At 41.6% G+C, this 139,194-nt stretch overlaps 3 protein-coding genes across 5 annotated transcripts; 1 reads left to right on the top strand and 2 right to left on the bottom strand.

Moving 5' to 3' along the window:
- Positions 1–50,411: 50,411 nt before the first annotated feature.
- On the bottom strand, positions 50,412–115,999 carry LOC139755108 (nephrin-like). Of its 2 annotated transcripts, XM_071673240.1 has the most exons (25): positions 115,737–115,999; positions 102,362–102,911; positions 97,284–97,417; positions 83,640–83,819; positions 80,719–80,871; positions 79,541–79,717; positions 75,484–75,777; positions 74,006–74,125; positions 73,336–73,530; positions 72,749–72,860; positions 72,377–72,552; positions 71,962–72,148; positions 70,265–70,377; positions 69,867–69,969; positions 68,790–68,941; positions 67,845–67,959; positions 65,589–65,734; positions 61,038–61,213; positions 60,132–60,296; positions 58,960–59,073; positions 58,560–58,704; positions 57,406–57,561; positions 54,635–54,780; positions 52,632–53,340; positions 50,412–52,124 (listed from the first exon to the last, which is right to left on the bottom strand). In XM_071673240.1, exons 2-25 carry the CDS (start codon positions 102,550–102,552, stop codon positions 50,956–50,958), a joined length of 5,328 nt encoding a protein of 1,775 aa, XP_071529341.1. In that variant the 5' UTR covers positions 102,553–102,911; positions 115,737–115,999; the 3' UTR covers positions 50,412–50,955. The 2 variants fall into 2 exon arrangements, with proteins under 2 accessions (XP_071529341.1, XP_071529342.1); XM_071673241.1 differs by lacking the exon at positions 115,737–115,999 and having other exon boundaries at positions 97,284–97,421; positions 102,362–102,488.
- Positions 116,000–120,745: 4,746 nt separating this feature from the next.
- LOC139755105 (neprilysin-1-like) lies at positions 120,746–137,712 on the bottom strand. 2 transcript variants are annotated; one of them, XM_071673238.1, is made up of 6 exons: positions 137,411–137,712; positions 124,019–125,539; positions 123,209–123,404; positions 122,568–122,774; positions 121,119–121,474; positions 120,746–120,960 (listed from the first exon to the last, which is right to left on the bottom strand). In XM_071673238.1, exons 1-5 carry the CDS (start codon positions 137,656–137,658, stop codon positions 121,154–121,156), a joined length of 2,493 nt encoding a protein of 830 aa, XP_071529339.1. In that variant the 5' UTR covers positions 137,659–137,712; the 3' UTR covers positions 120,746–120,960; positions 121,119–121,153. The 2 variants fall into 2 exon arrangements, with proteins under 2 accessions (XP_071529339.1, XP_071529338.1); XM_071673237.1 differs by having other exon boundaries at positions 120,746–121,474.
- Positions 132,115–134,728, top strand: LOC139755106 (uncharacterized). Its single transcript, XM_071673239.1, has 2 exons — positions 132,115–134,094; positions 134,131–134,728. The coding sequence occupies exons 1-2, from the start codon at positions 132,715–132,717 to the stop codon at positions 134,692–134,694; spliced, it is 1,944 nt and encodes a 647-aa protein (XP_071529340.1). The 5' UTR covers positions 132,115–132,714; the 3' UTR covers positions 134,695–134,728.
- Positions 137,713–139,194: the final 1,482 nt, after the last annotated feature.

Genomic DNA, 139,194 nt, shown 5'->3' with positions numbered 1-139,194 from the left:
TTCCCTGCGCCATCAGCTTCTCTCGTATATAAGATCATTATTTTGCAAGACACGTGCCACCCTGGCGACGCAATGACTGGTGAGCGGTTACTGTAACTAAGGCGTACAAGTGATCTATTTTTCCTTGTATCACATCATGTCCAATGTTCCTAAGATTGTTGACGTTCATGAAATTGCTGCTTAGATAAACATATTTCAGATGAAAGATACTTTAATAGTATATTACGAATCTGTCGAAAATGACAGACTTGGTTCTTGCTCGTAGTTTAAGAAAATTCATGGCGACATCTAGAGTACAAACCACACGTTCAAGGTGGTTCCTCGACTGCTTATATAAGTTTGCCTGATAACTGCATAGTAATGCTTTTAAGATGATGGTGACATGAGACTGTAAACCAGCAATAAACTATCCACTGTAAATATATATCCTTTTTACCTAACGTAATTCATGAACCTAATGGTTGGCATGTTAAATGAAGCTAATGCCTAGCACGGTAATCTCAGAATTATATATATATATATATATATATATATATATATATATATATATATATATTTTTTTTTTTTTTTTTATACTTTGTCGCTGTCTCCCGCGTTTGCGAGGTAGCGCAAGGAAACAGTGAATCGATGACTTTTCCCTTGTGTTTGGTAGAGAGTAACATGTACATTGTTCAGTCTTCCGTCATCATACAGTGGAGTATTGCTTTATCCTAGTACTTACCTATTTAACCTGGCTTCCAACAACCAAATTCCATCATCTGCCATTGACTGGAGGATATTCCCAGGCTGTTTTTATTGTCTCTTAAAAGCTTTCCCATTTTTCTCATGCCTTGTACTGTCTTTTTTAGTATCCTCTGTACTGAAATCATTCGCTGACTTCTCCAGTTCTTCGACTAACTGAATATTTATCATCTTCGTTAACGTCAACATTCAACGCTATCTTAGAATATCTTATACATTCCTTGGTTACTCCAGTAAGTTCACTCATTAATTCTTAACCATACTTATTCTTGACCACAGATGTAGGTGAAGATGCCTCCTTTCGGCAGTTTAGCTCATGTTTTGTCTTAGTTTTATTGCTCCTGTGGCACATCTTCCAGAGTGTTATCAACAAGTTGCATTCCAGTTGTGAGCTTCTGTTTTCTCTTTTGATGTGTTCCACTTGTACTGTGGACAAGAAATGGGCACTGAATGGTTTAATTTGAGGACTACAGTCAGAGAGGTATAATTTCTCCTTTGCCGTTGATCTTGTGTATACACCATGTCTTATCCCTTACGTATAGACACAAATATACACACCCTTACCTACTTGTGCATCACTGGTAGGAAATTATCATGGGACATACCCCATACTTTCTGTACAGTCATATAACTTGGACTTTTTAACATTTTCTTCTTTTGCCATTTTCTCATTGAAATGAAAAAAAAAAAATATCCACTTCTTGAACTCGCTTCTTTCGTTGTGATACTCTGCATCACAAAGAAAGCAGTACCCCTCAAAAAAACTTGAGAAAACAGTTGGGTTGCGGATCAAGAGTGGACCAGACCAAGTGCAGGGTGACTGACACCCGCGAAAATCGTAAATGAGCAGCCACTCCACCCAACATTGTCACAGGGATCTCGCATCTCATTCCGGTATAATATCGGCGCAGCTCCACGTATAGTAACTAAGCCTTCTACAACGTCAGATGGTGCATACGTTCATGTTGTTGCCTTCTATGGCATACGTACATCTACATATTCATATGACATTTCCAGTCACATCTGAGGCCCTTTTTTGTTTCCAAGTGTTATATTATAGCTAGCAAAACACACACCTCGTCTAACCGACTGAGATAAGATCAGATAAGCGAAGCTTTGTCTTCATTTCAGTGGGTGATACAAGTGCCTGGTTTTGACATTCCTCCTGATATAGTGAGTAATACAAGTAGATGATTTCAACATTCTTCCCGATATCGTATGCACAGTTGCCAGTTGGATGGTTGCACAGGAATACTGGATGACGCGCTCGAACGAGATTACATTTACTTATAAGGCTTCGACATCATTCATCCCCTAGAACTCTGCTACCACTATTTTCCTAACCTACCAAACCCAACACCAGGAAATTCTACTACAGCTATTCTACACTTGCTGCAAGGTGGTACCATTGAGGTTAAATGTCGTGAATGCTATTGTGTAGTTAACCCAGCATTATGTGACTGGGTGCGGGTACAGTGTTCTTTTTTATCAGATACGCCAGATCCAAGCCCCTAGCTCGGGTGTGCTCATTAGATACGCCAGATCCAAGCTTAGCACGGGTGTTCTCCTTACTTGATAGGTCAGGTTCAAACCAAGCGCGGATGTTCTTATTAGATACGCCAGGTCCAAGCCTAGCGGGTAATTTGTTCTTAATGACAGCTCGTTTTCTGAATGCGTTCGTATAAATCTGTTAGTTAAAAAAAAGAGCTTTGATGTAATACAGCTCTAGGGTGGTGCATTTGTAAATGAATATCATTCCCTTTCTTAATCAATGGGTATTTCATTCAGCCAACACACCCACTAGCCATAACAACATAGGCTATAATCACAAAAAAAAATCAGATCTGCATAATGTATCATAAATATATCTTCTACGTTTTATGATTTTCAGAACAGTTTATATATCTTAAAAGGAAAATATTGATGCACATGTGTAAATTCATCATAATCTTGAATCGTACACAGAGACCAACTTTCAAACGCCTCCTTAAATGTTTATCAGTCATGCGTAGTTCCACAAGCGGTTTTCATCAAACTGGACAGTTAGTAGAAACATAGCTTCTTGATACGTCATTAGTAATATCGCTGTGTCAGGTGCACTGTTTAAGAGTATTCTTCCTACTTAAAGAATATCGGCCATGTGGTGAGCGGTAGATACGATAGTGTTTAGAGTAGGCAGGTGCTGCAAGGCGAGGGCCTATCTATACCAGTGGGAGGAGTTTATGGTATAAGACGAGTGATGAGAAGTGAGTCTGACGAAGGAGATCCTCCGGGTCGGTGCTTGTAAGCGGACCTTCTTCAGGGGAGCAATAGTCCGGTCCAAGCATGGCTGAGGTCGTCCTTTCCATGACGGTATTATTTTCCTGTATGTCTTGGCCAGGTCCACGGGGAAGTGGGTCTGGATGAATTACCTTTCGAGTTTTCATAAGCTCCACCAGTTGAGATGAAGTGAACTCCCTGCAGGGCTTTCTGGCCACATTCCCAACTTCACTGAGAACTGCAGTGGAAGACAGGGGATAAAAAAAAAAAAAACTGGAATGGCGATCTGGAAGCTGAAATATCGTTCCATGATAGAATAGAGATGGTCTATGATATAGCGCTGTTTCCACCGGGAGTAATCTATACAGAAGTTAAATTCCCTCTCAGAAGTAGAAGACTTAGATGTCTCATCGTGATCTCCAAGTCTTTCATTTCGGAAAGAACGTAACACACCCCTCAAGAAGGTTTATTTCAGTAAGGTTCAAACACCCGGTGAGGAGTAGTAAGAAGACGTCCTGGGTATGATATTGATTACGTCTTCCATCCTCCTTAAGTCGTCCACCTCCTTATCTAAAATGAAATCGATGGTCCTGGAACCCAAGGAGGTGCAACAAGTGGAATATCTCCAGGGTCGAGAGCTGAAGTTTCTGGCGATATTATGGGTAGGTTATCGGCAATCTATGAGGTATAAGCGATATATATATATATATATATATATATATATATATATATATATATATATATATATATATATATATATATATATATATATATATTTCTTTTTCTTTCAAACTATTCGCCATTTCCCGCATTAGCAAGGTAGCGTTAAGAACAGAGGACTGGGCCTTTGAGGGAATATCCTCACCTGGCCCCCTTCTCTGTTCCTTCTTTTGGAAAATTATAAAAAACAAGAGGGGAGGATTTCCAGCCCCCCGCTTCCTCCCCTTTTAGTCGCCTTCTACGACACGCAGGGAATACGTGGGAAGTATTCTTTCTCCCCTATCCCCAGGGATAATATATATATATATATATATATATATATATATATATATATATATATATATATATATATATATATATATATGTATGTGTCTGTGTATGTATATATATATATATATATGTGTGTACATTGAGATGTATAGGTATGTATATTTGCGTGTGTGGACGTGTGTGTGTATACATTGTGTATGGGGGTGGGTTGGGCCATTTCTTTCGTCTGTTTCCTCGCGCTACCTCGCAAACGCGGGAGACAGCGACAAAGCAAAATAAATAAAATATATATATATATATATATATATATATATATATATATATATATATATATATATATATATATATATATATGGGAGCCGGGTTACGTCTTTAGATAATACCATTATCATACGAGAAAGTAAATACGTGAAATATAACCAGGTCCTTAAGAGTGATATTATGTCTTAATATATCCCACATGAGGTGTCCCTCCCACGAGATGATACGCTGTCAGTTACAGCCTTCCATGTCATTCGTATCATTGTTTACGAAATGCATAGATTATCAACGAACGAAGTCTGGGCCATTGTCAGTTGAATGGAGCATTAAGACTTGGACCTGAACTTTATTGCCAGTTTATGGAGTGTCACGTCAGAGCAGAGGAGGTCGGGGTGGCAAATGAATCTGCGCTTTGGCCACCGACCCACTCCCTCCCACCCAACACACACACACACACACACACACACACACACATCCCTCTTTGGCTGGCTGGCTGCTGGGCCGTCTCTTGAAAATACTTTTTCTCCGACGTTCAGAGAAAGAGGAAGGAATATTAGTAGTCAAATAAATATATGATGTGATGCTAGCGTGTTCAGTATTTTACAGAAGCCTTTTTTTCTTTTTAACCTCCTGAGTTTAAATTGGGGTCATTTTTTTTTCTTTTCTTAACCTTCCAAGGGCAGTGGTGTTTTGAGGTTCAATATGGGGTTCTGTGGTTCAGGTTGAGGTTCTAAGGTTGAGCTCAAGGTTCTGAGGTTCAGCTTAAGTATTTGACGTTCGGCTCGAGGTTATGAGGTTCAACTCGAGGTTTTTAGGCTTAGTTCGAGGTTCTGCAACGCTCCGACTCCTCTGTTCTAACTTCCTCTTGGTCACCACACTCCTAGAACACCCGCGAGATAACTCTTAAAAAGAAATAAAAAAGATGAAGAATATAGATCTTTCGTTCCAAAATCCCGTCCCTCCAACGAAAACGTTCAAGAGTGATGGCCATAACTCTTGACCTCCATCCGCCTGGACCTAGAACTCCAGTAAGAATAAATAGATAGTTCTCAATAAACGGCTGATTATACCAAAGATGCCTGGGATTAATGAATCAACGAGTTGAAGAGGTTGGAATTAGATCCTTCTGTAGAGGATAAGATCTCTCCAAAGAGATCTCGGCTCGAGTCCCATTTGATGATCAACAATTGAGGATCATCCTGCTCGAGTCAACATCCTCTGGAGGCACCTCAGGCGTGGTGTCTACTCGAAATACTCATAGGAGGATTACGAGAACGTTTCCAAGGATCAGATATTCCACGGTGAAACCTCCTGCAGGTCTGTTGGCATCTGGAATCGATGAAATCCCTCTGCAGACACCAACACGAATTTGGAAATTAAAATTATCTCAGCCGAGAGCAAGGTGGCTCACAGGAATGTGAAGGAGAAAAGTAATGAAGAGGCGTGGGTTTTTTACAGATGTTGTAGTTCTATTGTGAAAGCTTTGTGAGAGGAATAAAGACGATACAGAATTTGATAACTCAATCATCAACTTCACCGTTCGGCCTTCTGGACGTTACTAAGTCAGTAACAGTGTCCGGATGCGTATCCTGCCTGTTTCAGGATGGGCACGCCGGAGGCCATGAAACTAGACAATCATTTTTAAGACTCGCCCAATCATATTTATCTCATAGTTACACTAGGTGTGGCACTAAAGTTCAAAGACATCAACCTGAACTCCCGCCTTAAAGATTTAGATATAATTAGGTTTGGTCTGGTGATGACGGAAATGACTGAATGGTTGTAGAAACACCTGAATGATTCTAAGTCCGGCACTGCACCCATCTTAAGATGAGCAGGACTCCCATCCGGTGTCCGCGTGTGGTGTACTGAAGACCAAACTCTCTTACGTAAGCAAGCGAGACGACGCGCCAAACCCGTCTAGTCAGCCACTGGCCTGATAGTGTATGATGAAGTCATTGCTGAAGGATAGTATAACAGTATCTAACACTCCATATATATATATATATATATATATATATATATATATATATATATATATATATATATATATATATATATATATATATATTTATTTATTTTATTTATTATACTTTGTCGCTGTCTCCCGCGTTTGCGAGGTAGCGCAAGGAAACAGACGAAAGAAATGGCCCAACCCCCCCCATACACATGTATATACATACGTCCACACACGCAAATATACATACCTACACAGCTTTCCATGGTTTACCCCAGACACTTCACATGCCTTGATTCAATCCACTGACAGCACGTCAACCCCGGTATACCACATCGCTCCAATTCACTCTATTCCTTGCCCTCCTTTCACCCTCCTGCATGTTCAGGCCCCGATCACACAAAATCTTTTTCACTCCATCTTTCCACCTCCAATTTGGTCTCCCTCTTCTCCTCGAGGATATATATATATATATATATATATATATATATATATATATAGAGAGAGAGAGAGAGAGAGAGAGAGAGAGAGAGAGAGAGAGAGAGAGAGAGAGAGAGAGAGAGAGAGAGAGAGAGAGACGGGATTCTAGAGGGAGAGACTACTTTTAGATCGGTCCCATAAAGGAGTGGTATATAAAGGATAGAAACGACACTTGAGTTGTTTTTCCTATTGTAGATTTAGTATCCACAACTGCCGACAGGTGATGCACACATATTGGCGTTATGAACAATTCCCACTGAGTGTCACGTCTTTTTATTTCCCCTTTTTTAAAATCTGATTTAACCTTCCGAGTATATCGAACCAGGTAACTAAGAGGCTAAATTTGTTTGTCTCATGTGATAATCCCGGTAGATTTCTCCGTTCTGTTTAAACAGTCACACTTATGAACAGTCAGATCGTCCAAGAAAAAGGGAGAAAAAAAAGTGACGCTCTCTGGGAACTGCTATAAATACCAGTCTGAGAAAGCCGACTGACAACAACGGTGGGTACTAATTTCACACCAGGAAAAACGGCTCAGCGTCGTATCCATTTTTCTTTGCCACCTTGATGTCAAGCACAGGGATGGGCGAGACTGGCCGGTAGATCAGTGGATGCCAAAGACTACTTAACCTAAACTCAGGATCAATCTGGAAAAACCGTATTTTGAAAAAAAAGGAATCACATCTCGGGAAAGATTGGTTTCTCTCAGTTTTCCGAATATTTGAATTCAGATTTTAAGGATGATAGCAGTTATTATTAATCAAATACAGGGTCATGATCTTGTATCTATACAGCTGATGAAATTAGAATTCGTCGGAGGATTGGATTGGAGTTTAAGACTTCGAGTCGGGAGGTCAGATCCTAAGTGCTTATCGGGTATGTGATTAGCGGCAGGGGTGCGTGATGTCTCCATGGTTGTTTAATTTGTTTTTGGATGGGGTTGTTAGGGAGGTGAATGCAAGAGTTTTGGAAGGGGCAAGTATGAAGTCTGTTGTAAACATGCGATTGTCCGAGACAATCGCATGTTTACCAAATGGCGTCCTAGCTTCGTCTCTTCGATGTATATCAACTGACTGTTATATTTCTCTCTTGTGTCTCCTCTGATGATGTGATTATTACACGAAAGTGCACTTGGGAAGTTATCGTGTTTCATTTTTCCCAGACGGAGTAAATCGTTGCCGAGGAACTTCCAGCACATAAAGAGCCCACCTTACCCTCCTCCTGCCTGGAGCGCAACTTTAAACTGTAAGACCCCCAATTCAAGGGGCCTTTGGAGTTGTTGTTACTGACCACATCTATTCAATCACTCAACCAGTCAGTGAAAATTCACTGTGTTTCATTACCGGGCTTCTCATTGTAGCAATAGCGCCAAACGATTCGCAGATCCTCAAGGCGTCACTGTTACACAACACGCTAAAATTAGTGCCGTCCAAGTGCCGTTAAAATAAACACCCGTTAAAAACGTCTCATTTCCGGTCAGATGTCGCCTCGCTCTGGGATACGTATTTTTATCATGCCTTACGCCAGCCAGTATTGACAAACAAGTGACTCAATATTGATAAGGCCAGTTAGTCATACCGGGAGTTGGATATGATTGTCTCTCCTAATGACCCTTAAGTTTTCGACCCGTGACACACGTTTGGCTGCTCCTTGCCATAGTTTCCGTGTGACGACCGGCCACTCGAGGATTAGCCGTTATAACTCCGACTATATAACACTCATTTTCTACTATGGTGGTTCCTGTTTACTGTTGTCTCTTACGGTAACCACAGAATCCTCCTCCATTTACTCCGCTGGCTTGTAGACAAATATGGGAGAATGACTTGTCTCATATACACAACGTAATTTCCCATTTCTCAACAGGAAGCGCTTTCACAGAATCTCCTTTATAACACGCAAGTCCTTTTATAGAAATCCAACACACTCCAAGTGTTCTCTGACATACCTCACACACTAACATCTTCCTCACCAAGAGCGTCTTTGCCTCTCTCCCATACCAAACCAAGAAACGTTTTCTTATGGTACAGACTTAGGAAGCCCCCCGGACCCCCCCCCCCTTCCTCCCTCCAGCCTTCTCCAGTCTAGGTCTATCAGAAGATCTATCATCTCGTTTTCCTTTCTGACGATTCCGGATAGAAATGCTAATCCGATATATCGACTGACATCCACGTCTTCGGAATTGCAAATTCTACTGATAATATGGACTATGTGTTCTAAGCCTTAGTCATCTTCATCATAGGACAGTAGCTTAAATCAGTTAGTAATGAAACTACACAGTTACTTATAAAACATTGTAAGTGGAGGGGCCCTGATGTGTCCAGCCCGTGTCACGCATTACACACTTTACATCACTCTTTCAACACCCATCCTTTCCGTCATGGTTAATTTCAACATGACACGTATCATCCTCACACTCTAATCATTTATTTACATCTTATTTCCACATTCTTTCCATTCCTCATCACAGACAGGTAAATACAAACATGGAAGAGTCCCATGTTCCAGATGGACATGACCGTTCTTACAACATTGTTCGACTGTTTTCCCCAACCTCCAGTCACCTCACGTTACAAGCACACAATTTCGGTTCCGATTGCTTCATCTGACCACACTCTTGTAAACGTCTCTTAACTCCCCGCAACTCCTCCTCTGTTGCTTCTTCTAAACGGCAGTACGAGCACTTATACACGGCGATGAGTGGCCATAACTTCCTCGGGAAGATAATTGCTTTTCTCTTCGGCGATGTCTATCGCAACTGAGGGTATACCAGTAGTTATTCTTAAGGGAATAGATAGTAATGTATCCCCCTCTTCCAGTACGAGAATTTCTTCTTCCAGTCTGTGGCTCAACCATTACTCTTCTGAGGCCACTCGAGTAAAGGATCTCGATGTATCGGACCTGGTTAAGCTCCCTTTTCCTCATCCTAGCATTCACTTTCGTCTCCGTTTGAAGTAGTTTACTACTACAGCTGACCGTCTAATTGATGAGAGAAATTTTATCTGGCTTATCTTTTCTCCTCTGACGTAAGACTCGATATCTTCAACAGTCCTTTACCCCATGATGAGTTTTTACGAATTCTATGCCTCTCTCTCTCTCTCTCTCTCTCTCTCTCTCTCTCTCTCTCTCTCTCTCTCTCTCTCTCTCTCTCTCTCTCTCTCTCTCTCTCTCTCTCTCTCTCTCTAATCTCTCTCCATTCTGCCCAAGAAGCACTTCTCCCTCTTGGACACAAGCAAGGTGTATGGACTGAAGGTATCACTCCTTGTGATAATGAGCGCGAAAGATATTAAACCTGGGGCCTTGGACCCGTGTTCGCTCACTTGTGTCGCATATACGTGAAGATGCAAACTTTTTCTTTCTTCCTAGAAAGGGTGACTGTTCAAAACCCTTACACTTATCGTCCTGTTCCTTCGACCTCTGTTTCCAAAGTGTTCCACTCTCTCCTCAACTCTTATTGTTTCTAAAAGCATTTTGAATCTCCCATCTTTCTGATCATTTGTATGGCCTTCGCAAGGCAAGACCCACGTGATATAATTTCCTGTGTCATTCTGCCTAAGGGGCTTGGGAGAGTCCCATACCGTAGCCCTTGATATACTGTATCCTGTGATAAACTGTAGCCCTTGCTATACTGTTTCCTGTGATAAACTGTAGCCCTTGATACACTATAGCCCTTGATATACTGTATCCTGTGATAAACTGTAGCCCTTGATATACTGTATCCTCTGATATACTGTAGCCCTTGATATACCATAGCCCTCGATATACTGTAGCCCTTGATATACCATAGTCATTAATATACTGTCGCCCTTTATATACTGTAGCCCTTGATATACTGTATCCCTTGATATAGCCTTTGATATACTGTAGCCCTTGATATACTGTGGCTCCTGATATACTGCAGCCCTTGATATACAATAGTCCTTGATATAGTATAGCCCTTAGGATACTGTTGAGCTTGATACACTATAGCCCTTGATGTAATGTAGCCCTTGCTATACTATAGCCCTTGATATCCTGTATCCCTTGATATAGCCCTTGATATACTGTAGACATCGAAAACATTCTATCCTTGGATCTTATTTTCATTGTCCTTATCTCCAATATGCACCTGCAGTATACTTGTCTACGTTGGATTTCATTTGCCTCTTCACAGACCAGCTGGACCACTAGTTCAAGTCGTATAGGACGATTCCCCGATCATTATTGCACATTCACCCAACTCATCGGTTTTGTACAAGGTCCTCAAAAAAGAGACGCGATTATCCTGGAGACACTATCGTCTGGAGAAAATATTCATTGTCGAAATCTCCACCAAGATTCGAATCTTAGAAAACCACCAGGAAGGAATCAGAACGGAAATAGTTTGTTTCTTTTTCTCTCTCTCTCCGCGTAGCCCCTGTATCATCAACAAATATAGCTGCTTTTAACCAGTTAGGCCTCACTGTAGACACAGCCGCCAAGGAGCAGACGTGGGTCTTTGGGGTTGAGATGGTACATCCCTCCACCTCCCTCCCCACTTAGGGTAAGGGAGGCAAGGGTGGCGCTCTCAACTGAGAGCCAAAAAGACAAAAAAAAAAAAGTTTTCAGAAAATCACCTCCGTTCCTGTACACACTATCGTTATTCTTTTTCTTTTTTTTCTAAAACTATCCCTTCCCTGTCCAACCTCTTCCTCTACTCTAACTATCCCATTAAAGAAGGGAGAGAGAGAGAGAGAGAGAGAGAGAGAGAGAGAGAGAGAGAGAGAGAGAGAGAGAGAGAGAGAGAGAGAGAGCATCACTTGGTAATCTATAAGATTCATGTCTTGTAAAAAAAAATTCTGTAACATGATCTGTTACTTCCTTAATGTTTGGGTTTCATCTTCCATTCCCCAAGCTCTCCATGGATGTTTGGCCGTCTCGGTGATCATATATATATATATATATATATATATATATATATATATATATATATATATATATATATATATATATATATACATACATACATATATACATATTATACAAGAGGACGGGTGTTACCGGACTCTGCCTTCTGGAGGTTACACTGCTGGTGGAGTCACTTTAGCGACGTTGTATTACTCTGAGAACACTCTCATTAAATAACATGCGATTGTCCAAACATGCGATCGTCCAAGACAGGACAGGTCTTTATATATATATATATATATATATATATATATATATATATATATATATATATATATATATATATATATATATATATATGTTGACTGGTTGGTAAGGTTATTTAATGTATGTATGACTCATGGCGAGGTGCCTGAGGATTGGCGGAATGCGTGCATAGTGCCATTGTACAAAGGCAAAGGGGATAAGAGTGAGTGCTCAAATTACAGAGGTATAAGTTTGTTGAGTATTCCTGGTAAATTATATGGGAGGGTATTGATTGAGAGGGTGAAGGCATGTACAGAGCATCAGATTGGGGAAGAGCAGTGTGGTTTCAGAAGTGGTAGAGGATGTGTGGATCAGGTGTTTGCTTTGAAGAATGTATGTGAGAAATACTTAGAAAAGCAAATGGATTTGTATGTAGCATTTATGGATCTGGAGAAGGCATATGATAGAGTTGATAGAGATGCTCTGTGGAAGGTATTAAGAATATATGGTGTGGGAGGCAAGTTGTTAGAAGCAGTGAAAAGTTTTTATCGAGGATGTAAGGCATGTGTACGTGTAGGAAGAGAGGAAAGTGATTGGTTCTCAGTGAATGTAGGTTTGCGGCAGGGGTGTGTGATGTCTCCAGGGTTGTTTAATTTGTTTATGGATGGGGTTGTTAGGGAGGTAAATGCAAGAGTCTTGGAAAGAGGGGCAAGTATGAAGTCTGTTGGGGATGAGAGAGCTTGGGAAGTGAGTCAGTTGTTGTTCGCTGATGATACAGCGCTGGTGGCGGATTCATGTGAGAAACTGCAGAAGCTGGTGACGGAGTTTGGTAAAGTGTGTGGAAGAAGAAAGTTAAGAGTAAATGTGAATAAGAGCAAGGTTATTAGGTACAGTAGGGTTGAGGGTCAAGTCAATTGGGAGGTGAGTTTGAATGGAGAAAAACTGGAGGAAGTGAAGTGTTTTAGATATCTGGGAGTGGATCTGTCAGCGGATGGAACCATGGAAGCGGAAGTGGATCATAGGGTGGGGGAGGGGGCGAAAATTTTGGGAGCCTTGAAAAATGTGTGGAAGTCGAGAACATTATCCCGGAAAGCAAAAATGGGTATGTTTGAAGGAATAGTAGTTCCAACAATGTTGTATGGTTGCGAGGCGTGGGCTATGGATAGAGTTGTGCGCAGGAGGATGGATGTGCTGGAAATGAGATGTTTGAGGACAATGTGTGGTGTGAGGTGGTTTGATCGAGTAAGTAACGTAAGGGTAAGAGAGATGTGTGGAAATAAAAAGAGCGTGGTTGAGAGAGCAGAAGAGGGTGTTTTGAAATGGTTTGGACACATGGAGAGAATGAGTGAGGAAAGATTGACCAAGAGGATATATGTGTCGGAGGTGGAGGGAACGAGGGGAAGAGGGAGACCAAATTGGAGGTGGAAAGATGGAGTGAAAAGGATTTTGTGTGATCGGGGCCTGAACATGCAGGAGGGTGAAAGGAGGGCAAGGAATAGAGTGAATTGGAGCGATGTGGTATACAGGGGTTGACGTGCTGTCAGTGGATTGAATCAAGGCATGTGAAGCGTCCGGGGTAAACCAAGGAAAGCTGTGTAGGTATGTATATTTGCGTGTGTGGACGTGTGTATGTACATGTGTATGGGGGGGGCTGGGCCATTTCTTTCGTCTGTTTCCTTGCGCTACCTCGCAAACGCGGGAGACAGCGACAAAGTATAAAAAAAAAAAAAAAAAAAAAAATATATATATATATATATATATATATATATATATATATATATATATATATATATATATAAGGTATAAGTTTGTTGAGTATTCCTGGCAAATTATATGGGAGGGTATTGATTGAGAGGGTGAAGGCATGTACAGAGCATCAGATTGGGGAAGAGCAGTGTGGTTTCAGAAGTGGTAGAGGATGTGTGGATCAGGTGTTTGCTTTGAAGAATGTATGTGAGAAATACTTAGAAAAGCAAATGGATTTGTATATAGCATTTATGCATCTGGAGAAGGCATATGATAGAGTTGATAGAGATGCTCTGTGGAAGGTATTAAGAATATATGGTGTGGGAGGAAAGTTGTTAGAAGCAGTGAAAAGTTTTTATCGAGGATGTAAGGCATGTGTACGTGTAGGAAGAGAGGAAAGTGATTGGTTCTCAGTGAATGTAGGTATGCGGCAGGGGTGTGTGATGTCTCCATGGTTGTTTAATTTGTTTATGGATGGGGTTGTTAGGGAGGTGAATGCAAGAGTTTTGGAAAGAGGGGCAAGTATGAAGTCTGTTGGGGATGAGAGAGCTTGGGAAGTGAGTCAGTTGTTGTTCGCTGATGATACAGCGCTGGTGGCTGATTCATGTGAGAAACTGCAGAAGCTGGTGACTGGGTTTGGTAAAGTGTGTGAAAGAAGAAAGTTAAGAGTAAATGTGAATAAGAGCAAGGTTATTAGGTACAGTAGGGTTGAGGGTCAAGTCAATTGGGAGGTGAGTTTGAATGGAGAAAAACTGGAGGAAGTGAAGTGTTTTAGATATCTGGGAGTGGATTTGGCAGCGGATGGAACCATGGAAGCGGAAGTGGATCATAGGGTGGGGGAGGGGGCGAAAATTCTGGGAGCCTTGAAGAATGTGTGGAAGTCGAGAACATTATCTCGGAAAGCAAAAATGGGTATGTTTGAAGGAATAGTGGTTCCAACAATGTTCTATGGTTGCGAGGCGTGGGCTATGGATAGAGTTGTGCGCAGGAGGATGGATGTGCTGGAAATGAGATGTCTGAGGACAATGTGTGGTGTGAGGTGGTTTGATCGAGTAAGTAACGTAAGGGTAAGAGAGATGTGTGGAAATAAAAAGAGCGTGGTTGAGAGAGCAGAAGAGGGTGTTTTGAAATGGTTTGGGCACATGGAGAGAATGAGTGAGGAAAGATTGACCAAGAGGATATATGTGTCGGAGGTGGAGGGAACGAGGAGAAGAGGGAGACCAAATTGGAGGTGGAAAGATGGAGTGAAAAAGATTTTGTGTGATCGGGGCCTGAACATGCAGGAGGGTGAAAGGAGGGCAAGGAATAGAGTGAATTGGAGCGATGTACCAGGTATACCGGGGTTGACGTGCTGTCAGTGGATTGAAGCAGGGCATGTGAAGCGTCTGGGGTAAACCATGGAAAGCTGTGTAGGTATGTATATTTGCGTGTGTGGACGTATGTATATACATGTGTATGGGGGGGGTTGGGCCATTTCTTTCGTCTGTTTCCTTGCGCTACCTCGCAAACGCGGGAGACAGCGACAAAGTATAATAAAAAAAATAAAATATATATATATATATATATATATATATATATATATATATATATATTTTTATATATATATATATTTATTTTTTTTTTTTTTTTTTTTTTTTATACTTTGTCGCTGTCTCCCGCGTTTGCGAGGTAGCGCAAGGAAACAGACGAAAGAAATGGCCCAACCCCCCCCATACACATGTACATACACACGTCCACACACGCAAATATACATACCTACACAGCCTTCCATGGTTTACCCCAGACGCTTCACATGCCTTGAATCAATCCACTGACAGCACGTCAACCCCTGTATACCACATCGCTCCAATTCACTCTATTCCTTGCCCTCCTTTCACCCTCCTGCATGTTCAGGCCCCGATCACACAAAATCCTTTTCACTCCATCTTTCCACCTCCAATTTGGTCTCCCTCTTCTCCTCGTTCCCTCCACCTCCGACACATATATCCTCTTGGTCAATCTTTCCTCACTCATTCTCTCCATGTGCCCAAACCATTTCAAAACACCCTCTTCTGCTCTCTCAACCACGCTCTTTTTATTTCCACACATCTCTCTTACCCTTACGTTACTTACTCGATCAAACCACCTCACACCACACATTGTCCTCAAACATCTCATTTCCAGCACATCCATCCTCCTGCGCACAACTCTATCCATAGCCCACGCCTCGCAACCATACAACATTGTTGGAACTACTATTCCTTCAAACATACCCATTTTTGCTTTCCGGGATAATGTTCTCGACTTCCACACATTTTTCAAGGCTCCCAAAATTTTCGCCCCCTCCCCCACCCTATGATCCACTTCCGCTTCCATGGTTCCATCCGCTGACAGATCCACTCCCAGATATCTAAAACACTTCACTTCCTCCAGCCTCTCACCATTCAAACTCACCTCCCAATTGACTTGACCCTCAACCCTACTGTACCTAATAACCTTGCTCTTATTGACATTTACTCTTAACTTTCTTCTTCCACACACTTTACCAAACTCCGTCACCAGCTTCTGCAGTTTCTCACATGAATCCGCCACCAGCGCTGTATCATCAGCGAACAACAACTGACTCACTTCCCAAGCTCTCTCATCCCCAACAGACTTCATACTTGCCCCTCTTTCCAAAACTCTTGCATATATATATATATATATATATATATATATATATATATATATATATATATATATATATATATATATATATATTTATATATATATATATATTCCCCCTAACCCTTTTTGTATGTGTGTATACGTTGTTGGATTTTAACAGCTGTCAACAGTTAAGGGTTATTAAGCCAGAATCCATATCATACGTCAAAATATACAAAGAATAAAAAGTTGTATCCAGTGTATGAATCATCGTAAACAAAGGATGGTGATAGCCTACTCTTTTCAAGCACTAAGTCTCAGGGCCGGACTTATCTTTTTCTTTATCTTTCTGTCTTCAGTAGGTTGTAGGTGGAAAGTAGCCGATAGCCAGAGGGTTATATGACTTAATCTTATCACAAGGGTTACCTAAATCAAGGGGAATGGATAGTTCCAGTAATTCATGGATAGCAATGGAAGGGCCAATCCTCCGATACCGATGCCATGCAGTGAGCTAGCCCTTTAAATGGTTGTCAAGTTTCACTCCTTTGGCCCAGGTAGCTAGCTGTCTTTTCTTTATGCCTCATAGACACATGGGCAGCTGGCATTCAATCCACAATCATACAATCTCTACATCTCGCACGTAACACTTGACGATAGGTAACTCACAAAGCTCGTTCTTCGTAACTCTAAATTCTCCTACGGTGAGCGCTAAGCATTAACCCTACATTTTGGTAAAATCTTTTCGAAAGTACTCGTAAATACTGTTTCTTATCACTATAGGACAAGACTGAAAATCCTCTACACGATACTAATGAATCTTATCATTAGATAAAGAATTGCCTGGCAATCACATGCTCAGCTTGATGGAAACATCTAAATTCGAATGGAGCAAAGTCATTATTAATTTTCTTAGGGTTTTGATAAATGTATGTGTGCTTAAAGTATCGTTTATAAGTTAAATGTTGGCTTTCATTGCTTATCACTGGCTTTCACACGTATCTTTGGTAGTTATACGTTGATCTTACGGCTGGCACTTACGTCCAACTTCATTTCAATTGTTAGCTCAAACTTTCGAAGACGTGTCAGCATACCCAAAACTATGGCGCCGTGCCGGACGTTTCCTTTGTGTTTGTGTTTCGACGCTTGTTTCCCCGTGTTATTTGGCAGTGTTACCTCAGTGTTGTCTTGTGAGAACTGTTTATATACCCGTGAATATAAGGACAGAAGCTGATAATCCTCAAGCATCTTCTTTGGGTGTACAGACATATTAAAAAAGTGCAAACATTCTGTTGCCGACGCCATGGCAATGACAATCGGCAGGTTTGGTGCTGGTGGTGAATTACCGAACGCGACCTGGAGACCTTTGACGCATGTGAGTAGAGTTAATGTAGAATCATTTATCCTACCCTTACTGAAGCTTTAACTGGAATGAAATTTGTAGGCAACATAACTAGTTATGTTTTCTGTAGTTGGAGTAGAAATTAGATATCGTAACAGGTGAGTAGTAAGTATCGTTTTACGTGATTGTGTTGAAGTATCTAATTTCCATATGTGTTGATTTAAAAAAGAAATTGTAGGCAATTTAAAATCATTATGGTGAAAAAAGTGTAACAAAACATATTTCATCGAATCCGAAATAAACAAGCTCGGGTAATTGTTTGCTACTTGGTCGGTAGTTTGGGCTTTGGCTTATCAACTGCCAGGGTTTATTAAGGGTAGGAACTTTAGGCTACAACCACCAACCGAAAGTTCTGGAACACCTTCTTCAGGCATCAAGGCTAGAACCGTGTTAGATAGACCTAGTAGCACAGGTCGTTTGTTCATCACCTATAAAGAAAAAAGATGTAAAGGTCGTTATATTGTTTGTGAAGGGTGGCATTCGCGTCGGCGACCTGCTTACTGATCACTTTGTTACGTAGGGTATCAGCTCATCCATTCCTCTGTACTAGAAATACCGGAAAACATTAGTCCCCTTAATCTGTAGCCGTTGTGATAAAAGTGCAGATATACAGTGATTCCATACAATGATATTTTTTCAAGTGAGACTCCTATTTCGAGTAAATATGTCATTCATAACGGAATTCAGTTAAGGCATTAGTATTCCAGTAACCTTGAGAAATCTTTTAAGGAAACATAAACAAAGACGACTTCGTTCGGGAATGGCAGAAAGCAATGCACTAAAATGTCAATAACCTCTTAGAGCTTTTAAGGCATCCCTAAACAAAGAACACGCGCAAAAGTTTTTAATTGATGTCGGAACTTCTCTTCGACCTGACGTCTATCTGTTCTCGAGTCATTCCGAATCCTGTTGAGCGTGGCCCGTGCGCGACGTTCCCACAGCGAGCTGGTTGGGGGGGTCACTGAACTCCTTGCTCGCGCACCACCCCCGGACTCACGGTACCTTCCCTCGCTACCTTTACTACACACCCTAACCGTCCAGCAGACACACACACACACACACACACACACACACACACACACACACACACACACTTACCTTCCATCCGACTTGATCCTCTTAATTCACCTTGTCCAGTTGTCCTCTTGTCATCAAGAATCACCTCGATTCAAGAAAAGATCAATACAGTTTCCTACGCTTTGTACCCCATCCTTATGACCTCATCTCACTTGTTTTTTTTCATACATATATAGATATTGACCCATCATCTTCTGTGCTTGTATCTACGAACTGAAGACATGGAGCCTACTTTTGTAATCAGCCTTGTATATTGATTTAGTCCCATATATATATATATATATATATATATATATATATATATATATATATATATATATATATATATATATATAATGGGCATGGTTCCATCCTTTGCTGAGTTTGTATCTATAAATTGAATACATGGGGCCCCTTCAGTCCACATCTGTAAACACGCCTCACCCTAAACACTCATGTTTGTCCCATGCCTGTAATGTTTAGCCTACGCAGCAACATGCGTGCTAGTTAATTAAGTAATTAAACGAACTCCAGCCGAGTCCTTTTCGCTGGTCATCCTACCCGGAGATAGCCTTTGCCATGCATGTAAGTCATTTACATCACTCTTGGCATTTACAGGTTTTATATGATTGTAATGGCGATTAAGTCGCCTGTATCTCTGCCCCGTTATCACTGATCACTCAACTTTAACTCCCTCCGCAACCTCCTCCTTGCTAAACATCCTATCGAGATGAGTGATCGTCTCTTGTTTCACTCCAAAGTCTGGGTAACTGATTAAAAATCATATCCCAATTTATTGAAAATCATATCCCAATTCATTCCACCCAGATAGACACATTTTCCAATGTTTGTCATCCCCTTTACCAACTCCCACTTTTCATAACTAGGCTCACTCTCCACCAGCAGCGTTGATTTATCTAGTAAGACTACATGGTCACCAAATGCTTCCCATTCTCTGGGTCTCGTCTGATGGATGTCACATGAATCGTTTCCGACAACCACACGACAGCTAGAGATCTAATGGGGACCCCTCTCCCATTCCTGTTGGCGCTGTGCTGGCCATCTGCCAGAACCCACAAGCCTATCAAACACACACACACACACCTGTTGAGATCCTCTTCTCAAGTCCCTTTGTAAACTGGCCAGATTTCGTCTTCTGACTTCTGTTGTTAATCTCGAAGCCGCTGTATACTCGAGAATTATTTCTTTTGTCATTTTCACCGCAGCAAAATTCAAGAATAAAGTACATTTTTACCTATGTATCACTTGCTACATATTTTCAAAATGGAAAAACTGTTACTCATGCCAACGCTCTAACTGGATTCCCTTCTTAATCCCATTCCATCGATCTTCATCACACGTACTCAGCCTGTACAGTAGCTACATCAGCAGGGGGTTCTATCACAGTCTGGGAGTCAATGAAAAACACACCCTCGACGTGGACACGATACTAATCAGATCTGTGGCTCAATGAAAGCCTATCATTCGCAACGCGGCATTTGCCTTCAATATTTCTTGTCTAGTGAGGAGTACTTTATCTTATCCGTATTCACTACGACATTTATAATCAGTCCTCTGATGATGCTCATTGTAGTATCCAATGTTTATTTCACCTCTGGCATTGTATTAATCATCTTGGATACCTATGTGTATCCGTAGGGGAAAGAACATACTTTTTTTTTGCTATTTCGTCTTGTACAAATTTCATCTGTGTTAGTGGGAATCATATTGTTTTTTTTTGCTCTGTATCTTATTGTTCTTTCCAACACTTAGCACTGTAACTTTAGTTTCGTTGATAAAAATGCGTTTGAAGTGACCTGTGAGGATAAAGTTAAGGTCATTGGTGTCGGGGATGCAGTGCAGATGTGGTTGTTGAGGCGAGGGAGGATGAGTCTGTGGTGTAATGAATTTTAGTGTGACGATGGTGAAGGGAATTCAGGTTTGTTTAGGGTTTTATGAAGATACGTTTGATGGTTTGGTGGCAATGAGCAAGATGGTGAGTGATAGTAGAAAGGGAGACACGCTATTTTGTTTCCGTAATGTTTTTTCTGTGAACATCACATTTCTTTGCTAACACCATGTTTTTCTTTTCATATGAGTTACTTTCGAGGGAAATACATTTTTGGGAGAATATTTTTTTACATGATTTTTCGTCTCTTACCAGAAGCCCATTTCCTCTCACTAAGTTGGAATACCTCTGGAATATCTTACACTGTTTAATTTTGTTCGGCATTAAGACAGTGGCGTCGTCATGTCCTGGTCCGGATATAAGCATGATCATCATCTTGGCTACAAACTAAGAAAATGGCGCACATTGTCTTTCATTTCTTCCCACACTTGATTGTGTTTGACCTCTCAGCTATTCCCGTTATCTGACCCGTCCTTCATTTTCCATTTTTTCCCCACCCAGGATGCAAATATCATTATCCCTACAAATAAAGTAGATGAATACTGCTTGCGTATCTCCTGGTGTTTCACTCAAAGCGAAATCAGGAAAAGAGGAAGCCAAAAGAGGATTCTTCCCCCACTCGAAGGCTCTTGTATCCCTGACGCTACCTCGTTAAAAGCGGGAAACGCGAGCAGGTTACATATAATAAGATATGCAAATATACTATCACATCTCCCCACATTTTCATAAACAAACTTTACAAGGTCTGCTGTATCTGAGATAAGAAGAAATCGCAATGGATGCGTTTAGCTTCCATGAAACCCTTGATTAATATGAACCTTTTCCGCGACACGAAAGACACAGTTTGAACCAACAGACGAGGGAAAAAGAAGAGATTAAAGAAGACTTATAGTAAGAAAAAAGTAGGAATTCATGAAAAATAATGATGGACGAAATTTGTCCTGAAAAAATCAAAATAGGGTCAGAAATATTTTTCAAGGGTCAGATTACACAAAAGATATATAAAAAAGAAAAACGAAGCAAGTCAAACAAATAGAAAGATAAAAGGTATTTTAGAATGACGTAAGGAGTATGAATAGAAAACGAGCCATTAGAACAATAATAAAAAAACGACTTCGTGCAATGCTAATTAATTATATTCTGGTTCCTGACCCACATACAAGATCCTTCCTGAGGCCAGGTTCCCTGATGTGATTAAGTATCAGAACATGGAGAGAAATATCTAATTGTCAGGTAGTGGCCATGAAAAATGTTCGTTACTTTACTTTTATTGGGGCAAGATCCGGGAACAACTTATATCGTCCATATGTATCATTTGTTTTAGATTTCAAGATCGATTTCTTTCGTATAAATCTGAGTAATCCAATATCGCTAAGCAGCTCGAATTATCAAAAATAATTTATGAATTCTTCATACATAACAGAATTTTTTTCTTATGAAATATGAATGCTATTTTACAGACATTGCCCAACTCTTTCATCAGCTTTTGGAGTTTCTCACTGGAGTGAGCCACCAAAACCTTGTCATCTGCAAACATCAATTGATTCACCTCCCGAGCCTTCCACCAGTATACTGTAGACACACTCCGCGCATTTTTCTCCCTCCAGTCTATTTATGAACAGACTGAATAGCCAATGGTGATACCACACATCCCTGATGCTGACCAGTCTTTATTGGGAAACCACTCACCCTTCTCTCTTCCTACTTGCACAAATGCCTTACACATACGGTATAAACCCAATCACCTCATTTAGTTGTTTTCTGTTTATCTCAGGTATCCTTAGCACCCTCCACAGAGCATCTCTGTCTTCCTTGTCGTACTCTTTCTCCGGGTCCATAAATACTAGATACACCTCATTCTCTTTCTCTAAGTATTTCTGACATTCTTCAGAGCAAATACCTAGGGCACACCCTCTCCCCTCTAAAGTCACTTAACTCCTCCCCGCTCAAATGCTCTGTACATGACACCACTCAAATCACAACTCTTCCTTAAAAAAAGAAAGAAAAAAAATACCTCGTATAATCATTAGATTTATGCCTCTGTACTTTGAACATTCATTTGTTATCCCCATGCCTCTCTGTAGAGCCACTATAGTCCTGAGTACCTTACCCAGGGCAATAGAAATGGCAGACAGCTAAACAAACCAAATCAACAAACACTGTCACCGCCCTTCCTGTAACTCACTCCGTGCGCCACCCCGTCCCTAATGTACCGCATTCTCCTACCTACCATCTGTTAGATATTACAGTCCCTGAGAATACTTATTCCTATCTCTTCAATTTTTTTTTCATGCATGTTACCACTTCCCTATACACTTTCCACACTGATGCACCCGTTTTTTCTCCTATTTTCTTGGGTGATATGGTAGTTGAGGGTTTGATTGTTAAATAATGTGCGGAAAGTGATATGGTGGTTGAGAATTCAAATTAGAAAAAACTAATAGATACTCTCATAAGTATACAAATTTGGTTGGGGGTCACTGGGCTTTATCGGATTATGTCATAACTGACAGGCGCACAAACATATGAGAAATGAAGTGAGCGGCTAAAATGAATAATATATATATATATATATATATATATATATATATATATATATATATATATATATATATATATATATATATATTTATATATATATATAGTGAGTGATATAACGTAGCAAGCGACATGAGTTAAAGATTAGATAATAGACCAGTTCTACAAAAAAGAGAGATCAGAAAGTGAAACCTGTTTAATATATACTTTAATGGTATTTCTGCGGTAACTTTAAACCCGTTAAACCTCAAAACGTCTGCCAATGAAGTGTTCATTTTTTCTAGCAGTTCAGCCTTAAATGTTTATAGATTATTCATATCCTTAAGATAAGTTTGATTCACATAATCAAGGCCACCTTACAATAATCTTGATCGTAATCTCGCTATGACATATTTTTCAGATAGGTACTTTTCCATTCATGAAAATAACTTTTAAAGATGATTTAAGCCAAACATTTACAAAACTTCAGTCATATAACTGTCACACAATGAATAATGATAAAATGTCCAGAAGGCCATATTATGCAGAGAGCGTTGTATGGTCTTAGAATTATTTTTGACGCCTTAAAAAGGTATTCAAGATTCTTTTGATTCGTGGTTATGAATTGACACCTGAAAATGTGCTTTTATAATGGTCTCCTCGTTTTGTGTTTAGTAGTTTCCAAAGTACTTTGATTAAGAAGCTAGATAACGTAGGGGAAGATGGTATTCGAGTCAACACCTTCATTTTATATTCCTAAGATATATAACTATTGCAGTGAAAAACCTGTGTCCGAATATATGGGCTAAATCTCATATAAATGGGAGGGATTTGGATTTAACACACTTCAATAAGATTGAGAGTATGTTCAAAAGGCTGTACGTATCTGATCCCTTCTAATAGATTTGAGATAGATTAATGATGATAGACAAATTGATAAACAAATGCACACAATGAGGCGAAGGAGACATGATAGGTTCAAGGTGGAGTAAGCAGAGATAAAAGATAACGTTTATCATCTTATGATGTGATTTAAGAAATCCGATGAAAGAGATAAAGAGAACAGATAAACGTGATTAGATAAAAGCGAGTAGAGTCTTTGGTCTAAAGAGAAAACAGATTAGATCTGGGAACTTTACGGAAAGGATGGAAAAAAAAATAAGACAAATAGAGCCTATGACGCTGAAGGTTACTTATCATGGCTGTCAGATGTATTCAACAACCTGATAAATTTCAGTTAACATTTTTGTACCATTAGACAATCTACAAACTTAAAATCAATTTCATGGAATGGGTGGATCGCAAAGTAAACAAGGATTGTTGTCCTTTTTTACGTTTTCTAAAGTAGCCCGTCTTCTGTCAGCACCAAAATATGCATTTAAAAAGGGTTTAAGCCATGAAATTTCAGTAAGTGATGTTAATTATCTATACATCTCATCAAATTCAGCTTATTTCACCCATTTGGGTCCTTTGTTTTAAAAGACAGCAGGTGGGCCCTTCCTGCCGCTGCTGTGCTTGTCAATTTACCACCCCAGTGCTATCTTCAAGGTCACGGCCTTCAAGTAAGTTATATCTGGGAAGTTTCCTCTTGTCTGGCTGGATTTCCTCATAAAATCTACGTTCATCCCTGTTCTTTATACACATTTGACACGAAGTGTGTATTTCCTTAACCAGTGTTCGACGAGTGGTCGCTATATTGGCGTATTTGGAGTATTACACTGTGTTGATCACCGCTCACTCTGCCTTTCACCCGGATCTATGAGCCATTCCTGAGCTCGTTGTGGTTTCGGCGCCACATCCGCAGTGAACGCTGCGCGTACGTACAGACGTACCGCCTTGGAGACCATCCTCCTCCTCACCATTTTTAACATTATCAACGATTGGAAAAGTTTGTGTTAACCTCTGCTTCTTATATTTGTGTAAAGTTTGACTTCGGTATCCCTTCCTATTTTCTTTATAGCCTCCCTTTGTAAGGGTATGTGTATTTTGCATATTTGTAGCTTTTGAGAGAGAGAGAGAGAGAGAGAGAGAGAGAGAGAGAGAGAGAGAGAGAGAGAGAGAGAGAGAGAGAGAGAGAGAGAGTTACCTTACTTCACCTTCCCTGGGTTACACCGCGATTGAAAATTTATCTCTGGCGAGGCTGTAGCACTAGGAGTACAGTCCCGTACAAAGAACTCCTCACTCCATGTGAATCTACATTTTCCTTCTGCTAGAACTAGTACCGCAGGCTTGGGCTATATAGAGGCTTTAGAAATATCCTGGGTAACACCAGGACTCTCAATGTAATGTACACTGGTCTAATCATAGATAGATAGTAGATAGAGCAGTTTTTTTTGTTTCTTTTTTTAGCTGTTATTTCGTTGGGGTTCCTCTACCCTTCACCGCTCTCGCCATTGTTGACATCCATCATCGGGAAGTACTGCGAGTAAACAGCGTGAAGGACCCTAAAGCTAACATGGTAAGCCTATGGCTTCCATCATGTTCCGTTGGCATCACAGATTAAAAGTTTTAGTCGTGTTTATTTATTCATACGTCTGTTTTTTTTTTTTTCTTTTTGTCCCCCCCGCCATATAGCGGTTCATGGAGCAAATGTTGTTGGTCTCTGCTGGCTAGGTCGATCCAACCGCCCGTTGCCAACCATATTTTGTACTTTGCAGGCCTCGATCCTACATTTTTTTTCTTAAACATCACGTTGAAACTACGTGTCACTTTGAATGATTCGTAACGAATTATTCATCCTTATCCCTTGGACTAAATCTCTAGCTATCATGTGCAATAAACCGAAACCACAGGTCCCTGTCCTCAACCGGGCCTCACAAACCTTCACATGCTCTGGTTCAATCCATTAATTTGGTCCATTGACAGCACGTCGACTCCTGTATACCACATCATTCCAATTCACTCTATCGTGCACGCCTTATTCCCTCTACATTTATCTTTGTTAACCTTTGTCAAAACTTCTTACCGCATCGAATATTCATAAGGCCTTCCACAAGGCATCTCTTGTAACCGTAACATATGCTTTTCTCCAAATCCATGAATGCCACATACAAATCCATCTGTTTCTCTATGTATTTCTTACATACATTCTTCAGTGCACACACCTGATTACACATCCTATACCACTTCTGAAACCACACTGCTCCTCCCCAGTCTGATGCATCGTACATGTCCTCACTCTGTCAATCACAACCTTTCCCTATTCCCTACAACTTACCAGGTACCAGTTATACTCAACAAACTTATACTTCTGTAGTTTGAATACGCACTTTTATCCCTCTTGCCTTTATACATTGGCACTATACATGCATTCCGCCAATCCTCGGGCACTTCACCATGATCCTTACATAGACTGAAAATCCTAACTAACCAGTCAACAACACAGTCACCCCCTTTCTTGATAAATTCAATAGCAATACCATACTCTCAGCCGTCTTGCCACATTTCATCTTCATCCTAATTAAGGCTTTCACTACCTCTCTTCTCTTCACCAAATCATTCTCTGTGACTCTTATCACCTCACATACCACCCCGACCGAAACTACATCTGCCACCCCACCATGAAACACATTCAACAGTCCTTCAGAATACTCGCTCTTCACTTCATCACTGCCTGCTACCACTTCCCTGCACCATTTTCCCTTTTGCCCCCTTCACCGATGTTCCTGATTGTTTTCTTGTTTTTCGTACATTATTAATCCCCTTCCAAAAAATCATCTTATTCACCCATCACTAGTACCCGGTTTCTTGGATCAAAACTGAAACTCGCTTAGCTGCTTCCAAAACACTTGCCTCTTATGATCCTTCATCTCATGTCCAAGTGAATAAGCCCTCGTAATCACCCATCTCGCGCCATCCACTTTTTTTTACCCATAGCCTAAAATTCTTCCCTTGCGCTTTCGCACATTCTCACAACTCCTGCTTCAGGATTTTAACTACTTCTTCCTTAGCTTTTGTCCTGCTTCAGGATTTAAGCTACTTCTTCCTTAGCTTTTGTCCTCTAGCCTCTGACTTTGCTCCTATGACATTTCCAAACCATTCTTCCCCGTTACAATTGAGCTTTGTTCCACTCAGTGCCAGAACATCCAGGTTTCTTTCGCCAAACATACTACCTGTTTCATCTCTTCTTGGTTACATCCATACAAATTTAGACACACCATCCTGATCCTTTGAGGAGGATGAAGACTCCCTGCTTTGCTCCTGTTTCTTTTTTTAGAAATTGAAATACAAGAAAGGGAGGGCTTCCAGCCCTTCGCTCCCTCCCCCCTTTTAGTTGGGCTCTACAACACGTAGGGAATAGAGTGAATTGGAACGATGTGGTATACCAGGGTCGACATGTTGTCAGTGGACTGAACCCGGGCACGTGAAACGTCTGGGGTATACAATGGAAAGGTCTGTGGGCCTGGTGCATTACGCATGACTGCGAGACTGAGTGTGAACGAATGTGGCCTTTTTTGTCTGTTTTCCTGGCGCTACCTCGCTGAAGCAGGGGGTAGCTATGCTGTTTCCTGTTGGGCGGGCTAGTGCCAGGAATGGATGAAGGCAAGAAAGTATATGTGCGTGTGTATATATGTATATGTCTGTGCATGTATTTGTTTATTTATGTATATGTATAAATGTTATGTATATGTATGTATATATGGGGTTTCCTGGCGCTACCTTGCTGACGCGAGAAACTGCGATCAAGTATAATAAATAGATAAATGAATGAATATATATATATATATATATATATATATATATATATATATATATATATATATATATATATATATATATATATATATGGAAGCGGAAGTGGATCATAGGGTGGGGGAGGGGGCGAAAATTTTGGGAGCCTTGAAAAATGTGTGGAAGTCGAGAACATTATCTCGGAAAGCAAAAATGGGTATGTTTGAAGGAATAGTGGTTCCAACAATGTTGTATGGTTGCGAGGCGTGGGCTATGGATAGAGTTGTGCGCAGGAGGATGGATGTGCTGGAAATGAGATGTTTGAGGACAATGTGTGGTGTGAGGTGGTTTGATCGAGTAAGTAACGTAAGGGTAAGAGAGATGTGTGGAAATAAAAAGAGCGTGGTTGAGAGAGCAGAAGAGGGTGTTTTGAAATGGTTTGGGCACATGGAGAGAATGAGTGAGGAAAGATTGACCAAGAGGATATATGTGTCGGAGGTGGAGGGAACGAGGAGAAGAGGGAGACCAAATTGGAGGTGGAAAGATGGAGTGAAAAAGATTTTGTGTGATCGGGGCCTGAACATGCAGGAGGGTGTAAGGAGGGCAAGGAATAGAGTGAATTGGAGCGATGTGGTATACAGGGGTTGACGTGCTGTCAGTGGAGTGAATCAAGGCATGTGAGGCGTCTGGGGTGGACCATGGAAAGCTGTGTAGGTATGTATATTTGCGTGTGTGGACATGTGTATGTACATGTGTATGGGGGGGGGGGTTGGGCCATTTCTTTCGTCTGTTTCCTTGCGCTACCTCGCAAACGCGGGAGACAGCGACAAAGTATAAAAAAAAAAAAAAAAAAAAATATATATATATATATATATATATATATATATATATATATATATATATATATATATATATATAATGTTAATTCAGTAATGTTGTTGGGTAAAAACATATAATGAAAAAAAGATTACCCACGGCTCCCCTTCATGGATCGAATGCAGTCAGATTTGAAACTGCCAACGGCGGTTCTGAGGTCCAGAGAGGGAGGAGGCGAGGCGAGCGACGTCAGGCGAGTCGTTACTCATTAGTGCAGCTGCTGCGGTTTTGGGTTAGACGCATCATCTCAGCAATCTGTAGGACGTAGCGCACAGATAGTTGTGGTAGAATGTGAGTTTAATAATAACATTGATAAATGATAATAATTGCTATATTATTCGTATAGAATACAACTTGTCTTCATGAGTCTCCCTCCCCCCCTTCTTCACGGTAGCCTAACTCGCATGTTATATATATATATTTTCCTGCTGCTTGTATCTATTTACTGAATTCATTGGGTTCTCAGACCACCTCTGTATCTTGCCTCGTACTCACCAACATTTATAAGACTGCACTCAAATTCATTCAGTGCTTGTCATGTCTTGCCCACTCCATGGAACGTTTGTTGGTATTTTAAGTGCTTAATGAACTCCGCTTGGAGGAAGTGCGACATTGAATGGAAACAGTACCATTAGTCATAAGGAAAATAGTTTCTTTGAAATGCTGACATTCTACAGAGTAGCTTCAGCGATAATGATTACAACTATCTTTGGATTTGATCTGGTTTTCGTGTTCATCGCGGAGGCAATTTTAGAGACAAATCGTGCACTTATCGGCCTCATGGGGGTAACGGGTAACGTTAGTGGGGACTGACGGAAATTGAAGGGTTAAATTTCATCGCCCTTACGTGAATCTAATGTCAAGAGTAGGATCGCTGGATATGGGAGGTGCGGACTGACCTGCCTCTTAAAGGTAGCAAATTAGCGCAACAGACTTCTATATTGTTTCCTCGGAAAGAGAGATTTAAGAAAGCTTTCGGGGTATCTGATAGTTTCTTGAGGGATTTTTTTTTGGCTGGGGGATAGATTGTTGGTCTGAAGAGGGCGGGTTTGTGTTCGTCGGCAGGGAGAACGGGTAGTTTGGAGGCTGTGGACCAAGGTAACAGCTAGGCTTCAGGGGAACCATAGGGCGTTCAAGGGTCCTGATAGATATTCGGAGGGAACGGAAGAGCTTCATGAAGTTCTGGGCGTTCTAAGAGATCGCTGGACGTCCAGGAGGATTACTGAAAGTTCATTGGGGATCTGCGTTCAGGGAGGACCGTGCGTTCTATGGGGATCCCCTGGGCATTCAGAGGGATCAACTTATCGATTCGGTAAACTTACCGACCCACGTGTGATGGGAGGGGGGGGAGGGGATGGGAGGAGGAGGAGGAGGTGTGGTGGAGGGAGGGAAGGGAGTAAGAAGAGCGGATTCCACCCGGTTGCTCATCTATTTCAACAACAACTTCCGTCATTTCGCCTCTCGCCTGTTCCTCCCCACCACCACCCCCCTACCCTCACCCCACCCCCTCTAACCCTACTCGATCTACCCTATTCTAAAGCTGAACGGGTCATTAGTGTGGCCCATCCCCCTACCCTAGTGGTAGCATCATTCACCCTCGTCTCCATCGTGGTCTGTCTATCGCAGCCGTATTTCGATGGTCGCTGCACAGACCTTCCTCCATCATCATTCTAGGAATCTTTCTGGTCGCAGGATAAGTTCGAGGGTTTTGTTGTTGGGAGTTTCAGGTGGTGGGGAGGTTGTTGGCTGTTCTGGGTCTATTATAACTGTCAGGGGTCATTAAGGCCATTAGCTTCAAGCTGTAAAACCCACCAGTCGACTAATCTTGAACATCTTCAGTTGTTCAAGATACCTCTAAGACCATACACGCTCTCACCGCATTATATTAAGCAGGGAGGATATTTTCATCTCATTAGCATACTACTGTTGATCTGTGTGACAGACGAGACCGCAGACGTTCAGAGACGTTTCCCATCCTTCGGAACTCATCTGTTGCTGACACATCTTATGGCGACGGTGTTGGAATGACTTTAGGATAATATGGGTGGAGTCTTCTACCTGATGCTAGTCTTTAAAAGTCAAATGATGGATGTAATGTCATTTTAGGGAAGGACCATCGTATAAGATTGCATATTTTGATACCAAATGAAAAGGGACGGGAGAGAAATTAGATATTGGGAGGTAATATAGTAAGATAACTCGTTTATCATTAAGTCTTTTCTCTACCCTACACTTGGTGCCTTTCATTCAGACGAAGAGATCAAGTGCTTGAGAAATCACCTCACATCACGTCAACACTCGCTCTGCAGAATTTCCTTGCTCTCGGCACTGTTCCTGATATATGAGAGGATTGTCCAAGTTTATTCCTCTAGTGTGTGATTATAATTATTTGTGTGTTACGGGGAGAGCTTTACACTCGCGTTGCCACGTCTCTTAACCTTGTTTAAACCTCATGTATACTCGCATATGTATATATATGTATATATATATATATATACACACACACTCAGCGTAAATTTTCACCCCCCCCCCCCATGCTTACGATGTGTATGTATGTTTATGCGATGGGAAGGAGGTCCTACAACAGTGTTCATAACTAAAGTGTGAGTTTGCGGTTAGCGTAGTCGCCGTTGCTGGCTCGGGAGCACACACACACACACACACACACACACACACACACACACACACTCCCGACGCCTTCCCAGTAGAATGGAAGTTACCAGCTAGGAATTCGGCCTGCCTGCCCACCAGCCAGTCTGCACTGTGAAATAGGTGCTGGGATAGTCCTTCATCAGCAGTTACGACCCCATAGTGTGATTACTGCATGTGACGATTCCAAATCTATGACTCTATTCTGTAATTCCTCAAGCATCCCGAACGCGCATCTTAAAACTACGCAAGTACTTTTATCTGTATAAATTTGCTTTACCAGAGTTGTATTTTCCACCATTTAAAAACCGCACTTCATCTTATTGGCTGCTAACTGCACCCACTCATCTGGTTATCGGAGGCGGTTTGTGACCAGCGTCCCGAAATGTCACCCTTCGTTCTCCCATTCATAGTTCTTACTTTACCCTTCCATTTTTGTTCTGGTTTTCTAACTCTTTGACCACCTTATTCCCCGAAACCCACCGACAGCCCTCCCCAAGTCTTCAGTTTCCAACAACCGTTCGTTCTGGCAACACTCAAGAAAATTATAGGTTGATCTTCAGCCATTTGCACCTGCACCTGGAGGCTGCAGGGTCATAAAATTTTTAAATGGTTTAAACACTTTTGAGGACTTTTCTTACGCTAAGGAAAATGACTTTCCTGCAAGGCATGAAACTTTTCGGTTGAAATATCGATCAAGGAAGCCTAATTACGGTTCAGGTTATTTATCCCTTGTAGGCAGGACTCCATCAAGAAGGGATCAAGAGCGTGGACTGCGTCGGCAACCATCTTGGTGCGTGTGGCACCGTCAGTGTTGTTGACAATGTCTCTCCGTGTAGCATCACTAATACTCTTATGCTGTGCTACGCAGTCGTTTTATGTATACCTTTTCCGTGATGAAAAATCACTGTTGTGGTATTTCTTTATTCGCTTTTTACACTTATTGTAGTAGTAGAGGGTAACATCAGTATTCTTAGGGTCCCTACACTTATTGTAGTAGTAGAGTGTAACATCAGTATTCTCAGGGTCCCTACACTTAGCAGAATAACGACAACGCCGACTCGAAAAACACACCCTCTACGCTATTTAATTCTGGTGCTTCTCCAAAAGCCATTCGCTCCCGGCGAAGGCATCAGACTGACGCCAGGGTGATGCGTGAGGACCGTTCGATTCGATGAAATTAAGGCGGATGTTGTGTCGAGATTTGTCAGCTGATTAGGCGCTGTTTGTGGTTCTGCTTACATATAACTTCGTGGAATTGTCGACTGGCGTTTGTCTGCACCTTCCCCTTCTCCTGGGAAAGATAGTGTGTACGAGTGATACAGTTCTGTGGGCTTGCATAAGTGCATGAGACTGTGGAACGGAACTGGTTAGCAGCATTAACTCCATCACACTTCCCTACACAAGACTGCATAACAACAGTGAGCCAACTACTGAAGTCAGGGCGCGGATTCCGAGGAACAATCTGTCCGTCTGAACAGCATTGGAACGGACACACTCAGGGGAGACGTGGTGAATCCTTTTGGTGAAATGGAAGCGTTTTGTGTGAAGTGGCGTAAACGGAGACTGGTTTGAGATGATGAATAACTCTGTGCATGAATGGAATGACTGTTCCTGAAAATAGTTACATTTAGTATGCTTTACTTGTCAGAGATGTAAACAAAGGGCGGATGGGGATGTACGTTCAAGATAAGAATAACATGAAAAAGGTCAAAGGATCAAGTGAATATTATACGAGATCCTCCTCCTTCGGCCTGTCAGATGTTTGAGTGACGAATATGGAATACGAACTGAGGATACGTATGGCTGAGATAACAAGTGGTGGTGGAATCTACGTCCAGTTCTTGAAAGTGGACAGGAGAAACTGATAGTGTAAGATTGTTGCCGCTAGATGTCACACGGCGACACTGTGTGTGGTGCTTGGAGAGGTAAGCAGTTGTGTGTGCGTGTGTGTGTGGCGTTGCTTCCCAGCTTGCAGACCCCGCCGCAGTAGCCTTCCCTAATTAGATAAGATAGGCAGGAGGGTTAGGTTGAAGACGGATCTGCCACACGGCACGGTCCATTTAGCTGCACAGTAGGTAATGAGACCAAGAACATCATGGATCCTGAATATTTCTTTACTGCTTACGATTGTCAGTGACTCCTCGCTCGCATCTACAAATATTACGGAGCCATTAGCAACTGGTTTGTACCTCAGGAATCCCCTGTATGCCCCCTGGAGTTCTCAGGACATACGATCAATGTTCTAGCCTTACCTCACTCGTTACCTCATCTTTATGCATACCTAGTCAATAAGGAAAGGTCTCTCATGAGGTGAGCTGACATTTTTTTTTTTTTTGACGTAAAAGTTTGAGTAAAGATATTAGAATTATAATTGCTCATAGGAACGTTTGTATATTTGAGATATCGCTCAGAGGAGGCTATATATCAATATTTTCATATGTATATCTCCTAGATATCTCAGGAAATGGATGTTACCGGACTCCTCTTACGGGTGGCTCTACTGCTAGTGGGGGAGTTGCTTCGGCGAGACTGTTCCATCGTCTATATATGGAAAGGAACACAGTCTTGTTGAGGACTTCGCTCCAAAGGAGTCATTCATTTCAACCTGCTCCTACGTTGCAGCGTCGATGCTCGAGTTGCTCCGTAAAAGTGGATCCTGGGGCTGAAAGAAAGGGAGTAATGAAAGGAAGTAAATCACTAAGGAAAAATTGCTAAGTATAATCCCGAGGAAGCCAGTGTCTCATATTTTAGGTGGTGTTAATGCAGCCCCAGTCACAAGTATCTTCCACTATATCAGCGTATACCATTACTGAGTGGTCGACTGGTCGACATCGCTAACTGGAGCAGGTGGCTTCGCACAAATCAATCAAGATAGAACGTCAAGGTCAATGGCGAAGCTTATATCCTGTTCACTTAATTTCCTGACGGAATGTCACTTTACATATGAGAGTGTATAAAATTCCTTTATCAGTAAAGTAAGTTTGACGTTGATCCCTGGCACTTCAGAGAACAAGGAAGCTCCCGCCTGACAAATTCAAATGGAAATCAGAGATGAACGGGTGTTCCAGTGTAGACTACGATTCCTTTCCACGTTCGTATATTTTTGGTACTATTGACTGTATAAAACCGAATCCTTGCACCAGGTGGCTCCTGTAGAATTGGGAAAAAGCACAGGAAATTCAGTCATTTGTCCGGCCTTGGAATATAAGCTCATGTGATAAGACTTAAAAGGCAGCACAGATGAAGTGTTCTTATTTTGGCGTCATTACTGTGGACAGTATAATTGGTTGGGTTCGCAGGAGGTCACAAACTGCGAGCAAACACTAGGCTAGACTTTTTCAGTCTTAACGTCTTGCTAGCCGGAAAGCTCAGGACCAGAAGTATCTAGAATGTGCATTGGCGTTTAAATTGACCATTGATAATTCGTATCAGCTTCGGAAGGAAGTCGTCCACACGAGTCTTGATTAATTTGATTTCACCCTGAGTGTTGCTGGCGTGGCGGCAAGAACGGTTTGTTGCTCCGCAGGGCCTATTCCTCTAGGAAACTCCAGTGTTATTGATAAACTTAGTATGCTAGACACTTTGTGTGTGTGTGTGTGTGTGTGTGTGTGTGTGTGTGTGTGTGTATGAGAGAGAGAGAGAGAGAGAGAGAGAGAGAGAGAGAGAGAGAGAGAGAGAGAGAGAGAGAGAGAGAGAGCCGTACAGGCCTCAGACGGGTCTAGCCTACTCAAGCGTCATGGATTTACAGGAGTCTCTCTCTCTTACCAGCAAACCTAACTTGGACACAGAGATACGTACTACTTGGACTCAGGTTTTGTGGTGGTATGGAGTATATTTGTAAAATCATATATTATCCTTCGTTAAGTTCAATTATTGCAGTCACTATGATGATTATACCTAAGAGCAGAGGTAAATACCAGTAATGATATTCCATATCACAGTATATACAACTGCAACGAGATTTGCAACGAAGTTGAGGGAGGACCGTTAGCTCTCGGATCAAGGCAGAGGAGCCCGCCAACGGTGGATTAACGAAGCCCAGACAATTTGACAATGACCGCCAGAATCATAGACGGGCAGCATATCCCGCCAGAATTGTCACTGGGATCTCGCACCACGACGCGGTATAATTTCCACGCCACAGCAGCAGTAGCGTTCATTTCCACTTGCATTCCATGCATCGCTTATTCTAATTTAAAAACTTAAAAGAAGAAAATTTTGTTATATGCTTCGTTTTCTCTCAGTCTGGTAGTCGGGCCAACATTATTCGTTTGTTATGATTGCCGTCGTTTAAAATGGAGAGTTGCGTCTTCCTCTTAGGTTCTGTCTCTCTGTTTCAGTTTTATTTAAACGTAAGTTTTGTCCACCGTTAAGTGAAATTTCTCCAGCCATTGAGAGGATCTGTAAGATTAACGCATCTTATTTTCCTGAATTAGCACTTTTACTTCAGCCAGACAAGCCCTCATGCGGTCTGGAAAGCCAAAATGCCTCCTTACGCATAACAAGGTCGTTATATTGACACTTGACCTCTCCAAGAAGATGACAGAAATACCCGTGACACCAAACATGGCCATTAATTTTTGACGACCTCGACAACTTGGGTCATCAGTTGTGTAAACTTAGGTGATAAAAGTTTCTGCGCCTAGTATTTCCTGGTGAACTCTGCAGTGAAACGGTACCACATTACGGTCCATCATTTTTCCTTTTCTTTTGTGCGCAACATAGTAACAAAACTTGGCCTAAGCCACACTTGAGACTCGGTGTACCTCTGCAGCCAGCCAGCCATTTCTTCTTCCACAGACTGGGAGCGGTCAGAGCCCTGGTGCAGACACCGCTACACACCACCGCATGGCAACCTCTCGACCTACTTGCCCTGGCAGGCACCAACTGAGACTTAAAGTTCGAACAAGTTAAGACTTCCTGAGGCCCGTACCGTGAACTAAGAACACAGACGATGACCCCTCAGTTTGTCCACGGCCTAACGGTGCTTCCTACAGACAGACTCTAGTCGAAGACGTTTACCAACATCATCAGGATTCCACCTGCTACTAACCCCTACGACGCTTTCAAAGAGCGTCCCCCCCCCCGCCCCCTCAGAGCTCCCGAAGCCTCGAGGGACCAACAAACGTGACTGCTTTCCCCCCCTGTCGAATGCCGAAACGGCGTCCCATCACCGCACACAGCTTTCACTAGGAAGTCCCAGTCTTCGTCACTCCCTAAAAAAAAAAAAAAAAAAATGATGCTAAGACTGTTTACTCCCATTCTGACAAGGCATTGCAAGAAAAGTCTTTTTGCCACACTTTAGCATCAAAGTAATTGTTCGTTTTCAGGGTTATGTGTCTTAGCTTAAATTCAAACTGAGTGTCCTTTTGTTCTCCACAAGTGCTTCCAGAATCTGAGTGGAAGCACCGAGTGTGGTTTACATTTTCCAAAGCTTTGGTCAGTTTAAAGAGTTCCACCAGGTCTTCCTGACCTTTTTTTTTTTTTCTTTTACTGTGGTGAACCACAGCCTACTCAGTCTCTTGAAGGTATGCGTCCCTCAACTTAGGGACGAGATCTGAGACTGTTATTTGTACCGCCTCCATCTCATCACCGTCTATAGTGCAAGATCACATATGCACTATATATATATATATATATATATATATATATATATATATATATATATATATATATATATATATATATATATATAATCCATGAGTGAACAGGCTGATATACATCCTCCCCCAAAGAAATATATCCAAACCTTTTGACTAACCTAATTTGGCATTAATTATCCGAGTTTACTGATATCCTGCACAGTTATTGTCTCTTTTGGGTCCTTCTGGATCTGAACTTGGTGCCATCGACCAGGTCGTTTAAAAGGTTCAGAAACAGTATTCGTGCAAGAACATTGCCTTACGGAACTCCACTCCCAACGCTGAACCAATCTTTCATTCGTAAATAACATCCATACTGTCCGTTTAATCAATGTATGTTTCTAGTTCCTCGAAATTTACTTAAAACAGTTGTGAAAGACACGTCTTTCATTCCATGCTGAGGAACTCGAAAATACTGTAACAGTTGTTGAGTAGATTGTTTGTTCCGATGAGTCTCGTCAGTTTGTCTCTCTCTGATCAGTGTTTCAATTGACTGACAACACGTTTAGATGAACAGCTCTTTCTCCGCGCGTCCTTCTTGGATCTAGACGTCATGTTTACGGGCTTCCAATCACGCGGTATCTTCCTCGATTCCAGAGGTTTACAAGGGAGTAAGGAGAGGGCAGTCCGCATTCCTTGAAAACCTTGGGCGGATCCCGTCCAGGCAAGGAGAGGCAGTGACCTTTATCGTTTCCAGTAACTCTCGCATGTCTTCTCGAGACAAACTGAAGTTTAGTAAAGGTTCGCCACTGACGCTGGATTCCATCTCCTGGAGCTGGTGTGGGCACCGGACCTTCTCTTCCCGGATGTTGGAGTTAGACTCTCCAATTATATTTTTGTCTTTATCCGTTGTCATTCATTGGCGCATTTGTGTACCGGTGATGTTGGAAACTTTTGCCTAATAATAATAATAATAATGATAATAATAATAATAATAATAATAATAATAATAATAATAATAATGATATTATTATTATTATTATTATCATTGTTATTATTATTATTATTATTATTATCATTATCATAATGATAACAGTATTAGGATATAAGAATGATTAATGTTATCATTATATCATTACATACGTTCCTTTTACCATTATTATTATCACTAGTATCATTATTTGGGAATATTTTCTTTACTGAAGGAGATGTGTATGAAAAATGGGGTTAGAGGTAAGAAGAAAGGCATATATATCGGGGAAAGGCAAACATTATAAATGAAAGAGTCAAGAGAAACCACGTAGCCTGCTCCTAACGGAAAAGCTTGTGGGTATAGCACAGATGTAGCGGTGAGCAAGATGTTTAAAAGTAGAGGCGACTCTGTTGTGGAGTGGATGTGGGAAGATGGAAGCAAGGAAAAAGTGATTAAGTTGTTTGATGACTGAACGATGGTAATAATTGTTCCACAGGATTAAAGAGGAGTAAAAGTTATTGTAAGACTTATTAAAGGAATAACTTTCGCTGACATAGTGCTGAAATGATTCTTAAAGCCTTTGTTAGTATGAACAAATGGAGTTTAAGACGGGTTTAGAGAGTATGTAGAACATATTTTCCCGTTTAGAGAAGTACATCACTTTGGTCTGTTTGGTGTACAAGTACCCACTAGATATCTCCAACCACCCCTGACTATACAAAAGTATCCTCACCATCTCGAAACTTGTTGCCACAATGTTATCAACATCCACACACACACACTCCCAACACACGAAGGTGGCCGGGCCGGCATCCTGACAGCTGCGGGAACCCCACAGAAGATAAAAGAGACTTTTGGTGCAGGAGAGCAAAGAAAGAGAAGATGACAAGTTTGTGGAGGGAGTTCTAGAGAGAAAGAAGAGAGAAAATGTACGCTGCATTTGTGGATTTAGCCAAGGCATAAAATACAGTGAAGACGGAAGCAGTTTGGTTCCGAAGCCTCTGTAACATATACTGGTAATTTTGAATGCTCTCCTAAACTTTCATGTGAAAGTAAAGTCTGTGAGAGAATTTGTGGTATGAGAGAATGGTTTGAAATATATGGGGTGCGGGTTATTGATGTGGTGTCACGGTGGTTATTTATATTTAGTCTATACAAATAATGCAATATTACATGAGGTACGAGCAAGGTAGTTTGATTACGGTAGAGTACCTAATCATGGAGACACAGAATGGTAATTGCCACAGTTGCTGTTTGGAGATGATGATGATGTGTTGTTTGCTGAATTAGATACAAAGCTGGATGGAATGATGGCGTAAAACTGGGAGTTTTGGATGTTTAGATGTTTGGGAGTAAAGCACAGTAAGTAGTAAGCTTTAGAGTGGAAAGCTGGAGCTGAGAGTAGAGATATGCCGAGAATGGAGATGCAGAGAAAGCTTAATGAATCGAGAAAAATATTCAAACACAGAAGGCGTGCACTTGCATGAAGGATATCTTTGTCCTAGCTCATACTTATGAGCGTGAAACCCGGTTTTGTATAGATCGGGAAAGGTAGAAAGCAAGAACAGCAGAGATGGTACTTTGCGTAGCATAATTAGAAGTTGGAGCATAGGTAGAGTACAGAATGAAGACGTGGGAAGGATGTGTCGTGTATAAAATATTTTTATGGTCATGCAAAACGTGTTGCAGATGGTAGGTTGGTCCAGAAGGTATATTACTGTAGTATAGTAGAAGGTACAAGGATGAGAAACAGACAGCTAAATGTATGTAGATGCAGTGAGAGAACAATACGTCTTGGGATATTTCAAATTAAGTCACTTGTCAAATGACTGGGGATGTCGGATGCTGGTCACGCCTGACCTATCATCTTTGCATGTAAAGTGAGGAAAAAGTAAGATATTAACTTAAGCGTGGAATTCCATGTCAGTAACACTAAGCATGGGGTTGAGGATATTTTTGAGTGATGTTGGATATAGATACTAAGGCAGATAAGATTTATCGTTTTTTCATTATAAGAAAAAAAAAAAGTCTTGGGGCATTGGTGTTGGAAAGCACCCTATCATCTTGTTTATAAATGAGACTAAATGATACGAGGAACTGTCTCTATACGGTAATGAACATGGTGAATTTCAAGGGTCATGATAATCCAGTGTTCTAATAAGAAGGCGGGTAAAAGGATCTGCTGGTATTAGATCGCAATACGCCGTAAAACATGTTTACCAAGGTTGAACCACTTTTAGCAGCCTAGAATTGACAAACGGGTTATTTGATGACGGAAGTCGGAGGACTTACTAAAATATATATATGTGGTGTTGAACAAAGTTTAGAGCAATGGAGGATTTCTGTAACGGCAATGAGGAAGAGAGTTAATCCCCACGCAAATTCACAAATTGTAGTACAGTTAAGATGGATTTTCTAAGAGATATATTTTACAGATGAATGGACAGAATGTTTGAAAGAAGACAATGTGGTTGGATGACTGGAAAATTTTGAGGAAAACCGAACCCAATGGGTAACTATGCGAACAGAGATTTATTAGCTATTGTACTGCAGAGTGCGATTTACTGTTATCTCCCGCCATTCAGAGGAATTTTCGTTCAATCCTTGGTTAGCATGGACAGATTAGATCTTGGAAGATCCTGAACACTTTTCTACAATGAATTGCGTGAATTGACGCAACGTACAATCAACTACTAGCATAATACAGAGACTGAGTTACGATCAGCAATGATATGTTTTACACCTAATTTGGCAACTACGAACGCTGGAGTTCCAAATATCCAAAGTTCTTATACTCAGGAATAGTGTTTCGTTACATTTTACATGAGGTAAGAAACCGATATATACTTATCATTATTATTAACGTTGACATGCCTGATTTTCTTTCTGTACTAAAGATTGTTCACATTCCTTATCAAGTTTTTCACGAGAATACCGCAAGCGAATACAAAAAAAAAAAAGATCAGTATTCATTAGATAATTTTAAATATACGATCATTTTTGAAGGGTAAAATGATGCCCTTTGATTATATCAATATCATTGTTCTGATTTTCCCTCTGAGGATATATTGGACAGAGTAGTTTGCTTGACTTCTGTATGTATACTGTCTTCATGAGAATACAGATCACATGGTACACGACTTATGAATTGAAAAGACAAAAATAAAAAAGAAATTATTAAAAATATCTCATTCTTTTTGTTATGTTATTATCGTAGAATCGCTTCGAACAGTGTTGCCAGATCAGTGTATAGCGCCACTTTGGCGACTTTTTAAGAGTGGCGGTAAAATATCGCAGTAGGAGAAGAGTAGTAAATTGCTTATACCTTTTTAGAAATTGTTTAGCCATTTCAACTTCATATCATCACCATAATTTGATAAATCGTTCAAAACAATGTCGGCCGTATTTCAGCTATTTCATTGCAATAATTGTCCACACCCTCCTAAGAAACAATTTTCAAAAACACCTGTATGAATCCAAAGCTTTTCGCTGCTGTGATGATAATAATATCCGTTACATTGTCTCTACTCACTTACCAGTAAACTTTTAGCTTTTTTCCTTTGCCTCAAGATCATCAACTAGGGCGACATTTTCTCCTGTTATATTGATGTTCAGTCTATTGCCTGTTTTCTACCTGTAAAGTAGCAATCGCTGCATGAAAATAGTTACGAACAACGATTCGAATGAGTTATGTGTTGAGTATTATTCATAGGGTGGGATTGTATGCTTTTTTTTTTCCTCCAATAGCCAGCCTTCAATGTATGGGTGAAGCAGATAGATAGGAAAGCTACCCAAAGCCACTGACATGCTGTACACTATGTAGCAGTCACTGACCCTTCTTATAACCAAGGCAGGAAGTACTGATGATAAACTTCCTTAGTCAATGGCTGCCTGTCACCTACTAAGAGAGAAAGTTATGAATTAAATCACCCCCCCACCCCCAGGCACCCTTTAGCACAGCGCCAGCAGCTCCGGGGTTCCACGCTAATGCCAGTGCAGGGAGATGATGGAATCCTTTTGATAAAGTTCTTCAGTGAGACTGATTTTTTTCTTAGTTCTCTGACATACAGCCTCACTAATGGTAACATCACTGGTACTATAACATGTTGACACTTCATGAGAAACACTTTTTTTTTATACACTGGCGATTATTTCACGCCACATACGCGACAAATATGATATCCTTCTGGCAACATTGTAAGTCTTACAACCTCTAATTTCGTCTTAATTTCTTCAAAGTAGACACCCTCCTTTGAAATTCATATGATATGAAAGGGACGATCATGTACGATAAACAGACTTTGCTGTGTAGTAATCAATATTTAATCATTATAATCATCCCTTTTTAACAGAGATGACTTTAAGCAAACCAGTTAGGGTTACGCTGAGGTAGTGGCATATCTTAATTCATTATGTTAATGAAATTGATATAATCATGATTCCGTTGATATTATCAGAATTGTTAGACATGTTTCTGAGAGGCGTAGTGTTAAGAAAACGAGCTCAATTTTACATTACGGTTTCTTATGTCGATAACATACATAGTTATGTGTGTAATCCAGGGTACATTGAACCCGAACACCTCTGCTGGTGTTGCTAATAAGCGACAAGAAATGATAATTATCAACATATCACCTCTTGTGAAATTGAGACACGCACATGTAAGCCTCGGTAGAACACAATGGCATCTTGTAATAAATTACAAAGTAAAACTTTCATTTTATGTAAGAGATAAACGTGAAACACCGAAAGACTTTTAAGAGATATTTGTTCCACTCCAGGAACGTCAACAACAGGTGCTGCTGCTGGAGAGTTCGTACCGAAGCAGCTTCATCCCAGGTGGTTTCGTCCCACATGTTGGGTTAGATTCAGATAGCTTGCAACCTGCTCGGATCAGGCTAAGTTAGAGTAGGTCAGGTTGTTGGGTTATGGCACTGGTAGTATCATTAATTGTAGCAGTATTAGGGAAACTGTATCTAACCAGCGTATCCAGTATACGTTAGTTTTCCTTGGAAATACAATTGTGAAAAAGTTATACTCCAAATGTACATTCCGACTGACGTCGCTCGAACATTGTTGACGTTCATGAAGTCCACGGAACTTTGTATGCTATGCCATTGAACTTGATATTGGTATGCTAAGGTGCATCGTAAAGACATGTAACCATCACTTGTAAGCATCATTGGTGTTTTATTTAAATAATCTAATTAAACCGCGGTCATGGTTGCAGACGTTGCTACTGAGCTGCGGTAAACCAAGCAATTAGGACTGTTGTAGAGGGGAGAGCATTCCATTCGTGAAGTGTTTGGAGAATATCAAATTGGTCATCATTATCATAAGCATTTAAATTCATATAAATATATATATATATATATACCACTCCTTTCCTTTTCATTTAGTTGACATTTCAGATTGATCGCTGCAGCCATCATATTATGCTACTAACAATAAATGTGAATCCATTGAATAAATTTCGTCGATATAGAGAAATTAAAATCGAGGTACTCAAGTATAGCTTTTATCCACTAACTCTTACTAACAGTGCTCTGACATTTTCCATTGTTTATCCTTCTTTGCTGCTACTACCTAACTCCCCTTAGTCGAAGCCCACCGTGATATTAATAATTAGTATAAATAAAAAGGGGTTTACTAAGCAAATTTTTTATATGAACAGTGCGTATTTTAACATACTGAGCAGTTGGGCAATTTTCCCAGTAGGCCCTGCCTGCAACCCCTGTGCTCAAGCAAAAAGCCATTTATGCTTCAAAAAAGTAGGCGATTTCAGGCCCTTTTTGGTATAAATCTGAATTGTTGTTCCATGTGAGCTTTCATCTATCATGATGGTTATTATTTATCTCCACTCACATAAAATGGGCCCTTCTGAAAATTTACACCAGTAGTGAAAACCCCTTAAACGATTCCCTGAGTATGAATTGAGTTACAAAGGAGTGCCAGATATTGAAAAATTAAATTATACAGTCTGTTTTACTTAGAAAATGAACCCAGAGATGCACATCTGTAATTGGAGTACCTTTGATTTTAACAGGATCAGGACAATGTAAAATAGGAAGTAGCACAGCTAGACAGATCTGACCTCTCCAACCTAAAAATAATTTAGAAGTCAAGTACAGTGCTCTGTGTGTAAATGTCTATCATAGACTTTATTTACTGTGTAAAATAAATCACAGAAGGAAGTGAATCAGTGATGTTATTTCTCTCAATTTGTCATTTGACTAAGCATACCCCTGAAATATACCAACTTTGGTTTTGAAGGCAGGATATCTGTAATTCAGATGTAATTGATAAGGAATTAGATAATAGAGATTATTGGTTAGTTCCAAGTGCTGCTAGTCTGAAAGTACAGTTTTAGAATAAGGAGTAATTGTTAGGTTACTTGCAAAAAAATATTCGATTTGCTAGCTTAAATTTAGGAAATAGCAAGTATGTAGGTACAGCTATATCTCAGTAAAAATTTTTCAGGCCAGTTTAGTATAGTTGTATGAAATATGCATTATTGTAATATTACTTATTCATGAATGTGTAATGAGTCATGGAAAATGAAGTTATGGTGCACCTTTTTACTGGGATACATAAGAATTAGACTGTTAGACATAATTGGGGTTGATGTGCATTTCAGGAATGTATTTTTTCTTATTGATATTTATTCATACACACAGTTTCCTTCAAGTTTTAGAATAGTTTGCCACTAGGGAAATTAATTTTGGAATATTTCTTTTTATCTAGGTAAAGTTATGCATTTTGTAAGAGATCATTTACTTGAAAAATGTTTTTGGATTTGGCCATTTGCCATATAGAAGAAAAGTTTTGCAAATTTTTCTTAGGGAATAAAAGAATTTTCATTATTTTTCCATGCTAAATAAGCTAATCAAATCATGTTATGATGACTAGAAGGAATATGAACCTTAACCTAACTTTTATTATGATAGATATATCGTGATGAATAAGACATTTTCCAGCTGAAAAAAATTGAATATCAGTGATTAAAAAAAACTTTTGTTGATCAAACCAATAGAACAATATAAAATGGTACAAAGTAAATTTCCCTCCTCTTATGTTGCTTTTTCACATAATAATTTTGACTATTCAGGTGAAGAAGTAAATAATTCAGAAAACTCTGATATCTAATTTGCCAGTATGTCAATGCATAAACGTTGTCCCCTAAAATTCACTTCAACCTGAATTGGATATATTGGACTATGCTAGACAAACTCTTCTAGACAGTAAAGTTCAAAATATTGAAAATAATTAGAGTAAATTATGCCATGAACATTTATTTTCTATGAGTATTTCGTATGTGTTAGATTAGGTAATGTTGAATTTAGAAAAATAAGATAATACCAAACAGCCTTACATTGGATATATCTTAGGTAACCAGAAAAAGTAATGTAACTTAAATGCAAGTAAGAATTTACTCTGAAACAAATAATTTCATATTTTTCATCTTTGTGAGTCTGCATGATTGTGTATTGTCTAAAATTCTAAATATTCTTTAATTGAGATTTGTAAATTCCATTTTAAGGAAGTTGAAAAAATTCGAGCAATATAAGATTTTGTTTTATTGTGAGTTTGGTAAAGGCGACTCAGGTTGGCTAATTTTTCTCTGTAGGGATGAGGTACTTGAGCATATTGATATACTTTATCGTTGAAAGTTTATTGAATTTAAGATTTTTGTAAAATATCATGAAGAAAAGTGTATTTATAGAAATAATGCAAATCACATTTTTGTAATGCATTTTCTTAGATTAGATCTGGTTCATCTACTTGTAAAGTGCATGTATTTGTTGACATAAACTATGAATCATATTCGAAAGTTTTGATTACTTTTTTCTTGATTCAAGTAAGGTCAAACTAAACACAAAAATTAAAAGCGACCTAACTAAACATAATTCAGATATAAATTTTCTTCATATGTAAGTAGGCAGACCAGATCTTTTTTTCTTCATGAGAGAATCTTTTAAAATTATTTTCATCTGTATGTTTGTCAAAAAATAGTCATTCTTGAAGTACAGTTATATAAGTCTTTCTTCGCAACTTCTGGAGGTAGCTCTGAAAGGAAATTCGATTTGCTTGAGCAAAATAGATCAGGTGAGGGCTAGTTCTATTGGGAAAAGTTAGGTTAGAATGAAGAACTCCGGTACATCTAAATTCCAAGATTACTTAGCCCAAAAAATACTTTTGAAACTTCTAATTAAATTTTTGTAGGAATTATGATAATTAGAATAACTTTACCATATCATGAATTTAGTCCACACCTTTCTTGGAAAATGGTTTGTGTATGATTAAAGTGTTAATGAAATTATGATAAATTCCACTTTCCTCTTATTACAAAGATGATATTTGGGTACCAGTAAACTTTTTTTCACAGTGGTAGAGCATTTTGATAAAAGTTAATGGAATGCGATGAAGCTCATCAATATTTTGTAGAGTGGTAATGGAAGGTTATAGTAGGGAGGGCCATGGAATGCAAGGTAAAGGTGAAGTCATGTTATGTTAAATAGGGCAATATACCGTAGATATCTAACCTAACTTCACTTACAACCGAAATTTTACATTGTTTTTGATGTTATTGATATGGGTAGGTATTTGTTATAGCTTATTGTTTGAATTCGGTTGCTGAGTTTTATTATGCGTCGGCGATCAGCCAACGAACAGAACACCAAGCAACCGAATATAATCAGAGTTTTGCGAACGCTGTCATTTTATAAATGATGATTCCAATATTTCCCTGCAAATTAAGGTAAATGCCTGATACGAGGAGAATTTGTAAGGTTTTCATAGGTTCTTTTGATTTCCACAAGTATATCACTGATCTTACATTGATTAACCCTGAAATTTCCCTGAACTTCATAGCCCTCCCCACTACCTCATTATTTATCACCGGAGTGGAGAATCCTTTCATTACTCCCAGTCGTATCATAGAGTCCAGACAAGTAAATGTAATATCAAAACAAATTCTTTAATGTTCACAAGTTATTTTTGTAGTGTAACCAAACTGAATTATTATATTTTATTCTTAAAATTTAAGAGTAAGGTTAGTGGTATGAGTGAATCCTGCAGCTCAAGAGGTTAGTGGCAACTGTAGCGTCAGGATGTGCCTTTATTTTCATGTTTACTGCAGCATATTGAAAGTTTAGTCGTGTACGCTTACAAGTGTTCAAGGAAACAAATTGAGATGAGTTTTATCATAAGAAGTAAAGTCAATCTTTTGTTAGATTAGGTAAGAGTATGGTGGTTAATATGCTGTTTAGGGACACGTAATTGCATGACACTGCAGGGTCAGGTACCTTTTAGTAATTTAAAATTGGTGTGTCTGCATGTATTCGTAAGTGAAACATTTTATGTGATTTTCCTGTATGTGTCTATCAGAAAGTACACACTACACTTTAACCAGTAATGTTTAACAGTCTCGCATTCGGAGGGTGAATACCACCGCAACATACACATGGCAATGTTTCCTGATTATCCGTTTGCCTCATTACAAGTAATTTACAATTCATCAACAGCTATTAACACTTTCGAAAATGTTTAGAGGCCATATGATAAAAGTTGTGAGTGAGTAGACGCCTTGCGTACTTGAGGGTGACCGATAAAACTTGAGTAGAGGCATTAGGCGATTATAAGGGATCTCTGTCGACGAAAATGACATGGAATTAATCATAGTTTGTAAAAAGCTTGTTATTCACAGCATACACACACACACACACATCCGTCTGAGATCACCTCAAGAATGACCTAAAGAGCCTTCCTTCCACCCCCCTCACCCTCCCTCCTGACCTTTTTATAGGTTAGTTTGGATTAGGTTAAGGTAGATGAGGTTAGGTTTATATTCTAACCTCTTGTGATCTACGCCCAGTACACTCATACATTCATTGTGCTTGTAATGACACACCAGAGAGAAAAAAAGGGTTGTCATTGACAAGAGCCTTTGTCAGGCTTGACTTGGCGAACCAAAATTAGACAAAATTTTAACCTTACTTGCTGACACTTTTAAGTGTAAGGATAGGTGTCTTGGGTTTCATATTGTCTACTCAGTAATCCTACTTTTTGCTTTAGATATGAAGACACTGCCAACAAAGGAAACCTACCCAGTCCAGTTTATGATTTAAAGTGGAAACGATTTTCGCCGTACCTAAGTTAAAATCAGCGCGACTCGCATCTATAGATTTATCCAGTGACCTAACTTGATTTAAATCATTTTTTCGTTAACTGTTTAGAAATTATCAACTTAGTCTTATACAACATAAACAAGACTTTTTTTTAAGGTGTCTCATTTATTAATGATAAAAAGTATCTTCCCATACTTGTTGTTTCTTATATTAATCCATAAATTTATTAAATGTATTCATTTTGATGAGATACGTCATATTATCGTGTAAACGAGTTGTACGTCGTTAAAGAAAATGTATTACATTAATTCTCACCTTGGGATGCTGGTTCCTGATGCATCTATTTTAGTGGGTGGAAGACAATGTGAACGGTCCAAATTTGTCATACCGCACAGTAGGACAACACCCGAGTTATATAAGACAGAAGGAAAGTGGGCGTGTCAGATATTTCAGAGGGAAGTTCACCAATAGGTATTTCATACATCTATCGGTTCTGTAAATCACAGAAGACTACTGTCTACTGGATAACACTGTCCTTAACATGTACACTGTGGCATTGGCTAGAAGACTAACCATGAGCGTATCCAGGGTTTGGTTAAGTAGGCGAAATTAATAGTTACTGTTAATCAAATCCCCAAAGAAATGAGTACGGCTGCTATAAAGAAGTAAGGTAATGAAGTTGTCGACCAATTTTGAAGGAAATATAGTTATGATGTTTGATAACATGAAGTAGCTAATAGCAATAATCAAGGGAGTTTTGTTCGGTGAAACAAATTAATATGATTTTGTACGCAGAGAAATTTTTTACTATTGAAAACGTAGGTCAGTGTTTTGGGAAGGTGTTACCACAGACTTGATTGTTTCATTGGTCACCTGTTATTTATCGAAACTGTTAAATATACAAACATACAAACATATTTTTCTATTTAAAGGATCAATATGGCAAAAATTATTGTAAGAATATGTGAATCGTCATTACTGCAAAGGTTATTGTATAGTTATCACTCAATGGGAGAAGACTGCCCCTCTCCCATTGGATTTCCTCCTTGTGACCAACTTGATTTGCTGGTAATGGATGGTTTGGATGTTTGTGTTGTAGGTCTATCAACTGCCAACGTCATTAAGGTCGTCAACTTTGCTATAATAACCAATTGAAAACCAACACCCTCAGGCCCTCGAGATGATTATAAAGATTATACAAGCACTCAGAATTTAGGACCCTCGACTGAATTCTTCATAGTGCTCTCGCTTATTTATCCTTTTAGGCTACCCATATAAAAAAGAGGAAAATATGTAATCTGATCTGCTCCAGAAAAGCAAGCATCAGTGGAAAACAATCCAACGTCCATATTGGCGCTCGTGTACCGCAGGCGGGTATAAGTTTCCCCCACAGGAACAATACATGGGACACAAGCTTAGTGAGAATGTGTGTGTTCTGCAGTACAGATTATGTATTTTTAGTGTATCTGGTAGTAAAGGAAGTTCAAGAGTAATTGCTCAGTAAACGAAATATGATATTGCACATGCCTATTGATGTATATTCTGTGACACATGAGATATAGTCGGGTGAGAATTGTATTCATAACATAGTCATTTATGATAAGGACATTAGGGTAGGGTCTTGTTGTTGGACATATGAAGCCGATATACTAATGTTTGCAGCTCCACAATGTATGATATAATTCCTTTCTTTGTTGCGTATGAAATCGTGAGCTCGCGCGTTCGAAATCACTTGGACTGAGTGTTTCTGCGATTTCTCTCTTTCTAGCAAGATGCAAAAGGTAGGTGGTATGATGGGCTGAAACTTAGCTAAGTATCCTTTCTCTTTGCTTTCGTGTGAGGTTAGAGCTGGGAACCCCTGGTACACAAAGTCATCTTCCATTGAGATACCCCGTATGTTGTATCCTTGGACGGCGAGACTAAATGCATCCGATTCACCTGATGTATATGCAAATAGAGTTTAAAGATAGAAGATTAGAATATGACACTTTGCAAGGTGCTACACACTACATACTTCAACAGAAAGAACGCAAGTCATAATTTTATCTCGATTTTAGTACTGAATAAAGAATGTGTAATCTTAGGGAATACACAGTGTTTATTTGTTGTGTCCACTTAACCAGCCATAATATTCACATTACCTGATTAGACAACACATATTTGGAAGACAGTGTTACCCAGGTCGGAACAACCAGTACTTAGATACTTAAGATGAAAAGACTTCATACAGTTGTCCGTAGGAAGAGTTACAGCTGTAATCGAATGTGAAATATCATAGTAGTAAATATTTTTTTGGATAAAGAAATTGAATTTATACTTACATTTTTATATTTTGATACAAAAAGTAAATATTTACACCAAACACATATAAAGTCTGTGGTGTTTATTTGTAAGGATAAAGAAAATTTCATCCGGCTAATATATATATATATATATATATATATATATATATATATATATATATATATATATATATATATATAACAAGATCAACTTTAAAGGCGTTTTTTTTTATGTTTCACTTTAATTTCAGCTGTCAACAGGAAGGAATGCCACATATTTGCAGATAATCCACTTGAGTAGGATCCACATCAAAAATGGTCGGGCATTTTATGACGAATCATATTTCCCTCAGAGACTTCTATATGGCAGTTCATTGATGACTTGTTCATTTTACTGGATTCGGCTTTTCATTCTTGAATTATGCTGAAGTACAGGTCTTTCGTGGTAACATTATTAGGAAGGAAACACAGTAAACAGCGGACCGGAAGACTTTCGATAACCTCGGTATGATGAGATTGTTTACCATTGGTTGTTTATTTTGCCGTAAACATAACCATTTCCTTCAAGATTTCTTGTGTAAGTTTCAGAAATGAATTAGTTTTCTTTAGTCCAAAGCGTTTCAGTTCATATTTCGCAGTACGTAACATGACTGAATCTGAGATGAATTTTCTTTGAGTTTCAATTCTTTGTGAGTTTTTTTTCTTTTTTTTTACTATTTTCCGTTTTCACTCGGTACACTTGACTAGAGATCGTTACGATCTGCCAGAACTTCCCTGCCATATGAAGTCGTCAGGGAATCTGGACCGACGTGCAGTTGAGATGGGCGAGCTGGTCGCCATAGGAGCGTGGGTGTCCCTGATAGTTTGGACCGCACTAGGCACGGACTGAGACACTGTCGTTCCTTGGGGAAGGCGACTGTCGAACTGAGTTCTGTTTTGCCGCGGTGAGTTACCAGATATAGAAGGATTCGGTGCGTGTCTCTTGGATCTGCAGTGTTTGCGGGGTCCATCATCTCATAATGAGGGTACTCATGATGCAGACTACTAGGGACCTCGTAGTTGATGTAGTGAGTTTCAGAAGATATAGGGTTGCTGTGTCTGAGACTCTGTTGTTTCAGGTTCATATGGCTGGGTGTATGGCTGTACTGGGCAGAGCTAGGCCGAGCGGAGGGAGCGATTTTTTTCCGTAGACGGGGTGAGATAGGCTGTTGTGGAAAACCTAACTTAGATGGTGAGGGCGGAGGGCGATGTTGACTTGATTTAGGAGGGACGGGTGGAGGACGATGTTGGACTCTAGTTGGTGATTCAGGCGGTAACCGATGTTGGGTTCGGTTCGGTGATTCGTGTGGGATGCGCCGTTGTGGCTTGGGCGGGGAATCTGTAGGTAGACGGTGTTGTTGGAGTGTGGTTGGTGAGGGTGGTTGTATGCGGCGATGTGGTGCTCTTGTTGGTGAATCCGGTGGTGTAGGATGGTGTTGGGTTCTTGTTGGCGAGTTTGACGGGAGGAGAATTCTCTGAGCTCTTGGTGGAGAATCAGGTGGTAGATGACGGTGCTGGACCTTAGTTGAAGCAGGTTGTATATGGCGCTGCTGGGGTCTAGATGGTGAGGATGGAGGTACGCGCTGGTGCCCAGACCTGCTTGGTGTTTCAGGTGATGAATGGTATTGATGAAAGGTGGTTGATGGTGGCGAGTCAGGTGGTAGATGACGCTGATGAGCCCTGGTTGGTGAATCAGGCTGTTGATGGTATGATCTGGTGTCGGTTGATGATCTGGGTGACTTGTGGAGTGGTTTGCCATCTGTTAAAGTTGTGGTGGTGCTTTGAGTGTAGCCCTGTTTATCAGATTTTTTAGTGATTGACATTGCTGGTGATGAGTGACGGTAGCTGTGTGGACTCGAGTCTGGACCTGGTCCTGTTTAGGAAATTGAAAAGATTAATGTCTTTTGAGAAATATTCATTCTCTTAAAAGAGGTTTTACACAGTGTACATAGATGTGGCTAGAACAATATATACAGAATACTATAACATTATTATGGTTGAGTAATGTATAATGTAGGAATAAGATTTAGATGTTTACAGACAGTTCTCAATGGCGCAAGTTTTTGACAGACTATGATAGAATATGTGGTTGAAGACGATTTCTGTCATGCATGGAACTGATATGCAAGGAATTGATAACTACCGTAAATTCTATATTTAAGGACAAGAAAAATTTGGTAAAAACATATTATTGAAATGATTTATTCTTAATATTTATCATTCAACACTTTCTTTGTGCTTAGACTGAAGGATAGAGATTCGTTGATTTCTTTTTTTTTTTTTCATCAGTCTGGCTACATTTTTTACCGTTACTACCTTCACACTATAGTTGGTATTATAGACTCAAGGTGCATCCCTTGTGATCTACAAATAATCTTACCTCCTGGCACGTACGCCTGGTGATAATTCTGATCCTGGTACTGACTGGTGGAATGATGGACATCGGTATGTCTTGCGTCTGAATGATGAGCCTGCGGTGTTTGCCATGGGGGATGATGACCCGATGATGTCTCCTGGACCTGCAGGGGCTGCTGCTGGTGCTGGTTCCTCCTGCTCTGTTGTTGACGCTGGCGCAACCCTTGAGTACCCTGATGGGCGTACGACGCGGCACCGAGTCCCCGGGGAGCCTGTGGGGACACCTGCTGGTCTCCTGGTGGAGGGAGTGGATGGACATTATTGCCGCTGCAGAAGATGGCGGTGTCGGCACTCTCGTGTGAAGACACGGAGGCTTGATCGTCGTCGTCTTCCTCACCGGAGTTTCTCTCTTGCATCTGCGACAGTCTGTTTTCCTTGGCCTTGGGGATTAACGAACAAGCCTCAGGGATGATGGTGGAATGGAATTTTCCCTTTTTATGGTTGGACGTTTTGCCATTTCCAGATAGTCGATTCTGGGAGAACGTGCTTTCATTCTTCTTATTTTGTTTTTTGAGTGCTTGGCCACCCTGTGGTATCCTACCGTTGCTCAGGAAGGGTCCCTGAGACTTCTTGAGAGTTTTGTAGTGCTTGCCAACACCGCATTTGTTGCATGGTGAGGCAGGGCACCTGAGACCCTTGTGCTTGCCAGCACATTTGCCTGTTTGTTGCCCTACCTGCAACGAAAACATTAAAATGGTTCGTTTAATCTTAGTCACAGAGAGATTTGTGAGAGACAGTTGGTCTGAAATGCTGAATAACTAACTTAAAGTTTTTGATATTGTAGTTTTTTCTTTATTCTTTATTCCATGGTTAGGTTTCTCATGAAAAAAATCCCGTTTTTCCATATACATTTCCTACATGTCCCGACTCTATTTTGAAGAGTACGGTATTTTCCTTTAGTTCAACAAACGTTCAAACTACATACCATAAACTTGTATGAACTACCTCATGCTCATGGATGTGTGTATGGGAGTAAATTGGATACCAGTGTGAACATTAATTGAACTAAAGGTCGTGAAATCGGGTTCGAATTTTACGAGACATTCATATGCAACGATCCAACATTAACTTGCATAGTTTTGCCTTTCTTGCAACTCAAAACACCCAGATTTCTTTGAAGGACATACACCAGGATTATCTGAAAATTTTTGATGGAAAACTTTCACAAGTTTGGAAAGACTTTTAAGAAATCCTTTGTCTTTATTAGTGTTGATGTGAAGCCTTTTTGTAATATAATTTCAGACCAGCGTTGATGTTTAGGTTTAATGAACTATTCTTATAAGAAGTCCTGTACCAGCTGCCCAATTGCTAACATATGAAGAACAAACAAAGGAATACAAAGGAATTCAAACAACAGACCGTTACTAGGTCACTTCGAGATTGTTTGAGATCGTAAAGGAGATATGAAAATCATATATCAGTGTGGTAAGACTAGAAATACGTTCATATTAAAAAGAGTAGAATATGAGAAACTTTTCAAGTAGCTAAGGAGACGCAAATAATATCGGTCGTGGATTTAAAGCGAAATATTCATCAGGTCAATACTTAAACGTGACTTGAGAACACCAGTTAGATCACAAGTCCTTCATCACAAACCAACACGTACGAAACGCAGTTCACCACTCAGATGAAACAGTCAACATGTAAACGAAAGAAGATTCAACGCCTCTTCGCATGGGGTTTGAATGTTCAAAGGAAACAAACAAGAGTAAACACTGCTTCACTTCGGGGTCGAACATACCGCTTCACTAGGTTCTAACATCCAACCAAAACTAGAGTCAACACCGCTTCACTTGAGATTCTAAAATGCAAACGAAACAAGGATCAACATCGTTTTGATTTAAGGGGATTCGAACATCCAGACGAAACAAGAATCAACTCCGTCTTGATTTGGGGTTTCGATGAATCGTTCAGACCTTCATGAAATCGAGATTTTGATGTTGAATGTTATGAAGGTGTGAGGCTTACCTGATGGCTTCTGGCAGCTTTAGGGGATCCTTTGTCCAGGGACATGATGACGTGATGGTGGTGGTGGTGGTGCTGGTGATCTTCGGGGCTGGAAGTCGGTGTGTTGCCGTGGGTGGCTAGCGAGGTGGTTTTCGTCGAAGACGATGCTGCCGAGGGAGGAGTAGGATATAACTGATGAATAGGAAGGACTGTCCGTGTGATAGATTACAGTTTTCTTTACTTCCAATATAATATGTTTGCAAATATTTGCGTAGTAAGAATAGGTTGAGATGCACAGATCTATATTTGCTAGACTTATTTATTTTTACATATATTTATATCAGATCAGTATTTCTCTTGAGGTCTTTATTTTACTAATAGCCCTCGTGATTATATTTAGTTGAAATATTTCGTGTATTATTTAATCTCATTGCTTACATATGTATACACATTCGTTGTCATCATTCACACAACGAAGCACAAGGGACTGACTGAATTTTATTGATCAAGAAGCATTTTGTAAAGAAAATATTTGTGCAATAGGGAGGATAAAAGTCATTCTTTGTGTCAAGAAGTCGCTGAAAGTAATGAATGAAGTTCTGTAATAGAAAAATAATGAGAAAATTTAAAGATTTATTTAGCTTACCTAGAGTGTAAGCAGAGATAGCCATAGGTCTATTGAAATTTTGAGTTTATGGTAAATGGTTGAAGCCGGGAAGGGAAGTCTGATAACAGAGTGAGTCTGAAAACGAGTTAAAAGCAGTGCTGCCGATGAACATCGGGTCTGTTTTACAAACAACAGGCAACTGGGGAAGGTAGAAGTTGAAACAAGGAGAGTGGTAGTGACTGGCAGACATTTCACGATAGTAGTTGACAAAGGACACGTAGTAAATGTTAAGACCTGTGGAGTGGCTGGTATACCATTTTAAGTAGGCAGGTATGTTGGCTGATTGGTTGGCTGGTTGTCTGGGCATTAGTCAACTGACTTATATTTCTCTCCTGTGTCTCCCCTGATGATGTGATTATTACACGAAAGTGCACTTGGGAACTTATCGTGTTTCATTTTCCCCGTGGACTCATAGGAATATATATATATATATATATATATATATATATATATATATATATATATATATATATATATATATATATATATGTTATCCCTGGGGATAGGGGAGAAAGAATACTTCCCACGTATTCCCTGCGTGTCGTAGAAGGCGACTAAAAGGGGAGGGAGCGGGGGGCTGGAAATCCTCCCCTCTCACTTTTTTTTTTTTTTTTTCCAAAAGGGGGAACAGAGAAGGGGCCCAGGTGAGGATATTCCCTCAAGGGCCCAGTCCTCTGTTCTCAACGCTACCTCGCTGATGCGGGAAATGGCGAATAGTATGAAAGAAAGAAAATATATATATATATATATATATATATATATATATATATATATATATATATATATATATTCTCGTAAGGAAACTTTCGGGATGAGTCGTTTGTACGGGATGATGAGGGAATATATAACTCTTAGGGAGTAGAGTGGTAATAAAGGGCACAAAAAGATTACTGAGAAAGTGATTAGAAAAAAGAAAATGAAATATAATCTTCGAGGGACACACTGCAGTATTCACTGGAAAGTTAGAGAATTGCTCTTCTCTCTGTAGACATGCAAGATGATTTCTGCTCAGTTTCTTCATTGGATCTGAACAGCTGCTGAAAATGGCATTCTTTGTTGCTTTCCCTCCCCAGGGCCGCTTTCAAGTAGTGTATATTATGCCTCTCAAGTAAGGAGACTGTGTTGTTGTGGCATATTCCATCTTAGGGCTAATAACTTGAAACTGAGTAAAGATTAAGGGCTGTAAACTTATTTCAGAGCTGCAGCATTGTAGAAATCTGGAAAGAAGTGAATAAGGCAGCAGGGAATGTCTCAACATATATATGATAGAACTGTAGAAATGTGCTGATGAGAACGGGTGATACGAGTTTGGGTATTATATTACCTATAATTACAGATAGGTAATTTCATGTAGAACTTGCAGAAATCCATGGAAAGATGTTAAGAAATCATTGGAGAATGGACTACGATATAATGAAAGACAAGGTTGTAAAGGTGGGAAAGATTGTGCGTACGAACCGGGCAGTGAGCATTGTTAAGGAGGAAGGCTAAAGGAATGATCCCGTAAGGACTTAAGGACTGCGGGAAGTTGCACAGTATCGTGACATTCCTATAAATAAAGGCTGACTTCAACATACACGACAAGAAAAACGTCAGAAAATTTCTCTGAAAGATGATTTCAACCCAGAATAAGAATACGCATCAAAAGCCTGGTTTCCACAGACAAGCAAGTTCTTGCTGTTGCTAGAAAGTGCTTAACATAATGCTTAAGGACAGTACTACATCTGAAGGAGAGATGAGGAACGGAAGAAAAATCTTGAACCACCCACTCTCTAATGGGTGAGAGGACACATGTTATCTTTGGGTTCCTAAATCTTTCTATATATTTCCTACGTAAGCAGAAGACAGTTCTTTAGACGTAGAATGAGACGCAATAATAGACTGATGTATTGGAAGGCGAGGTGAGAAATCAAAAACTATTCTTATAGCAACGAGACAAGTAGACACAGTGTAAATTAGATAAGGCAGAGGTGAATTCCATTAAGTTGAGGAAGTGATTCCAAACCCTGTATGAGAAAAACAGATGGTTAGAGATTAAGAAGTAAGACACCATGAAAATAAAACCTCGTACTCTTATATAAAGGAGATCCTTAACTCTCTCCCTTTGCCACTCCCTGTAACTCACATCTGACGGAGCTTCTTTTTCTCCTGTGGCGTCTCAGGATGCAGGCGATGATGGCGATATTGAGGGCCAGGAGAGCCACGGCAGACATGACCACCACCAGGAGGAGGAGGCTAGTCAGGCGGTAGGTGCCTCCCGGGCCAGTGGTCGCTGAACTCCCTGTTGACGACAGCAAGACAGGCTGTACTCGCCAAAGTAATCTGCTTGTGTAAGCTTATTGCACATTACGGTCGGGTAGACTGTCTTGGATGTGTGTCTGTTTTCGCTGTCTCTTTGTGTGTTTGTGGTCTCTGTGTATGTCCTTCTGGTCATGTCTGTGTGTGTGAGAATACTGTTTTGTGTGTTATTGGGAGAGAGATTCATACACGTATTGTCCCGTTCCTTGACCTTGTACATATATATACCATGTATTCAATCCTGTATGTGTATACAAACACACATACGCACCCCATCCTAAGCCAGGTGCCCATTTATCGACCAGCCACGGAGGAGGATGAACACCTGAATTGGGGGTGTGAGCCGATTACTGCACCCAGGATTCGAACCCGTACAGGACCGGACCCCAAGCGGGCCCGTTCTAACTATTAGTCAGTACCTCTAATCGCTACACCACGGAGACTGTGTATGTATATGTACGTGATTATTAGTTCCGAGGAGAAAGTTTTACGCACGTGTTGCCCCGTCTCTTGACCTTGTATGTATAAAATGTATACACACAAATATACACATCCTAGCTTACGCCAGGTACCTGATCATCGACCAGCGACAGAGAGACAGAATAAGCAACTGGGTTGACTGTCGTCTGGCTGCCTTCTATATGAAAAGCGCTGCCGGTTCTCAGAAATGCTGGAAGGGCGAAAAAGAGGACTGTAATGTACTGAGGATTGAGATTAAAAAAGTTTACCCTCAAACGAAAACGGATCCCATCCACAACATGGTGAGGGAGGGAAGCGTGCATTGCAGTGATACCAGCTGCTGCAGACTTTGCAAGAATATGTATGGGTCGGCCTCATATTGTCTGCATGATCAATAGAGATGAAACGCTTCTGTCTTATATGAAGTACTGTTGTATAAGTAATCAAGAACACAAGAACTGATGACAAATACATTATTATTACTCAAATATCTAACGTAGACTAGAAATGCTGGTGACTCACCCAGTGTGGTAACTGTGATGGGTGGTGTGACGTAGCGGGAACCCCCTTGGTCGTTCCTCGCTTGGACACTAAAGTTATACTCGACGCCTGGAGACAGTCCTGAGACCCTGGCCTCAGTGGCACTACCCTCAGAGATGTTGACGTACTGGCGGAGTTGAGGAGGCAGTAGAACAACACATAAGCGAAGACTTCAGTACAAAAAAAGTTTCTTTTTGAGCCAGCAAACAATCAAAACAATAGGAACAAAAATGGAAGCGAAGCAAGAGAGTGTGTATAGAGGAACGCAAGGAAGCTATGCATGAATTCACCAGAGTTGTGGACTTGTGGAACAACTTGGAAGTATGAAGTGTGGAATATATGACATTTCCTGTCATTCCTGATGTCCGTGCCAGACATTTACCTGGTAGAGTAGCGTGCCGGCCGCCCTGTACCTCACGGTGAAGCCAACAGGCATCTCATCCTCAGGGTTCGGCGACCAGCCTAGCGAAACAGACGCGTTGCTGATGCTGACGACCTGGTGATCGAAATGTAAAGGCTTAATTAAGCTTAGACCAGTTGTCATCACAATTAAAAGATCTTTGCATGCTATGGGTCTCTTGTTTTTCGACGGTCCGTTGTCTAGTTCATGTCTAGAATAGGTCGGTAATGGATAGGATGATGTATGTGTAAGATCTGAAGCACACAAATTGACATCATGTAAGTATTCGCTCATACATTTATAATAAATAGGTATATGTTCTCTCCCAACCCTGAACTAAATGCCGTAATACAGGGTATTGACGTGAGCAGTAAATTACTTTATGAATTTTCATTTTTTTTTTAATACCGACTAGCTAATGAGATGTTTTGGTGGCACTGATGGTCAAGCCTCATTTAGGAGGGCTGGGTATAGAGACAACTTTCTCTCCACTCATTTTTGAAATAAGACCAGCCGATGCGTACAACATAGTGTTTTAACGTTGGAGTAATCAAAATTATATATTTGAGGTTGATAATGGCAGATGTTACGTTAATGAAACGTATCGGAGATGCGCGTATTTTAGGTGAATTCAGAAAAAAAAATTAGGTTTCACTTTCCAGAGCAGAAGAGAATCATGGTAGGACACTGGGAGTGAACACTCCATCATGACTGTTTAGTTTAGTTAATCTGTATAGACTTTATATGGTACTGGTTGTGGAAGTGATCCTTATGTAAAGAGAGTCATTAAAAACCTTAATGCAGGTCGAAGTAGGAGAAATCCTGAAGAATAAGGAAGTCATTCACTGAATCACCCTGTATTATTATATGCCTTGGTACGAGACTCAAGTGTTGGAAAATTTTAAGATAGTGATTGTTCACCGAAAGTTTCAAACAAATGTTATAGAAGGGAGTGGTACTTGACCACTGTATGAGAGACAAAATGAGTTCCGAGTGCATACAAATCTATGAAGTTAAAATTTTTTCATATCCGTTCTTTATTTCCCACCTTACCGAGGAACAGTCAGGATAAACAATTGATCCTTAGATGAATATAAAGAAATGATGATTTATGTTTATGATTATCAGAGTCTGTAAAGCACTGAAGTACTTACGGTGAAGTTAGTGGGTTGCTGGGGTGGCTTGGGAGGGTGGAGAGTGAGGATGGTAGCGCCGGAGCCTAGCACGTTGGTGGCGGAGCACCGGTACTGGCCATAGTCCTGCGGTGTCACGCCTCCCACCTCCAGCACTGACGCCCACAGCACCAGTCCGTCCACGAGCTGTTCACGTAGTACATTTCTTAAAAAAATCTAGTCTCGGGTTAGAGAAGTCCGCTCACAGAATTTAGGATGCTATAAATCATGCTTAAGGGTTGCAAGATAAGCTCAAGGGGTAAATTTAGGGTAGATCCACGTATAAAATCTAGTTTAAGGGTAGGGAATTTAAGTCAGGGCACTGGGCGTCTATATCTTATGGGGGTTTTACAAAATCGATTGGCACAAAAGGTTTCTGGTTATATGCGCTTGACAAACCACGAAACCAACTAAAACTAATTCTTCCATAGCAATATTCTATATACCATTTATTTTTATTTTGAAAAATATTGTTGAAGGTGATGTACAATAGGTGTTATGAATAGCAATATTAAACCATATTTATGAATAACCGACTAACATACATAGGCATAACTCTTACATTTGGGAAATATGCATAATAACATTATTTCTTGAAAACATTTGGGTAGCAGACGGTAGCTAGTTAGCTACTGGTGTTCAGGAGAATCTTGATTATCGCTTGGGTGATTACACAGATTCGTAAAGTTCATTTTGAATCATAGTTGTAAGTTTTGTTCTAAATATCATACGTTTTATATGAATGCGCTATTGCTTTATAAAGTTCTCAGAATTTCCTGTCTGGGTTGACTAAACATCGTGCGTTTTCTATAAATGTGCTGTTGCCTTACCCATGTTCCCGAACTTTCCTGTCTGGTTGACTCAAAATAGTGTCCAGTCTCGACTCACCTCTGGCTTCCGGATGTTATACTTGTCGTCGCTGTGGATGTCGCGACCATCTTGAGTAGTCCACACGAAGGATGGTGACGGGGCCGCCCTTACATGACAGACGAGTTGCCCTCTGCCTCCCAGTGCCGCCCAGGACCCGCTTGAACCTACTCCCTCCTCAGCTAACGCCACAGGTTCTGAGAGTGGTGGTGAGGGCGATGAGCATTTACATACATTGCATTGGATATCTCGAAGACTGTCTGCCGTTTTTGACAGCTGGTTGGATATTCTACATCCTTCATATTGCATTATACAGGACCATCTCAGGATATATCCTGATGTGTTGTTCTCATCCTAGGCTAAGAAGAGCAGGGAATATGATCAGAGATTGCTTTAGGAAGGTACAGTGGGGGATGCTAGCTACCGCGCAGAGCAGGGGTATGTTAAACTAGACTGACACGCTTCCGTGAGTTTTAGTATATTTTCATTGGATGCAAGGGACTAAGAACTCCCAAGTCGTATGATAGGACAGTGGTTAGAAACCCTTATGAAATAAGGGAAGGAAAGTCCTTTTATGGAATGTGTTCATGGACAGTTATAAATCTGTTAGTGCATAACAATTTCTTTCCTATCTTTGTCAGCTCAGATGGCACGGGCGACCGACACCCTAATCAAGACCATTTTATATAAACGATATATATATAAATATATATATATATATATATATATATATATATATATATATATATATATATATATATATATATATGTTGGAAAGTATCACAATTTTGCGCGTGATCAAGATATTCCTATGAGTCCACGGGGAAAATGGAACACGATAAGTTCCCACGTGCACTTTCGTGTAATAATCACATCATCAGGGGAGACACAAGAGAGAAATATAAGTCAGTAGATATACATCGAAGAGACGAAGCTAGGACGCCATTTGGTAAACATGTGATAAATGCGATGGAAATGATCAGAACATATTTAAAATTGACTCTTTAAGAGCTTGATTGAATATCATAAAGACGATTAAAATGAAATTTTAATACCAGATTTGTATTCTGCATGAAAAATACTTCTTTTAATGAGCCTTTGAAGGAAATCTACTTTGCTGACAAAAATGATAAAAATTGAAGATAATAGTTCGGATATTTTTTAGCTCAAAAGACTATTTGTTTCAAAATTTAAAGATAAGATACAAACACTTTTACACTTGAAATAATCATGGAAAATATATCATAATGCTCTCAGTTACCGACATATACTAATAAATACGATGCAGAGGAGAAAATATTTTAAAAACTGACTTCATTTAACAACTTAATAGATCGTTATAAAGACGATTAAACGAAATTTTAACATCATATTTCTATTCACCGTGACCAATACTGGTTATAGAGAGTATTTAAAGGAAATCTATTATTCCGACAAAAATTATAAAAATTGAAGGTAATAGTTTAGAGTATCTTTTAGCTCAAAAAAAACTTTTTGTTTCAAAAATGAAAGATTAGAAATTGAAGCTAGTCTATTCTTGAAATAATCATGGAAAATATGCATTGATACTCTTAGTCACCGATACGTATTCAGTAAATACGATGCAATAGAGCAGAATATATTTAAAGTTGACTTTATTTAAGAGCTTAATTGAACGTTATGAAGACGACTAAATTATATTGCTCTAACCACATTTGCATCCAGCGTGAAAAATACTTGTTTTAATGAGCTTTTAAAGGAAATCAGTTTTTCTGTCAAAAATGCAAAAATTTGAAAGGAATAGTCCAGGGATTTTTTAGCTTAAAAATCTTTTTGTTTCATGACTGAGAGATGCGATATTCCAACTATTCTACTCTTGAAATAATCAAGGAAAATATGTATTAATGCTTTTAGTCGCCGGTAAATACAATGCAAAGGAGCAGTATATATATTTGAAATTGACTTTCTTTAAGAGCTTCATTGAATGTCATGAAGACGACTAAATGATATTCTTACACAAGATTTGTATTCAGCATCAAAAACACTTCTTTTAATGAGCCTTTAAAGGAAATCTATTTTTCTGACAAAAATGCTAAAGATTTAAAGATTAAAAATACTTTTTAACTCGAAAAACTTTTTGTTTCAAAATTCAAATATAAGATATTCAAACACTTCTATACTTGAAATGATCATGGAAAATACACCTTAATGCTCTTAGTTACCGATATATACCAATAAATACGATGCAAAGGAGAAATATTTCAAAATAGACTTCATTTAATCGCTTAATTGATTTTTATAAAGACGAGTAAACAAAATTTTAACACCAGATTTGTATTCTCCATGAGAAATACTGCTTATAGTGAGTTTTTAAAGGCAATCTATTTTTCCGACAAAAATGATAAAAATTGAAGGTAATAGTTCAGGGTATTTTTTAGCTGAAAAAATTTTTTGTTTCAAAATTGAAAGATACGGTACTCAAACACTTCTATAATTGAAATAATCATAGAAACTATATGATAATGCTCTCAGTTACAGATATATACGTTGTTAAATACGATGCAATGGAGAAAATATCATAAATTTGACTTCATTTAACAGCCTAATTGATTAAAATAAAGATGAGTAAACGAAATTCTAACATCAGATTTGTGTTCACTAAGAAAAATACTGCTTATAGAGAGTTTTTAAGGGAAATCTATTTTTACGACAAAAATGATGAAAATTGAAGAGTATTTTATGGCTCAAAAAATTTCTTGTTTCAAAAATTAAAGATACGATATTCAAACTATTCTGTTCTTGAAATAATCAAGGAAAATATGTATTAATGCTCTTAGTCACCGATAAATACCCAGTAAATACAATGCAAAAGAGTAGAATATGTTTAAAATTGACTTTATTTAAGAGCTTAATTGAATGTCATGAAGAGGACTAAATGATATTTTTACCTCAGATTTGCGTTCAGCGTGAAAAATACTTCTTTTAATGAGCTTTTAAAGGAAATATATTTTCTGACAAAAATGCTAAAAATTTAATTTTTTAGCTCAAGAAACTTTTGATTAAAAATTGAAAGATACAATATTCAAACTTTTCTAATCATGAAATAATCATGGAAAATATGTATCAGTGCTCTTAGTCACCGATACATACCCAGTAAATGCGATGGAAATGAGCAGAACATATTTAAAATTGACTTTATTTAAGAGCTTAATTGAATATCATACAGACGATTAAATTATATTCTCACACCAACTTTGTGTTCAGCATGAAAAATACTTCTTTTGGTGAGCCTTTAAAGGAAATCTATTTTTCTGACAAAAATGCCAACAATTGAAGGTAATAATAGTTCAGGGTATTTTTTAGCTCTAAAAACGTTTTGTTTTGAAATTGAAAGATAGAATATTCAAGCACTTGTATACCTGAAATAATCGTGGAAAATATATCATAAAGCTCATGTTCACCGATACATATCCAGTAAATACGACGCAAAGGAGAAAATATTTTGAAATTGACATTATTTAACAGCATGATTGAATGTCATAAAGACGACGAAACGATATTTAAACACCAGATTTGTATTCAGCATGAAAAATACTTCTTATAGTGAGTTTTTAAAGGAAATCTATTTTTCCGACGAAAATGCCAAGTGCTCAAAAAAAATTTCGGTTTCAAAATTGAAAGATAAGAATATTCAAACATTTCTATACTTGAAATAACCTTGGAAAATAGATCATAACGCTCTCAGTTACCGATACATACTCAGTAAATACGATGCAAAGGAGAAAATATTTCAGTATTGACATGATTTAACAGCATAATTGAATGTCATAAAGACTACGAAACTGATATTTTAACACCAGATTTGCATTTAGCATAAAAAATACTTCTAATAATGAGCTTTTAAAGGAAATCCATTTTTCTGACAAAAATGCCAAAAATTGAAGGTTTTTTTTTTTTTTTTTAGCTCAAAGAACTTTTTGTGTCAAAATTGAACGATAAAATATTCCACCAATTCTCTACTTGAAATAATCATGGAAAATATATCATAACGCTCTATTACCGATACATACCCAGTAAATGCGATGCAAAATAGAAAATATTTAAAATTGACAATTTAAGAGCTTAATTGAACATTATAAAGACGACTAAAAAAGATATTCTAACACCAAATTTGTATTCAGCATGAAAAATACTTCTTTTAATGAGCTTTTAAAGGAAATCTATTTTTGGGGGGAAAAATTGTCGACCCTTGGCGGTCCGTGAATACGTCACGGTCTGGAATGTCAATCGTTATGCCACGTAAGTCCCCTTATTTATACCTATTGTTTTGTGTTTCTAGTTTCACTGGCCCTCTTGATCTCATTTTACCTAAAAAAATGCAAGTTTATATTTACTTTTCTTTGTGTATGTGTGTGCATAACTCCATATTGCCGTTTTCCTTATACATGATTGGACAGAAGACGGTGTACATAGTGAATGAAATATGTTGGCGGTGTTTGGATCGAATGCATTTTACGTTGGTTACCTTAACGGGATGTGTCCTAGACATGGGACTGCTCTAAGGGCGGGTGGTTGTAGCTGGTGGTTACTTACGTTTGACGATGAGTTTCGTCGTGGCTGGGGCGGGCGAGTTAAGGGCGCTACCGGTGGCCCGGCATTTGTAGACGCCCGTGTCCTCCCGTCGCGCGTTCGTCAGCATCAGCCGTGCCACGCCGTCGCCCGAGGCCAGAGTGTGGTTCCTGAAGGAGAGGGGGAGATGCGCCCGTAAGAGCTCAGAAGATGCTATGCACAGGATGGCTTCACGGTAGATAAATATGTTTTCTTCCCCCCCACGTTCTTAACCTCCTTGGGATAGGGAAGAAAGATTGCTACCTGCGTTGTTATCTCACCGAGTTGTGAAAGGCGATGGAGCCGGAGGAGGTGCGGGGTGGAGTTGTGAGAGGCGACCAGGAGAGCCGGAAAGCCCCGGGAGGTAGCCGGGGGTGGTGGGTAGCTGGAGGTGTGTGGTGGTGTCAGAAAAATCCTCCCCTCCTGTGTTTATCACTGTCTACAAGTAGTAATAGAAGAAGGAGCCAGGTCGAGGACTTTCATCATTACTATTTCATTTCTAATCCTGGTACAAAGATTATTTTTGACATTACGATTGTAAGACGTTACGAAGATTATGTTCCGGAACGAGGCTGGTTCGTGTTTAGTTTGAGGAATAGGAGTAAAGATGGACCAGTCTGCCATTAAAGACAAGTTGGCCGGCGTACTGGCCCAAGTCCTGGTTGATCTTTTGAACATCGACAATACTGAACCCCCAGCGGGCGGTCAGTGTGCAATCCAAGAAATGGGTGCGGGCGCGGTTCCTTCAGATGCCTGCTTTGTCTGCAGGTTTATATTCGGCCTTCCGTAAGAATCTCTCTCTCTCTCTCTCTCTCTCTCTCTCTCTCTCTCTCTCTCTCAGACTTCGCACTGACTCCATCTCGAGCCCTTTTTTTTTCCTTTCCTTTTTTCCTTAATGGAGGTAATGATATTCCTGGGCTTTAAAAGTGCAGGCAGAGTTTCTTGACGCAGTTGTCGTGTACTAAAAAAAAATCTCATATATATATATATATATATATATATATATATATATATATATATATATATATATATATATATATATATATACACACACACACACACACACATACATAGAGAGAGAGAGAGAGAGAGAGAGAGAGAGAGAGAGAGAGAGAGAGAGAGAGAGAGAGAGCCAGCCGAGACCTTCAAAGAGCTGTGACCGATGGTTGAGAACTGTTTTAATTACAAGACCCATTAGATGGGCCAACTTGGATTAACTTTGTTCTGGAAAACTTGTGTCTTAAGAAAAAAGAAACAAAAAAAAAGGTCCAGCGATCTCAGTACGTCTGGGTTGAAGTCAAGTTCGTCTCGAGCAGAATCTGTTGGCTGCTCGCAGATGAGGAGTAGGTGGGTGCAAGTGGTGTGAGGCCATGTTCTATAGTTAGTGGTAGGTGGGTGTAAGTGGTTTGAGATCGTGTTCTCTATTTTATGGGTAGGTGGGTGTAAGTGGTGTAAGACCGTGTTCTCTAGTTAGTGGTAGGTGGGTGCAAGTGGTGTGAGGCCGTGTTCTCTAGTTAGTGGTAGGTGGGTATCCGTGGTGATACAACTTGTTCTCTAACTTGTTTAGTGTCAAATTAATTTCTTTTTTTTTTTACGAGAAGTGAGTTTGACATTCATGGGGGCCCCGTCTCTCGAACCTTCTCTGTGTTGTGCACTTTGACCCATTCATCCACCACTCATACAATAAAAAACTACCACTTTTCATTTTATATTTTCTAACCAGTTTCTTGTTTGATTTCATATTATGTAATCTCTGGTTGTTTTATCCCTACGTATTCCGAAGAACTATCCACTATATACGTCATCAGACTGGTTTAAGGACTTAAATGAATGTGATCAGGTCACACCCCACTCTTCTCTCTTTCACGGTAGAAAGATATAAAACGTCTTTAGCATTTTCCCTGTAACTCATCTCGTCATAATTCTGGTAAAAAATTTTGTTGCCCTCCTCTGGACCTTCTCCATTAGCTCTTCTGTGCTTCTTTAGGTGTGGTGACTAAACATGAGAAGCATGTTACAGTTTTGGCTTGATTGGAGTTGCAAAATTTTATCCTTAAGCTTATTCCCCTCCATCTTCTACTCTTTTACTCTAAAAGTAATTTCAGGGAATCGCTTCTGACATGTGTAGTGTGTGTGTGTGTTGTGTGTGTGTGTGTGTGTGTGTGTGTGAGTGGTGTGTGTGTGTGTGTGTGTGTGTGTGTGTGTGTGTGTGTGTGTGTGTGTGTGTGTGTGAACACTCACCTCCTGGTCCAGGTGAGATGCGGTGTCGGGTTACCCCAGGCGGAGCACTGTATGTTGACGCTGTCTCCCTCAGCCACGGTAACACGCTCGGGGGCTTCCACGTCCTCCGGGCCATCTGGTGGCAAGAGTAACAAACATAAAGAAAACAGATTCCCTCTCGATCAACACAGTTGGTTGGTTGACGTGAAGGAGGAGGATACGTGTGTCGGGTGTGTGACAGACGGCCTTCCTGACACTTGGCAGTATCTCGTCGTACTAGTGTGTTGTCAGTTTAGAATATTACATAGAATGGTTGAGAGGGTGTTGACTTGTTCTATCCAGGTGCAGAAAGTGTTGTCCTGGTGATTATTAAAGCAGTCGTTGAGACGTGAAACAGGTGACTGAAGAATCACCCTTAAACATTGGAACTCTGCGTTTAAAGTGAATCTGTGGAACTTGGGAATATGAACATAATTTAGTGGAACTTGTGTGACATGAAAGAAAAAATGCGTAAAAGCAGAATAATGATAACAAAAGGAAAGAAGATGGAATGATGGGTCGTCTGCTCAGTAATTTTCTTGAGGAGAAAGTAGGAATCTCTTTAGCCTGGTTGAGGGCAACGATGCTATACCTAACTGAGAGCAACACCTCGAGGAGCATATCCCATTCTTGGCCTAACGTAAATTACAAAAATCTCCTCCCTGAGCTTATCCCAGTCATCCACTGCTCTTGTACTCTGAGAGTACATATCCCCATCTTTTCTTTCATAAGTTTCTTGCTCTGTTTCTTGTCGTGGAGTGTGGCGGCTCTGTCTCCTGCATCTTCCAAAGAACACACGTTCTCGCTGTCGACGTCGTCAGGGTGAGAGACGATCACCCTCCCTCCCTCCCTCTGATGACCGGGACCACCACAGCCAACCACACTCCCCGGCAGTGCTCGAGGTCGAGGCGACGCACCGAGACTTACGCTGGACGTTGAGGAAGAAGGAGGCGTTGATGGCGCCCCTCTGGCTGTAGGCACTGACGGTGTAGTTCCCGGCGTGGTCCTGGTTAATCCTGCCCAGCCGCAGTTCTCCACCCGCGCCCACCAGTACCTCCCGCCCACGACGCCACCAGTACCTGTAAGGGGACGGGTCTGGGTCACCGTCGCCGGCCTCTGCTGGGGTGGTGAGGATGGTGGAGGTGTGTGGCTTGGTGAGATGTGGTGGTGATGTGTGTGGTGCCGGAATGTGCTGATGGTGGAGTGTGGTAGGAGTCGTTTGTGGTGATAATGGAATGTGGTGGGGTGGTAGGATGTGAAGGAAGTGTGTGTGTGTGTGTGTGTGTGTGTGTGTGTGTTTGGTGATGGAATGTGGTAAGGGTGTTGTGTGGTGATGGAATGTGATAGGTGTGTTGTGTGGTGATAATGGGATGTTTCATCATTACACATGTGGTGTGATGGAGTTGTGGTCTAGATTTCTGTAAGGACTGCGATTGTGATGTCGCTGTAGTTTGATGGTGCGATGAGTGTGGTGGATTTTGTGGTGTTTTATGGCACTGTGGTATAGGGCTTGATGTAGTGTTATGGTACTTTTGTGTAATGGGCAGTGTGGCACATGAGCGCTGTAGGGTGGTAGTACTTTGTGTGTAAAGTGATAGAATGGTAAGTGATTCATAAGTGTGGAAGCCCATGCTTCGCTTCCCGCATTGATCATGGACTGAGATGTGTGTGTGTGTGTGTGTGTGTGTGTGTGTGTGTGTGTGTGTGTGTGTGTGTGTGTGTGTGTGTGTGTGTGTGTGTGTTTTCAAAGGCTGTGCTCTCTCTCTCCACAGAAAGAAAACTAGGAACGAAGTTTGTGAGGATAGATAAAAAGAAAATACTTCTGGAAGAACCAAAGGAAAGTTTGGTTCGAAACTTCTTGTGTTTTGGCTCTATCTGAAGCATTGACACTGTCCCCAGGACTGTCTGAGTATTGACACTGTCCTCAGGACTGTCTGAAGTATTGACACTGTCCTCAGGAGGCAGGAAGTCTTCGAGTTAGCAGGAGGGTAAGGAGGCTCTCACCTGACGGGGCCGGGGTTAGCGAAGGCTTTGGCTCGGATGACCAGCTCGGAACCCTCACGCACCACCAGGTGGGAGGAGGGCTTCTCCGTCCACACGGGCCCATCTGTCGCAGTTAGTGGGAGAGAAGAAAGAAATGGAGGATCAGAGAACATGTCACATGGGAGATATGCAAGGTACGCACGAAATAAGAACATGTCGGATATGAAGTGTGAACAGAGGGGCATGTTCATCATAGAGAACCTATAGGGTGTACGATACGAGAAAACATGTCAAACGTGAGCAGCGAACATCTTATATATATATATATATATATATATATATATATATATATATATATATATATATATATATATATATATATATATTGCTAGACACCAGTAAATTTTAACACCACTTACGTAAAACATTGAGAGTCATCTCCTCGTCGACGGAGGAGCCTATACCATTACTGGCCTCACATGTGTAGGTCCTCCCGTTGTCTTCAGCTGTCACCCTCACCTGCAGCTCCGACCTGAGGCAGAACCGGACGAAAAACTCATCAGATGAGAAAGCAAAAGACGCGAGTATAATTACCTTAAGTCTAACCCGAGGAAAACCCGAGGCAAACACAATTAACTGAGAGGACAAAATAAAAAAGAGAGAAAAAAAAGAGGCGAGTTGATCTGGGATGATGAAACGCAGGGGGTGGAAGGCATGGTGCGGTGTGTATATACAGATTACAGGGACGATTTGTACTGGAAGGGGAAGTATCCACTTGGCAGGTGCTCCTCCGGGCTAAACTGCCACTGCTGAGCGAGGAGTGGTTGAGACTGAGGAACGCAGACTTACGTATGGGATGAAATACGAAACACAGGCGAGGGTTTTTCAGGCGAGGAACAGCCATGAAGCTGAGGATTAGATATATATAGAGGAAGGAGAGATAGAAGAAGAGGCAAGATGAGGAGCTGTCATGAGGATGAGGATATGATAGAATAATGATGGAACGTGCAGGAGGCAATGGAGGTTGGCGGTCGTGAGTGGATATGAAGAAGACGAAGAAAATAGATGTGTTTAAATTTAGTCTCGTGTTGGGCGTACGCCGGGTTTTCGCTGGGAATTAAAAGAAATTCACGGGATGAAGGAAATTTGAGAAAGAAGAAAAAAAAAAAAAATTCCTCGGGTTCCTGACAGCTACAGACTGATTCATGAGTGAACGGGACAAGGAGAAACAGAGGACGGCGATTTTTTTTTTTTATTTCACCTTTGGAACAGTAACATTATCTTCAGGTAAAGAGCGAAAGCTTGCTGGCTTGTAACGCCGTGAGTTTAATGCACATACGCAATTAAGGCCTCTACAACTACTCTCACTACTTCCACCTCCAAAATCCTCGAATCTCTCCTCAACCGTCATTTTTTTTTCTTAACCGCCAGTGCATGAATTGATGAATCGTATTCAGCGACTACACGACACCACGGAAGCCCAGCTTAATGCTATTAGATCATCCGTACATGCTTAGTCCACGGAATATCGAACTCTTTCCTGTAATAGCTGTTGTTACGTGAGGTCGGGATAGAGGAAGAAGACATACTATTGTGCATCTAGGGTTGTAGGACTGTAAATCATCCCTAAACCTCACTATATATCACTGAGGAAGCTATCCTTCACTTCAGTCCTCAGTACCGGTTTGTGATGCTCTGTATCTTCTCTCCTCCTCATCATCATCTGGCCATTGTAAGTCTACTTCCATGGATACATTTTCTTCGTCTTGTGTTCGTGTTCCATATCTCGAGAAGACCTCCTCCTCCTCCTCCTCCTCCTCCTCCTCCTCCTTCTATTGGTTGGGACGAGAGCTACGTCTGAGCCAGTGGTGACCCTTCCACTCTTGTCGTGCTAGCTCTTCCACCTACCTGATACTGAACCCTCCAATCTCCTGGTACTGGATCTTCCAGTTTCGTGGTACTGGATCACCCAGTCTCAAGGTGTTGGATCCTCCAGCCTCATGGAACTGGATTCTCTAATCTCCTGGCATTGGTTCCTCCAGTCTCCTGGAACTGGATTCTCCAGTCTCTTGGTACTGGACCCCCCTAATCTCCTGGTACTGGAACCTTGGCTCACCTTGTGATGGAACCACCAAACGCGGCAGGGTCGGAGTATGAGATGGCCCCGTGCACAGTGGCTCCCTGTGACCTCCAGGTGATGTTGGCCGGGGGGAAGCTGGGGGAGGTCTGGCAGGACAGGTTGACCACCGACCCTTCCTGGCTAGTCCTTGGGGCAGCTGACCCCGACACCTCCCCTGGCGGAACTGTGGAGAACCAGGAATACGTGAGCACAGGGAAATGAAATGACCCCTTTGGAATTGCAAAAAAAAAGTGAGAGAGAGAAAAGAATTTATAGATAGAAGGTAGGTAGATAGATAGATAGATAGATGAATAGAGAGAGAGAGAGAGAGAGAGAGAGAGAGAGAGAGAGAGAGAGAGAGAGAGAGAGAGAGAGAGAGAGAGGATATCAGACTGTGAAGCTGGAATCTTACAGAGGACCGAGAGTTTGGTCGAGGTGACCCTTGGCGTCCCGCTGGCCGGACTGGTGACCTCGCATTTGACCTCTGACCCGTTGTCTGCAGGCGTCACCTCCACCTCGCCCCAGGCACGGCTCCTGGTGTCCCCGTGCGCCACCTCCGTCCTTACCAACCGACCGTTCTTGAAGATCCTGTTGAGGACAAGAGCTGGGAGTCTCCAGTCTAGAACGAAGGTGTACCGGTATTGACCATGATAATCTACGTCTACAGGGTTATATGCTGACCATGCTGTCAGCACGATGATGAACATTTCAGCATGGTTCAGACCTCTTTATCAGCATAGGCTGAGCTCAGGACACCGACTGGTGCAACAGAAGTCCCATGTACCTGATGGAAGGGGGCGGTTGACCTCCTTGGACAGAGCACGTCAGGTTGATCGATGTGCCAGCCACCACCTCTTTCGAAGCGTCACCCTCCAGCATGGGCGCGCCCACGGGCTCTGCGGCGGGCAAAGAGGGCAAAGATGAAACGAAGACGTCACGAAGAGGCCGCTTTTCTGCATATTTACTTGTGAAATTTTGCAGTGTAAAATTCTAGGTATATATATATATATATATATATATATATATATATATATATATATATATATATATATATATATATATATATATATATTTCTTTGCTGTTTCCTGCGATAGCGATGTAGCGTCAGGAACAGACGGAAAAGGGTCACATCCGCTGACATCCAGTCTCTAGCTGCCATGTGTAATGCACCGAAATCACAGATCCCTGTCGACAACCAGGCCCCACAGACCTTCCCATGGTGTACCATTTCACATGCCCTGGTTCAGTCCATTACACAGCACGTCGCCCCCTGAATACCACATCGTTCCAGTTCACCCTATTCCGTGCACGCATTTCACCTTCCTGCATGTTCAGACCTCGAATAAGCACGAGGGATGATAAGTACTTACTGGTAACGGTGAGAAGCATCGTCTTCCTCAGTGGGCTCCCTAAGGTGGGGTGGTGAGTCCGACACTCGACGAGCACCCGGTCCGCCGCCTGCCTGGTGCCCGCCAACTGCCGCCACACCAGCCTAGACCGCGTCACCCACCCGCCGCCGGAGTTGCCTCTCCTCACCTCCGCTGCCGGGGAGGCCACAGCCTCGCCTGTGGGAGGAACACTACGGGTATTAGTACTCACCGACTCTTGCTTACCAAAGCAATTATCATGATTACTATCCTCACAGTAATCATTGTTTCTGTTACACATATGAAGCTAAGGCAGCATCTGTTGTCAGTACAGTGATATAATATTTGTACAAAGAAGACGCTAGAATCCTGTCCCGTCATTAAGCTAAATTCTTATTGAAGTCTCGCGGAAAGATCCCTCCTTACTGGTCTATCCTATAGAAAACGCGGTATAATATGGCGTTAATGGGAGGGCCGTCTCAGCTAACACAGGATAAAAGTTGCAGGAATATGTAAGTGAGAGGGAGCAAGGAGCCAGAGAGTGATGGAATTATGCAGACAATGTGAAGAGGTGGAAAAGCTGTGTTACAGCAGAGAGAAAGTTGGCGAGATGAGGCCCAACGAGTGTAGAACTCCCTCCCCGTACAGTACGAGCAGGTAATGACACTCTTACCTTGGACTAGCCAGGTGAGGGTGGCCGGTGGGTTTGACTCGCTCGTCTCACACTGCATGGAGAGGGACCCGCCTTCCTCCATCCACGAGGACCCCTCCAGGCTCACCTGTGACGGCGGGTCTGCCGGGTAAAAGTGCCCCTCGCGATGAGCGAAGGTGTGGCCAGGAACACATAGGAAACGTTACTGGTCATTCAGATCCATTTTCATCTACTTTGTTGTGATTCCTGTTTATGGTACATAACACTGAATCCAACGTATCCTGCTACTTCTACTATTGCGAGCGATGACAATGATAGTAATGATAATAATGATATAGAATTTAATGATAATAATATTATTGATAATAGTAATGATAATAATAATGATATCAATGATAATAATAATAATGATGATAATAGTAACAATAATAATAGTAATGATAATAAAAATGATAATGCAATAATATTATTGATAATAATAATAATTATGATGATACTACTACTAATAATGTTATTATTTTTATAATATTACTAATGATACTACTAGTACTTCTAATTCTACTACTACTACTGCTACCACTACTAATAGTAGTAGCAGACTCGTTACAAATACATCATTCTCTCATGTTCGTTACAGCTTTTAACATGATTAACAACACGGTCTCGTATATTCGTAACAACACGGTTTTCGTATATTTGTCACAGTTTAAGATGATCCTCGTATATATTCGTCAAAGCGTAACATAACCCTCCTAAGTTTCGTTACAGCTTAACATGGTCTTCGTATATGCGTCAAAGCTTAACATTATCCTCCTATGTTTCGTTACAGCTTAACATGACCTTCGTATATTCGTCTCAGCTTCATTTTATCCCACATAAGTGAGAGCTTAACATGATCCTCAAACGAACGTTTGTTATAGCTAGTATATCACACAGCTAAGCCAAACCATTTAGCTGCCCCCTATTTATTTTTTTTTTTTTTTGGGGGGGGGGTCTTAGAAATCGCTTAATGATCCAAGAAGTTGTTTAAGATGATCTGAGGCATTAAGACGATCAGAGAAAGTGGGTTATATGGAGAAGAAAAAAGATCAGCCAAGTGCATCGAAAGTGAACTCCCTTATCTGTTATCAGATTCGTATAGGATATACATATACACGAAGGCCATATACGGAAAGATTGAGTTTTATAGAGAACTGTGTTTTCCCATGAAAACGTCTTTGAGTTGTATAATCAAAGCAACAAAGTACTTGCCGAAGAGAAGTTGCATTAATGCTATCATAAACATTCTCAGGACTTATTGTCGTAGTTAAGTTTCGTCCACGGGTCTTGCCCTAGGAAAGCCTAGCGTTCGAACTAGGATTCCAAAATCATTTAGCTGATAAGAAAATCAGTCCCACAAAATGACGCTCAAACCGAAGGTGAAACCAGACGTGAGCTTAAGAACCATTTGAAGAACAACGGTTTTGTTGACGGCTTTATTGTGTCTCCGTCTGACTCACAGTGGACGGTCAGCGTGACGTCAGCGACCAACGGGCGCTGGAGGAGGTCGCCGTCAACGCGACACTCGTACTGGTCGCCGTCCGCCGAAGTCGTCACTCTCAGCTGGAGGGTGTTGGTTGTCGCGCCGGAGGCGTCGCTGACGTAGGTGTCGTCCAGGAGGCTCCCGGCGCGGTACCACAGGACCGAAGGGCGTGGGTTGCCGCCAGGGGCGCGGCAGGTGAGGATGCGATGCTCCCCTGCGAGGAGCACCTCGCCTGTCTGATACCCACTGATGATGGGCGGGTCAGGAGGGTCTGTAAAGAGGAGAGACTACGTGTAAGTACGTAGGAAGGATACATAACAGAAGACCCTGTGGTCTATGACGAGGTTATCTGCCCGGGGGAAGAGTGTATGATAAAAACAGATAACAGAACACATGAATGCCTATGAAGACAACAGTAATTATATTCTATGTCCCCATGTGAAAACAGGTTATTATTATGAAAATAGAGGCAGAGTCTTTGTGATAATTCATTCTGCATGAAGGGCGGCAGAAGGTGCCATTAGTTCGTGAAGCTAGGAAAGAAAACGAAGATGTAAAGAGATACCTCGCTATTTTAGTATCGGTGATGTACACTGTATCACCGTTTAATCTTGCGCTCTTTCGACATAGGACATTTTAGTTATCTGACATGACAGTTCTAGAATTTTCCTGTCAAGATGGTAATAATATTTAGTGCACCTGTCTGGTAAACCAGCTACATATTTAGCTATTTGATTGGGAACTCTTGCAAAAATATTTCAAAAACCGATTATATTTTTGGGTTGAAAAATATTCTTTTCCTTTGTCTGTGCTGGAGATTCCCTCCATCATTTCAGGAGGTAAATTTGTTTCCACTTCATATTTGATATTGTCCTCTGGGGCACCATCGGGGTTTATCTATGCTCGTTTCACCGACTGCCAGTCACTCCCAAACCAGTGACTGCATTGAGAGAAGAGACTTGAGCTTCACCGACTCCATTTTAGATATGCGCGAATCTGGTGGTAGCTTGAAGAGCCTGTTACAGTGCTCCTGCCACAGTACTCCCTGGAGTGCGCCACAGCGATACATATATTAAATGACGTTACACATAGTGTAGCTGCTTTGAGGACTTCAGAGAAGTCTCCATTTTCTTTCTTTTTTACTTCTTGTTAGTTGAGACGGTATAGGCTATCTCATTATATATATATATATATATATATATATATATATATATATATATATATATATATATATGCTGATAACCTCGTGGTTATCAGCATATACTAGGTCACGCGCAATATTTTGCTATATATATATATATATATATATATATATATATATATATATATATATATATATATATATATATATATATGACCATCACACTAGTCCTTGAGAATTTTATAAAGGTTTAATCACAGTTCAGCAGGAGTTTTTGGTATGGTGGGAATAGAATGTACAAGCCCTTGAGTTGGTGTTGGAATCTGAAGCTTTGTGAATCGTTTCCACCTGATCAGGCGAACTGTCTCCGCGAAACATGTCGTGTATTGTCAAGTTTGAATAAGCAGTCAGAAATTCGGGATGAATATAGACAAATATCCATTATATCTACCAATCCCGTAGGGGTGGATGAACACCTGGGTTGACTGTCACAGGCTTTATTTGTATGTAAATTTGTAGCTTATCATATTTCAAAAAAGTCGGTAGCATGCTTATGAATTTACTATACAAATTGGAAGCCAAATAATTCTATAGTTATAATTACAGTCCCTCAAGAGTAAGTAAAGGTAATAAAAATGATTTTTTTTCGGTCACAAATAGATTTATTTGGTAAAATAGTTTGATCGTCTTATATAACGTGCCGGTACGAAACTTTTTTTCTTTGTCTTTGGTCGAGTTTTGGCAAGTTCCTCCTCCGCGTGGCAGTGCTCCAGTGGTCTTTTTAAACATGGGATCCTGACAAAGCCAATTGTAAATGTATACTTATAAACTAAAGGTGCTCGTTCTCATGTGAATTACATCAGGTTAAAGTAGTTTAGGTTAGATTCCCATCTAAGTAAAAAATTTGCAAGAGCAATCGATCTTTCTTTTTTTCCTAGATTCTAAAAGACTGATTTTAATCGCCTTTTCCCTGATTTAGTTAAGTCTCTCCTGCTTTTGATGTCGGGCACCTAATTAGCAAGTTTACTGTATAACTTAAGTGCTGACACTCATCAAATATTCAACCGTACTTCCCGCTGAGTAATCAATAATTGATGGTTGATTAAGTGAGTCTAATTTGGCAAGATACTCATAAAACGTGACCATATTTGCGTACGTCACCGAGCATTACCACTTGCGTTGCCAAACAGAATGGCCGAGTCGTGTCGACACAAGCTTCGTTCGTAACTGGCAGGTGACGACGAAGCTGCTCACTTATCTATGAAGAATAAAGTAACAGACTTGTTAACGAAATTTATTGTGTAAAAGGGTACAATAAGTTAAGAACACCATAGGCAACTTCGATTAAAAGAGAATGAGTAAGTAATCTACATGAAAGAAAACGGTACATTTGTGAGCTTCAAGGGAAACTACGTCCCTTTGGATTGCTGAAGCCCGGCACTATTATTGTGTGATCAGATATCTCGATAATGAAAAGAAACATTCAAAAGTGAAAGACTAGAAATCATGTGTATCAAGAATATTAGAATTCCTAGATTTAAGCTTGAAATTTTCTGTTTTCTTTGATATAGATTTCTGTGGAATAAGTTAAGTTCTCCATGTGTGTGCAACAAAATTTCGATTCTTCGTCTTTGGTGCTAGTAACTGTGCTCAGCTGCTTAAAATTAGCTTTTAGTCTTTATGAAACCATTCTGTCAAGAGTCTACTTCATATATATCTTTGTTTTTATGTACTGAATGTATTAGTGGGGACCGTGTCGGAAATAAGTATATGGAATTGTACTTTATATGTTCTTGGTGAAACTGAAATGATTATTTCATCAAAATAAATTCAACCACGTCATTCATTAAATTAGCATTGTAAAAGACAGTTAGAGAGATTTTCCTGTTTCTTCGGGTATGTTAAGCAGCTAATGCTCATCAGGGTTATATAATCGTATGCATGTTAAGCAGTTAATGCTCCTCAGGGTTATATAATCGTATGCATGGCCGGCCCTAAGCTTTTCTAGGGCCACCTTCACCTTTCAAACTCTCCCCTCCTAAATTACGAAATGGGGGCGTGGGGAGGGGGGGTGTGCGTGCCTTTGGAGAATTAGAAAAAATATATGGTGTCTGGGACAGATTTTGCTGTTCTGAAGGCTGCTGTATGACGATCGGGGCTTTGAGCGCACAGAAAGGAAGAGCCAGCCCTGGTCATACGGGAAATAGATTGGCCGGAAGAGTCGTGCTTTTATCATTAGTACAATTGTAAAGTTGAATTTCACGTGAAACTATATTCAGGGTTGACGTAAAGGTCTTTGCCTAGTGTGATATAAACTTCTGTTTGACGTTTTATGTCTTGCCACTAAAACGGTAAGCAGGAATGATACATTTTCTTCCACCGTGAACAGTATAACTGTTGAGTTCAAGAAAGTTTGATTGTTTTTTAATGAGAAGATTCGCAAATTTCAAACGGTGACAATATATGCAAAAAGTAGAAATTGTGCGTAAGAGACTTAAAAGTATATTTGTATTTGCTACGAAGACAAACTTTTCTATATTACCGTTAATATACCATATGAAAAAGTGAATGTTTCTAGTGTTTTTACGATTTTATCTGGTTTATTTTGTAATTTTCTGTGAGTGAGATGATTTTTTTTTTTTCCAAATACAAACCTTTTGAATCTATAGAAATATAAATCCTTCTGAATCTTAAATTAATAGTTGTTGATACGAGACTTCTATTATTATTTCTCCTTATTCCCCCTAACACGGTGCTTGCTTCCACACAACAATCCTCATTTCATCCCTTGAGAACGTCGTGCAAAGCATAATGAAGTTGTAAAGTCACGGAACACACCGACGACTGTGGGGATCGTAATCATGTTAAAAAATATACACTCGGCAACACTCACGTTGGACGGAGAGGGTGAGGGAGACGACGAGGTCCGCTCCATCGTCAACGGCTGGGTGGACGGCCCGGCAGGAAACACTCTCGCCGTCATCCCGTGCCTCCACAGTAGTCACCACCTGGCTCCTTATGCTCCACCTGTGCGGCAGGGGAGAGGCCACCACATACGACTCCACCTGGGCTGTGTGGAGGCAAGCATCGTGTCAGGTGGGAGTAAGGAGAAATGATCAGGAGCCAACTGGAAACAGATTGTCGGAATAAGATCAGAGGTAATTGTGGCAGTGAGGAAGGAAGAAGTAATGACGTTTGAGTGATGAGTATGACGGAGGCAGGGGATGGTGTGAAGGGAGGGAGAGGCATACTATTATATTCACGTGGCTGTTCTGTAGGAGGGAGAACTACGAAATAAGATTAGATGTCTCTATTGTTAAATTGCATACGTGATACAAAATGCGATTCTTTATGGCTAGAAACTCAATTCAAGGTTAAATAGTATGAGAATTTTTTAATGAAGATTACAAGATATCTATGGTCTGGCAGAAAAAGTGAATGTGAAGCTTAGATTTTTTTTCTTTAAGTTATACCATGTATTGTTGTTTCAAAATGCTGCAGAACGTGTCAGTCGTTCTTCATATCCTTCTGAAAAATTCAGTTTCTGTAGCATCTTGAATTCTAGGTGGTCGTACGTGTGTCTTGTGAAGAATGCATGAAAAGAAGAGAAGCATTGCAGCTCAAAGCGAGTCTTACAACATCAAACAGAAAATGGTATTATTAGATGTAAATATCATATTCGAGTGCTCTGTCTGAACTGGCTTTGGTAGTCCTGAAGCTAATGTAGAGCATATTTACATCTTGATGGTAGAGCATGGAACCTGTTGAAGTTGTGCCAACGAACTGGATGCACTTGGTGACTATACGACACAGGAGAATGTCAAAAAAAGAGGTTACCTTACGATGGTTATATTATACCGACTGTGATGGTGATGGGTATATCCGTTATGCCAAGCCAGCAGCACTTACTTGAGATCACCTGGATCGACTTTATGGTGTTTCAGAGTTGTAACTTGACGCTCACGGCCTCAGTGACCTTGGCGGATGATAGGGCCCAAATACCCTACCATCTGTGCAGATGGTAGAGAGAGAGATGGGGAGTTGGTCGGTAGGGAGGGGAGGGAACCTCACCTGGGTCAACTTGGCGACCGGCCTTGTACCAGAGGAGCGTGGGCGGCGGGCGGGCGTCTGTGACGAGGCAGCGGAGGGTGATCTGGTCGCCGGCCTCCACCTCCAGCACCGAACCGTCGCTGTGGCCCTCAATGCTGATGCTTGCCGGTGCGTCTGGATCACCACACAGCCAGGACACACAACACACGGGGATATATATATATATATATATATATATATATATATATATATATATATATATATATATATATATATATATACGGATTACACATATGTTATTACATATGAGAGAAATAACTGGATTAAACTTGTTTTACGTGAGTATATACCACGAATCAGGTGAGGCAGTTACCCCTCACAGGACTGTGAAATTCAGTCACTTGATCCTAACTTCCAAGGGTTGGAAAGACGACGTATAATAAGTCATCCTTTATATATCTGATGATCATGACTCCCACCATTAACTAAAGTATTCGGAAGCCAAATGGCACCAAGAGCCTTCATTTATTTGTATTTACTGTGATCAGACTAACTGCACAACTAACATATTAAATCTTGCTTCCACTCCTTGACCCCTAAGGTGAACGGAGGAGAAATCATTTCTCTCCTTCATCTGTCTCTGATTTCATGATTCTGTTATATCTGCTTCTCCCTGCCAGAACACTTCCACATTCAACCCTCACCAAGAACCCCTCCACATCCAACCCTCACCAGAACACCTCCACATCCAACCCTCACCAGAACCCCTCCACATCCAACCCTCACCAGAACACCTCCACATCCAACCCTCACCAGAACCCCTCCACATCCAACCCTTACCAGAACACTTCCACATCCAACCCTCACCAGAACACCTCCACATCCAACCCTCACCAGAACACTTCCACATCCAGTCCTCACCAAGAGCAACTCCACATCTCACTCTTACCAAAACCCCTCCATATCGAACCCTCACCAGAACACTTCCACATCCAACCCTCACCAAGAACAACACATCTCACTCTTACCAGAACCCCTCCATATCCAACCCTCACCAAGAGAACCTCCACATCCAACCCTCACCAGAACACTTCCACATCCAACCCTCACCAGAACACCTCCACATCCAACCCTCACCAGAACACTTCCACATCCAATCCTCACCAAGAGCAACTCCACATCTCACTCTTACCAAAACCCCTCCATATCGAACCCTCACCAGAACACTTCCACATCCAACCCTCACCAAGAACAACACATCTCACTCTTACCAGAACCCCTCCATATCCAACCCTCACCAAGAGAACCTCCACATCCAACCCTCACCAGAACACCTCCACATCCAACCCTCACCAGAACCTCTCCACATCCAACCCTCACCAGAACACCTCCACATCCAACCCTCACCAGAACCTCTCCACATCCAACCCTCACCAGAACACCTCCACATCCAACCCTCACCAGAACACCTCCCCATCCAACCCTCACCAGAACCCCTCCACATCCAACCCTCACCAGAACACCTCCACATCCAACCCTCACCAGAACCCCTCCACATCCAACCCTCACCAGAATACCTCCACATCCAACCCTCACCAGAACCCCTCCACATCCAACCCTCACCAGAACACCTCCACATCCAACCCTCACCAGAACCCCTCCACATCCAACCCTCACCAGAACCCCTCCACATCCAACCCTCACCAGAACCCCTCCACATCCAACCCTCACCAGAACCTCTCCACATCCAACCCTCACCAGAACCTCTCCACATCCAACCCTCACCAGAACACCTCCACATCCAACCCTCACCAGAACCCCTCCACATCCAACCCTCACCAGAACACCTCCACATCCAACCCTAACCAGAACCCCTCCACATCCAACCCTCACCAGAATACCTCCACATCCAACCCTCACCAGAACACCTCCACATCCAACCCTCACCAGAACCTCTCCACATCCAACCCTCACCAGAACACCTCCACATCCAACCCTCACCAGAACACCTCCACATCCAACCCTCACCAGAACACTTCCACATCCAACCCTCACCAGAACCCCTCCACATCCAACCCTCACCAGAACACTTCCACATCCAACCCTCACCAAGAACAACACATCTCACTCTTACCAGAACCCCTCCATATCCAACCCTCACCAAGAGAACCTCCACATCCAACCCTCACCAGAACACCTCCACATCCAACCCTCACCAGAACCTCTCCACATCCAACCCTCACCAGAACCTCTCCACATCCAACCCTCACCAGAACCTCTCCACATCCAACCCTCACCAGAACCTCTCCACATCCAACCCTCACCAGAACACCTCCACATCCAACCCTCACCAGAACACCTCCACATCCAACCCTCACCAGAACCCCTCCACATCCAACCCTCACCAGAACACCTCCACATCCAACCCTCACCAGAACCCCTCCACATCCAACCCTCACCAGAATACCTCCACATCCAACCCTCACCAGAACCCCTCCACATCCAACCCTCACCAGAACACCTCCACATCCAACCCTCACCAGAACCTCTCCACATCCAACCCTCACCAGAGCACTTCCACATCCAACCCTCACCAGAACCCCTCCACATCCATCCCTCACCAGAACCTCTCCACATCCAACCCTCACCAGAACACTTCCACATCCAACCCTCACCAGAACCCCTCCACATCCAACCCTCACCAAGAACAACACATCTCACTCTTACCAGAACCCCTCCATATCCAACCCTCACCAAGAGAACCTCCACATCCAACCCTCACCAGAATACCTCCACATCCAACCCTCACCAGAACACCTCCACATCCAACCCTCACCAGAATACCTCCACATCCAACCCTCACCAGAATACCTCCACATCCAACCCTCACCAGAACCTCTCCACATCCAACCCTCACCAGAATACCTCCTCCTCCAACTTACGAATGACGGTGAGGTTTGCCGCGGCCCAGATGGGCGGGTTGGTGAGGGAGGGTCCCACTTGACACTGGTACTCGCCGTCGTCGGTGAGGCTGACGCTGCTGATGAGGAGGTGGTGCTGCCCTCGCTCGGGGTCACCCAGGTAGGAGTAGCGCGGGTAACCCGGCACATGCCGCTGGAACCCTGTGGGGACATCCAGGCTGTTGGTGGTGGTAAGAAGTGGCTGTAGAGAGAGAGAGAGAGAGAGAGAGAGAGAGAGAGAGAGAGAGAGAGAGAGAGAGAGGGAATATATTGAAAAAATGATTTTATTCTTTTTTTTTACGGTAGATGGACAGGGATGCGCTAGGGAAGGGCTAACTATATATATATATATATATATATATATATATATATATATATATATATATATATATATATATATATATATATATTCAGGCCCAAAACGCACGAACTCATCCTGAGACACTTGGCTACAGCACGCCTAACACCAACGCCTCTGGTACGACGACTCAAGGCCAAGAGTACGATAACTCTCGTCATCGTGTTCAAGGATTTAAGTCATCGTACTCAGGGAGGTTTGGTCGTCGTACTTAAGGGGTAGAGTCGTCGTGTTCACGAGGTTGATTCGTCGTACTCAAAAGATTAGGCCCTCGTCCTCAAGAGGTCATGTCGTCGTATTCAAAGGATTAAATCGTCGTACTCTAAAGGTTAAATTGTCGTACTCAAGAGGTTAAATCATCGTACTCAAGAGGCTAAATCGTCGTACTTAAGAGGTTGAATTGTCGTTCCAGGGGTTAAGTACTAATGAGGCTATCTAATTATGTGTATATAAGTAGTTAGAAACGAACAATGCTGGCTACATGATAGCCAGACGGATGGTGTAGGGAAGCCATTAAACACTGAAATGAAATAAGGAAACGTACGTCTATCACAATAACATTAGAGCATGGAAAATATATCCTAATGCTTTTTGTTTCAAAATCGTAACTTAGCACATTGAACCACTTCTATACTTAAAATGATCATGGAAAATATATCCTAATGCTCTCAGTTACCGATAGACACGATGTAAATGCAATGCAAATGATCAGAAAATATTTGAAAAATATTATCATTTAACAGCGTAATTCAAGGTCATAAAGACGAAGAAACTATATCACAACACTAGATTTGCATTCAGGATGAAAAATACTCCTTATAATGAGGTTTTAAAGGAAATCTATTTTCCTGAGAAAAATGCAAAATATTTTTCGGATATTTTTCGGCTCAAAAAACTTTTTGTTTCAACATCTTAACTTAGCACATTCAACCACTTCTATACTTAAAATGATCATGGAAAATATATCCTAATGCTCTCAGTTACCGACAGACACCATGTAAATGCAATGCAAATGATCAGAAAATGTTTGAAAAATATCATCATTTAACAGCGTAATTCAAGGTCAAGATCAGGTGTTTGCTTTGAAGGATGTATGTGAGAAATACTTAGAAAAGCAAATGGATTTGTATGTAGCATTTATGGATCTGGAGAAGGCATATGATAGAGTTGATAGAGATGCTCTGTGGAAGGTATTAAGAATATATGGTGTGGGAGGAAAGTTGTTAGAAGCAGTGAAAAGTTTTTATCGAGGATGTAAGGCATGTGTACGTGTAGGAAGAGAGGAAAGTGACTGGTTCTCAGTGAATGTAGGTTTGCGGCAGGGGTGTGTGATGTCTCCATGGTTGTTTAATTTGTTTATGGATGGGGTTGTTAGGGAGGTAAATGCAAGAGTTTTGGAAAGAGGGGCAAGTATGAAGTCTGTTGGGGATGAGAGAGCTTGGGAAGTGAGTCAGTTGTTGTTCGCTGATGATACAGCGCTGGTGGCTGATTCATGTGAGAAACTGCAGAAGCTGGTGACTGAGTTTGGTAAAGTGTGTGGAAGAAGAAAGTTAAGAGTAAATGTGAAAAAGAGCAAGGTTATTAGGTACAGTAGGGTTGAGGATCAAGTCAATTGGGAGGTGAGTTTGAATGGAGAAAAACTGGAGGAAGTGAAGTGTTTTAGATATCTGGGAGTGGATCTGGCAGCGGATTGAAACATGGAAGCGGAAGTGGATCATAGGGTGGGGGAGGGGGCGAAAATTCTGGGGGCGTTGAAGAATGTGTGGAAGTCGAGAACATTATCTCGGAAAGCAAAAATGGGTATGTTTGAAGGAATAGTGGTTCCAACAATGTTGTATGGTTGCGAGGCGTGGGCTATGGATAGAGTTGTGCGCAGGAGGATGGATGTGCTGGAAATGAGATGTTTGAGGACAATGTGTGGTGTGAGGTGGTTTGATCGAGTGAGTAACGTAAGGGTAAGAGAGATGTGTGGAAATAAAATGAGCGTGGTTGAGAGAGCAGAAGAGGGTGTTTTGAAGTGGTTTGGGCACATGGAGAGAATGAGTGAGGAAAGATTGACCAAGAGGATATATGTGTCGGAGGTGGAGGGAACGAGGAGAAGAGGGAGACCAAATTGGAGGTGGAAAGATGGAGTGAAAAAGATTTTGTGTGATCGGGGCCTGAACATGCAGGAGGGTGAAAGGAGGGCAAGGAATAGAGTAAATTGGAGCGATGTGGTATACCGGGGTTGACGTGCTGTCAGTGGATTGAATCAAGGCATGTGAAGCGTCTGGGGTAAACCATGGAAAGCTGTGTAGGTGTGTATATTTGCGTGTGTGGACGTATGTATATACATGTGTATGGGGGGGGGGGGGGGCATTTCTTTCGTCTGTTTCCTTGCGCTACCTCGCAAACGCGGGAAACAGCGACAAAGTCTAATAATAAAAAAAAAGACGACGAAACTATATCACAACCCTAGATTTGCATTCAGCATGAAAAATACTCCTTATAATAGGTTTTAAAGGGAATCTATTTTCCTGAGAAAAATGCGAAAAATTGAAGGTAATAGTTCAGGATATTTTTCGGCTCAAAAAACTTTTTGTTTCAAAATCGTAAGTTAGCACATTCAACCACTTCTATACTTAAAATGATCATGGAAAATATATCCTAATGCTCTCAGTTACCGATAGACACCATGTAAATACAATGCAAATGATCAGAAAATATTTGAAAAATATCATCATTTGACAGCGTAATTCAAGGTCAGAAAGACGAAGAAACTATATCACAACCCTAGATTTGCATTCAGCATTAAAAATACTTCTTATAATGAGGTTTTAAAGAAAATCTATTTTCCTGAGAAAAATACAAAAAATTGAAGGTAATAGTTCAGGATATTTTTCGGCTCAAAAAATTTTTGTTTGAAAATCGTAACTTAGCACATTCAACCACTTCTATACTTAAAATGATCATGGAAAATATATCCTAATGCTCTCAGTTACCGATAGACACCATGTAAATGCAATGCAAATGATTAGAAAATATTTGAAAAATATCATCATTTAACAGCGTAATTCACGTTGATAAAGACGAAGAAACTATATCACAACCCTAGATTTTATACATTATGAAAAATACTCCTTATAATGAGGTTTTAAAGGAAATCTATTTTCTAGAGAAAATTGCAAAAAATTGAAGGTAATAGTTCAGGATATTATTCGGCTTAAAAAACTTTTTGTTTCAAAATCGTACTTAGCACATTCAACCACTTCTATACTTAAAATGATCATGGAAAATATATCCTAATGCTCTCAGTTACCGATAGACACCATGTAAATGCAATGCAAATGATCAGAAAATATTTGAAAAATATCATCATTTAACAGCGTAATTCAAGGTCATAAATACGAAGAAACTATATCACAACCCTAGATTTGCATTCAGCATGAAAAATACTCCTTATAATGAGGTTTTAAAGGAAATCTATTTTCCTGATAAAAATCCGAAAAATTGAAGGTAATAGTTCACGATATTTTTCGGCTCAAAAAACTTTTTGTTTCAAAATTGTAACTTAGCACATTCAACCACTTCTATACTTAAAATGATCATAGAAAATATATCCTAATGCTCTCAGTTACCGATAGACACCATGTAAATGCAATGCAAATGATCAGAAAATATTTGAAAAATATCATCATTTAACAGCGTAATTCACGTTAATAAAGACGAAGAAACTATATCACAACCCTAGATTTGCATTCAGCATGAAAAATACTCCTTATAATGAGGTTTTAAAGGAAATCTATTTTCCTGAGAAAAATGCGAAAAATTGAAGGTAATAGTTCAGGATATTTTTCGGCTCAAAAACTTTTTGTTTCAAAATCGTAACTTAGCACATTCAACCACTTCTATACTTAAAATGATCATGGAAAATATATCCTAATGCTCTCAGTTACCGATAGACACCATGTAAATGCAATGCAAATGATCAGAAAATATTTGAAAAATATCATCATTTAACAGCGTAATTCAAGGTCATAAAGACGAAGAAACTATATCACAACCCTAGATTTGCATTCAGCATGAAAAATACTCCTTATAATGAGGTTTTAAAGGAAATCTATTTTCCTGAGAAAAATCGAAAAATTGAAGGTAATAGTTCAGGATATTTTTCGGCTCAAAAAACTTTTTGTTTCAAAATCGTAACTTAGCACATTCAACCACTTCTATACTTAAAATGATCATGGAAAATATATCCTAATGCTCTCAGTTACCGATAGACACCATGTAAATGCAATGCAAATGATCAGAAAATATTTGAAAAATATCATCATTTAACAGCGTAATTCAAGGTCATAAAGACGAAGAAACTATATCACAACCCTAGATTTGCATTCAGCATGAAAAATACTCCTTATAATGAGGTTTTAAAGGAAATCTATTTTCTGAGAAAAATGCGAAAAATTGAAGGTAATAGTTCAGGATATTTTTCGGCTCAAAAAACTTTTTGTTTCAAAATCGTAACTTAGCACATTCAACCACTTCTATACTTAAAATGATCATGGAAAATATATCCTAATGCTCTCAGTTACCGATAGACACCATGTAAATGCAATGCAAATGATCAGAAAATATTTGAAAAATATCATCATTTAACAGCGTAATTCAAGGTCATAAAGACGAAGAAACTATATCACAACCCTAGATTTGCATTCAGCATGAAAAATACTCCTTATAATGAGGTTTTAAAGGAAATCTATTTTCCTGAGAAAAATGCGAAAAATTGAAGGTAATAGTTCAGGATATTTTTCGGCTCAAAAAACTTTTTGTTTCAAAATCGTAACTTAGCACATTCAACCACTTCTATACTTAAAATGATCATGGAAAATATATCCTAATGCTCTCAGTTACCGATAGACACCATGTAAATGCAATGCAAATGATCAGAAAATATTTGAAAAATATCATCATTTAACAGCGTAATTCAAGGTCATAAAGACGAAGAAACTATATCACAACCCTAGATTTGCATTCAGCATGAAAAATACTCCTTATAATGAGGTTTTAAAGGAAATCTATTTTCCTGAGAAAAATGCGAAAAATTGAAGGTAATAGTTCAGGATATTTTTCGGCTCAAAAAACTTTTTGTTTCAAAATCGTAACTTAGCACATTCAACCACTTCTATACTTAAAATGATCATGGAAAATATATCCTAATGCTCTCAGTTACCGATAGACACCATGTAAATGCAATGCAAATGATCAGAAAATATTTGAAAAATATCATCATTTAACAGCGTAATTCAAGGTCAGAAAGACGAAGAAACTATATCACAACCCTAGATTTGCATTCAGCATGAAAAATACTCCTTATAATGAGGTTTTAAAGGAAATCTATTTTCCTGAGAAAAATGCGAAAAATTGAAGGTAATATTTCAGGATATTTTTCGGCTCAAAAAACTTTTTGTTTCAAAATCGTAACTTATCACATTTAACCACTTCTATACTTAAAATGATCATGGAAAATATATCCTAATGCTCTCAGTTACCCATAGACACCATGTAAATGCAATGCAAATGATTAGAAAATATTTGAAGAATATCATCATTTAACAGCGTAATTCACGTTGATAAAGACGAAGAAACTATATCACAACCCTAGATTTGCATTCAGCATGAAAAATACTCCTTATAATGAGGTTTTAAAGGAAATCTATTTTCCTGAGAAAAATGCGAAAAATTGAAGGTAATAGTTCAGGATATTTTTCGGCTCAAAAAATTTTTTGTTTCAAAATTGTAACTTAGCATATTCAACCAGTTCTATACTTAAAATGATCATGGAAAATATATCCTAATGCTCTCAGTTACCGATAGACACCATGTAAATGCAATGCAAATGATCAGAAAATATTTGAATAATATCATCATTTAACAGCGTAATTCAAGGTCATAAAGACGAAGAAACTATATCACAAACCTAGATTTGCATTCAGGATGAAAAATACTCCTTATAATGAGGTTTTAAAGGAAATCTATTTTCCTGAGAAAAATGCGAAAAATTGAAGGTAATAGTTCAGGATATTTTTCGGCTCAAAAAACTTTTTGTTTCAAAGTCGTAACTTATAACATTCAACCACTTCTATACTTAAAATGATCATGGAAAATATATCCTAATGCTCTCAGTTACCGATAGACACCATGTAAATGCAATGCAAATGATCAGAAAATATTTGAAAAATATCATCATTTAACAACGTAATTCAAGGTCATAAAGACGAAGAAACTATATCACAATTCTAGATTTGTATATAGCATGAAAAATACCCCTCATAATGAGGTTTTAAAGGAAATCTATTTTCCTGAGAAAAATGCGAGAAATTGAAGGTAATAGTTCAGGATATTTTTCGGCTCAAAAATTTTCTTTTTCAAAATCGTAACTTAGCACATTCAACCACTTCTATACTTAAAATGATCATGGAAAATATATCCTAATGCTCTCAGTTACCGATAGACACCATGTAAATGCAATGCAAATGATCAGAAAATATTTGAAAATATCATCATTTAACAGCGTAATTCACGTTGATAAAGACGAAGAAACTATATCACAACCCTAGATTTGCATTCAGCATGAAAAATACTCCTTATAATGAGGTTTTAATGGAAATCTATTTTCCTGAGAAAAATGCGAAAAACTGAAGGTAATAGTTCAGGATATTTTTCGGCTCAAAAATTTTCTTTTTCAAAATCGTAAGTTAGCACATTCAACCACTTCTATACTTAAAATGATCATGGAAAATATATCCTAATGCTCTCAGTTACCGATAGACACCATGTAAATGCAATGCAAATGATCAGAAAATATTTGAATAATATCATCATTTAACAGCGTAATTCAAGGTCATAAAGACGAAGAAACTATATCACAACCCTAGATTTGCATTCAGGATGAAAAATACTCCTTATAATGAGGTTTTAAAGGAAATCTATTTTCCTGAGAAAAATGCGAAAAATTGAAGGATATTTTTCGGCTCAAAAAACTTTTTGTTTCAAAGTCGTAACTTATAACTTTCAACCACTTCTATACTTAAAATGATCTTGGAAAATATATCCTAATGCTCTAAGTTACCGATAGACACCATGTAAATGCAATGCAAATGATCAGAAAATATTTGAATAATATCATCATTTAACAGCGTAAATCAAGGTCATAAAGACGAAGAAACTATATCACAACCCTAGATTTGCATTCAGGATGAAAAATGCTCTTCCTAATGAGTTTTTAAAGGAAATCTATTTTCCTGAGAAAAATGCGAAAAATTGAAGGTAATAGTTCAGGATATTTTTCGGCTCAAAAAGCATTTTGTTTCAAAATCGTAACTTAGCACATTCAACCACTTCTATAATTATAATGATCATGGAAAATATATCCTAATGCTCTCAGTTACCGATAGACACCATGTAAATGCAATGTAAATGATCAGAAAATATTTGAAAAATATCATCATTTAACAGCGTAATTGAAGGTCAGAAAGACGAAGAAACAATATCACAACCCTAGATTTGCATTCAGCATGAAAAATACTCCTTATAATAAGGTTTTAAAGGGAATCTATTTTCCTGAGAAAAATGCAAAAAATTGAAGGTAATAGTTCAGGATATTTTTCGGCTCAAAAAATTTTTGTTTGAAAATCGTAACTTAGCACATTCAACCACTTCTATACTTAAAATGGTAATGGAAAATATATCCTAATGCTCTCAGTTACCGATAGACACCATGTAAATGCAATGCAAATGATCAGAAAATATTTGAAATTATCATCATTTGACAGCGTAATTCAAGGTCAGAAAGACGAAGAAACAATATCACAACCCTAGATTTGCATTCAGCATGAAAAATACTGGTTATATTGGGGTTTTAAAGGAAATCTATTTTTCTGAGAAAAATGCGAAAAATTGAAGGTAATAGTTCAGGATATTTTTCGGCTCAAAAAACTTTTTGTTTCAAAATCGTAACTTAGTACATTCAACCAATTCTATACTTAAAATGATCATTCAACCACTTCATAATATTTGAATAATATCATCATTTAACAGCGTAATTCAAGGTCATAAAGACGAAGAAACTATATCACAACCCTAGATTTGCATTTAGCATGAAAAATACTGGTTATATTGGGGTTTTAAAGGAAATCTATTTTTCTGAGAAAAATGCGAAAAATTGAAGGTAATAGTTCAGGATATTTTTCGGCTCAAAAAACTTTTTGTTTCAAAATCGTAACTTAGCACATTCAACCAATTCTATACTTAAAATGATCATGGAAAATATATCCTAATGCTCTCAGTTACCGATAGACACCATGTAAATGCAATGCAAATGATCAGAAAATATTTGAAAAATATCATCATTTAACAACGTAATTCAAGGTCATAAAGACGAAGAAACTATATCACAACCCTAGATTTGTATTTAGCATGAAAAATACCCCTCATAATGAGGTTTTAAAGGAAATCTATTTTCCTGAGAAAAATGCGAAAAATTGAAGGTAATAGTTCAGGATATTTTTCGGCTCAAAAAACTTTTTGTTTCAAAATTGTAACTTAGCACATTCAACCACTTCTATACTTAAAATGATCATGGAAAATATATCCTAATGCTCTGAGTTACCGATAGACACCATGTAAATGCAATGCAAATGATCAGAAAATATTTGAAAAATATCATCATTTAACAGCGTAATTCACGTTGATAAAGACGAAGAAACTATATCACAACCCTAGATTTGCATTCAGGATGAAAAATACTCCTTATAATGAGGTTTTAATGGAAATCTATTTTCCTGAGAAAAATGCGAAAAATTTTCGGCTCAAAAATTTTCTTTTTCAAAATCGTAAGTTAGCACATTCAACCACTTCTATACTTAAAATGATCATGGAAAATATATCCTAGTGCTCTCAGTTACCAATAGACACCATGTAAATGCAATGCAAATGATCAGAAAATATTTGAAAAATATCATCATTTAACAGCGTAATTCAAGGTCATAAAGACGAAGAAATTATATCACAACCCTAGATTAGCATTCAGGATGAAAAATACTCCTTATAATGAGGTTTTAAAGGAAATCTATTTTCCTGAGAAAAATGCGAAAAATTGAAGGTTCAGGATAAAAAAGACGACGAAACTATATCACAACCCTAGATTTGAATTCAGCATGAAAAATACACCTTATAATGAGGTTTTAATGGAATTCTAATTTCTTGAGAAAAATGCGAAAAATTGAAGGTAATAGTTCAGAATATTTTTCGGCTCAAAAATTTTTTTGTTTCAAAATCGTAAGTTAGCACATTCAACCACTTCTATACTTAAAATGATCATGGAAAATATATCCTAATGCTCTCAGTTACCGATAGACACCATGTAAATGCAATGCAAATGATCAAAAAATATTTGAAAAATATCATGATCTAACAGCGTAATTCAAGGTTATAAATAAGAAGAAGCTATATCACAACCCTAGATTTGCATGCAGCATGAAAAATACTACTCATAATGAGGTTTTAAAGGAAATCTATTTTTCTGAGAAAAATGCGAAAAATTAAAGGTAATAGCTCAGGATATTTTTTGGCTCAAAAAACTTTTTGTTTCAAAATTGTAACTTAGCACATTCAACCACTTCTATACTTAAAATGATCATGGAAAATATATCCTAATGCTCTCAGTTACCGATAGACACCATGTAAATGGAATGCAAATGATCAGAGAATATTTGAAAAATATCATCATTTGACAGCGTAATTCAAGGTCATAAAGACGAAGAAATTATATCACAACCCTAGATTTGCATTCAGCATGAAAAATACTCCTTATAATGAGGTTTTCAAGGAAATCTCTTTTCCTGAGAAAAATGGAAAAAATTGAAGGTAATAGTTCAGGATATTTTTCGGCTCAAAAAAGTTTTTGTTTGAAAATCGTAACTTAGCACATTCAACCACTTCTATACTTGAAATGATTATGGAAAATATATCCTAATGCTGTAAGTTACCGATAGACACCATGTAAATGTAATGGAAATGATCAGAAAATATTTGAAAAATATCATCATTTAACAGCGTAATTCAAGGTCAGAAAGACGAAGAAACAATATCACAACCCTAGATTTGCATTCAGCATGAAAAATACTCCTTATCATGAAGTTTTAAAGGAAATCTATTTTCCTGAGAAAAATGCGAAAAATTGAAGGTAATAGTTCAGGATATTTTTCGGCTCAAAAAAGTTTTTGTTTGAAAATCGTAACTTAGCACATTCAACCACTTTTATACTTAAAATGATCATGGAAAATATATCCTAATGCTCTCAGTTACCGATAGACAACATGTAAATGCAATGCAAATGATCAAAAAATATTTGAAAAATATCATCATTTAACAGCGTAATTCAAGTTCATAAAGAACAAGAAACTATATCACAACCCTAGATTTGTATTCAGCATGAAAATTACTCCTTATAATGAGGTTTTAAAGGAAATCTATTTTCCTGAGAAAAATGCGAAAAATTGAAGATAATAGTAAACAGAGGATTGCTTCCAACAGAAAATGACAGACACACTCACATACACACACATACACACACACATATAGACACACAGACACACACACAAACACGCGCGCGCGTGCGTAAACCCACACACACACACACACACACACACACACACACACACACACACACACACACACATTAACCGTGGAAGAAAGAAAAGCATATGGTGACCTGACCATAGCCTCCAAGTTCCCAGACCACTTTGATGATGTTATGAGTGGACCGTCCTCTGAAAATGGAGAGAGAGAGAGAGAGAGAGAGAGAGAGAGAGAGAGAGAGAGAGAGAGAGAGAGAGAGAGAGAGAGAGAGAGAGAGAGAGAGCAACAACAACCAGAGGCCATATCAAGGAATAAAGAACACCTGGGGCCTGGAAAGGTGTGAGGAAGTACATTTATAGTACAAGAGTAAGGGATGAATGGAATGAATCAGTCCAGCTAGTGAGTATGATAAGACCAAACCGGCTGGAAAATGCCAAGACATGTCGGTCTCCTCGCCTGAAGAACGACACGGAGCTGCTGGACGTGGCGAAGGTACCAGAAGTGGCGTGGAAACGTACCACGACGTGAGAGGGAAGGAAGGAAGGAAGGAGGCCCACCCTCCACTTACCCACACACTGAAAGAAATATATGGGGAGGACATGATGATAACAACGTGCGTTTGAATTCCTGAGGGGGCCATGACAATGTCAACGTAGAGTCAGTGTAAAGGAGAGTTCAGAATTGACAACGTCAGCGTAGAGTAGTTCTTCGTCTGTATAAAGGAGAGTTCAGAACTGACAACGTCAGCGTAGAGTAGTTCTTCGTCAATGTAAAGGAGAGTCCAGGACAAGAGGGCGAGCAGCTGGACGTTAAGCGAGAGGACTGATTGTGCGATGTGACGTGAGGAACTGCCTCCAGCAGTAAGGTCAATGCTTCTGTCACTGGAAAGCATTCAGAGATGATCATCAAAGTGAGATAAGGATAAGGAACTAGACCCTCCCCCCCAAAAAGTGTAAAGCTCCCTCAACGTATGCTCAAGTAGGTGGTATTGAATTCAACAAGGTAGTCAAACGATCCACACCCTCAAGATAGATATAGATAGATAGATAGATAGATAGATAGAGAGAGAGAGAGAGAGAGAGAGAGAGAGAGAGAGAGAGAGAGAGAGAGAGAGAGAGAGAGAGAGAGAGAGAGAGAGAGAGAGAGAGAGGAGTGGTCTTAATGCCGTGTGTCAAATGTTCGACCCGTACCGTCTCGAACCAGTTTCGTTTCGCTCGCGCAAGCAGGTTCTGAAGATCCCCCCCCCCCCTCCCCCCCTCTGCTAACTCGCCCTCAGTAAACGTTTTGCCAGACGTTCTGGGACTCGTGATATCATGAGTTACTTGCCATAAGCAGGACTGGGAGCACTACTGTGAACTCGTCAGTCAACACGGAGGAAGATGTATCCACACACTTAACACACAAGTATTCCTCACTACAGAGGAACTGTCCCCTTACTTAAGACACGCATATTCCTCACTACAGCGGGAACCTGTCCGCTTGCTTGAGACACACGTATTCCTCACTACAAGAGGGATGTTTTTGCACTCAGCGTGAGCATTATAGAATGAAGAACACTGGCGTCCTGTGAGGCAAGGAGCCAGAGCCAAGGTGTGCGCTATCAATTTGATCCTCCAAGCTGGGGGAACATTTGACCCGCCAACTTCGAGCTCCGACTATACTCTCGTTTCTTGTATAAAAGTAGAGCAAAATACATCAGGACATACGTCGACGGGAGAGAGAAGGAGACATGGCTGCAACTGAGAGGAAGGGATTTAAAGATGAAGACCTGAAGGGCTTTATTAAGCTAGAGCGATGCGACCAGGAGACTCTGGCTGGGGGCGACCAGTGGTACAGACAGGAGACGATGGTTATCATCACCCCGACCACCAGGCCTTGTGGAAGAACCCCTGCAGGACGACGAAAACCTCACAATTAAATGTGGATGATCCTATAGGCAACAGCAGCGGGTCCTCCTGTGGAGATCCTTCTTATCCCGCAGGCAGAGCCCTCCCAAGCTTACGGGGAGAGAGAGAGAGAGAGAGAGAGAGAGAGAGAGAGAGAGAGAGAGAGAGAGAGAGAGAGAGAGAGAGATGATCTATGTAAAAGCGAGGCCCAGGAAGAGATTGCTGCACAGGGGGACTTTTCTGAGCGGGATTAGGTAGGGAATGGGTCCTCGCAGATGGTAAACGAAAAGCCCGAGGAAAAAGTCGGTTGTCAACAAGGAAAGACGAGTCAGTGGACGTAAATGATGAAATTCTGGTGTCTTTCTTTTTTTTTCACATTGTGTGGTAAGTGTTAAGGACCAGAGAACACTTACATGAAATTCAGTAAAAAACAAAACAGAAATGGTCATATCTTAGACCCAGAAAGCAGAGCGAAAAGACAGTGATATTGAGTCCCTCAGAGAGTATTATAGATCGTGAGAGTATAAGGTGACCAGCATGAGTCTGATATCAGAGCAACAGATAAAAGGTAAGCCGGACAATACGAGGCTACAGTAAGGCCAGCGAGGGAGTCTTCTTCAATCAGTCTAGCAAGCACGACAGGAGGAACAAGCAGACGAGCAAAGGGGAGATGACAAGCAAGGGTCATCAAGAGAGAGAGAGAGAGAGAGAGAGAGAGAGAGAGAGAGAGAGAGAGAGAGAGTCATGAGGAGGGGGACGACTTACCGAGGGCGAAGCCGTCCTTGGTCCACTGCGCACGTCCCTGCTGGTCAGCCACCACGCACTGAAGGGTCACGTCCTCGCCCTCTCGAACCTGCACGCTCTCTGGGGTCACCTCGAACCTCTGGGACCCCCCGACACTACCTGGGGGAGAGACCCACGTAAGAGATACACACACACACACACACACACACACACACACACACACACACACACACACACACACACACCACACACACACACACACACACACACACCTGTCAGCTACACCTGGAGAGGGTGCACGTCACTCTATATCTGGCATCCGACCTGCACACACCTGTCACAGATTTACTTACATGTGTGTAAAAAAGAAATGAAGTTGATTACATTAAGTATATTTTTCTTAAGTGAATTTACATTTATACTTCTAGTGAACTAGTAAAGTTAGTTACGTTATTGTAAGTATTTCTTAAGTGACTTTATTTACTTCTATACTCCTAGTAAAGTTAGTTACATTATTAAAAGTATTTCTTCTTAAGTGAATTTATTTACTTTTATACTCTTAGTAAAGTAGTAAAGTTAGTTATATTATTATAAGTATTTCCTCTCAAGTGAACGTATTTACTTTTGTGCCCCACATTAAGTTCTACGTTTCTGCTGTCTTCCGCTATCACAAATTACCTCGAAGGGAACCAATGATCTATTGCTCTCTTTCTCCGCTTTCTGAGTGTCTTCCATTGCCTTATGAAACACTTGTCACACACAAGAGTTTCTTACCTCAGTCGTAATGAAGTCACCTGCTCATACCTCCTACCCTCTCCTACCCTCACACTTGTCACAGACCTTTCATGGACCATCAAGATAACTGGTTTTGTAAGTCTGAAGTGCATAAGCTTTGGGTTTAATGTTTATCATCAACTCTTCACCTCTGATTCCCCTTCTGACCTGACTGTCCTCGAAGGTGGACGTGTTCTATTCGGCTCCCTCGAGCTTATGATGAGGTCAAGAAATTATCCTGAGGTGCCTGATGCACCTCACTTTGCTCCTCCATTGTCGAATCAGGATTTCATGAGAGACTTCTCTCTTAGAGGCGGAGACATATTTGTTCTTTGTCTTTTCCAAGATCTCTCTATATAGTAGGTTACCAAAAGAGATCAGTGAAAACAGGGTAGCTATCGTTAAGCCTTGCTCCTCTGGGCAAGTTGTAGCGAGGGCATTGAGTTTCATGGATGAGAGTGAGGGTGTTGATAAGAAAGAAAAGTTAATTTAGAAACCAGAATGATTGAGGTGAAGATAGCAGTGGATGAAAGTGATGACTTCCGAGTGGTTAGGAACGGTTCGAAGCTGTAGGGAAAGAGGAAATGATGAGTTACATAAACTAACAATAGATTTAAAGTGTTAGGAGACGAATTGATGGATGATAACCTCACCCTTGTCGGGGTATACTTATCCCTTCCTGTAATGAGGGGGTTTCTAGGATAGATCATGTGTTAGGGTGATGACAAGTATCTATTACCGTGTTGAGCGACGGATTTACAGAACCGTCAGAGGAGATAGGAAGGATGTGAGGCGTTTGCTGAAAGACTTAAAAAGAGAGGAAGAAACTGGTTTCCTAGAGGCAGTCAACTTAACTAGGTTGCGACCGCCCCGCTGGGAAAACCCTGGTCAAATCTGAGGTTGAAGGGAGGGGAGGCAGATCGAGCGTGAGGAGGAGGTGGCGGTGGTGCGGATTTGAGAGGTTGAGGATTGCAGTGTTGAGTCCTTGAGTGGTTGTTCGTCGACGAGAGAAAACCGTAGATCAAAGGAGAGAAGGGCTCAAGGAGACAGAACAGAACCCTGAGGGAGACCCCATTTGATACGGAAAATGGGACAGGTTGATTCTTTGGCAGTTCCTAGGACAGACCAGCCAGAGGGAGAGAACAGAGTGAGGGAGGAAAACTAAAAGAGGGGAGCTTGAAGATCAGATCCCGATGCCATACCCTGTCTGAAGCTTCCGATATAGTAAGGGCTTCAACGAAGGAGATCCCATTGTCTCTTTAAGGGGATGACCAGACGGTAGTGAGATAGGAATTGATATCACCAGCGGATCTTGCCTTGTGTAAGCCTTTACTCATGATCAGAGAGAAGACTGTGGGATTGAAGATGTTTTAAAGATATGGATAACTTTGCAAGGCATTCAAAGACTTGGGAAGTAGCATCACTGAGAGTATAAAGTTAGGTTAGAACGGTCACACTTCTTTAGGGCAAACTTTGCTAACGCATGTTCCCAAGATGGTGAGGAGAAATATTGGTTTATAAGATGAAGCGGGAAAGGCGGAGTTCTCGTTGAGAAGTCCATCCCTTCAAAACACGAGAATGGATGACGGATGCACCATACGCCTTGCTTCCGTCCAGAGATGGGAGTGCTTTTACGACTGTACAGAAAGAGATTACAGGGAGGGACATGGGATTAGTGTAGGGTGCAACAGGAGGAGGTGAGGGAATTTCAAGCCATCCAGGTTGGAGTCAGAGGTCAAAAGTGAGCCGGAAGAGGTGCTTCGTCACTGCGAGTGTCGACGGGAAAGCGTCACTTTCTTAGAAATACATTTGAGCAAAAAAAAACAAGAAAGACCAAGCCATTGGAGACGTTGTCACACTTCCTTTGGTTATAGGAACTTTCCGCCCCACGCATGACATACGTGTTGTGGTTCCTGGCGGAGAAGAACTTTGAGAAAGAGGCGGAGGAAGGAGAGCCTTTTCGAAGACTAGTGTGCTACGTCCCTTATCTACTTGGCCTTACAACAAGGGCGGTTGATCAACGGACTCCAAGAAGTCTTTGAGGAGGAGGAGGAGGAGGAGGAGGAGAGGATATTCCCGCTACAGTGAGCTTTGACAATGCGTCCAAGAAAGACAATTGACTATACGGTACATTGAGACAGATCAGCAGAGGAGTAATTTACAAACAAGGCCAGAGATCAGACGTCTTATATAAATACCTTTCTTCTTTCTGAAGGGAGCAGAGTACACCGTGTGGTACTACATGCGACAGCGATCTCTCTCTCTCTCTCTCTCTCTCTCTCTGCGACCCGTCCACACACACGCAGTCCCCTGGCGAAGTGAGAGAGAGAGAGAGAGAGAGAGAGAGAGAGAGAGAGAGAGAGAGAGAGAGAGAGAGAGAGAGAGAGAGAGAGAGAGAGAGAAGTCCTCAGGCTGAATATCACGTTGCCCAGGTCGGCCTCTCGCGTCTCGTAAACCGGTTTTGGCCGCTTACGAACCCCCCACAGGCTTAAAGATCTCGGGTGGAGGACTCCAACATGGTTTACAGTATCAAAGCCGACTGAAGTGTCAAGTGGCTTCCAGCTATTTCCGCACCAAAACAGGTCGGGCATCGTCGTGCCCTCAGGGAGCGACGTCAGGGTGTGCAGAGGGTAAGCTGGAGGCTTCGGCTTTGCCGACCATGGAAGAGAGAGGAGTGAGGGGTTGACCTGATCACAACCTTTTTTTTTTTTTCAAGTTTTTAAGCCAGGGCGATGACGGGAGACAGTGAGCAGTGCTTCGAAAGGTGTCGAGACAGAACAGCCAGAGGACATAACATGATATTAAGCAAACGCTTTATTGAGAAAAAAAAGAAGTTGTAAGGAAGTACTTTTACAGCATAAGATCGGCGGATGAATGGAATAGACTTAATGACGAAACAGCGTATGCATACAGTGCGTAGAGGTTTAAAAGGTTGTATGGTAGTACAGAAACTTCTAGAGATGGGGCCCCCGACGGGTGTCAAAGTCCCTCCCCGTACAGTACAAATTGGTAATCACACACACACACACACACACACACACACACACACACACACACACACACATCAAGACGTCCATCCGTCTGTCTCCAGTCCAGCACCTGGACCGCATCCAACAATCCGTGCACCATCTCGACCCCGCCACCGTCACCTCCATCCACCTGAGATCCCTAGTGCCTGAGTCGCAGTGCGGCACCCGAAGTGTATCGAGTCGGTTGAAGCTCCTGCACACCACTGCGGGACTATGGGGCTTCATCCAGCTCACTGCGTCAGTCATCAGTAAGTGCTGGTGCTCCTGCCTCCCTCCCTACCGTTTGGTTATAGACCGTTCCCCTCAACCCCTTCTCCTCCCTAGCCCCAGTGTCTTCAGTATTTCATCTGGATACTATTATAGCATTGGGTTGCCGTCGATTCATTCAGTCGATGATGATACTATTGATGATGATGCTGATAATGATTGTAATGATGATGATGATAATAAAACACGGCAGTGGTGTTGATGTTACAACCCAACATTACCACATTAGGGAATTGGTTCAGCCAAGCTAGCTGTTGTTCACCTTCCCTGGTGTTGGTACACACACACACACACACACACACACACACACACACACACGCACATTCACACACACATTCACACACACACACATTCACACACCACGCGAGATGTGAATAGACGATCCATTTAGCCATATCGTATTCGACCTAATTACGATTCACATCATTATGTATGACTTGCCTTATGATAAGTCTTTCGTATTTATTCGTAAAGTGCGATTCTCCTGTAGAACCTTCGAGACCACTCACCCGTCCAGCTCGCGAAGCGAACATCTTACAAGCCTGTTCCGCCGAAGGATATCATGGTTCACATTACCCCCTCCCCCCTCCCCTGACTGCGTCCTCCGCTATCAACCCTGTGGGGGGATGGAGAGAGAGAGAGAGAGAGAGAGAGAGAGAGAGAGAGAGAGAGAGAGAGAGAGAGAGAGAGACCTCGTCCTGGTGGGGTCGCGGACGATACATAAACCTAGATTGGCAGATATTCGTCCTAGGCTTCGAGCAGCGCCAGGATGGGTGTTTCATAGTATTGGTCACTGACAGAGAGACGTTTAGGCTCCAGTACTGAACAAGCAGACTGTATCCTGCCGTCTGAGGTGACGTAACTTGGCTTTATTTTACGCTAGAGGCTCCACTCACGGGCCGAAGTCCACACATCGAGGCCTTAATTGAAATATAGAGAGGATTATGAGAGGTTAGAAGATGGGACAGAAGGAGAAGCGAGATTCGAGTTAAGGATCCTGCGACAGAGGCGGTAGCTGAGTGCACATACCTATGTTGGGTACACAGGCGACGATGAAGAGGAGAGCCACGTGGATTATTATCTTGAGAGACCTGAGTGCCGTCTCCGCAGGTGAGGATGCTGGTGTTGTGGTCATGCTGTGTGAGGCGTGCGTCCGGTGACGTTGGGGGCATGGCGACGAGAGATGCATCAGCTCCTGTGGACGTCAGGCTTTGTTGCATAGACCGACAGTGACATCATTCTCAACCGAGGCGTCAGCTACGGGTGATGTCACCCCGGGTATAAGAGTCTCAGTCGACTGTGGCGACATGGCAGTTCCTCTGGGAGTCTACGAAGTGGCTCTCAGTCATCATCACATTTTTCCCCCGAGTCTTGTCTCTGTCGGAACTTGAGCCTCTGCGGCGAATGAGGTTAGACAGATAAGCGTTATCACTGTTCACATCTACAGCAAGGATATGTTCTCTCCACGAGTTTTTTGTCTTCTTCTTTCTCAGTTCCGCATCACTCCTCCAGTGCGTTGCTCATGGCCCCGTCCACAAGATCCCCCCAGCAGACTCGTCAGTAGCAGTCAACAGATCGTCTGGAAAAGAGAAAACGTCATCATATATATGTATATATATTTCGATAGTCTTCTTTTTCACAATATGGCATCAATATGAGGCGGTTCCACTCCTTCATTGATATGTAAACCAGGTGATTATTAATGTATTTCCTACGCGCGTATATCTGGTAAGTGGGAAACACATGTGTGGGTATGAGAAATGGTGGGTGTCGTCAAGGCGTAACGCGAGACGACACCAGAGAATGACTGGAGAGCAGTGCAGGTGTTGGTGGTTGCGTGTTCACATCCATACCTCTGTCTGTTGCTACCATTTTCACTTTGTTTTATTATCTCACACAACTAACCAAGCACTGTAAACTTATAAGTACAAGTTAGAGCATACATTCACCCATATTAACTTTGATCATTCCCTGACGTAAGCAGATGGACAAAAGTGTTACACACGGTAAAAAAAAAAAAGTATCTTCCCGGATGGATCCGATGAATTTTGAAATGATCAATACAATTCGTGTTGTCTCGGTAGGGTTAGTGAGCGTGAATGAGAGACAAATTTGCTAATAATTGTGGTAACCTCTTTTTATAGTAATCCCATTTAGATATGAAATCAAAATGATATTCATTATGGCAAATGACAGGGAAAGTAGCAAGGAATCGATGTATTACAATACCATGAAAACAGGGCTACCAGTTGTGAGGCCATACCAAATAGCAGTTCTCAAAATCCTTCATCCGTTGTTATATCGTTTCACACTAAAAGTGGTAAGGTACTTTTATATTTTTGTCGTATATTCAAGAGTTTATAATCGACCATTGGTTGTTTATAGGACAGGCTGGCTGTACCAGTATTTCCAACTTCCGGACGTAAACCCTTGGGATGGCGTAAAACTAAAACACTTTGGTTTTTATAATCAATGTATAAAGCCTTTTCTTTCGCTGCATCGGGTTGGATTCTCCCTCTGGGTCGTTCAGCTGTTTCAGTTAGTTGTATAAAAACCCTTTTCCTTCGATGCGTCGGGTCGCATCCTCCTCCCTCTGGGTCGTTCATCTGTTTCAATAAGTAAGTCACACTGGCGGCTTACCCGCCTCCGTCACAACCCACAGACCACCACCCCCTACCCTGCCACGGAGGAAGCGCCCCACCTCCCTACCTCCCCTCACCTCCAGCTCCACCTCCCCTCCGCCCGGGTAATGTGACGAGAGGTTGAGCCTCCCGTGTGCTCCGCTCTGACGATGGTTGGTTGAACTCTCTCTCTCAGGTTTCAAGGGAAGCGGCGTCCCGTCCGTCGCCTGTGTGTCGCAGGACCCAGAGGCGCCACCATTGTATTGCACTGTGTTTGGAAGACGTATCATACCGAACTTTTCCTATTTTCTCTACACGTGCATGTCATTGTGGTGCCACGGTTGTCTTGGTTCGTTTTCTTTACCTCTTAACCATCTCAGTTTAGCACGTTAGATAGATCTAGGTCATCTAAACGGCTCTCATATGATTTGTTTCTCAGTTTGTGATCATCTTGGTAGCTCGCTGCTGTGTCGATGTCATTTCTTCAGCTGGGCGACAAAACTTTGAACACGGTATTCATGGTGGGATCGCGCAATTGAACTGTAAAGCATTAGGATACTTTATTTCGCACTTGATATCGAATGCCTTACATATGAAGCGTAGATATCATTGTCTGTTTTTTACTGCATCTCTTAAATGCTCACATGGCCTATTAAACCTAAGACTTCTTCCTTTACCTCTTATGATGCCAGTGGAAGAAACATAGGCTTTCTTTTGTTTTTTCCCTACGAGGTGTTTGAACTTTGCACTCATCTGTGTTAAAGTTCATTCGCTACAAACGCAATTCACCAGCTTGCAAATGTAATATTTGTTGTACCTGTATTTCCCAGCTTCGTGTCGTCTGCTGATTTTGACAGTGGTATATATATATATATATATATATATATATATATATATATATATATATATATATATATATATATATATATATATATATATATATATATCACTCTCACTGCTATGTACCAGGACTGATCCCCGAGGCACGCCACTTGTTACGTCCAGCCGTTTACCATTCCTCTCATTCTACGTTCAGTCAACCAGTTTTCCAAACCACGGACGAGCAGTCTCGCCAACCAACAACTGTGCTGTGATCATATATAACGGATCATATAGAAGAAATCAAGCAGAACTTTCGGTACGTGAACGACTTCGTCGAACACCACGCTTCACATCGATCGTTGATGACGTAGTGATCCTCTAGATGGTTTACAGTCTTGTCTCGAACCATAATTTCCATAAATTTACCAACTCCGGCTGTCTGGCTAATTGGGCAATAATTTTCTGGCGGAGAATTTATCATCTTTACAGCATATTGTCGGTGTTGCAATAACACACGTTCAAGCCTCAGGAGCTCTCTCTCTCTCTCTCTCTCTCTCTCTCTCTCTCTCTCTCTCTCTCTCTCTCTCTCTCTCTCTCTCTCTCTCTCTCTCTCTCCTGTAGCGAGTGATTGACCTCAAGAAGTGCACACAGTCAAGGGCATCACTATCTCGTCGTGTTTGGCTGCTTTCAATGCTCTCGGATGAAACGTTATCAGGACATTGATTTCGTTTCATTATTACATCATGCTTCCATTTTTTTTAATGTCAATTGACTGCCAAACGTTTTCTATTGGTATCAGTGGAGCTAGAGACCTGGAGCATTAGATGTGTCTTCGGAGTTAGATAACAATGAACAGAAAAGAGAAAAATATATATAATGCTAATAATAATGAAAAGGATCGTTCGCACGGCTTCATTGCCGTGAACTAAGTCGCCGTTTTCTGAGAGTAATGAAGCAATTGACTGGGTAATGACCCTCTTGCTTCTAAAATAACCGTGAAATTCCTCAGACTTTCTCTTGCTATTTTCAGGAGTATGTGCTTCATGTTGTCGTTTCCTTGACGCATATGTATTTGTTTGTCCAACCACGCATATGTATTTTCTTTTCTAACCAGGCAAATCTATTCAGTTCATTATTTCAAGTTGGTTATTTCTCTCCTTGAGCTTGTTTGCCAATTTCCTTGGATGTAAAGTAGTTTGTCACTTTATTGGAAAAAACTGTCCGATCCGAATAGGCGCATGTTGTATATTCCCTCCCACTACTTTGAAAGTCTTACGAAAACCTTCGTAAGGTACATCCATATCATCTTCGACAACAAAATCATCCCTGCTTCTCCGGTCAAGAGCAATGAGATCATTTTTTTTTTTCCCAAAAGAAGGAACAGAGAAGGGGGCCAGGTGAGGATATTCCCTCAAAGGCCCAGTCCTCTGTTCTTAACGCAACCTCTGTGATCACTGGAACTGAACTTTCCTCTGACCTGGACGTTATGGATGGGATCCTCGTTCGTACTTAGAACTAAATATAATGAATTGAAAATACGAGTCGGTGTGTCAGGTTAAGTTAGGTACGTACCATCAAGCAGGTTTGGGCAGAATCCACGACTATTTTTATAGTTATGGGATTCTCCTCGTCATGTTATTGATGGGTTTCAATCTTCCTTTATGACATAATTGTTTTTCTGACAGGTTTTTCCTCGTTGGTCATCCACTCTTTCTGGCGGGGTTCCTGTAAACTAATCCCACTATTATTTACTTACGAAGCACGTATTCCGTTTTCACAGATACCAAATCGATTGTATCAATTGCTCATATATTTTTCGGTACGAGATTAAGGAAACCTTTAAGTAAGAGCAAGATATCACCACAACCTTTGTTTACTCTGTCATTCTTAGGTACAGTTCACCTTAGAACTGCATATTCTTTGACGAATTCTCTATCGTCTAACCGAGATTCGAGAACACAGTTTATTCCACGACTTTTTTCTAATGCAAGTGTTCCGTAACTCCGCAAGTTTGTTTTGCATTCTGCGGACATCTACATATTCCAACAACTGACTGAAAATTGTCAGAGAGAAGTACTTACGAAGGAGAGAGGCCTTACTCCACACAAGCTGCGATTTTAGACCAGAAGATTCGAGTAAACTTTCTTGAGGAGTCTGCCAAAATGGACAGCATCGAAATCGTTTCTGTATAGCCCGGCCTTCGCCTATACCTCGGGTTATATATAATAGTGCCGCCACAAGTGTATGAACCTCCAGTAACTCCCTCCTGTAAACTGTGGTTGACCAATCGATTTGTAAGACTGAATTCCTCACTAGAGAAAGCATTCTCCGTGCCGTTCTTGGGGAATACCCCTTGATAATGAAAGACTGTCGACTTTGCTCTTCCAGAATAGACGAAATAAAGCTGGCGATATTCTTTTTTTTTTTTCTCCCCCCAGAAGCTCTTGCGATCTTACCTTACGTACGTACGTCGATGTTATCTGCTGGACAAACAGAATGATTACGATTATCGACACCACCACAGACGTCTTTTCCCTGGGTGAAAAAAAAAACATGGTTTACGGCGGGGAGAGTTCCTAGCGCGAAATTCCTTCAACCGGACTCCGATGGTGGGATATCAAAACCAGCCTGTAACACACCCCTCCGACCCCCTACGCCTCGTCCGCTACGTCATCCAAAACTGAAATCAATTATGTGTCGTTTCCTTTGACAACAAAGGATTCCGTTTGAGGGGCCCTACACCTCGCTGAACTTCAAAAAGCCGGTCCACCTGAGTAAAAGAAAAAAAAAAAAAAGAATAATAAGGATTAGCTTAGGGTCCTTCAACACCCACAGCTCGACTCCCAAACGTCGGTGTCTCCCTCCTTAACACACCCGGAATGCTGGCTTCGATTAAAGCCTGCAGATAGCCTGCCTCGCAGGACGAACCTTTTCAATCCCGTTCGAAGACAGGAGGTAAAGGATGATGGGTGGTAGATTCCGACACACAACCCGTAAATTAAGGATCTGATAAGCTTTTTCTAGCGGGCCTGGGAGCCAAGCCTTGCAGCGCACGTCGAACACGAGTGAGCCAGCGGGTATGCTGAACGGAATCAACAGTCGAAATGAACGAAAATGAAGCAGACGAACCATTACCCTCTTGCTAACAACAAATGGATGGACTTTAACCACTGCAGGATGAACTGAAAATGTGAGGCTGCGGGGCTCTTACACCTTGTATATATATGTGTGTGTGTCTACCTACTGATCAATATTGTACAGATGCTCATTCCAATTTAAAAAAAAAAAAAAACGCCTGTCGCAGGAGTGGTGTCTGTATGTCCGTGTAGCGCGAACGCGTCAGATTGTGTGTGTGTGTGTGTGTGTGTGTGTGTGTCAAAGGCGGGCGGTGGTATAATTGTCCCTAAGCTCATTCGCATTATAGATTTCTATATTTGAAACATTTTACTCATGTGGAGCACTTGATTACAGTCTTCCACACCAGTCAAGGAGATAAAACGAGTGTACATATGATGTTCAATATGGAATGTACTGAATAATTCTTCTGTTAAGTACATTGTGGCAGGTCGTGCTTAGAAGCATCGGTCCTTGACACGGGGATCGACGGCTTGAGGCACTTGGTCAAGACGCCATAATCGATGGCGTGTGTAGCGAAGTGAGGGGTTTGAGGTGGGTGGTGTGCTGTGCTGGCGGCACCAGTCTTCACATTACCGGGTGAGCAAGGGAGGGTTTGGCAGGGGGTAAGTAAGGTGAGCCGCAAAGCGCCTCTACCCAACCAACCAACCCAGGGTCGGCGCCCGCCTCCTCCCCGCAACCGCTGTTAGACCCTGACGTGTATTGTCACAACACTTGCCCTAAATCCTCTACTCGCACCCTCTCCCCATCAGCACGACCCACGGAGGGAACAAACAAGTTTATCGTCTTTTGCCAGTTATTTCCTGACGTACGTTTAACTTGTATGCAGTTATTTCCTGACGTACGTTTAACTTGTATGCAGTTATTTCCTGACGTACGTTTAACTTGTATGCAGTTATTTCCTGACGTACGTTTAACTTGCATGCAGTTATTTCCTGACGTACGTTTAACTTGTATGCAGTTATTTCCTGACGTACGTTTAACTTGTATGCAGTTATTTCCTGACGTACGTTTAACTTGTATGCAGTTATTTCCTGACGTACGTTTAACTTGTATGCAGTTATTTCCTGACGTACGTTTAACTTGTATGCAGTTATTTCCTGACGTACGTTTAACTTGTATGCAGTTATTTCCTGACGTACGTTTAACTTGTATGCAGTTATTTCCTGACGTACGTTTAACTTGTATGCAGTTATTTCCTGACGTACGTTTAACATGTATGCAGTTATTTCCTGACGTACGTTTAACTTGTATGCAGTTATTTCCTAACGTACGTTTAACTTTTTGTTGGAGACTTTTGGATTCATCGTTACGCAGCGATCAAAATCGCCATATTCCGTTAAATATGGCATCATCCACGTTCGCAACAAGGTGTTCTCTTTTGTCATTTAACTCGTGATGTATGTTTAATTTGTATGGTAAGTCCTCTTGCACGTCAGTTCTTAAATTCGGTTAGATATGGCATCTACATATATCACCGCGTGAGTTTTAAATTGGTCTCGTGAGGGTTCGAGTCTGGCAACACTATACTACGCTACCGACCCTTGCAATGTTATCCCTCACTGGTACCTTGTACCATTTGCCAGGTCTCCGCCTGGTACCGGACCCCTTGTTGTATTCTCGTACAGAGGATTATGGTGGAAATACAGAACAGCCCCTGAGGTTTATATAGACCGTGTTGTGTTGGTGGAGCATTGGTAATTCGTTAACGGAAGCATAGCCTATCCGTGTTGATATCATGGCCACCATGCGTAGTGGGTGTGTGTGTGTGTGCGGTTTTAGAATCATCCTTACCACCTGAAGAAGGTGTTAAAGATTCCATAGTTGGTGACTACCAAAGTCGTGTAGATACACAATAGAATTATTTGTCATTATACATGTATATCTATCCTTCTTAATCACCATGAACACTGTGCTTAATTTTCATGGGATAGCTCACAAACAGTCCCCGATATCACTAGTATGCATCTCAACGGACATTGAGTGTTTGTGTGAAGCAAGACTTGCACATTTTCATAAGCAGTAAACACGTTTAATGGAACCCAGAAAAGTTGGTTAAAAAAAAAAGTCATTTACGTAAAATACTTACAAATAATTTTGATACACTCGAGAGTTGATATTTGTTCTTATAGATATATATGTTTAAATACATTACATGGAAGATGTACATTTTATATAAATACGATGTCATTATTAACCTTCCTGGAAGCAATTCAAACCTATTAACGGCTCAGAAGTTTAAAGTAACAGAGGATAAGAGCGTCATTTGCTGGAAACCATTAATGGGACGTAGATTGCCTGGCAGAGCGTTTACTGTTACAAACACCTTGGAGGAATATTGGAACGTTTTACTTTTTCCTTTTTTGAGGATTAAACTGTAAATTGATAATTTTTCTACGAAGATATAAATTATTTATGTATTATTTTTTTTTCTAAGACTATGGCATTTGTCATTTCCGTTGTGAATGACTGTCAACCAGATCTGTTCCACATAATTGTCTTTGTGAGTCCGGATTACCAAGGTAACGGAGTTTTTGAGTTCGAAACACCGAGTCAGCGGGCTTTGTGAGTCCTAAGCACCGAGGAAAAGGATTTTGTGAGTCTAAGCACCGAGGAAACGGACTTTGTGAGTCCGAAGCACCAAGGAAACGGACTTTGTGAGTCCGAAGCACCAAGGAAACGGACTTTGTGAGTCCTAAGCACCGAGGAAACGGACTTTGTGAGTCCTAAGCACCGAGGAAACGGACTTTGTGAGTCCTGAGAAACGAGGAAACGGAGTTTGTGAGTCCTAAACACCGAGTTGAGTACAGATGTACAGTCAGACCATAAATTACGTTTACTCCTTCGGTGTTGAATTGATATGACAAGTTGGTCGGAAGAAATCCGATCAAAGCTCTCACGTCTGGCTTCACATTGGTAGCCCCAACTTTACGAGAATGTATCGACCAATGTGTGACCTGTCTTTAACCATAAATCCAATTTGTCCCTATTTGGAGCCGAACTCATTTGCATGTTTTGAAATATAATTCCAGTGATCGAAAAAGAAGAATGAGGGGAAATGACGTGGCATCATCACGCCTACCAACCCTACCGAGATCACAGGAGAGGTGGCGTTCAGTTTGAAATCCAGATTAAAAATCCGACTCCACCAGTTAGATTCTCACACCTACAGTGGTTTTGGTCGAGCTCTTTATGCGAGGAGGATATTACTTCCCACATTAGCTAAGCTAAACTGTAGAATTCTCTTCTTCCTTTCGTCTTTCTCCTCTTCCAATGATTTCTCTGCCTCTGGGAACCCTGGTCAATTCTTATGTTCTTTTTCCTCTTACTCTTCTTTTTTTTTCCCCTACTCTCACCCGAAAAGGTCTTTGATTGTGGCATTCATCTTGCCCCCCCGGCACGTGCTGCTCTGGCAGCGTCTGGACGCAGCGGCGAGAGATATACCGTGGATGATATTATGATGGGAGTAGCGGAGCGCTTTGTGGCCCGTTGTGTATGATAGGACGTGTTCGCTCTCGACTATCAGTGGAAGCCAGACTACTGCTACGCACCAGGGGTATTGGAATTGATACCAGCAAGACACAAGATGCCTTAAAGCAGCGCGCTGGCAACGTGTCTTGCCGATGTGTGTGTGTGTGTGTGTGGATGTGTGGAAGCCCCGAGCCCAACAGACTGGCTGGGCTTTCAGAGCACCTTCATCGCCTTCTTCAGGTGTTAAGGATAATTCTCGCTCCATCTACTCCTCTCTCTCTCTCTGTTTATGGCTCTTGTCACAGACAGGAAGCGAGTGGAAGACGTTACCAGTCCTTAGGGGGAGGAGGGGATGAACAGTTGGGTGGACTGTGAACCGACTGCCACAACCAGGATTCGAACCTATGCGCTCGAACCCCATGCGGTCCATGAATGCGTCACGGTAACCGCTACACCACGGAACATACGTATACCACACGGAAAATTTCCAATGCTGTGCGTATATGCACATAATACGCATTATAACCTTAATAAGTTCCCTCCCATTAATAGAATTAGTCACGGTATATATATATATCAAAAACTGCAATATTAAGCTCTTCGGAAAACGCGTACCTATTATCCAACGTCCCGTCCGTTACAATTATTGTACGTGTCACTTTATGACCGGTAGGGAGCGTTGTTGTTTGAGTTTCAGTAAAGCAGTTGATGATGATCAATATTTTACTGATGGATCGACAATGATCATTTAATGATTAAGTAAGAATATGAGGGGGGGGATGTGTTGGTGGTGGTTAGAGTAAGACTCTCACAACTCGGAACTTACTATCATCCTTGATTTAATTACCCCATTGTTTGCATTCCTCTTGTACTGGATGGGTCATCGTATTGCAAACAGGTAAACAGCGTTTTCTCTCGTCTTCACCAATACACATGCGTCATGCGCCGTTGGCCAACTCATCCGTGACTGTGCAGGGCTTAGCCAGTCGGCAGGAGGGCAACTGCCAAGGGGAGTCTAAAGGCCATTAGGGTCAACCCGGCGTGTGTCGTCTGCTGGTCGGAGAAGATACAGTGAGGGTACAGGAAAAATACAGTGAGGGTAAGTCTGCGTGAGTGAGTGAGGGTGGTGATGAGGTGGTGGTGATGGAGTGAGGACGGTGATGGTGTGAGGGTGGTGATGGAGTGAGGACGGTGGTGGTGTAAGGATGGTGATGGAGTGAGGATGGCGATGGGGTAAGGATGGTGATGGAGTGAGGATGGTGATGGAGTGAGGATGGTGATGGGGTGAGGATGGTGATGTAGTGAGGATGGTGATGGAGTGAGGATGGTGATGGAGTGAGGATAGTGAGAGAGTGAAGGTCGTGATGGCTTCGCATAGACATTAATGATTCCCTTATGATATTTGTCAATAAAGATACTTCAAAAACCGACCAGTGATATACCTAATGTAATTCTTAATTCCTTTTATTCTTAAATGATTTTACTTTTATTTTCGGATCACATTTATAGTAGACTTCAAAGGTAGAAAAAACTAAAACACGATCCAGTCTTCACTCTAAGTTCAAAAACACGTTGATCTTGCAGTCGCCTTGTCATAACTGTAATGTTTCGTGTGTTGGAAAGACGCAGCGAACACCTCACTCAGGACACGCATTCACGAACAGTCAGGTTGATCAGTGCGATCGAATTGCCCCGCGGCACAGTAGACCACACCTCTCTCTCTCGGCAAGACGCACAGTATATACACCACCCACGACAATGATCACACAGTGTCGGCGACAGCGCGTATACCAATGCGCTGGGTCAGTGTAGCTCCTCTCTCTCTCTCTCTCTCTCTCTCTCTCTCTCTCTCTCTCTCTCTCTCTCTCTCTCTCTCTCTCTCTCTCTCTCTCTCTCTCTCTCACGGGAATACACCCCGACTTAAGCAACACCAGTGAGGTATCCTCGGTGTCATTACGTATTTAAAAATGTATTATTGGGGTAACGCGAGGCTTGGCCATCAATGGGTACTTGTGAGTGAGGACATCTGCCCTCGCGGCGTAGGACTCTGATTTCTTCGAGGGCAGTCGTTTCCTAACCTTCTCCTTCTTCTCTTTTTTTCAAAGGTGTTGACCCAGTAGTTCCTCGTAAGACCTTGTGGGGCCCACCCTAATCCGACTTTGTCAACTGGCAGATCTCGTATGTTTTGGGGACGCGCACGCGCGCGCTTACAGGATACGAAACAACAAAACTTGAAATACCGTAAACATTCTAAAGTGATCGAGGAAACTAGACGTGTCACACAGAAGCGTCGTCACCCATCACCGTCAGTCAGTCAGACGCGATTGTCCTCTGTAGCGACGGCGTACAGATCTCATGGCCGCTACATTGGTTTGGGAACCATAGCGCTTGAGAGACATTGCCTCCCTCAATTCATCTGTATACAACGCCACGTTCGACCACTTTACTGATTACTGACCGGGATCATTTTGTGTAGAGAACTAGTTTATGTTTTTCGTTGTAGTTCACTTGACTTGTAACTTCCTTGATACTTTTGCTTCATGTTTTTTTTTTTTTTTTTTTTGGATGAACTACAGATTTTATGCTTTGTACGGACACTCTTAATGTTGGTATATACAAACGTGTTGTCTTCTCATTTCCTAGGCTTTCTGAATGGTGTATGCCATGCCGAAGCGATGTCCATTCCAGCCTTGATGATGATCTTCCAATTCAATACACACACACACACACACACACACACACACACACACACACACACACACACACACACACACATATCTATCTATCTATCTATCTATCTATATATATATATATATATATATATATATATATATATATATTCATTTACATTTTATCTATTATACTCTGTTGCTGTCTCCTGCGTTAGCGAGGTAGCGCAAGGAAACAGACGAAAGAATGGCCCAACCCACCCACATACACATGTATATACATACACGTAGTTCACACACGCACATATACATACGTATACATTTCATCGTATATATATATATATATATATATATATATATATATATATATATATATATATATATATATATATACGTAGACATATATGTATATATATGTATTGTAAAAGTGAAGCTTTCTCTTACGTATGTATATTTCATTATCCATGTCTCGGGAGCTTTTGTATCGGGAGGCTGAGCGAAGACAATCTATCTCTTTCTCTCCATAAGTTATCAAGCGTTTCGCACAACGTTTCGCCCATACATTAGGCATCTTCAGGTGAAAGGAATATTCTAGAACATATTGTAATGCACTAAGTTTACAGTCTTCATCGTAAGGAGGTAGGACGGGGATTGTAATGCAAGTGACAGCTCGAAGCTCGTAAGTGGGCCGGGTGTGTGTGGAGGAAAGGGGAGGGGTTCAGCATGGCCAGGGAGGGAAGGATATGTAGAAGGGTCAGGTAGTGTGATCCTACCCAGTAGCTTAACTTTCACTGCTCAATTAGGGGGATCAACTCCTACGATGTATACACAAGAGGGGGATCGGTGTTATAGGTGAAGGTACAGGTTCACGCGCCGTCGCTTTGGGTGACCATCAAACAGGGGCGTTGTGGCGACCATGTTCGAACCAAGATATTGACAGTTGGAGCCCCTGCCGCATTTGTGGGTGCCGCTTGGCTGTAATTGATGCGATGATGGAGTTTTTTTCTTTTTCTCTCGTACCATCCTCAGTGAGGACCGTGGCATATTCCCGCCACTGTTGCCGCTGCTTCGGTTCGTTTCATCATTCAACTGGTCGATGATGCGCCGCCCACCCCCGGGTATATCTACGTTGTCCAATGTGGCAGACGTTTTGCGACGCGCAGTTGGCAGCCATATTTCATTCCCCTCCCCATCCCTCACTCTCGTTTTCTTGGAGAGAGACTCAGCATTTGAGACACTCAACTACTTAATGGATTTTGGGGTATGATTTCCGGGACAGTGACAGACTCTCAACGTAACCCCATATATAAGCAGATGCGACCCAGATATCTTAACTAGTTTGCACGAATCCCTTAGAATGGATAGTACGAGAGACAGAAACAGAGGGAAGCGCGCAGAAACTCACAAACGCATGCGCAGAACACGTACATGCCCGCAGGGAAATCCACATGAACAGATTTCTTATATAAGTTTACGGTTAAAGTTTCTGATTGGACGGGGGTCATGTCTCCTTATTTACTTCATGCGTCGCAAGACAAGACAGCAACTCAAATGACTATGTGAAGACTGAAAGTACCAAATCACCTGTCAGACACCACTGTCCGTGGTGATTTGCACCACAAACCGTCGTACGTCTGTGGAAATGGATGTATTAGAGAGGAGTAAGTAAGCTTATGGAATACTTACAGAGAGCTGGAGGGTGGAAGTGGTTCAACGTAAGGCGCCCAGGAAACACGGATGGGTTTAGGGAACTAACGACTTCTACATCACGAGCTAATAGTAAACTATCAGCCAAGGTCCTTCCAGCGACTACTTTCCTCTCCACCACCGCCACCACCACCACACTGTTAGAGCAGCAGCAACAGTTCCGCCCACGAACACTGCACTTATCGACTAACGACACACCTGGTCCGCAGGTCTTGTTAGGTCCTCACGCCACAAGAGCTGGGGATGAACTGACGGCCCATGTTGGGGGAGGCATGAGCCGACCTCCCGACCGCGCTCGCTGACCACCTGAAGCGACCGGGATACGCCGAGGGAAGGAACGGAACGCGACGGAAGGACGGAGTGCACGGAGGGGATGAATAGATTGGGATTCGTTCAGAGTATAGCCTTCCATTCGTGTACAAAGAGAATCAGACGCACCAACCCTTTGATCTGGGGTTAGGCAACTTTACACCACCGAACGTTGCTGAAACTGGTTGTACGTGAGAGTTATATCTGAATAACCATGTGGTAAAAGACCTCTTGGGTTGTTGATACGAAGCTATCCTGCTGAAAGGTGGTTGTAGCATCAGGAATTTCTAATGTTGGTAGATGGAGACAGGATAGTAGAGCAGAAGACTCCCCACTTCCCATCATTATAGATGGAGACAGGATAGTAAATCAGAAGGCTCCACTCCAACGACCACACCCTCCGACATATCCACCTACTGGCAAGACAGTCGCTATGGGGGAACACCATGTAGCGTCTCAACTCACTGAACTTAGAAATGAACAGACACACTCATGATTTAGTCCCTAAATGACAAACACCTCCCGCACCTCGCCACTCGCGTTCATCCCCTCATTAATCTAACCGCTCCGCTCGCTTACATGTGTGTGTGTGTGTCTTTGCTCAACCCAGACAGAAGAGCACAGCGTCGTGAAACACTTCGTTAATTCATTCCTGATGTTCACCTGCAGTGTCCTTGCGCCACGGTGACAATCCAAGCTCAAGGGAGAAGACTGAACGGCTTTTAAGGCCTTCATAAGTTTACCCAAAACCGCAGAAAAGACGCAGGGTCGAACTCACTCCCGTCTGCTTCAGCTCCTCCGTGAACGTAGGAAAGGGCCATGAATGCCGGGCTAACAGTATGAAGGTAGTTACCAGGGTCATTAAAGCCATCAACGTCATCGTTATTACCACTAACGAAGACCAGATCCTGGAACATCTTAATGCCTTCAAGATAATTCTAACAGCTTATACGCTCTCTCTCTCTCTCTCTCTCTCTCTCTCTCTCTCTCTCTCTCTCTCTCTCTCTCTCTCTCTCTCTGTTCCTTGTAGTACGAATATCTTTGAGGGACTAATGAGAATGGACTGCAGCGTTGCTGTGTGGACCTTATATACAAGCCACTTATGAACTCTGGACTCATGCCTGTCAGGTTTACCATAGAAAACGGGCGAGGTTTTCAATGGATCTTGCTTGGAAGTCACACTTCAAGTAAAGCAAATCCAGAATTAAAGTCATGTTATTTATTATACTTTGTCGTTGACTCCCGCGTTAGCGAGGTAGCGCAAGGAAACAGACGAAAGAATGGCCCACCACAGAGGAAAATGATACCTGGACAAATGAGGCCTGGGCTTGGAAGCTGAGGGAATCTATGGAGAAGGGGAATAGATACTTGATTATGCACCTATTCGTAGCGGTAGCAAGTAGTATCATTGAGTTACTCAAATGGGAAAAAACACCAAAATGATCATTTTCTCAGGTTGTGTATAATGCAATGGTTGGAGATAAAGCAACAAAGAATCTCTCTTGATTGTTGGCAATTGGTTTGGGAGTTGAAATATTTGGGAGGTGGAGTTTGTTGCAGGGCTGATGTGAGTGTGGTGAGGAGGAGAGAGTCTGGGAAAGAGAAGAAAAGGGGGAGGGCAGTAAAGGCCCTAAGGCTTTATCCAGATACTCCATTGTTATATTACATGTAGTCGGTGTCAATTTATTATAGTTAACCCATGTACTATTTCGTTTTCATAAGAGAAAACGGAAGTGAAAATATGCTTTTAGAGAACGGAACTCCTTTTAGGGCAATCTTGTATATGTAGTCTTATATCCCGGGTGAATATTTTCATATTTGTTTCCAAAACTTTGTGGTATCATGACTTGCGTCATGAATTATGTGTTCATGAGTGATGGTAAAAAATGGAATTTACGTACGAAACGGTTTGCGAGGAGCCCCTCATAATGTTTGTTAAGACTTTAGGAAACTCATCGGACCAGCCTACGATGAACCTTTTTTTTTTTTTTTTTAATAGAAGCAACCCTAGGGGATTTGTAGCTGAGGGGCAAGAGGGTAGCAGAATGATATTCATTTAATTCTTCAAAATGGGTTGTAATCTTTGTGAGCTGAAAACTTCAAAGTTAGGTTGTCGCATTTGCTCTTTAGAGCAACCGTGACCTTCATTAGTTGAATTAGTTTGTGACGAATTCGCACCATCTTGTCCGCAAGATCAAGATGCATCTTGTTTTTTATTCATATATCTTCCACCGAAGCCACAACTCACAGCAATAATCAGAAAGACGATCAATTTGCATTTGATTCCTCTGGATAAGTTCCCAAGCGTTTCAGGCTTGCAGTAAGTACTCTGGCAGCAGAAATGGATGGGTAATAGTAATGGATAATGGGTAATGCATGGATGGGTAATGGTAATGGGTAATGGGTAATTCTTCTGTCTCTACCGAGCGTTGTAGAGGATGTTAGTACGGGGAATGAAGGCATTTTGTGTTCCTCAGAGACCATCATGTCTCTCAATCCATGGCTCAGCCATTCTTAATCAAACGCAGAACGATTTGGGGGACCTCGTACATTGGAAAAAAAGAAGGAAAATAGACTCCCCTTCTGCTTTCATCTCCTCCCGAAATCAATGCTCATTTATCATACATGGGTCGAAATGCTCATTTATCACAAGGAAATGTGATGATATATCTCTCCTCTTCTTTTATTGAAAGGTCTTTATTCTATTTCCTTGTCTTTGGCCAACAGTATACCTTACTTTTCCCTCAGTTTCCGATACTGTCTCTCCTGTTGACCAGGCACCTCTCTCTGGTTATCTCGTGGGCCATTATTTTTTCTCCCCAGTCATTCTCAATAATTCAGTTCCTCCTCAAACGGGTCAAGCTACTGCGATTCATTAGCATCGCTGAAACTCCCCTTCAGGGATCGTGAAAACGCGTTGGCAAAGTGCGGTTTTAATGAGAAACTCCAAGAGACATCATTGTTCAGGAGGGAGGATGAACGGCAGAATGATCACGGGAAAATAGAGAGAGAGAGAGAGAGAGAGAGAGAGAGAGAGAGAGAGAGAGAGAGAGAGAGAGAGAGAGAGAGAGAGAGAGGCGCCTCCGCCGCCCCAACCTCTAACACAGATACCCGTACTACTCCAGCAAGACCGCACACTGATAAACGTATGGTACCATATCAGCGCTAATCTTTAAATAGGGTCATTAACCTTTCCGATTGCGTCCCACGTGTCACCGGGGCAAGGTATTCGGGAGAAAGTGGCCTCACGTGGAACCAACGGGTCATTAATGATAGTTCAGTTGGTAGCGTCTCCCTACTACCGGTTGACTGTTTGCATTTATGGAGATGTTTAAAATCGTGTGTGTGTGTGTGTGTGTGAATTTCGAATTTTGTTCCTAACGATCAGTTAAGTAGTTGGACGTCATTAGATGACGCGTGGGTTTGCAATCAGTTTGGCCGTTCATCGTCATCAAATTCGACCGTTGTATAACTGTAATCTCGGGCTGACATATGTGTGGTGTGTGTGTGTATGATCCGAGACATGAGAGAAGTGTGGTTGATGCGTGGATCGTATTCATCTTGCATTTTAAACACGACAGATATCACGGCGCAGTAAAATATAACGATGCAGTTAACAACAACGGTATAATCCACGCACGAAGTGAGCATTATCAATGTTCATCATAAGTCTGGTGAGGCTAAATCCTGCCACAGATCATGTAAGATGCAGCAGTTGTACCACAGATCATGTAAGACACAGCAGTTGTACCACAGATCATGTAAGACACAGCAGTTGTACCACAGATCATGTAAGACACAGCAGTTGTACCACAGGTCATGTAAGACACTGCAGCTGTACCACAGATCATGTAAGACACAGCAGCTGTAGCACAGATCATGCAAGACACAGCAGCTGTACCACAGATCATGTAAGACACAGCAGTTGTACCACAGATCATGTAAGACACAGCAGTTGTATCATAGGCTTGTCATCACCTTATCATCCAGATAACCTAGGAGTAGATCAAGTGCACCCAGATAACAAACATACGACCAGGGAAATGATATCCTGTCGTCACCTTGATAAACAACCCTCCACGATAGACTATTTTTTTCTATCTACTTGGTAGATATCCCCCGTCATTAACCTGTCTGTATTCTAATCAAGACCCCGGTCTTGATGTGGACTACTAGCCGTGACCCGGGGCCTCCAACGTTAAGAAAATAGAAGTAAAGCTTTTAGATAGTCCCAGAAAAACACAAGGCTGAGAAATCCATGATTTTCTGTTTCCTCCCGCTATCACAAACAGCCTCGTTAGGACCAGTTGGTGTGCTGCTGCTGTTTGCATGTCAGCTGGACACTGTTCAACAGGAAGATGGTTAGTTGAGAGACTAGGAATGTAGATGGATGGAGAGAGAGTCATGTTCATGAAATGGGCAATGGTCGGTGGAGAGTCGGTTCTGCTATAAACCTCCCGCTCGTTGGCAGAAGAGACAGGCGGGCACCCTGGGCAATCTTGTGCACTCCAGGATGCCGGGAACTAGAGGTCGCAAGTTGTTGTGGTTAACAACAAACGACCCCATTCAGTTTCACGGCACATAACTGGTTGGTATGTTCTGGTCGTTGATTGTAGGGTTAAACGGCCAGCGACCTAGGAGGAAGGTCGTTAGACCTGCTGGTAAGAACAGACGATTGATTCATTTGGTTTTAAACTTTATTATAGCAGAAGAAGGTATAGTTGTGTTGTCAGTTTGCAGTGAGTTACAGTTCTTTGTTCGTGACCATATCAGTCGTATTGGTAAGTGAAGGAAGATAGGGACCCAGATAGGGAACGGGCCCCTTAGAAGACAAAGGCCTGTGTGTAGCTTTGGCCCTGATGAACCTTACCAAGCAGAGGAATGTAGACGTAGCCTTAAATGGTGGAGGAGTGAGGAGGGACGGCAGCACTACCACACCACACACTTGTCGTCGGCAGGAATGTAGACGTAGCCTTGATTGATGGAGGAGTGAGGAGGGAGGGCTGCTCTACCACACCACACACTTGTCGTCGGCAGGAATGTAGACGTAGCCTTGATTGATGGAGGAGTGAGGAGGGAGGGCTGCTCTACCACACCACACACTTGTCGGCAGGATTCATGCCCGAGCCGACCGGGCAGTTCCAAAGGGAGGAGAAGTGCTCCATGTTGCTCATGGGGACGATGACGCGGAACTTGCCCGGCGAGTGTGGGTCAGTCAGCACCTGGTTGAGGAGGCTCGCGGTAGTGATGGAGGTGCACCAGACGTTGGCGTTGGAGAGGAACAGGAGCTGCATGGGCGTGTACTCCTCCAGGCCCGGGAGGCGAGGCTCCTCCCCGTTCCGGTCAATGTACTTCTGGTAGGCCAACACTGCCTCTCGCAGGCCACCGTTGTCGGCGATGTTCTCCCCCTGATACGTCGACACAAGTGGAAATTAGTGGTGCTCGGTCTTACGTTACCAGTCATCAATTGGACTCAAAAAAGACCTCAGTTTATTGTATTGGCGTGAAGAAAGAAAACGGTAATTATTGTGGATATTTCACCGTCATATGGAAATAAGATTATGAAAACACTTGATGATTTATTTATCTAACTGTAACTACCCCTGGATCAAGTTCTGTGGCAGAGTCCTGGTGTTATGCAGGGCCTTGCTGAAGTAGCTCTCGTGCAGCCCAAAGGCTGCGCTACTTCCAGTAGCAGGGGTTTGCAGACTCCTTTGGAATGAAAAGTTCTTTGACGAGACTGTAACTCCCAGTGGTACAGGCTCGTTAAAGGTGACTTTCCACTCGCGGTGTAACCTCAGGCCGGCGGAGTCCGGTAGTTAAAGTATGTGCATAGAATTTAAGAAGCACTACAATGTTATGATTACGGTTGCTTTTGAATAATGTAATTCATCATCCTCATGTGTACATCAACGTTTTACTTAGCAATCAAGACATATTCTACAAACTGTGTGTGTGTGTGTGTGTGTGTTTAGAGGCTAGGAAGAGAAACTTGGCATTGTAAAGTTGCGTCTCTGCCTGTCATGTGACATTTACGTCACCAACCTCCCATTCGTAGATTACGTCAACTACCACTCACGTCCACGTCGCCTGTCGCCTTTCGTAAATCACGTTCCCGTAATAATTAAAAAGGACAACCCTGTGGTCTCCAACCCCCCCCTCCCATACATCCACCATCACCATAAACATTACACCACACTCACCATTCTCATACATCCACCATCACCATAAACATTCATCTATTCGTACGCATCGGGGAGAGAAATCTTATACGCTTGTGTATTGACCTGTGTGTTAACGCCGTTGATCGTATACGATCGTGTACTGACCTGTTGTGTTGACGCCGTTGAGCGTATACGATCGTGTACTGACCTGTCGTGTTAACGCCGTTGAGCGTATACGCCCGTGTACTGACCTGTCGCGTTGACGCCGTTGAGCGTATATACCCGCGTACTGACCTGTCGTATTAACGCCGTTGAGCGTATACGCCCGTGTACTGACCTGCGTGTTGACGCCGTTGAGCGTCGCGTTGGGGAGCACTTCGTCCAGCTCCGGGAGGCGGATGTTGTCGTACTGGTCCACGATGCACTGCGCTCGGCCCTTGAAGGCGTCCAGCGTCGCGTTGCTCCACCAGGGCACCGCGTTGCCGTGCTTGTCGTTCTGACGGCCCTCGTCGTCGAAGCCGTGGGTTATCTCATGGCCGATCACCTGCCGGGAGGGGAGATGGTATTCCTCCGTCAGCCGGGGGAGCGAGAATGGACCGTCCTAACACTAGGGGATCATGTGTGTGTGTGTGTGTGTGTGTGTGTGTGTGTGTGTCAACTTCGTCATAGAGGAAGATGTGTGTATGTGAAGGTGGCGTGACTGGAGACGTCTAATGTGGCCACTTTCCACGACGAAGCGACGTCGTGTGGTGAGGTGAAAAAATAAAGGCAAGATGCACATTTATACAAAAGCGTTTGAAAAAAAAAAGATCCACGTTTCATTTAAACGCCCTGAGCGTAGGGGGGGAGTTTGGCGTGGTGAACGGCTGGTGTAAACCGTGCGTGAACAACGCCGTCCCATGCTGTCGCGAATGGGTTGATGATGACGATGTGGATAGATAGATGAAGTAGACGGGAGAAGATCTCGGGGAAACGTACCTGTCCGATACCGCCGTAGTTGAGAGCCTGCAGGGAGTTGGCGCGGTAGAAGGGCGGCTGTAGGATGCCGGCGGGGAAGGTGATGGAGTTGAACTCGGGCATGTAGAAGGCGTTGACGATGGTGGGGCTCGAGAACCATCGGTCCCGCCTGGTGGGCTTGCCGAACGCCGCCAGCTCGTCTGTGCTCCACCACGCCCTGCCGGACAGAGACGGGACAACACGTAATTACGAGAACCGATCTTCAGGGAAAAGCAAGAGGCCTTGAACTGACCCATCACGGAAGAGAGAGGAGTGAGGGGTGACTTGATTACAACCTTAAATTCTTAAAGTATTTTGAAGACGTAGCCCAACAGTTCTTCGAAAACAATGGAGAGATATGACAACCGGAGATCGTAACTTGAAATTAGAAAAAAGAAAGGAATTGTTAGAAAGAACGTAAGGAAGTATACTGATGATATAGAAGTGGCAGATGACTGCAATAAACTGGGTTATGAGACAGAGATTTTAAACAGCAAGCAGACGTTTGAAAAGTTGTCTGGTTGTAGAATATGTTCAGAGATATGGGGGCCCCCACACGAATGTAGAGTTCCCTCGTTGTACAGTACAAATAGGTAATTGCAAGTATAGGTGATAAATGGTTAATAAGACACTTATAAATCAATTAAACAACCCCAGGACTCATTTTTTGGAGCTCATGCAGCTTTCAAGACCCAAGCAGAAGCAGGGAAATCACGAACCCCCATTTTGAGGGGGAAGTTCCTCATCGAGACAGAAATGGTTACATTGTAAACATGCAGTAAAGTTACTCACCTCAGACTCTCTGTGTTGATGAAGTGCGTCCTGTTCTCGATATTCTCAAGGCCACTGAAGAAGGTCTCTAGTGCAGAGGCGTTGCCGTACCAGTCAGGATACGCGATGAATTTGTTGATCGCCTCAGCTTTCTCCATGGCTCTGGGTTTCGTTTCGCTGTCCATCCAGTCATTGACGTCCAGCAAATCCTCGAAGGCTGAGCGAATGTCCTCGACCATCACACTGGCCTCGTCCTTAGCCTGTTGGGAGAAGTAGGTCTCGACGTACTTCGTGCCCAGAGCCATGCCCAGGTAGTTGTTCGCCTTATCGGCGCATTCCTCCCACCGCGGCTGGGCGGCCATCACACCGCTGACTACCATAGCGTATTGGAAGGACGCGTCTCTCATGGCCCGGTTGGTCTCGTCTCCCAGGGCCTTCACGTGACGCCACATGATGTAGTTTGCCACAGTGCGAGGGCTCGTAGCTGCCAGCAGGTCTGCCAGCTTCTTCAGGTATCCAGTCTCTTGCACTATCACCCTTGTGCTGCCGTCGATCGGGATACCCGCGGACTGGAACATTGTGGACAGCATCTGTTTCCAGTTGAGATCCGATCCCGCAGTCAGGTCGCTGAGTTCCAGCACGGTCATAGGGTTGTACATGCGCTCGATGTCTCTCCTGTCCTCCGGTGGAGTAGTGATGTTGGCAAGGGCCACCTCAAAGTCAAAGACGTCAGCCACCTCCGCCTCGATATGGCTCGTATCTTGCCCCAGGGAAGTGGCCATGATTGAAGCTGTGGCAGCCATGTAGGCCTTGTAGGCAGCGATCCTCTCCTCATAGTTATGTGGCGCCGTGAGGACTGACCTTGCCATACCCAGGGATGTCTGGTCTACATAGATCGCCGTCACGTCGGTATTTTTCTGATCGGCAAATACCCACACACTCACGAGGTAATCCGCACCCTGACGCCTCCTCGCCTCGGCCACGGAGAACTGCCAGTCGAAGTCGTTCTCGTTCCAGTCCGCGACGGTCATGGGCCAGCCGCCGAACTCTTCGAATAGGTTAACCAGAGGAGTAACGCCTATACTTTCCAGCAGGTCTTCGTTCATACACGCGGCGTAGAACTCCTTGGATTGCCTGACTGGCTTCGCGTCCTGTTGGCTCACAGGCTCGGTAAGGATTTTGCTAAGGGCGTTGCGCAGTTCTCGATCGAGGATGTCAAACTGGCTCCACCTTGAGGACTCCTCCGGCAATGGGTTCTTGTCCATCCAGCCGCCGCAGGCGAACTGGTAGAAGTTCTGGCAGGGGTCTATGGTCGTGTCCATAGCCTCCACGATGGCAGCGGCGGCCAGGATGCACTCTTGGGTGCTGCAGACGTCGAACTCTGCTCCCTCGTCAGTTCGAGCGTGGTACACGGGCAGTCGCGACGACTTCTTATTCTTCTTCAGTGAGGGCGTCGCCTCCTTGACTTCGGATGGGTCCCCTTCCAGATGGACTGGTGGAGAAAGAGGTATCGAAGCCTTCGGTGATTCATTGTGTTCATTTCTGGAAGGTAAGGAAAGAAGGTAAATGAGTCCACGGAACGTTGTTGGTGTGACTGATATGGTGATGAAATATATGACATATTCGTGCCATATCCTATGCATTTGTAATGTACTGAATTATATGTAGAGCTGCCATTCTTGTCCAAAAACACAGATCAAAAGATATCATGATGTTTCATTAAATCCTTAGATTATAAAGAATTATCATTTTGGTGACCTTCAATATCGGTCAAAAGATTTTTACTTTTTTGTATTTTTTTTTTTCTTTAGAGAGAGGTTATTATCTGGTTATTAACCATATTCCTGAATATGGTTCCTTGCGAAAACAGACTGTCGTTTGTGTGACTGAAAAAAAAATAATACACGATTCAGTCAGAAAAGTAATTTTATCCCTGAGTCTTAATTCAAGGGTCAGCCATCTTTGGCGTTTCATTTTACACAGAGTATCGAGATGGAGAATGTTGCTCAAAAGCCTGCATTAATGTTGCTCAAAAGTCTGCTGGAATGTTGCTCAAAAGCCTGCTGGAATGTTGCTCAAGAGCCTGCTGGAATGTTGCTCAAGAGCCTGCTGGAATGTTGCTCAAGAGCCTGCTGGAATGTTGCTCAAGAGCCTGCTGGAATGTTGCTCAAGAGCCTGCTGGAATGTTGCTCAAGAGCTTGCTGGAATGTTGCTCAAGAGCCTGCTGGAATGTTGCTCAAAAGCCTGCTGGAATGTTGCTCAAGAGCCTGCTGGAATGTTGCTCAAGAGCCTGCTGGAATGTTGCTCAAGAGCTTGCTGGAATGTTGCTCAAGGGCCTGCTGGAATGGCTCGAATCACTTCCAGTAATCGAGACCTTCTCTAAAGATGTGTCCGCTGCACAGGTTACATAAGCTGGTACCGAAGATTGATAGAACGAACGTAGGTTACAAACTCTCTTTTGTGAGATATTTGTTCATATGTTGGCTAGTAGCCAGAGATGAACCCGTGTGGTATATTCCTCCTGTTGGAAAACATATGATAATAGTTGTGGAGTGAAGGATATATATCATCATGAGATCAAGGATGAGCTGATAAGGCTGAGAAGGACGAAAAAAGGAAAAAAAAGAAAGCTGGACTCTCCAAGGAATAATGGCGAATGCAGGGAATAGATTATAGAATATATGCTACTGAACAAGAATTTGGAAAAAAAAAATGGATGTTTTTATGTCAAAAAACGAAAACAGATTCCGGTCTCGGGTGAAGAGTGATTTGGAAATTTATGAGGATTGAGGAAAATCTTATGAAGGAGGTGAACTGAAGCAGACGAGGTGTGTGTGTGTGTGTGTGTGTGTGTGTGTGTGTGTGTGGGAAAACGTTTGTGACGAAGGGTGGCGTTAGATGGATGGTACTTACCTTTACGTTGGTGTTGAGAGAGAGAGAGAGAGAGAGAGAGAGAGAGAGAGAGAGAGAGAGAGAGAGAGAGAGAGAGAGAGAGAGCTAATCTCTAGGTCAGGGAACAGTTATCTTAGACCTAAGAGGACGGGTTTACCCCCTCAGTATCTGTTGTATCTGAGCCCAGGAGGACGGGTTTACCCCTCTCAATATCTGTTGTATCTGAGCCTAGGAGGACGGGTTTACCCCCTCAATTTCTGTTGTAGGTTTACCACCCTCAATTTCTCTTGTATCCTAGCCTAGGAGGTTTACCTCCATCAATTTCTGTTGTATCAGCCTAGGAGGTTTACCCCTCTCTATATCTGTTGAATCTGAGCCCAGGAGGACGGGTTTACCCCCCTCCCCCCTCAATTTCTGTTGTATCTGAGCCCAGAGAGACGGGTTTACCTCCCTCAATTTCTGTTGTAGGTTTACCCCCCTCAATTTCTGTTGTAGGTTTACCCCCCCTTCCCCTCAGTTTCTGTTGAATCTGAGCCTCTCCCCTGAATCATCGAGTCCACAGAAGGAGGTGGAGAGACGCCCTACCTCCACGACTACGTTTTGCCCCAATGTTTACACCCACCCGTACAACAGACGCACAGGGCTGACGGACAGCAACATAGCCCCCTTCCTCCTCAGTGCGTCTGTATTATAGACGGTTCTCGCGACTCTGCCTGCCACTGGGAAGGTCGGCAGTGCTGCCACTGTGATCCATCCCAGTGGTATATGTACGATAGATAATGATGGTACTAATGATAATGGTGATAATGATCATCGTAATATTGATATTAATATCAGTATTGATTATGATAATGATGATAATGATATCAGTCACATGATAATGTATATATATGGTAAATGATTATGATAATGATAGTGATAATGATAATGATAATAACAGCAATAATAAAAATGATATCAGTATTGATAATGATGATGATGATTATATGATTATGACTATAGTGCAAATGATAATGACGATATCAATATAATATTAATAATGTACATGTATAGTAAATAAAGGTAATGATCATGATAATAATAATGATGATGATAATATTGATGATGATAATGATAATGATAATGATGATGATGACAATGATAATAATAATAATAATAATAATAATAATAATAATAATAATAATGATAATAATAATAATAATAATAATAATAATAATGATAATAATAATGATAATAGTAATACTGATAATAATAATGATAATAAGAATGATAATGATAATAGTAATAGTAATGATAATGATAATAATAATAATAATGATAATGATTATGATGATAATAACGATAATAATAATAATAATAATAATAATAATGATAATAATAATAATAATAATAATAATAATAATAATAATAATAATAATGATAATAATGATAATGATAATAATAATAATAATAGTAATGTATGACTCATGGTGAGGTGCCTGAGGATTGGCGGAATGCGTGCATAGTGCCATTGTACAAAGGCAAAGGGGATAAGAGTGAGTGCTCAAATTACAGTGGTATAAGTTTGTTGAGTATTCCTGGCAAATTATATGGGAGGGTATTGATTGAGAGGGTGAAGGCATGTACAGAGCATCAGATTGGGGAAGAGCAGTGTAGTTTCAGAAGTGGTAGAGGATGTGTGGATCAGGTGTTTGCTTTGAAGAATGTATGTGAGAAATACTTAGAAAAGCAAATGGATTTGTATGTAGCATTTATGGATCTGGAGAAGGCATATGATAGAGTTGATAGAGATGCTCTGTGGAAGGTATTAAGAATATATGGTGTGGGAGGAAAGTTGTTAGAAGCAGTGAAAAGTTTTTATCGAGGATGTAAGGCATGTGTACGTGTAGGAAGAGAGGAAAGTGATTGGTTCTCAGTGAATGTAGGTTTGCGGCAGGGGTGTGTTATGTCTCCATGGTTGTTTAATTTGTTTATGGATGGGGTTGTTAGGGAGGTGAATGCAAGAGTTTTGGAAAGAGGGGCAAGTATGAAGTCTGTTGGGGATGAGAGAGCTTGGGAAGTGAGTCAGTTGTTGTTCGCTGATGATACAGCGCTGGTGGCTGATTCATGTGAGAAACTGCAGAAGCTGATGACTGAGTTTGGTAAAGTGTGTGAAAGAAGAAAGTTAAGAGTAAATGTGAATAAGAGCAAGGTTATTAGGTACAGTAGGGTTGAGGGTCAATTCAATTGGGAGGTGAGTTTGAATGGAGAAAAACTGGAGGAAGTGAAGTGTTTTAGATATCTGGGAGTGGATCTGGCAGCGGATGGAACCATGGAAGCGGAAGTGGATCATAGGTTGGGGGAGGGGGCGAAAATTCTGGGAGCCTTGAAGAATGTGTGGAAGTCGAGAACATTATCTCGGAAAGCAAAAATGGCTATGTTTGAAGGAATAGTGGTTCCAACAATGTTGTATGGTTGCGAGGCGTGGACTATGGATAGAGTTGTGCGCAGGAGGATGGATGTGCTGGAAATGAGATGTTTGAGGACAATGTGTGGTGTGAGGTGGTTTGATCGAGTAAGTAACGTAAGGGTAAGAGAGATGTGTGGAAATAAAAAGAGCGTGGTTGAGAGAGCAGAAGAGGGTGTTTTGAAATGGTTTGGTCACATGGAGAGAATGAGTGAGGAAAGATTGACCAAGAGGATATATGTGTCGGAGGTGGAGGGAACGAGGAGAAGAGGGAGACCAAATTGGAGGTGGAAAGATGGAGTGAAAAAGATTTTGTGTGATCGGGGCCTGAACATGCAGGAGGGTGAAAGGAGGGCAAGGAATAGAGTGAATTGGAGCGATGTGGTATACCGGGGTTGACGTGCTGTCAGTGGATTGAATCAAGGCATGTGTATGGGGGTGGGTTGGGCCATTTCTTTCGTCTGTTTCCTTGCGCTACCTCGCAAGCGCGGGAGACAGCGACAAAAAAAAAAAGAAAAAAATAATGATGATAATAAGAATAATAATGATAATAATGATAATAGTAATACTGATAATAATAGTCATAATAAGAATAATAATGATAATAGTAATAATAATGATATATTTTATTTATTTATTATACTTTGTCGCTGTCTCCCGCGTTTGCGAGGTAGCGCAAGGAAACAGACGAAAGAAATGGCCCAACCCCCCAACCCCCACACACATGTATATACATACGTCCACACACGCAAATATACATACCTACACAGCTTTCCATGGTTTACCCCAGACGCTTCACATGTCTTGATTCAATCCACTGACAGCACGTCAACCCCGGTATACCACATCGCTCCAATTCACTCTATTCCTTGCCCTCCTTTCACCCTCCTGCATGTTCAGGCCCCGATCACACAAAATCTTTTTCACTCCATCTTTCCACCTCCAATTTGGTCTCCCTCTTCTCCTCGTTCCCTCCACCTCCGACACATATATCCTCTTGGTCAATCTTTCCTCACTCATTCTCTCCATGTGCCCAAACCACTTCAAAACACCCTCTTCTGCTCTCTCAACCACGCTCTTTTTATTTCCACACATCTCTCTTACCCTTACGTTACTCACTCGATCAAACCACCTCACACCACACATTGTCCTCAAACATCTCATTTCCAGCACATCCATCCTCCTGCGCACAACTCTATCCATAGCCCACGCCTCGCAATCATACAACATTGTTGGAACCACTATTCCTTCAAACATACCCATTTTTGCTTTCCGAGATAATGTTCTCGACTTCCTCACATTCTTCAAGGCCCCCAGAATTTTCGCCCCCTCCCCCACCCTATGATCCACTTCCGCTTCCATGGTTCCATCCGCTGCCAGATCCACTCCCAGATATCTAAAACACTTCACTTCCTCCAGTTTTTCTCCATTCAAACTCACCTCCCAATTGACTTGACCCTCAACCCTACTGTACCTAATAACCTTGCTCTTATTCACATTTACTCTTAACTTTCTTCCTTCACACACTTTACCAAACTCAGTCACCAGCTTCTGCAGTTTCTCACATAATGATAGTAATAGTAATAATAATGATAATAATAATGATATAGATAATGATGATAAAAAGAACGATGATAATAACAATGTTAATAATAATAATAATAATAATAATAATAATAATAATAATAATAATAATAATAATAATAATAATAATTTTAATAATAATAACAATATTAGTAGTAATAGTAATAATAATAATTGTGATGATAATGATAATGATGTGTTCCATGTGGAAGCAGAGTAGCAGGTCTTACACACACACACACACACACACACACACGTTTAGCTGCACTCAGCGAGAGGAAGAACTCAAGCAGTAGATGAATACCCCATCCCACGACCCTACGTCACTGTGGGATACTTCCTTCACTACACTTATCCCAGAACCACCTCCCTCGGCCATACGTTGTATTTAGAACCACCCAGGGAAGTACTAGCCTCCCGACTTATTTTCTCTTTCACTAAAGTTAAACAATAGGAATACGTCTTAAAATCTTACATGCACCCATACCACTCACTCTTATTTTCCATATTCACTCTCTCTCTCTCTCTCTCTCTCTCTCTCTCTCTCTCTCTCTGCAAATCGCTAAGGACAAACGTGGAAGACCGCTACAAATCTCTTGGCTTGTTACTTACTCTCCCGTCAGTACGTAAGCGGGAGGGTTGAGACAGTAGCACTGCTGGCCAGTCCCAAGACTCTCGCACCTTCTAATAGACCTGATCCTCTCTACTTTCATTACACCCAAATTCACAAGACTTACAACTGCTAACCCATCTTTGGTACCTCTCCTAACATCTCGCTTCCTTTCAGGGACACGGCCAGCAACTGTATGATATTGTCATCATTTCCTTGCCACACATCCACATATGAATGTTACATCCACATATGCAACATTCACATGCCATCTACTCTGCTTCCAAGGAGGAATCTGCATCTGTTCCACTACCAAAAGTCTTGTCGGCTATGTCGTCCAAAAACCCCTCCAAGAAATCCTTTGGCCACCCTACTCATATGTTCCAGGGTGTTTAATGCTATTTTCCCCACACTGTTTCATCATCTCTGATCCTTAACAACATCTCTGTCGTCTGATAAAATATCTGTCTATCTATCTATCCATCACTTGGTTCATTCATCTATTCCCTCTTTAAGGAAGTAATACAAAAAGGGAAGATGTCCTCCCGCCCGGCACCCGTCCCCCGTAGACGTGTCGTCATTATGACACCTGACGGACCGTGGACAGACAACACCACCACCCTGGCCAGCACCTCCACCATCATGATTCGGAGAAACTACGACTTTATCACTCCCCTCCATTACCATTACCGCAAATTGTATTTCAGATATAAATGATGCGTTATAGATTACCTGCGATTGTCACTGTGTGTGCCGTGTTCGTGGTGGTGATGGTGGTCTGCTTGTTGCCCAGCACGCTCCGGAGGGAGGAGTCGAGGCTGCTCACCCTCCTGCAGGAGAGACACAGGCAGGCTCACTCCCTCTACATACCTTTCTTCGGACGAGTTCAGTACAAGGCCTTCACTCCCCCAGTCGAGGTCCGCTCAGACTTAAGGCATTTGGTGCGTAATGTGCTGACTCTGAGGGTCTTGGCTTCCCAGCCTCGGGTATCGACCATGTTATGGAAGGTCGTGTTCATGCATGTGGTCCTGGCCGTCGAGGTACTTCTCCTGGTGGCGGTAATATACGTTCTCAGGTGGGTGCTCGTCAGGAGATGCAAGGCGCCCGTCATGGCCGAGGGGAAGAAGAAGACGGAGCCTATTAAGGTGGAAAACAGGAAGGCTCGAGCTCAGGGTAAGAACAGGAATGTTCCAGCTCAGAGTGAGAACAGGAATGTTCCAGCTCAGGGTGAGAACAGGAATGTTCCAGCTCAGGACTGAGAACAGGAATGCTTCAGCTCAGGGTAAGAACAGGAATGTTCCAGCTCAGACTGAGAACAGGAATGCTTCAGCTCAGGGTAAGAACAGGAATGTTCCAGCTCAGAGTGAGAACAGGAATGTTCCAGCTCAGGGTGAGAACAGGAATGTTCCAGCTCAGACTGAGAACAGGAATGCTTCAGCTCAGGGTAAGAACAGGAATGTTCCAGCTCAGACTGAGAACAGGAATGCTTCAGCTCAGGGTAAGAACAGGAATGTTCCAGCTCAGAGTGAGAACAGGAATGTTCCAGCTCAGAGTGAGAACAGGAATGTTCCAGCTCAGAGTGAGAACAGGAATGTTCCAGCTCAGAGTGAGAACAGGAATGTTCCAGCTCAGAGTGAGAACAGGAATGCTTCAGCTCAGGGTAAGAAGAACATCAGGACTGCAGCTCAGGATGGCAGCAGGGCTCCTCCAGTTCGGGAGTCTGGTATGAAGGGAAACCCAGCTAAGGAGTCGGACACTTGCAAGGCTGATAATAACTTCAGGCGAGGAAAGAGGTGGCTGGAGTTTCTGGAGATTCCAACTGAAGAGAGAGAGTTTGTCCAGAAGGAAACCCCATCTCTTGAGGACGAATTTGGTATCAAGATTAAATTCCCCGCGAGAAGGAACTATATCATTCTACAAGGAGGTCGTCAAGGGGTCACTCAGGCTTGCCTAAAACTGCAGCGTCTGGTGGACCTGTCTCAACCTAGTGGTGTTGACCTTGTCGCGGAAGTGAACAATACATCGTCCAGGGTTCGTCCTTCCAGAATTTGGCAGTGCGGGAATGTGTTGAAAATGGTCAATATCGACCCCAGCGCACATGGCCTATTAATAGGCAGAGCGGGGCGAACCGTCCATGGCATTAGCAGGAAGTATTGTGTTGAGATCTACGTGCCCAGAAAGGCGGAGGAATACAAGGCAATCGACATTCTCGGACGAAAGGAAGATGTTGAGATGGCCGAGAGAGAGGTCCTACGGGTCACTAGACAAAGCACCAGCCGTTCCTCCAGAATGTACGACGTCTTTGAAAGGCGCTCCAAAGAGTTCTATGAGAGAACGAACTGGTGGCAGGGGTCTAATGCCATGTCTGGTGATGCGACCGAAGGAGTGAAGTCTGGAGATGTGTGTGTAGTGGCCGAAGAGGCGAAGTCTGAAAATGTGTGGGATGTGGCGGAAGAGATGGAGTCTGAGGCTGCGCGGGATGTAGCCGAAGAGGTGGAGTCTGAAGCTGTGGATGATGTGGCCGAAGAGGTGGAGTCTGAAGCTGTGGATGATGTGGCCGAAGAGGTGGAGTCTGAAGCTGTGGATGATATGGCCGAAGAGTTGGAGAGTGAGTATGTGGATGAACCATATCATGCATGGATGAATCCCAACATGGCCTTTTTATATTCCATCACAAAGATATATCCCAACGTTGGAGTGTCAACCACGTCTGTATATCACGATGGACCGTCAATCATAGCTGTAACCAACCACAAACGGGCTTCCATGGCTGTCAACTACTATGGCCAGACCATGGTATCCCACCAGACCCAGTCATCCATGGCTCTATACCAGAATGGAAAGCCATCCATGGCTGTATCCCACGGGTCGTCATCCATGGCTATGTCCCAAAATGGAAAGCCATCCATGGCTGTATCCCACCACATACAATCATCCAGGACTATGTCCCACAATGGTCAGCCATCCATGGGTATATCCCACCACAGACAGTCTTCCATGGCTATGTCTCACAATGGCCAGTCATCCATGGCTATATCCCAACAGAGACAGTCATCCATGGCTATGTCCCACAATGGCCAGTCATCCATGGCTATATCCCACCATGAACAGTCATCCAGGACTACGTCCCACTATGGACAGTCATATTGGGGGAGGATCTGGTGAGAGGGAAAGTGTGTGCGTAGGTGTTTATATGCTGAATAATATGTTTTTCTATGTATGTTGAATAATGATAATGATAATGATAATAATGATTATGATAACTTATGTTAATGATGATAATATCAAAATGATAATAATGCAAATAATTAATGGTGTCATTAAATGGTTTATTGATAATGAATATGTCTGGTAAATAATGATGATAATGATAGTTAAATGATAATATCAATGATATAAGTAATAGGGGTAGGGGAGAAAGAATGCTTGCTTCCCCACGTATTCCCCGCTTGTCGTAGAAGGCGACTGTAGGGGGCGGGGCTGGAAACCCTCCCTTCCCTGTATTTCAATTCCTAAATAGGGAGGCAGAAAGAGTCAAACGGGGAGTGGTAATACTCTTCAAAGACTTCGACTGTGTCTGAAAATGTGTGGATGTAACCCAAATGAGAAGAAAGGAGAGGTAGGTAGTATGTTTGAGGAAAGAAAGCTGGATGTTCTGGTTCTGAGTGAAACTAAGCTAAAGGGTAAAAGGGAAAAGTGGTTTGGGAAAGTCTTGGAGGTAAAGTCAGGGGTTAGTGAGAAGACAATATAGCAGCATTGCTCCTGAAGTAGGGGTTGTGGGAGTATGTGGTAGAGTGTGAGAAAGTATATTCTGGATTGATGTGGGTAAAAGTGAAATTTTATGGAGAGAGATGGGTGATTATTGGTGCTTATGCACCCGGTCATGAGAAGAAAGATCATGAGAGGCAACTGTTTTGGGAGCAGCTGAGTGAGTGTGTCAGCTGCATTGATGCACGAGACCGTGTTTTACTGATGAGTGATTTAAATGGGAAGGTGAGTAATGCGGCATTTTCGGTGTATTACACAAGACAGCTGGAGACTGTGTGTGAACGGATGTTTTCATGGCGCTACCTCGCTGAAGCAGAGTGTTGCGTTGCTGTTTCCTAAAGGAAGGGGTTAGTGCCATCAGTGGATTGAAGGCAAGCAAATATGAATACATATGTACATGTGCATATATTCCTATGAGTCCACGGGGAAAATGAAACACGATAAGTTCCCAAGTGCACTTTCGTGTTATAATCACATCACCCGAGGGGAGACACAAGAGAGAACTATAATAGTCAGTTGATATACAACGAAGAGACGTAGCTAGGACGCCATATGGTAAACATGCGATTGTCCAAGACAGACAACAAGCGTATCATAAACTTATTATTGGATAAGAAGGTGAATTGTTTACAAATTCTGTCTTCATCACGCGGTAAATTGTGATCCTCTCCAATGTGTATATATGTATTATAGGCGTTTATGTGCATATGAGTGGATGGGCCTGGAGCTACCTCGCTGACACGGGAAAGGCCCATCAACTACAATGAAATAATATAAATACATTGAAAATATGGAGTTCATTAATGATGATGATGATATTGATAATGATAATGTTGATAATATCAATAATGATAATAATACAAATGATAATGATAATGCATTTATCCCTGGGGATAGGGGAGAAAGAATACTTCCCACGTATTCCCTGCACGTTGTAGAAGGCGACTAAAAGGGGCGGGAGCGGGGAACTGGAAATTCTCACCTCCTGTTTTTAATTTTCCAAAAAGAAGGAACGGAGAAGGTGACCAAGTGAGGATACTCCCTCTAAGGCTCAGTCCTTTGTTCTTAACGCTACCTCGCTAACGTGGGAAATGGCGAATATGTATGGAGAAAAATAATATAAATTTGAGAAAAATGTTTGAATAAACAACTGGGTATCTACTCTACAAACTGAATTGTTCGCCATGCTTATCACTCGTGAGCTGGTAGAAATCACTGCCACAAAGAGATTGATTATCTCTCATTCTTTTTCTTCACCAATTGGCCTTAACACCCTGAGATCAGAATGTGACATGCTGCTCTCTGAAGCCAGACTCAAATACTCAGACACGATTGCTTAAGGGATTCAAGTCAAATTGCTGTGGTTTCCCTCTCATACAGGCTTCCGTGAGCAGGACAAAGCTGAGGATTTAGACAAACTTGCTCTTGGTAAAGGTGATGTTGAAACCAACATTGGGATGTCGGTTTGGAGCCTCAAAACTGTAGTTAGAAAAGAACTAACTGACGTCTTTGAAGCACGAAGACGAGTTCAGATAAGCACTAGTAGAAACGTTTTCCATCACAGTGAAATGTGTAGAGTAGAACATATGTATGGAGAAAGTAATAAGATCAGTAGATTACACTGTAACTGCTGGACGAAGGAACTATTGGCGCTTTGACGAAGGAACTATTGGCGCTTTGGCTTAACTGGATATGTTAACCGGGTGAATTGTAAAGTTTGTGGTCAAAACTTTGGACACAAACAAGAACACTATGTGATCGAATGTAAAGAAAAAAAAACAGCATTTTAGGGATAGATCTAAACAAACCCTGCAAGAAATGTCACAACACCTTATTGTTAAAAAGATGCTTGAAATTTTCAATTTGTATGCACTTTTTGCATCTAGTCGGTACAACTTACCATATAAGACTATGTAATGTATGAACTGAAATACGAATTGTAATATCCTATGTAATATCAACCCACTAGGGTCGGCCTATGACCCTCTGTGACCCCTGTCATCATTTTGCGCTCCCGCTCACAGAATGAGCCTAGGGATGCGCCATGAATTTTCTTGGGTTTACCGATGCGCCAGCGCTGCGCCCCTCCGATCCCTCACCGAGCATCACTTACCTCTCCATCTGTGGTGCGGCGGCTCTAGGAGGAGAGATGGAGAAGGGGGAGGACGAAGATGCTCCTCCTCCTCCTCCTCCTCCAGCGGCGATCACTCCTACGAGGGCCATGCAGGCGAGGACCGACACGCCGGAGAACGCCAGGAGGACCTTCTCGAGTGGGGTCCTGCGTCGCCACGCGTCCCTGGCGCCGCCTCCCTCTGTACCGGGGGGCGTCACAAGCTCGTCTCGGCTCCTGCCCAACTCCATGCTGTGTGCGCGGGGGGAGAGGACACCTGTAATGGAGGGTGGTATAGGAACGGTGTGGGGAGGAGGCGCGGACCTTTGGCTTCCTACACCGTACGAGAAGTAACAGACGGACGGACCGGACTTGCGTATGGTCAGAGATAGATAGATAAATAGATAGATAGATAGATAAAAGAGAGAGAGAGAGAGAGAGAGAGAGAGAGAGAGAGAGAGGAGCAGTTACAAGTGCATACACATACGCGCATAGGCATATAGAGGAGACACATAGGTACGAACAGATGCATGGGGGAATTGAAACACACACACACACACACACACACGCACACAAACACACACAACACACACACACAATACACCCTTCGTGACCGTTTTGTGTTGAAGTGGAAGGTGAGTGTCCATGCTTGTGAAGGGCCTCATGCGCTTCCATTTCACAGGGGCATTACAGAATGATACTACGAGAAGGCTTCACCGTGTCAAGGTTGGCGGGGATGACGGAATGATCCATGGAGGGAATGAATGAATGCACTGCTTTGATGTGAATGACTAGGTTTGGAGAGCGTGCATAAGCAGGGGGGGCGGGGGGCAGTTTAGCGATGACGTGTTACGAGACGAGAAGCAGTGACGTGTTATGTGACGAGATGTAATGACGTGTTACGAAACGAGAAGCAGTGACGTGTTACGAGACTTGGAGCAATGACGTGTTTTGTAACGAGATGCAGTGACGTGTTATGTGACGAGATGCAATGACGTGTTATGTGACGAGATGCAATGACGTGTTATGTGACGATGTAATGACGTTTTGTGACGAGATGCAATGACGTGTAACGAGACGAGATGCAATGACGTGTTACGAGACGAGATGCATAATTTACAGTCATCTTTGGACACTTAAATTTGGAATAACATGTCTTCATCAACCTCGAAGACCACATAAAATTCTACTCAAACTACTTAAAATTACCTTAATGTTGACTGGTAAATGAGATAGAAAATAAGAACTCAAATGAATTCTTACAATAGTATATAGATGATTGATCTATCAACACGAAATTACATTTTCTGGCGGAATTACATTTTCTTGAGTATATAGATGATCGATAGATCACTATGAAATTACATTTTCCGGCGGAATGACATTTTCTTAAGTATATAGTTGATTAATCTATCAATACGAAATTATATTTTCTGGCTGAATTACATTTTCTTGAGTATATAGATGATTGGTCTATCAATACGAAATTATATTTTCTGGCGGAATTACATTTTCTTGTCGAGTTAATGTCTTTCTTTTTTCAGACAACCCAGTCGTGGGCCAATCAGGCCTTCTGTTGTCTGTCGTTCTCATATAAACTCATACAAACTCATATAAACTCATGCAATGTAGATAGTATTAGGAGGCACTCTGATGTAAGAAAGCGTTTATATCATGGCATCAATATATTCTTTTAGATATAAGATCTACGTCGTAAAAGTGATATACAGAAGCAAAGTCAAATCCCCCATCGCAACGCCACACACACACACACACACACACACACA

The sequence above is a fragment of the Panulirus ornatus genome, chromosome 18 (genome assembly GCF_036320965.1).
Source record: "Panulirus ornatus isolate Po-2019 chromosome 18, ASM3632096v1, whole genome shotgun sequence".
NCBI lineage: Eukaryota > Metazoa > Arthropoda > Malacostraca > Decapoda > Palinuridae > Panulirus > Panulirus ornatus.
Note: the sequence above shows the minus strand (reverse complement) of the source record. Positions and strands in the feature narration are given on the sequence as shown.

Excerpts from the sequence above, each read along its gene's own strand:
- LOC139755108 (XM_071673240.1), bottom strand. The coding sequence starts at position 102,552 with ATGCAACAAAGCCTGACGTCCACAGGAGCTGATGCATCTCTCGTCGCC. Across the intron at positions 72,861-73,335 it reads GATGCTTCTCACCGTTACCA|AGCCCGTGGGCGCGCCCATG; the intron begins GTAAGTACTTAT and ends TGCCCGCCGCAG. Across the intron at positions 53,341-54,634 it reads AAGCTGCCAGAAGCCATCAG|GTAGGGCAACAAACAGGCAA; the intron begins GTAAGCCTCACA and ends TTTTCGTTGCAG.
- LOC139755106 (XM_071673239.1), top strand. The coding sequence starts at position 132,715 with ATGTTCCAGCTCAGAGTGAGAACAGGAATGTTCCAGCTCAGGGTGAGA. Across the intron at positions 134,095-134,130 it reads TGGATGATGTGGCCGAAGAG|TTGGAGAGTGAGTATGTGGA; the intron begins GTGGAGTCTGAA and ends ATGGCCGAAGAG.
- LOC139755105 (XM_071673237.1), bottom strand. The coding sequence starts at position 137,658 with ATGGAGTTGGGCAGGAGCCGAGACGAGCTTGTGACGCCCCCCGGTACA. Across the intron at positions 125,540-137,410 it reads GCCGCACCACAGATGGAGAG|AAATGAACACAATGAATCAC; the intron begins GTAAGTGATGCT and ends CTTACCTTCCAG. Across the intron at positions 122,775-123,208 it reads ACTACGGCGGTATCGGACAG|GTGATCGGCCATGAGATAAC; the intron begins GTACGTTTCCCC and ends CCCTCCCGGCAG.